The 144,179-nt window shown below is 37.3% G+C and overlaps 1 protein-coding gene across 2 annotated transcripts; it reads right to left on the reverse strand.

Annotated features, from left to right (window-relative positions):
- Window positions 1–18,003: 18,003 nt before the first annotated feature.
- FLRT2 (fibronectin leucine rich transmembrane protein 2) lies at window positions 18,004–79,533 on the reverse strand. 2 transcript variants are annotated; one of them, XM_031042989.2, is made up of 3 exons: window positions 79,425–79,533; window positions 43,191–43,321; window positions 18,004–26,050 (listed from the first exon to the last, which is right to left on the reverse strand). In XM_031042989.2, the coding sequence occupies exon 3, from the start codon at window positions 25,624–25,626 to the stop codon at window positions 23,638–23,640; it is 1,989 nt and encodes a 662-aa protein (XP_030898849.1). In that variant the 5' UTR covers window positions 25,627–26,050; window positions 43,191–43,321; window positions 79,425–79,533; the 3' UTR covers window positions 18,004–23,637. The 2 variants fall into 2 exon arrangements, with proteins under 2 accessions (XP_030898849.1, XP_005142333.1); XM_005142276.4 differs by lacking the exon at window positions 43,191–43,321 and having other exon boundaries at window positions 79,425–79,459.
- Window positions 79,534–144,179: the final 64,646 nt, after the last annotated feature.

Genomic DNA, 144,179 nt, shown 5'->3' on the forward strand with positions numbered 1-144,179 from the left:
TATTTACTGCATAGAAGACAGGGTCAGGCAGAACTTTCTGACCCTCCTGTTGGGTCTTGAGCTTCAGAAAGGATGCCTTTGTGTTTTAAACTTCTGTGGGGAGTTTAGGTGTGGCTGAATCCAGACTTGGCCAATGATTTATGTCTAAAGGATTATATCTGCACAATCAATTATTTACATCACTTAGCTAAGATTTCAAAGTTTCAGCACACTTATTCCCAATTAATTTATTGAGATCTGATGTGATAAGGATTCTCTCAACCTCAAGAATTAACTTTAAGAAGCAGCCCTACTCAAGGAGAGATCTTGGCATTCAGCCTGCTGCCATGTAGAACTCAACAGGCCCTGGGCTGTCCACTATTTATGAAGTAAGATTATTGACATATAGTCATATCTACACACTTACTGCAGAATTTAATTTCATCCAGAAGTGGCTTGTGTTGGACTTTAACCAGCACTGTATGTAAAGGGTGTGTTGCTCAAATTAGCCCTTGGCAACTGTGTTGTTGTCTGTCTCCTCTGAATTGACTTTGAGCCATGCAGCCATCACAGCCAGACACACCCATTACAACTGCTGCTAGTGTTTATCAGTGTTATGGAAATAAAGGCCAGGTTGAGGATGGGGGACATCACACTATCATAGTGGGAGATGCAAAACTGGTTCCACACTTCCACACTTAGAGCTACCAACAACTCACAGTGTGAAAAGAGGGATGAAGAGGCAGAGCAGGAGCTTTCATGAACAGGAACATTCATGAACGTAGTGATGTTTCATATTCCTGACAGGCAGAAAAATTACATATTTTAGAAGTTTCAGAACATGAGAGTTCCACAGAACTTTATTTGAGCTAAGCATCAAATTAAGTTTTTAAAATAAACAGATAAAATTAACAAATAATCAACCCATTTGATATTAACTTATGAGTTCTAAACAGACTTAGAAATTAAATTTCTGAAATGTAGTAAGAAATCTATTAATTTTAAAAGGTGCTTCACAGAAATAAATACAAATGGTTTAAAAAGATGCTGTCAGGAATAGACACAGCTAAGGACCAACGTGTCTGATTTCCACGCTGGAAGACAAAGTATAAAAATAAATAGAACTAGTAGTGAATATAATGTACATGGGAAGGCTAGTATACTTGCTGAAAATGAAATTTTGGGTCGTGCAGAGCTACCAGAGGTCTTTCAAGGACTGCTTCACATATGGATAAAGCATAAGGAGAGGATGTTACCACAAGCTGAAAAGGAAACAGTAGCAGAATGCCATGTTATGAAAAGAAAAATGACAAATTAGTGCAACAGCTATAAGAGCAATGCAACTCTGATGTCCTTAGGAATGGTACCACCTCAAAATGTAGTTTCTTGTGATATCCTTATAAAAAGCTAGCAGACTGCTCGGGCAGATTAATCAGGAGAGAAAATAAGAGAAAGAAAAGATCTTTGAAGCATAAATGACAAGAAATTTTTAAAGGATCTGACCTTATTTAGTTAAGAAAGACATGACAGAGGTTAGAAAAACTAGTAGTCCTTAAAATCAAAAAGGTCATCTAGAAACAAATAATAAATTTTATTTCTTTCTCCATGTCCAAGGCTAATAGAATAAGAATAAATGGATTTAAGTTTCTGCAGGGGTTTGGGAAACCATAACTAAACTCCAGATGAAATTCCATGGGACATAGTATTTATCACTAAATACAAAGCACTGTGTGGATATCTATCTGGAATGTCATGAGGTAGAAGAGAGGGAAGGATTATAGGATTTAGAACACCCTTCCCAAATTAATTTTCTATGATTCAGTAATTATATCCACATGTTTCTAGTTCTATTTGAGGAATTTTAATCTAAGCACCTGATTACAATAGTTCTTCAATAGTTCAACTATCACTTTAAGGTTTCCAACAAAATATTTGTTTTCTCATTGGAAAACAGCAATTCGATGCTTGTTGGGAATTGCTAAAGTATTCCTCAAAGACTAGTTTGATCTACATTTATCCCAGACCGTTATAATTTCAAATGATTAATGACTGATTAATGTCATGTCTGGTCTCAGTTAAGAGCTAGCAATGAATGGCAAGTATTTTTTCCATCTATAACCCTGAATTAAGTATGTTTGTCAGTTTACAGGTTGTTATAAAATATAAGGCTTTGTATGTGGACACATTTTGCATTGGAATGTACACATGTAGTAACCAAATGGGGAAGAGTGCCTTACTACTAAAAGAGTTCAAGAGATGTTAACAGGCAATTCTAGAACAAGTGACTTTACATTTCCAAAGAATAAAAAAGAAGTCTATAATTTAAAGGGAAGAATGTCAAAACTATTGCTAGATCACTACAGATGAAGAACCTTTGGGAAGAGAAAATTATTTGGGAAGGAAAGCCCTAGAGGGTCCCTAGAAATTATGGGCTCGAAAAGTTCCTAGGAAAATATTTACGCTAACAAAACAAAAGCAAACAAGCAAAGTTTAGTGTAGCTTAGAAAGAATATTTGATTATCCAGGAGAAAGCCCTCAGAAAGTAGTTATGCGGTGAGATGGATACCCGCCTTGAATGAGAATCTCCACCTGAATATTGGCAATAGACAGAAAAAATATATGTTAATATAATTAAATAATGTCCTTTTGTTACCTGTCCTTTACAAGCATCTATAACATTGCTGTAAATGTAGATGTTTTTTATTTGCTTTTTATAATACTGTTTCAGACTGTGGTCATTTATAAGCAAGCTATTCTACATTATCAGATATGGTGATCCTTAAAATTGGGTTCTTATCAAGTTCACAGCTTCCCTAGGTATTCGTGTAAGAAATCTGAAAAATAAAAGATCTATTCTTTCTTTTGAGCTGTATGAATAAGATGCTACATAATGAGATTTAGATAGAAATAAATATTTTTCAGTAGTTCTTGTGTGGCACTGTTGTGAGCAGGGCAACTGAAGCTTGAAGGTCCCAAAGGAGCTGCTCAAATGTTTTGTAGTCAAGGCAGTTTGTGTACAGACTGCCCCACCACTTGAATCTCAGTCTATTAAACAAGCAAGAATGACTGTTTTGAAGGTGCTATCAAGGAGAGTGGCTTACTTTACTGAACAAGTAACAGAAAAACAATAATGTTCAATCAGTGCATTTCTGCTGGAGATTAAAAGATAAGATAGCATAGGGAACTTTCAGAGTAAAAATTCCTTTGCCTGACTACAGACTGCCTTACCCAAGAGAATCTTCACAGCTAGAGCTATAAAAGCACACAGAAACAACTGGTTGCTTTTGACAGCAGGAAAGCAAAATGTAATGTGTCTGTTGAGATGGAGTGTAGAATATAGGATTGCAAGAGTAGGATAAATGCCAGAATAGACAGAAACTTTTATAGTCTTGGAATACATCGTGAAGAATGGAGAGTACACTTGAAGGAATTGGCTGGGGAATAACAGGAGTTTATCCTTGTGTGGGAAGGTGTAGGGTACCTCTCACTAGTAAGAGTTACTACTTAGTTGCAGGCATATGGCCTCTTCTTTCATGGTAAGCACAGAATGGCTAAAAGCAGAGAAGCTGCAGATGATGTCACAGATAAAATTGTCACTGCAAAAAAGTCAGAGGTATCACTGTGTATCACTGACACAAATATTGGGAAGTCAGAAGAGCTATGGGGTGGAGATCAGCCCTGCTAAATGAGATCACAGGCACCACAAGAAGATTTTACGTACCAGAAAAGAAACTCTTTCCATGTAGAAGACTTAATCTTAATGTGTCATTGCAGACATAAAATAAAAAAAAATGTCTCATGGAAAATTTTGTCTATACAGAGAGGTATAGATGAGGGACCTTGTCAGAGCTAGACCTATAGACTGTTAGGCACATGCTGCATTTTGCAGCTAGCACATTACTCTTCTCAGTTAAAACCAAGGATGCTCCTGAAGTGCCCAAGAAATTATTCTCCTTCATTCAGTCAGGCAGGGTGAAGTAAGGACTGCTGCAGCTTCTGTGACCAGACCTCAAGAACTTAAAAGAAACTTTGCTTCCAGGAAAGTCCCACTAAGTTCCTCTCTCAGGTGGGCAAACGGACATTTTGAATAGTTTTGTCATTATAAATCAGGCTTGATAAAGACAAATACCCTGCCTCTAATCCTGGCAAGAAATTTTGCTATTTAATAACTTAAAGCTTTGTCCTTTCATATGGCAAGTGAAAACTTTCATGATCTTTTAAAGAACTGCACAATGACATTTTTCTCTTAATGTCCAGGAATAAATTGTTTAATAAACATTTCCATCAAAGTTCTTAAGGCTAAATAGAAAATATATGCAACCAAAAAAGATTACAATGGCAACATAGTGTTACCTCATTTACTCCCTGGAAACTACAAGATACTCCAGCAATTTATGTAGCTCATGCAGCCATACAGAAAGAAAAAAATAAATCTTCAGATCTCAATGGATATTTTTTGTGAAGCAGTGCTAGATGGAAGGAGGAACTTTGTATGCTCAGAGTGCTATATGGGGATTCAAAATCCACATTACATTTGATGCAACAAAATATGATCAAAGGCCAAAGAACCTGGAGGAAGTGGTACAACTGGAAAAGTTGCAAGAATTCTTTTGAAGTGGAGGACTTGGTGCTACCCTTAATCCTTGAAAACTACTCTGAGATGCAAAATTCCTGGGAGGGGAGCATTTAAGGAAATAAACAGGTTAATTAATCTACCTGCAGTGTCAAGAAATGACACAGTCAAACTGTACCACAAACTGCTCATGTTAATACTTTGAAAGCCTACTACAGATGTAAAAATGTTGTAAATATGGTTTGTAGGAAAGATCCCAAACCCCTCTTCTGTCAGATATGCTCACCAATAATGAAAAGAAACTCATTAAAAAATCAAAAGTCTGCTCTGGGAGTTAGCTCTTTCTGCAGAGGCAGAACTACATTTCGCAAAATCAATAGAAAAATGTTTTTGATAAAATATCAGGTTTTCATTAGGATCCTATCAGACAGAGTTGTACCCATTTCTGGCCAGTTGAGGCCACAGAGGTTTGAACATTGTAATTAACAAATGAGGCAAAATTAAGTAGCACTTAAGTCTTTATGTAAAGTGTAACTTTCAGCATCCTATATTCATTTAAGTTGCATCAAAGTACTGCAATTCATCTATGTGCTCTGAGAACAGAATTTACTTTTTCTCCACATTTCTAGGCTTTTCTTCAGTGGAATGATTTTTGATTAACCAGGAAATCAGTATTGTAACCTATTCTAGAAATTCTTTACTTTTACATATATACTGACTTTATCACCAGTGGCACAACTGACAGTTTTGTTGTTTTGCCATTATTTAAAATTAGAAACCAGCAAGAGTATGTAATTGACTGAATATTTATTTTTTTCTAACTTTAAAATTATCTGTGCAAAAATGTTTGAAAAATAAATTGATTACCAAATAGTCTATAGTAAAACATAAACAAGGAATAAGAAAAATGTATATTTTTGAGATTTTCATTATTTTTATACTTAATTTGGATATTTAATGTCTTGATTCATAGATATTGTGACCCATAGATTTGGTAACATTTCATTGAATCAGCTCATTATATCCCAGATCAAGATTCTCCAAGCCTCCTGATGCAGAATGGCAGATGAAATTGCAATTTTGTTCCTTAGAAGGCATGTGAAATTTAAAAAAAATAATATAATGGTTTGTATTTATCTAGAAGTGCTGTTGTTAGGTTTAAGTTCTGTTAACTTTAAAAACCCTACAAATGTAAACATATCCTGAAGTATGGAAAGTGGCCCTGTATTCAATGTTATATTACACATTATAGTATAATCAAGAAAGAGAATTTAAGCAAAATCTCAAATCAAATCTCTGTAGAGAGGGCACTCCAAGCATGGGTTAATTAAAAGACTACATTTTAATCTTACCATTTTGGGCACATCTGTTGTGCTTAACTTACGCCAAAGTATAAACTGTAATGTTTCTTTGCAAAGACATATTTTAAATGCAAAGAGGCATTCATAAATATTATCCACCTCTTAAAATTCTACAGGAGAATAAGGTGATACACTGGGTGAATTATATCCTCTAATATTATTTCCTCCTTTTATTCTTCTTGTCATTTGTGATTTAAAAATCTTCTGACTTCATCCCTAAGCAAGGCTTATGTAATCACCCTGTTTCTTCTAATATGTGGCACTGCTGTTATCACAACTTTAAATGCAATGTTTGATTTTCTTCTTCTTGTATCATAGCAATACCTTGTTGAGTTGGTCTACTATAATCACTTGAATTATTTTCTTGTTTCTTGCAGCACCACTTTGCCATTTCTGAATTGCTTTATTGAGAAAACTGTAATTTTTGTCCTGTGTCTGCCTTTTAGATTGTCACTGGCACCTGTTTACGTTGTTCTGGTTTTTTGTTTTGGTGGGGTTTGGATTATTTTGTTGTTTTTCTTTTTTTTTTTTAATTTATTGTGTTTTTTTTAAGCAAGTTGGAGAAAAAAGGTGTCAGAGACACCCAGATGCTCCAAAATGTGTGAAAATTTGTGACTGGGTAGGTTTCAGTGACACTAAATGACCATTTTCAGGGAAAGCTAGCTAGAGCACAGTTCGGTGGGCAATCCCCAGCTCTGCTCTGACTTATCTCTACATCGCTGCATCACTACTCTATCTCAGTCACTTAGAGCATCCTTTTCCTATTACCCAGTTAGTTCCACATTTAAGGGGTTATAGGTAATGTGGAAAGAACTGAAAAGTGCTATACAAGTGCAACAGACATACTTCACTAGAGGTGAGCCCTGAACCAAAAGAAGGGACACAAGAGAAATGGACATGAAAAAGAAGGGGAGAGAAGAATGGAGAAGTATATGGGACATAGGACATAAATTCATAGCAGGTCAGCTTCATTAGTTGCTCATCCAACAATTTTATTGTGGAGGAAAAACCCTGGCTGAGAACTTGTACTTTGCAGTACATTTTGGGGAAGAATTGTCATATTTTGACTTAAAGATCCTGTAGAATTAGTATTAATTAAAAAAAAAAGAACAAGAAGGAAGAAGAAAGAACAAAAGTATGAAGGGAAACTGATACAGACTTTTAATTCTTCTCTCTACTTGGAATACCAAATCTTCCATGTATAAACTGTGTGAACTAAGTAGATGGGAAATTATGGAAGTATCAATGGAAAAGTTTGCTAATGAAGACTTTTTCTTTGAGAGAAGCAAAATAGTTAAAATAGCTAATATTCGGATGCAATAGCACAGGTAAGAAATACTTAAGATTAAACAAAGCTTTGGAAAATAACTTGGAAAAAATCCTCACCAGATAAACTGACAAAATGATCTAATGCTTTTTATACTCATATCAATGGATGGGAAGGCATAGAGGTGTGACTAGAATACATTCTTCCATGTATTAAAATTAGTTAAAACTAGATTCTCCCACCTTAAAAAGCCTATTTTTGTAACATATCTGTGCTGGAAAAACAAGTCACATTATAGAATAGAAGACAAAATGCATATGGAGGACATCCAGCTGAGCAATGATTAGAGGCAAACTAGCATATTCAGGAGTTTGTTTCTGCTATATTAAAAGCCTGCTCTGAAAACAACTTCAAATTGTTTCATTTGATCATTTGAGGAACAAAAGCAACACTGGATTTTCTATCAAATTATACTTGATTTTTTTTTTCCTTAAGTTTTTGTATTCTTTTTAAATTCAACATATGGAATTTTAGAGCTGAAGTACAAATATGCCTTCAGTTATGTTAGCTGTTTGAAAATGCAACAGAAAATATTTATTATGAAGGTTTATTCTTTTCAGCACTATATATTCAGTGATGTTTTATTTAACAATAGAAAGTCTGTGAATAAGTAGCAATAATAAAATAATAATAAAGGAAATGCTTGAGACTCTCATTTTTTCTTCTTCAAGAGAGGAAGTATTTTCATTGTTGTAAAGGCTACTTGCTTTTGACCACCTGACAACCGTTAATTAGATTAAAACAAAGCCTATTACTATTATCCCACTATAAATTAGAAATACATCAAGTAGGCACACTTGATTCTGTAAGAGAAACAAGATATAATTAGATGTCCACCAAACCAGAATGAGATAAGGGAAATATTGCCTTCCAAAAATAAGAAAGGAAGAAATCTTGTCATTGCAGATGTCCTTGATTTAAGTAATGGGAACTAGGCTGCATAATTTTAGGAAACCTTCTACAGATCCTATTGAAGTAATAAAAATACAGAAGGTGCCCTATATAACAGATATGTACTAAAGCATCCCTTAAACGATATAATTTTCTTTAGTATCTGTTTAATATTGCATTTGACTTTCGGCTGGATTTCAGATCCTTGTGCCTTTACATGAGTAAGGAACTGGCATACAAAATACAACCACACAAAAGTACATTTCTTAGAGAAGTATTGAATGATCTGGAATATCTACCCTCTTAAGAAAAAATAATTAACTGAATTTTTCACTTAGAAAGCAAGATCTCAATCCAAGACTTAATTATTATCAATTACATTAAATGTTGGTAAAGTTAAGTATTCAGAATCTGCTAAGAAAAAAATAAGCTACAGCATGAGCATACAACTTTAGGAAAGTATTATGAGAAATGCAATCTCATTAGAGAAGCCTCCCATCACACTGGGAAGGATAGTGTCTTCTAAAGTGGAATTGACAGCTTGTAAAGATTTCTCAGAAACAGATTTTCCCTATCTCTAAGTTAAGGTTGCTGAATCACTGCACAAATTATTGCCTCCTTTGGCATGGGTTTCCACAGTATATTCTCTTTCAGAAAGCTTTATTTAGACTAAATCATAAACCTTAAACTATAGAGCTGTAGTAATGGAAAACTAAACCCAAATTTCTTTAAGCCACATTTGCAATTATATCTTTAAACACTTTAGGCCACTTCATAGGTACTCCTAAAACTAAGATAATTTTTTTTGTTAAATAGCTTCTTTCCTATAATAACCCATATACTAGTCTGTAAACTAGGTTAGAGAGAATGTACAAAGGCTCTATTACAGCATTTTTAACAAATGCACTATCTGTTCTAGCCTGTAGCTCAGTAATACAGTATTATCACTGCTATCACTGCCGTGTTGTCATTGCTAGCAATAGATCACAGAACTTTTACTGACTTTACCAGGCCTCAAGACTACAGCTTCTGAAGCTTACTTTGCTGACCTTGGTCTGCCTGGAACTTTTCTTTGACATGGTTTAGCTATAACAGTATTTTTCTCTTACAACCAGATGACCATGCTTAATAGATTTTAATATGGCTTGTCTTCTTATAGTAAAACCATAGTTTTATATAAAGTTGTAATAAGTAGTTGTTCTGTATAAATGAGGTATTTGTGACTACTGTAATGAAGCAATGCAGAGAATTAAAGGTCTGGTATGTTAGTGGTGGCTTTGAGAAGAGGAGGGTCACAGGCTGGCACTGGAAAACCCATGACTATGAACAACTCATCAATGGTTAGTTAAAGAAATGCAGACCTGGACAAACCTGGTTTTAGCGGTATCATAATTGCACTATATATAATAAATTTGGATGTAATGTGGACTTGCAGACCAATGAATAAAAAGCATGTAGACGGCCATTAGCAAATAAATTAAATGACCCCACCAGATCCTAAAGTGAAGATGAAACCAACAATGTCAACATCACAGTCTTCCCGGTGAAGGAGCTGGGTGCTAGTGATTCACCACACACTGCCCTAACAGGTGGAAGGATCCTGAAGGGATGTGGAAGAGTCAACAAAACACCAGAAAAAGAGCAGCTAGGAAACATGTGATGCAATTCTAATGGTATTGATATTACTGAAGGATTTCGGGGTTTCCCTTTGGTTTTCTTTTTTTTTTTTTTTTGAATGGTGGTATCCTTTTCTTTATGTTCCTTACTTTCTCCTTTTCATTTATTGTTAGATGTTGGCTACCTCTTAATTAGACTGTTAAGATTTCAGTTATACTAATAATAACTCCTGTCTTTACATATAGTCACTGTTTATTTTTTACCTGTAATGTTTTTTAGCAACAGTGTGTATATTGTGATAATAAAATTCCATTGTAGTATATATATCTTTATTGAAAACCTGTGGAGCCCATATCTTAGGTTAAAGAAAATTCTATGTCAAAATGGTAAACCAGATTCTTATCTCCTAATAAATGCCTCTAGATAAATCTACTAGTTTTCAGCAGAGGTCATATAACTGTGTATAGTGAAATAATAAAAATGCCTAGCTTTTACATAGCACTTATTCCAAGTAGGTCAGTAAAAGATGTATCATTTGTCCCATTATAGTCAAGAATCGTCAGGCATGCAGAATCAGGATCGTTAGCATTTTGGTATTAATGTTTCTAATTTCTATGCACTATATGACACTGAAAGTTAGGAATTTATATGTGGATCTATAGATGATACATAAATGATCTAGACGACCTTCCATATAAATTATTCTAATCTGATAGTGGTTTTAGCATGTTTTTAATTAAAGATGTGCTTCAGGATTCAGAATTCAGTCCAGAACTTGTTGGAGCTATTGGAATAATTCCCTATGAAGAAGCCTGTAATGGGATCCACAGGTCATTGTAGCCCTTTTAAACTCCCATGCAATCAACATTTTACAATTATCTTTTTAATAAAGGGGTTCATTCAAATATTCTTAAAGGATGTGGATCTCCTATTAAAAATATTAATATAAATTATTATATGATATGTAAAAACTGGAGACTTTAATGCTAACTGAATTAATCAAAAGTTCCAAATCTTTTGGCTATTGTCAATTTAATGCATAATTCTAACATTTTTTTCAAGAATGTAGTGCACGTGGCTAGTGAATAGAAACTGGAGAATATTCAGTTAAACTCATAAACCAGGTTCAAGACTGCTTTATGCCATTTATGTTGCGCAAATGGCTCATAAGAACACTAAAGGTCGTTCGACAGGGAACCATTTGCTGATGCATGTGCATTAGATGCTGGAGATACATATGGCAGACAGTGTTACACCAAGGAGAAGTGACAGATATGGTGATGGTCCATCACTCTGTTGTAATCCTCCCCCTTTATAGCACCTGCTGGGGGCTCTCTGTTAACTGTGCAGGTGGAGCTGCCTGGCAAACTGCTCTTGGGTCACCATCAGAGGACTGACAGGATCTATTCTAGTTTGCTTCCTCTCACTTGCCTGGCTGCCCTGAGAAAAATCTGCACATGGAAAAATATGTCATACACTCCACATGATCTGCACCAGCCAGGGCAGTCAAGCAGGAAAAACAAAATGGAAAAACCTGTGAGCAAACCCCGAAACACATTACCAAAGACTTGTCAGGGCTGGAAGCAGTCAATACACCAGGACTGATATTTAGCGTGGCTAAAAGACATTTCTGAAGTATTTGGTTTCTGAAACACATTTTTTACATAAGTATGAGAAATATATTGTGCATAACATTTTGAAGGCCTGGTTGGATGAGGCTCTGAGAACCTGTTGTAGTGGAAAGTGTTCCTGCCAACAGCATATCCCTTCCAACCCACACCATTCTATAATTCTATGAGAATACAACTGTATTTTACAGCAAAAAAAAAAAATAAATTCTAACATGAAGAAATTCATGTTATTTCAGTCATATAATACTCTCTATTCAACAAAGTTATGTTGTTAGTCTTACACTCATAAATTTTCTATTTGCTTTGGTTATTTTACTCTCTTTATTTATCAGCAGTCAAAAGCTAAATCCAAATGAGTACGTCACCTTTTAGAATGAATGCAGAGAAGGCGTTCATCTGACAATGCATTTCTTTGCAATTTCAAATTAAGATCAGCTTCTGAAACACAGATTAATCTTGTCTCCTGATCAAACTCTGTTTGCTGGATTATTTGGTTTTGCAGAAATTTATCTCTAAACAATTTACCTTCTATAACAAGATAGAAGAATGTTAATAAATTTTGATTTTTTTAACTTAGTAGAAACTTCAGAAACTAGAAGGAATTTCACTACTTATTTCATTTACTAACGGGTGATCTCTAGCAGAAAAACAATGAAGTTTGCTAACGAATTCTAGGACAGTATGCACATTTTATGCTTTAGTATTTCTGAATATGAGAGAGATATTCAGCAATATGTATATAGCATTATGAGTTAAAAACAAACTCTGAAAACCCATAGTAAAATATGTTTTACATTCAATGGCAGGTATTTAAAACAGGGGAATATCAGGTTACAACTCTGCATGAAATATCCTGCTCTGCTTTGTAAGTAGGGCATGTATGTAAAACTCTAAAATGAGAATATGTAAACTCACAGCTAAAAACTGCAGTAAAGCATACAGCTTCTGAATCTGCAGAACTGCAATATAAGCATGGACAGGAGTAATTTTAACTACTGAATGAACATATTTGGCAGAAGAAGAATAGCTGGGTATAAATCCTGGTTAGCACAAGGAAACATTGCGCACTCAGGGATCCTGTTCTCAGATAATTACAGCGATGACTTGCCCTTTTTGGGCAAATGGGTGGAGATATCTCTAGTTCTTTCCTATTCACCTAGGGAGAAATAATACTTTTGAATAAAACAATAGATGACCTTGGGAACAGATCCATAGATTTACAGATCTAAAAGGAAATCTCTTTCTACCAGAGCTGTCTCAGAAAAGGGCATTAAAGATTATTTGAGCCATGTATGGAGTGCAGAGGACTTGGCTTGTGGGCTGCCGTAGGTCAAGGAACATGGTCTTGGTCCTGAGCCCTGCAGCACCTGCTCCTAATCCTTGAATTTGACATGTTACTGTTCATGTCTTTTAATTATGGAGTCAGGATACCTAAACTGTGTAAGAACAACTGAAATCAACTGTGGGCTTTGTTGAATGTTTGCTGCAAATAAGAGACCTAAAATGAAATACTGAAAGAATATTTCATAGCCAATTTCTAAGTCTTCTTGTTATAGCACATTAGCTGTGTGGCTACAGTTAGATAAATGAATTGAGGAGGATGGGTGACAATGAACACTGTCCATTTAGGTTCCTATATGCAAATGCATCCCCTCGTGTATGAGAAAGGCCTTGTTTTAAACATTTCACAAAAATCCCATATAACAAAGAGTTCTTCATGAAGCAGAACATGAAAAGTGAGTTAAAAGACAGTTCACATGAGAAGGAAAATCTGTCAAACACAGGGAAAGAATAATAAGCCTCAGAGAAGAAAAAGACATAGAAAAGTCAATTGTAGTGCTAATGATGTAGAAACATCTGATTTTTCTTGTTCATGTTCTTGTTCATACCAAGTTTTAGTTGCATAATGTCTTTTCCCACATTCTGTTCTCTCTATAGTTCATTCAAAGTCCTGCTATAAACTCATTCCTCAGTTTTCAATGCTTTCTGTGTTGAAAAGTGTATTTCAGATGGTGCATAGTATCCACTTCCAGGAGGTATGCTAAACTTCTCTGTATTATTCAAGTTTTAGTGCACAGGATGACAAATAGCATACATTATTGAAAAGATGCTCTCGCCAATACTGACAATACAGTTCTTGTTTAAAAAAAAAAAAAAAACACCACAAAACAACCCAAAGCAAGCTTGTGAAAGAAAGCAAAGATGTAGAATAGCATAGGTGGCACCAAAACGGTGTATAAATCCAGAGCAAAGATCATTATGGGACTCAACAGAGACCATATCTATAAATACAAATATGCATATATAAGCTTATATGTATATTTGAGTATCTATCTCTCTATATATATATACATATGCACCCTCATGAAAACATATAGTGTGTTTGTGTATATGTTTGTGTGTGTGCAACTTATCTATGTGTAAAAATGCTGAGAAACAAACAGGCAGTAGAGAGATAAGAAAATTATTACTACAGCAAGCAATCAGAAAACAGCTTTGTTTTTCTTGTTTTAATCTCAAATATAAACACTTATAAATGACATTATCATGTGAGGCAGCAAGCAGAAATCTGTCCTCTAAGCCAACCATGATCAAGAAGGTGGATATGGCATAGAAGAAATTATTCAAATGCAAAGAAAATTGTGAGATTGGTATTTCTGGATTGTTCATAGTCCAGGTATAAAGCGAATTAATATCACAGTAGAAGACCATTACTTCATGACAAATGGTTCACTGTACTGACAGCATTTCCTTAGCTTAGTTTTGCTGGGTAATCCTCATCACAGTTTGCAGGTGTAATGTTTTTATAGAAACTTTTTCCTTGTGGCAAATAAGCAACAGTCTTAACTGTTTAGTTTCAAATGTTAAGAAAACAGTTGGACAAGGAATAATGGAGAAAAGTAACAGACATCTAAACTGAAAGTAGGAGTATCTGATCTGACTGCTAACAGTAATCACAGCCGTTATGGTTTGGAATTCATCTGCAAGCACCTTGCTAATATTTGCATTGGCGAAAGGAGAATCATCAAAAACATGACCTTTCAAACTTGCCTTGTTGCACACTCCTTAAATACAGTGTATTTAAATAAATATGTAATGTTTGGAAATAAATATGTCAATGTGTGTAAATAAGGTGTAACCGAACTCCAGTACTTACAGTAAAAGGGAATTAAAGGCCCACAAAAAAAACCTCAGATCATTCCTGGCTTTTATAGGCATAATTTGAGGTTTTTGTTACAGACCTCCAAGAGAATACACGTCAGTGAAGATGGCTTAGTACAGTCCTGTACAAACCAAAGGTCCTATATAATGTTGCAGAGGACCTCTAATTTGCTGCATCCTGCATAAAATGATCCAGTTCTGCATCTGCCAGCCTCTGCAGTCAGAAAAGAGAAATGCTATGACTCCAGTTATTTTCCTTCTGTTCTAGATACCTTGTTTTTTTCAGGGAGAGCTCTGTTAAAGTAGCTGTCTTCCTCCTTGATCACTACAGAAGGGGATCTGATGTACCTGAGTAAGGAAGAAGAAATATTTGTCTCCTTCTCTTTGACAGCTACTAGTAATAATCTGTAAAACTGAAGCTATAAACATGAAGTTCCTATAACCATAAACCTGAGTTTATCCAGTGATCACAGCTCAATTTCCTAGCATGACTACTGTAAATAAATGTTGAAAAATAATGAATTAAACTTAAAATTGATAGTAAAATTCTTTCAGATTTCTTAACTCAGTATTCTTAAAGTTTGTCTTCTGCTAAAAAGAAGACACAGCTTCCCACTGACATAATTGTAGCAGAAAATAAATTTGCTCTACTTTAAACTTGCTCAATTTTCCACGTTTGTAATGTTAAATTATAAAAAGGAAATTCAAAACCAAAGCAGAATTGTATAGAAGCATAGTTAACTACAAATTTGTCATGAAGGCAAGTATCACATAGGAAGTAGCCTATCGCTCAAAGTTTTCCTAGATGACAAAGTAAATCAGGGTATGCATAGATTTCCAAATGGACATCATTATCAATTAGAGCAGAGAATGTCATGAGCCTGGTACTACTCCCTGTAATTGGGGGGGGGGGGGAAAGGATATTTTTTAAAATTTCTTACTCAACAATATATTATTAGGATAACTATAATAATTTGGGATATCTCTCCTTTCTCACTTTTCCACTTGTTTACATACTTGGTAAGTCGTACTTGCCTTTTTGTCAGCTAAGAGTAGTGTCTAATATTGGTGAAAAAAGTCTTCTTGAAAATGACATAGAGTTAATGCTCATGCCTTACTTCTGCAGACCTCACTTACAAAGACATGCTAATGCCCTGCTGGAATAAATGAAATTGTTCACGTTGACATATACTGCAGTACTTGACTTCATACCAACTCTCAAATTTTCTTAACAGCATGTTCCTTTAATGGGGAGAAATTCTTAACATTTCCATTTTAAGTCAGAGAGTAATAAATTACGTATTGGATCCTGAACTGTGAGTGAACAAACCAGTCTGTGAAGGGGTATGAGGTCAGACACCGCTGTCATTTAAATTGTCTGACTTTGAAGTCAAACCAAAGTTTGACATTAGAGTGAGTATATTACAAATTTGGCAGAACTTTCCATCTAAACAGAAGCACAAAAGTATTGTAGTTTAAAAGTTGTCTCTCTCTCCTCCTTCTTCCCCACCCCCCCATTTCTTCCTTTTTTTTCTCACAGCTGAAGCCTTGAGAAAGTACTGAGCACTTTATGTAAATAGTCATTTTAACACATTTTCTTGATTCTATTAATTGAAAGTGATTGCAGTCGTTTCAGTGGATTTAAACATCTGGAATAGAATACACGTGTTAGAAGTGGATCTCATATGAAGAGTCTGAAAATTGTAAGGGGAATTTAAAATTGCGTCACAAATGTGTACCTATAGAGCATATCCTTGTGTCCTTTTTCATGTCCATAAAATGTCTGTAAAGAGGAGTAGCTATATATTCTCTCCATCATTGTTACTATATTTCATCTTCACAGAACAAAATCTGTCTTGTTTTCATCCCTAACAGGCAGTTTCAAATTATGAAAATTACAGCATTCCATCTTGAGACACACTGTTCCAATCCCAATCACATAGAATTTTATTTATCTGTGTGATCACTTGCTCAAAGACTATAGAAATGGAAATATGGTTCTCACTCAAGAAATACACCATTTGAACAGAATCTGACAATTGTGCTTTTCAAGAATGGTCATGTTCAGCTTAGCACTCTGACTAGTATCCATCAGGGACACTTCTCAGTTCTGCACAGAGCATGTTAAAGTTGTTAACACACATGTGTTTGAGTTGGATTTTCTGTAATAGTTTATACACCATCTTTGTTCTTCAAGGCATTGTAATCAGCATTACTTTTGTTATTTTTTTGTTACTTCCTTCTGTATATGAATCCTTTCTATACAGAGGAAGGTAAATAGTAGACCCCGTGCACAGATTCTTCTTATTCTGCATGACATGTCCCCACCAAAGTGTAACTGTACTAATAAAATCTTAGTATTTATACATGCATTTTTTTCAGACAAATATGTTAGCCATACTATGACATTGTAAGCAGAAAATGTGCATGTATGTGTCAAAGAACATTCTTGTTATGCTCAGTGGCCTGTTTGTGGCTTTAAATGTCCATTTCTTCTGTGACATATTGGACAATGTTGCTCAGTCCATATTTGTCTCCCCCCATTTGAGTAAAGTCTACTTCTCTGCCCCCTTAGCTTTTCAAAAGAGATGCACAGGCCTACTGCCCGTCTCAATGTTTTTCACTAGGGGATACATAATGTGACATATTATACAATGTGTCATACTATATGTTTTTAATAATGCTTCTGACATATAGTACTCATGTAAGCATTCTGATTTATAGTTGAAATAAGTGGGGTCAGGATTTCACTGTAAGAATGTACTAATTTGTTTTAGGAATGAAAATTATTGTTTAAAAGGTCACCAAGTCTCCACCTGTGTAACAGAAATTGTTTAGTGATTTTTAGTTTGAACCTTCACAGACCACGGCACTTCAAGTACAATTAAAACCTTTGTTTCATATTTAATGACAGAATGTAGTTTCTCCATGTGGCACCAGAAATCTTCTTAGATGCAAGAATTCTTAAAAAAATAATTTTAGATAGAATAAAGAACTCTTCTCAAAATTAAATAGTGAAAAATGTTGGCTGAACAATAATTAAAAATAATCCTCCATGTGCTTGCTTATAGCTAAATCTTCTATACACAAACCCCAGGAATTTATACACACATGAACATGTGTGTAAACAGATCCAGGCAACTAAGCTTAGAATTATAAAAAGTAAATATAAAGATTGATCTCTACAATGATAAATCATTTTAGGTTATTACAAGGTTATCTGATGAAGTAGTCAGTGTTTGTCAACATTTTTCTCTGTTGAGATAATGTAAAATCCTCAGTTGAAAGTGGTGATGCCATTATTTTTTTCCAAAAGTACATAAATGTTGGCAAGTGTTTGTCATCTACCTATTTTTTCCACCCTCCTGTGGTAAAGCAAGAACCTTTACTTCCCAGGGTCTGATTGGGCTCAGAAGAAATCCATGGAATAAGGCGGGGAAGGGGCAAGATGTGAATGTATTGTACAGCAGCTTTTGGTAGTTTTATTTAATATTCAAGGTTAAGTCAGAGAATAAGAATTTATAGGGAAATTGTGACACTCAGGTATATTACATTTCTAAGCTTTTAAGTGACATAGTAACATTCAAGATTCCTGGTTCTAGCAATGCCTAAAATTAGTTCTTACATATGTAGCTAGAAAAGGGGTAATTTTCATTTCTAAGTAGCTAAAGGATCTCTTTAGATATACTGAATATATTACCATATATGCTAGGTATAAGATATACTAAAATTTATTAAGGCCTATATCTGAATGTTGTGCATTCTGAGAATTCAAGGGCAAATTTGAAGGGATAATTGAAAAAAAATATCACATCTCATTTCAAGGAAATAGATAATATTAGGTAAAATGCTTAAGGTTGTCAAGGATGAATGAAAAATGCATGTACCAAATGACTATGCATATAATTGATCACAGCTTCCACATATGTATATTTCTTATAGACGTGTATAGCTGCTTAAGTGTACCTATTTAATGCAAACTGGGATACAATCTGTTCCTGTTTTGCAGTGCTTTCCTATACGTGTATCAGAATGAGTCTTATAAAGAAAAGATTAAATCTGACAAATTAAAGTAACAAATGGTTTAACACTTTGAGAGACAGAGATGAAAATATTTGTCTTTTAGAATCTGAAGAGAATGTGGACATAGAGTAAAATATTTGGAAATATTTCCAGGAATAAAAGCCCAGAAGATAGATAGATATTTTTGTTTTTCTGATTTCCTTTTTAGATAATCAAATCCTTATTTTAATTAGCTTATTCATATAAATACAGCAGGATTGTTGTATTTTTTAAATAACTCTTTACTGAATATGCCAACAAGATAATATATAGTGTATAGTGAGGTTTTGAAGTTAACAATGCGTGCAACATGGCAGATTGCAGAAAACAGATAACGCAGACTTCAAACCATCTATTTTTCCATGTTAAAGATATAAAATATATCAAACACAGAACAGAATCAAGTGCGCATATCTCAGTTAAATTCAATTTTATGAAATATCATCTTCAGGTATTTGGGACCAAGTGAAGATAGCATTTTTTAGAAGCTTATCTCTATCATAATTTAGCTCTCATGAGGCACATTTCCACAGAGCCCCAGTATAATATAATAAAAGCCTGCCAAATCTCTTTTGTACTAGTTTTCTGGATGGACCACTAGCCAGCATTCTTTTAAAGATCAAGACATTGTTTGCTGTACAGAAGTTTAATGATAAATGCTTCAATATTGCCTGAAGTATCATTTGGGATACAACATGCCCTGTTCAGTCGAGTTCAGGGAAGGAGTGGTCATCAGCTTCCTAGGATTACCTCTGTGTTTAGAAGAGAGCATCAGGCAAGATTTGATGAGGCTCAGAGCCAGTAAATCTTGGTTTTGGCACTCATTTCTATTTTGTTTTTCCACTGAGCTGGAAAGATAAGTCATAAGTAAAACCATCATTCTCATGTTCTAAAGAAAAAACTTTAATATCTCCATGTTAAATTTAAGGTGAAGAAGTACTATAAATGGAGAACTCAATGAGAATTAACCACTTCACTGTCAAAAGCTGAGGCTGAACTTTCATTTCAATATAATTAATAAAGTGCCTTATGTAGACCCTTAAAACCATAACACCACCACAATATGCATAAAGTTATTTTGTTTGCAAAATTAAAATCAATGTATTTCTCAGAGGGAGAAATTTTCTCTCATGGAAAGAGAAAATGATTGACAGAAAAATACAGTCGAGCTATTCTAGTAGCAAACAGCATATAAAACAGCTACTTCATTTTTCTATTTTACTTGACATTCATCATAGTCCTTTATTGGCTTACAGGGAAAACTGCTAATAACTTTCCTGCCCAAAATAACCTAATCCCTAAATATTCTTATGAATAAACTCAATAATAATGTCTCCAATAAGAATGCGTTACCACAAAGTCCATGCATTTATCAGGTGTCCATTTCTGCCAGCAAAGCTACATGCAAGGAACATTTGTTACAGTGACAGAGCCTGTGAAAATGGGGACCTGCTTGCAAGTAAGTCTCCAGAAGGAACCCAAGGACTCAGCAAAGCCGTATCACAACATATTAGTTGTGATACTGCTTTAAAATAATTTCACCTAAACATTTATTTTATTCCACTCACCAATTCTTTCTGTACATTTATGCCAGCTACTAACAGTATACAACAGAAGACAGGTGAGATTGTCTGTAAACCACTCATTTTCCTCCAGACCCTGTGAGCCTGTTCAATTCAGGGTCTGGAAATGAACATTTTGGGTAAGTTGTATAACCACATATTTGTGACTTCTGCTCTGTAGACTTTAGTTAGTATCTGCGATCAGACATTGGCACCAAGGGAAAATGATCCTAGTTTTATGAAGCCTAAGCAAAACCCTGCTATTCTTAAACTTTACATCACCAAAAGATCATTCCCCATTTTTAATTCTGACTTGTTCCAAATCCTTTACCTAGTGAAAATTGCCCATTCTGTGTTTATCTAGTTGTGACCTGAAATGAAGTCTCAGCTGCTTGTGTGGCTGACACTTTGAAAAGTCCTGGACTCTATTGCAGGCTGAAATAGACTAGCCATTTCACAGGTGGATAGCAATTAGAACTGGGAGAAACATTCCTCAAATGAAACATATGACCTTTCAGTTGACTATGGCTGTAAAATTTTTAGATAATAGTTCCAGCTCTAAACACGAATTTTGGTATAAGTGGTTTGCTACATTTTTCAAATGAGTATTTATAGAAAAGAGTATCCCATGCCAATATATATATATATACTCTTCTTCATACTGAAAAGAAGCATAATACTATCTTTAATATTATTTTGATTTTTGATCTAAGTGAGTAGTAGTCCACAGAGAGATATATATGTTTCGTCATCTGAGATCAAAAAGAGCAGTTCGTGGAAGCCTTCTGTTTTCACCCTGTTAGGACAGCTAATTCGTCATCAGTTTGGGCTTGTGGATCATTCACCTGCAGTATGGCTGTACTCCCTGAATAAGTCATTTGCTACAACTAAGGCGCCTAGCTCATTTTGGAACTATGGTATCCTGAGGACTAGAACAAAAGACGTTCATCAAGGAGGACAAAGATTCCTCCAGCACTAGTCACTGAAGTATGAAATTCTAGTAAGCACATACTTTCAAAGGATGTCCTTTGAAATCAAACATACAGATAGTTATTTCAGTGAAATTAAATACTACATCCACACCCAATGAGAATCTCCGGCTCTATTTAATTTCATACAAACTCCAGCATGCAATGGAAGTGTGCATAAGCACAACTATTTGCTGTTTGTCTTGCGGGCTTTGGCATCTAAAACATTAAACAAACAAAACAAAAGTATCAACCTTTCCATCACAATCTTCAGTAAATAGGTCACAGAAAAAAATAATGCTTTGCATAGACATTTCTACCTAGAATTATCCCATTTGAAATCATATGGCAGCCTTTTATTTAGCAAAATTTCAGTGACTTTATTATTACAGTAGCCATACAGGTTTCCTAAAATACCTGTAATAGCTGGATAAAATAGCAAATATACAGAATATAGAGTGGAATTTCAAAATGTGATCATAAAAGGTGTTGGGGGAAGGATGCTGCTTCTTACACAATGATTGTACTTTGCCATCAATAATAACTGGATTCATTTTGCTATTGCAAAAAATGAATATTGTCATAGAAACTGCACACTCATAGACTGCTAGGTTTCAAGAATGGGTTGAGAGAAAGGAGCAAAGGAAAGCATTAAAACCCTCTCTCCCAATATAAGCAGCCTCATAAAGTGAAATATCTATGCATTTCTCAGTGAAAGTGCTTCAGCCTTTACTTCCAATCCACTTCTAACAACTTCTCTTTGTCCCTAGTTTGTCACTCTAAAAAGTCTTCTCTTTGGTTCCCTCAGGAAAATTTTCTCTCTTTTCTCTTTGTTGTGAACTTTTGCTTGTCCACAAACAAAAAGGTGAGCTGCATTAAAAAAAAACAAACTGAAAGAAATAAAGAATTAGATTTCACCACTGAGCTGGCAATAAAAAGAGAGTTCTTGGCAGTCACAGAGTCAATGGAGCGGCTGGAACATTATATAATTTTGAGAGCAGCAGCATGGTTTTAATACAAGCATGATGTTTCACATAGTGCGTGAAAAGCTCAAGGACTCAGAAGGTATTCCAGCCAAAGAATTTGAGGGAACAAAAAAGGCAAATTCTAAGCCCACCTACTGCTTATAAAGCACAGAACATTGTGGAAGACTTCCAAAAGGTGAAGATTAAAAAAGGAAATTCAGAGGGACAGTGTGTACTTGTGTTCTCAAAATTCCTCAGCTAATCGAATACTTAGTTAATGTTTGTCTCTCTATCCCTCTGGATAAGGGAGGAAAAAAAAACAACAAACAAACAGAATTTACACATTATTTTCCCTGCTGAACAAATTTCAGTTCATAACAGGCTTGGAGGCCTCTCCAATAATAAATAATTTTTAAAAGATCTTTCTTTTTTTTCTCTGTTTGTTCACGCTTTGTTTTTGGATTTTTTCCCCTACTTCTCTGTACTGAACTCCAATCCCTAAACCAAATAGGGCCTGAACCCTAAAAGTCAATAGAAACCTTTCCATTGGCGTCATTTTTTGCACCATGTTTTCAGCAATTTACACTTTTAGATTCCAAACACTACATGAATACTGCAGAGCTGGGAGCACACAGAATTTCACGCATTCAGGCTTTACCTGAACATGCTGTGTCAACAAATGCTGCTCTATTAAAGAGAGGTGCGACTTAATGACAGCTATCTGATACATACTGATAACCTTCATCTCCCACTGAGAAGGGTCAGAGAATGCCTAAAGCTTCTTAATCATAATGAAAAGCAGGGACATTTTCTATCTTAAAGGTATATAGTGTTGGGGGAGATTTTCAGAGTAGATTTTGTAAATAGGAATCAAGGTCACTTTGAGTTTGACACTGAGCTCTGTCTGCCTTTCCTATTCCAAGTATGTTGGGGAAAAAGTAATCAAAGAAGAACATGACCTTTTTGGTAGCACTCAGAACTCCAGTTTTCTGTTGGAGGTAGGAAATGCACAACTGACAAAGGGTAACAGAAGTATTTCCAATTATTTGATGTTCATCAGTAACTGCTGGGTTCAAGTCAGAAGGGTTGCACCCATTTTATCTGAATTGCTTTTATCTGTTCCTAGTGACCCTGTTTTAATATGCACTTATTTTCCTGTACTACAGGACACCTAGAAACTTAACATCCTTCAGACAGCTTCGACAGCAAAGTGGTTAATGTTTGAAGAATGAGTCATTCTTTCCTTTGCCATGACATTGGGTTCTTATTGTACAACCCTGTACAGTACTTAGCAATATTTTTTTTAAAGATTTAAAAAGCAAAGAGTTACAAAACCATTTGCAATTAACTTGAAATAGAAAAGATAGCACTTTTTTTTAAATCCCATTATATAGTACACCGTATAAATTACAGAGTATTCAAATGCATAAATGCATCTTTGTAACATTTATCAAATGTAATTTTCTCACTGTTGTTTGGGGGGTTATTTTTCCCAGAGTTTTTTCTCTTTGTCCTAGACACCCCCATCTCCCTTCACTATCACGTATGACAGTGCTCCAGGTCTGAGACATTGCTGTTGCAGTATCGCATATTGTTTGGGATGTGGCAGTCTGTGTAGTTAATGCCCCCGTTTGGGGTATAAATGGGCTGCAGTCTGAAATCTCCTTTAAGGAGCTGATCATTATTTAAGGAGACAATCTGGAAGCTGGTTTCCGTCATCTCCAGGATGGAGTTGTCCTTCTTGGTCCCTGCCTCGCAGTAGTCATCTTTCCGACGGCCCCGGTTGTATTTCCACTTCTGGGAGGTGTAACGCCCTTTTTTGTGCATGTGCCAGCAAAAAATGCTGAGCAGGACCACGAGGACAAATATCACTGCACCCCCAATCAACCCTGCCAGCAGAAATGGGGAGCCCAGGTTCTGAGAAGTCGTCTGCTCATGGCTGGAGGGGATGTTGCTGCCATTGCTCAAAAAGGTAGCCTTGGTTGTGGCTTCTGAACAGACAGTGTCTTCTCCGGTTTGGTAATTATTATAAGTATCCAGTGGAACCAAACAAATCCGATAGGTGGATTTGGGCTCCAGATTTACCAAACTTAAGTGTTGTTTCTCACCACTAACTATACGTTCCTGAACAATTCCTCCTACCAGACTATGGCCCATTTTAACCCATGTGAGCTTATATGCCATCACAGTAAAAAGGGACATCCAGTTAACTTGGATGCAAGTATCATTCACAAAATGGATGGAGAGTTGAATCCTTTCAGATATAGGAGGTGTCACCCTTTCTCTGTTCTCCCTGTCAGGCACAGTGGGGAGCGTGGCTATGGTGGGAGTGAGAGGATTGTATTTGCTACCTGGGGGAGGAAACGATGAGGTGGGAGCTAATGGAGTTGAGATGGCTGTAGCTGGGACTGAGGTGATGATAAGTGGCAGACCAGGGGTGGTGGTAGGGCATGACAGCATATTCATATTGAGCTCCCTGACTGCCATACCTCGGACCTGCTCTGGTCCCTGGCACATAAAACCCCGTACATTGATGGAAGAAGGAATAAATTTGAGCCATTCAGTGACCCACTTAATACTGCAGTCACACAACCAGGGATTATTCCTTACAGTGAGTTGCCTCAGGTTGTGAAGATTATCAAATACCCCCTTTACCAACATCCGAAGTTGATTGTTGGAAATATCAAGACGTTCCAGTTTGTGGAGGTTTGAAAAGGCTGTAAGTGGTATATGGGTTATCTGGTTGTCCTGCAAGTAGAGCCTTAGCAGATGGGTACCTGGAAGATCAGGAGGAGGATAGGTCAGTGAATTCCGCACTATGGAGAATTCCTTGAGCTTGGAGAGGTGGCTGAAGGTACCTTCAGCTATGCCTTTATTAGTAAGAAGATTGCCATCCACTATCAGACGCTCCAGACTTGTGAGATTCTGGAAGGCCAGGTCTGAAATGACAGCAATTCGGTTTTCATCTACTCGAAGTTCTTGTAAGTCCACTGGAAGGCCTACTGGTACACTGCTTAAGTGATTCTTGGACAAGAACAGAAGCTTGAGGCTGATGGCTTCCTGGAATGCCCCATCCTCAACACCAACAGTGGATATGGAGTTGTCATCCAGGTGTAGCTCCTCCAGCTTCAAAAGCTGAGCAAGGGCAGCCCGAGAAATGGTCTGAATGTTGTTTTCCTGCAGGTGGAGAACCCTGACATTCTTGGGCAGGTTCATGGGGAATTCATCCAATTGGTTGCCATACAGGTAGACTGTGTGCACAGACTGGACATTGTGCAACTCTGCAGGAAATCCAGCATTATTAATTTGGTTATTATGGAGGTAGAGGACGGTTACACCCTCTGGTATCCCAAGAGGCACTGAGGTCAAGCTTCGCTCATTACAGTACACAAAGTTTCGATCACAGCGGCACACTTTTGGGCAGGCCAAAGTTTTGGAGACCTGCATGTACAGCCCCAGGGAAAAGATAAGCCATGATTTCAGGAGAACAGCCCAATCTGTGGGCCACATTCTAGTCCACAAACCCATTTCTAATTTAAAGAAATAAAGTACCAAAGTGTTAAAGAACTGATAGCAATAATGAAGCACACGTAGCAAAATCTCAGGTCATTAAAACTGGCTTCTATTCATGTCCAGTGTTCAGGCCAGAGTTAAAGTCTTGGAGGCTAAGTATAAAATAATCCTTTTATAATTGGTCTACTTCCTACTTTTGATAAGAAAGCCAACGTCTTATTAGCCAGGGTTACAAAGTTCGTTGCCTTCCTCCATGTGTGCTGAAACAAATAGCTGTGTCCTTGTGGGTGAGCAACAGACTAATTTAAAGCTACCAAAAGTCTTCTGTGTATGAGTTGCTTGGAGGGATATTTCCTTTCAGTGAAGTCTGTTGGTGTTACACTCAGCCTTCTGAAGTCAGAAAAGTCTTCATATCAGCTATCTGCCAGATCTGGCCCGCCTGTAAAAGAAAAAAGGAAAGAAAAAAGCTGAATAGCATGAAGTATTTAATAGGGAAAATCAAGATCATTGGAAGACTATTCTAAGGCTGTGCTCTTTATGTCTTTCTGGAAAACAAAAGCATTAATATTAAACACTATCTTAAGATTACTGTTAAATAGTCTTGAAATATATTTGAAATATATTTGATGTAAAGTCATTGCAGTGATTGAAGGACTTTCAGTGACTTCATTGAAGGCTAGATCTATCACTTGTGTTTGCATATTCTATCTCCACTTTTTGTTCTTAAACAGTCTGTTTCAAATCCTAAAACTAAAACATTTTAAAAACATAAAATTAAACCATTTGACCAGAAATTTTTGTTCATTTTTTTCTTTTGCAGAACCACTGACTTCAATTAATGCTATTCACTGATGCCTGACAGAGTAGACTCTGAACTCTATGATTTAATCATACTCTATGGGGTTTTTTTCATTTCCTACCAGACTCTGGAATGTTCTTCATCTATTACTGTAATGCCATTCTCTATATCCTCTATCTTAATGCACACTGCCAAATTATTGCACCTCACTACAGTGAATTAGGTTTTTACAAGGAGAGTCTTTTTAAATAAGTACAGTAAGACAGAAATACAAGATACCTTGATGTAAGGCATGCATTAGCTAAAACAATTATCTTGATATTGTTTCTGATGTGAACTGTGCTGTCAACAGACTTCAGTATTAGTTTTGCACTAAACAAAACAGGCCCACATCTGCTAAGTCACTGGTTTAGGATACCAGCTCAAACTACAGCAGTTTTGCAGGAGAGCACTTTTTTCAAAACATAAAGGTTAAATGCTTCTTTTAATTCTGCTACACAGTTGTCTGCAAATGGCTACATAAGCAAATTTGTACAGATGAATTCTTTAATGTATATTTTCAGCTAAATGCATTTTTTATCTTATATGTTCCCAGCTACTATTTATTATTCAGATCTATAACCAAAGATATCCATTCTCTAAAGCATGCAATAAAAGGTACTGTATTGCATGAAGCTATCTTGTTATGTGCTGTTTCCAATGACTGAAAAAAGGTGTTGCATTTTACATGATTGAACCTAATGAAGGATATAAACCTTGACAAGTACCAAGCATTTGTAGATCACAGCATCACAGAATGGTTAGAGTTGGAAAGGACCATAAGATCTAGGTCCAAACCCTTGTTATGGACAGAAACACCTCACACTAGACCATGTCACTCAAGGCCCTGTCCAAACACTGCCTGGGATGGAGCACTCACAACTTCCCTGAGCAGCCCATTCCACTGACTCACAACCCTCACAGTAAATAAAATTTTCTCTATATCTAATTTAAATCTCATCCCTTTAAGATCTCAGGGTCTTGAATTGCAGTTACATAAGCATAGTGTTTTTCCAGATTTTGTTTACCCAGATCAAATCTCATTAGCTGGGATTTCAGGAAAACAGAATTTCAGTGAACAGAAATCATGTTTACAATTTTTTTACTTTATTTAAGCAGTTTAAGCACTATTCATGTAATTCAGAAAGAAATGTAGTTCAGAAGTACATGAAAATTTGTTCTTCTGCTACAGCTGTACAGTTTATATCATGTCCCAGACACTGCTTTTCAGAATCCCATGGACTGACAGGTTCGAAGTCTCAACCGTTATAATCCTGCAATCTTGCACTTGAAGATTAGTATAATTATTTGGAGCATCATCAAGGTTCAGCCTCAGGGGTAGAACAGCTGGAGATAAGAAGTGAGACCCTGAAAAATCCTGTATCTTATCACTATGAATTAAAATGGTAAATGCACACATACCATAATGCAGGCTATACTGTGTATTGCCCTTTTCTAGAAACAGTAAGATTAGCTACCACACTTTTAAAGGTTTTATCTCTCACACATTTCAGTCAAGAGTAGTTTCTTTTCAATTACCTAAGATGACGTGATACTGTAGAGAAACTCTAACAGGAATACAGTGTAACATGAGCCTAAGTGTGACAACTTATCTGCCTTTAATATGGCCTGGCTCCCATCTAGATCATACTGCTCTGATCTGTCATGACACTGTCTTTTTAAAATGAGAAAGGACATGCAAAGCCTCCTCTGAGATGCTTAGGACCACACAGAGTAATAATAGTGGTTCTCTCACTCCCTTGCATGATCAGAGAGAGACAGCCCCTAATAGGGCCAATACCCTGCACTGAGCTCTATTTTGACTGTAAGTCTGATTGATGATTAGGTTTTATTTGACTCCCAGGTATGACAGAAAGCCCAGCTGAGGATGTGCAGCTGCAGGCAGCTGCTGCTTCTGGTTTGCTGGAAATCTCCTGTGGAGGAAAAGTAATATTAAAACTGATTTATGCATTCACTTTATTCTAGGATTCTGGCCAGACTACCTCTCACCTAGGTAAATATGACATCTGAATAACAGATTTCAGTAATGCTTCAAGCACATTGGGTCAAACACACAGCAGTTTAAAAGAGCTTTAACTGGATAGTCACTTAAGCATATTAGCACTTCGGAAGCTGGCACTCTGTAGTTTATCTCCTTTTTCTTATTACATGCATTTGCCCTTAGAAATCTGTTAAAATTTTCCTACAGTTTTTTCCCACCATGATGGTGAGAAAGGCAGTCCATTTACTAACATCAGTATCCTAATCTCCAAATATCAGTCCCTAATAAACAGGTACTATAAAACTCAGAAAATATGTGTTGATAGATACTGTTGATTGTATTAAGCAAGAGTAAGACAACTCTAACTGGATATTTATGGCTTCAGGGTTGAATGTGGTGTGCCAGAGGGAAAGAATGAGGAAACAAGGATACAACTGAATGTGTTTTAATATTTTTTGAGGGGAAAAGCTTTACCTAAGTAATCTTTTACAACTGTTTAATAATCATTCATATAATGGTGGTCACAGCTGCAGTATTTTTCAGCAAATCTCAGGGACCCTAATGCAAAAGTGAATTATGTTCCTGTGTTAGAAATCTCTTCCTCAAAAACATCAAAAAGATTGAAGAGCTGAACAAACTGCTTGATTTAAATATAAACTCTATGAAGGAAAAGAATCATATGCAAATTCCAGAAGGCTGGAAAAGCTGAAACACTTTGTTCTTCAGCAAACTGCCAAAACTGGAGGCAAGTAGAGTAAATGAGCTTTCCTCCCATCCCTGACATGCTGGCTCCATCAAGCAAGCTCTCTGTTTTCAATAATCTTACAAGAACTGAACTGAGTGTCTCTTAATGAACTGATCATTTTCAGAGACAGAATTCTGGAAGTGGAGGAAATAAGAGCACTTCTTAGCTTTCATGATTTTAAGGCTTATGAGTTGACTCATAAACAGTAGATGGCAGTGACTTTGCTTATTGTGAAGCTGGAAAATTTTAAAAACCAATCTAGGAAGAGAGGATGAGGGTAAGGGAATCTGTCACCATTAACTTTAAGAAACCAATTGGCAAATGCCTCAATAATAACACATCTGCCCACCTATTATCACCTTCATAATTTTCGTTTCTATTTCCTTACCCTGTATACTTGATTTTTATTATTTCCCCCTATATCCTCCTCGGAGCATAAGCCACATCTTCCAAGTGTCTAGGACATTTCCTGACTTACTATAGCCAAGATATTAAATCCCGCTAGAACTTAAGGAATTATATAACTGTTGAGAAAAGCACATTGAAATCATGAGAACATATGCACATGGTTTAGGTGGCCATGTCTGAAACTTTGGCTTAGTGGTCTGAGTTCCTGACATCTATGGAAACGTACCCTTTCTTATCTTAAGAGTAGTTTCTGATGAACATTTTTATCTATCTTTTTTCAAAACTGCCTTATTTAAATTACCTTTTTGCATGATTTAATGCTAGCTGGAGAAAAACAATTCTGCCTTTCTGTACTTGATAATGATTTTGAATTTTCTTTTGTTCAACACTGGAACTGAAGAGCTCCTCTTAGGAGACTTTGATTAAAGGTATTCAAAGGCTGAGACATCTGGCTCCAAGAAGGCAAAGATTTTATTAGTCTCCCCATACTGGTCAGAATCATTCACAAAACTTCACGCTTCAGTCACCTTGCTGTGCACAGACATAGAATAATTTAGCTTTAATAAACAAACATTCTTCAATAATTAATATATTACTGAAAATGCTACTCAATCATAAATTTGTGGTAGCTAGTTAAAAAACTCCAACAACCCACTAGCAGCCTGCTTATGGAACTCTTTCCTATCTCAGTGACCAGTATTGCCTCAGTGGCTGTGTCTGTGGCATCTAAAGTAGCTTCTAAAGTTGCACACATGGCCATCCTCCCCACCTTTCATGCTGCAGTCTTCCAAACTTGCAGTGTCAGGTGTATCAGTTAAGGTCCCTGTGGCTGGCTGAGAACACAATGTTCAGGGGAGATAACAAAGAGAGGAGTTACCATATGGAGGACATACCACATGCTATTATAACATAGGAGTTTCGTTGTGCTCCTGAACCCAGGTTGTCTTGTCTTCATTACTATTCCCATGTATTATATTAAGTCAATTATTTTTTCAAAGGTAATAAAATTAGCAATGCTTGGCTATTCTTCCCTTCAAGGAATCCTGAAAATAATCAACAATAGGTCCTAGGAATCCAAATTCTTTTATCTGATATCCAAACTACTCAGCACCACTTTTCCTAGCAGTTCATCCATTTATCTGACTATGAGTGCCACGCAACATAAATTCAAAGGCAAGTAAACCCAAATAGTCACATCTATGCTTTCAATACTACCAGTAAATGACTCTCATTTAGCATAAAACCATTTGGCATAAATTTTCTTGGCTTTATTGCAGACCAAGGTCATAATCAAATCATAATCTTACACTACTTAATTATAATATACAGTAAGTACAAGGCTACTATGTCTGGAATTGAATGATAACCAGAAACAAATCTAATTCCATTCCTCTGACACCTAGTACAGAGCTCCTAGTACTTAAGAAAAATGCCTGCGTATTTCTGTCATCTGATAACAAAAATAATTATGGAATAATACCTGTCAAATCCCTTTTTTTCACATGAGTTCACACCTACACATGAATAAACAACCTACTTTTTTTAACTGATTAGGAGCCTTAAGTGATGGTTTACTGTTTGAACTTTGTATTTAAAATTTGGTATGTGTCTATAATGTCTGTATCAAAGGCACTGGGAAAATGACCCAAAGGAACCAAAATGCTTTTACAGGAAGCCTTTTTACATGTTTGCTTCCTGTGGCTGCTTCATAATTATGGTGTTTATTATGTAAGAAAAAGAGGTAAGGAGGAAGGAATGAAAGGTGAAGAAGAAGAGAAAAAAACGTCCTCAGTGCCCTCTCCTAAAGTGAATATTGATGTCAAGAGAATGATCGGTAGCTAGCACTAGAACGAAACCTTTAAGTGTCTCTGTACACTGTCACGGACACTATGAAGTCTATATGGACAGATTTTGTCACAGAAAGATATTGCTGCCTTTTCAGTACTATTAGCAAAATGATTCAGCAAATGTACACAAATGGGCTCTTCCCCATGTGTTCTTTTCTGATCTGATCAGGACGTTTCTGATTTTGCCTTTCAATTTGCACTTATAATTATTATCAAAAGTTCAGATTAGGCAGCCTGCTCAAGGCAAGTGAAATGGATTTGGAACTGCCTTGGAAGCAGCAGAAAGTTTAGAGAGTAGTACAGTCTTGTGACAATGGGTGTAAAGATGTCATTTGACGTTCTTTCCTCCTTGCTCTTCTCTAACCTTCCTCTCCTCCAAGCTTTTAATCTCTTTCCAGTTACATTCTTGCAAGTTATTAAGCAGACACATTTCCCAGAAGGATGCAGGCTTCAGGAAATCCCTTTATAAAAAACATGATATTATAATCAGCAAAAGCTTTGTCTTTGCAAATTTGGGTCATGCACAGGCTCTTGTCAGTCAACAGGAATCTGACAGAGCCCAATTCCCGACCGCCAGGAGGGGGAGCTAAGATAGAGGGAAACCTTCCTTCCCCTGAGCAAACAAATGAACAAATCTGGAACTCTCTCTTCCCACTCTGTCCACACACATGTGCATGAACATCTTCCTCACAGACGTCTGGGATCACCAGTGATACCTGGCTTGTTTGGCAGCATTTCTGTTACATGCCTGACAAATGGTTTGAGCAGTATAGCATTTTGTTTCTGTGAAAATTAGTATTTCTGTACTCTAATAGTGAGCATTATCCCCAGCTTGAATTTTACATATTTCATAGTTCAAGACTATTTTTTACTTTTGGGTTACTACAGAGTGCACTTACTGCATAGATATGAGAAGTCAGGGAAGAGAGGGGGGAAGAGAGTTAGCAGTAGGAAAAAAGAAAGAGAGGTTCATGAGAGCTACAGCTCAGGCACAGCAGCTTTTTCTCCTGTACAGATTAGCAGATAACAGTGACATGTCAAAAGAGAGAACAAGCTACAAGACATAATCACTAAGGTGACCACTGTACTCCTGGAAGCAGGGCTGAAATAAGTACAAGAACAATGGCATTAATGCCTCAGGTGAAGCCATGAATTCAAGGCTGCCAGTCATGCTGCCCGGCACCGTGCTGTGCTACACATCCTACTCAGCTTCTCAGACTTGTCTATAAGTGGGCACTGAAGTGCCAAAGTTCAGATATGGAGAATACAGACTAATGTATCTTCATTCCTGCATTTACTTTAGCAGTTATTTATTTATGATAGAAAGTTACCCTCAAAACTTGATGCAACATTAACTTCAAGACTGTATCACATGTTGTCATGGTTTAAGCTCAGCCCTAAATCACACAGTCCCTCTTTCACCTCCCCCCACCCTTTCCTTCCCCTGCTCCTGGAGGGATGGCGAGGAGAGTCTAAAGCATGATGCAACTCCCACGGGCTGAGATAAGAACAGTCCAGTAACTAAGGTGTAAGACAAACCACTGCTGCTACCACCAATAATAATAGTGATAAGGGAAATAACAAGGGAAGAGAATACAAACACCACCTGCCAACTGCTAATACCCAGCCAACCCAAGCAGTGATCTAACACTTCTGGGTAACTGCCCCCAGGTCTACATCCTGGGCATGATGTGCTGTGGTATGGAATACCTCTTTGGCTAGTTTGGGTCAGGTGTCCTGTCTCTGCTTCCTCACGGCTTCCCCTGCTCCCTGGCAGAGCATGAGGCTCAGAAAGTCCTTGATCAGACTAAACATCTGAGCAGTAACAAAAATTATCGGTGTTATCAGTGCTGTTCCCGTGCCACAGGTCAAAACCACAGCACTGCACCAGCTACTAAGAAGGAGAAAAATGACTGCTACTGCTGAACCCAGGACATCTGTGATAATTAGTAAATCTCTGAGCCCAGAAATGTGTTTCCAGTCTGTGACAGAAAAACTCATCCTTGTTCTTACACAAAGATGTCAATATGATTTTTGTTATAGCCAATGTATGTCAGTGAAAATGGTTATTTTTACTAATAAAAAACAGAAATGAAAGATTATAGGAAAGGCTATAGGATCTAATGGAAAACATCAAAGAAATAGCACATATACTACTGCAGGCCACATTAGTGGACATTGTTTTGAAATTTATCTTTTGGTTTGTGATACCACACAGTCCAAACTAAATGCCTGTTTGCACAGATTAATCTTTCACAGACTTTTTGCTATTGACTATTTCAGCTTCTGACAGAACCAGAACGAGAGTTCTAGAAGTGGAAAACTGCTAAGAGCTTCTTGTGGAATTCTGAATTCTAATACAGGAATCATCAAAACATATTATTTCAGCTAATTGTGGCTGTCAAAGGTAATGAGGACACACATGGCAAATTAAAAAGTAAAATATTTAATTGCCTGTGTGCAAGCAGGTAGGACTCCCTCAGAGAACACAAGGGAGAGGAAGGAAACATGCAGAACTTCAGGTTTTTAACTAACATTAGCTTCTGAGTTGTGTAGGGCTTTAAGGCAGACCAAAGTCATTGATAGCTCAAGCATCTGTTTATAAGAAAATATCCCTGCTTTCATTATAAAATTGCTGATTGTTGGAAATTTACTCCAGATGGTGACAATCATGATATTTTCACTCTAGTGGGCAAAGAAGAACAGATGATCACCTCCGGGACTCATATCAAATTGAGTATTGCACCTACCAGCAAAGGGTTATTGGTGTCTTTATTAACCTTCCCCCAAGGGCTAGTCTAGTTTTTCAGCAGTCCAATGCTGTACTGTTCAAAACTTGACAAATTTTTTAAACAGTAAGAGCTATCTATTAGTATGGTAGTGAATTAATTTCCTAGTCTTTCACCACCAAAGAACTGATCTTGTATCTTAAGTAAAATATTTTTGATGGATCTCATGTAGGAACCCATGAATTTAGCAATGTACTACGTGATGATGTAAAGCTGGTTTGAGAAAGTTGGAAATGGCAGATGAAAAGAGCCTTACACAAAGAGTTATCTAGAACTTTTCAAACAAATGCATTTTCATTAAAATACATGACTTCACTGAAGCCAAAACCTTTCATGGAGATTTGCCAGCTTTGATTATGTTTTCAGTAGGAAATATGCCTGAGGTCCAATGCTTTCTGATCATTTATGACCAGAGGCAAAGAGAGAAAAAATTACACAGGAAGACTAAAAAAATTTGCCTTTTTACTCAAAAGAAGGTAAGTTTTGACACAGTTTCATTTGATGAAAGCATTCATAAGAGTGTTTACATTCCACACTTTAAAACCATGAAAGTTTTGGAATTATCTGTCTGTGGACAGGTGCACTTAATATAGCAAAACCAAACAAAAACAAAACAATACAAAAAAACACACAAAAAACATATTCTTTGATTGCTTTCTTGACCCTTTTCCAGGGGGCTTACAGCTTTCTGTAACAAAAACTGGACATGTCTGTTTGAGGAAAACTAATGATACTAAGCTAATTTAAAATAATTCCCTTTTTGGAACACAAATGCTCTGTATTGTATTTAGCATAATGCATTTTGTACTAAGAAAAAATGAAGGCAACCTGCTGCTTCTTCACAAGCAAATTTTTCGCTGACTATAAATTATTCTACACAGTGAAGCAAACAGTTTGCTTTTATCTAGAGGTATGTGGGCAGCCTGGCAAAACATCTGTGATAATTCAAAAAATCTGCTTTTAGTGACCTAAGTGACTAAACATTGCTTCTGTAGAGACCATATCTTGACACATTTTAAATGAGTTCTATGGTACTACATCATTGATGAGATTCTGCATAGCATCACATTATGTTGTGGGAAATCATTCATTTATAGGGTCTTAGGCAAATGAGTGTGTGCTGTCTTCCTTATTTGTAGCATACAGCCCAGGGAGAAAATAGGGCACTAGCTGCCCCTCAATCTCTCAGGCACCTTGACACAAATAAAGCTGAAAGTGTCATCATACGTTCATCTTTCAAAAAAGAGCCAGATGGAGATCTCTCCTTCCCCTTTTAGTATTACTTGGCATTCTGCTCCTTCACAATACTATGAGCTACTCCATAAACCCTACTAAAGAGCTATCAAGAAAGATTAATAAAGTTGTTTGCACCCTAAGAGCTTCAGAGAATCTGCTGTGTATAGTGTAGTCACTTACAGGGCCACTGAACAAAAGATGTTACTCAACTAGATCACAAATCTTGTTTATATGACACCTCCTCTATAACAGGCAAACAGAAGGTTGTCAAACAAATTTTTAACTCATTGCCATTAGATAGTTAACAGAAAAGGAGAAAGATATTAAAATGATTGATAACACTAAGCTTCTGAAATCCCTATTTAGCTAAATGACTGAAATATTTATCAACTGCAGAATATCCCAGCATCAGTACTGCCTGACAAGGGCCTGGGGTTCCGGATTTCTTACCTTTTCCCAGTGATTCAATTACACTTTTCTGTACAGACAGGTGGAGAAAGTGCAATATTCTCACTACTTCAGGAATGACACCAGAGCATTTCATACAGGAAACACCTTATGCTCCCACATACATCAAAATCAAAACTTTTATTTTGCAGAAATATAAAACACTAAAGATATTTCAGTAACTATTTTACAGCGGTACAAAAACACCATGTGGTGGTATTGTTTCAAAATCCACTGTTTAGCTGGACAGCAGTAAAACCAGTGGTTTCCATTAGAGTACAGAAAGGAAAAAAAACACCAGAAGCAGAAGGGAGAACAGTATACCAGGATATGGACCATCTACGGATTTTTATTTTTTTTTTTGTTCAGTTACTTTTTTTGGATATTTTCGATTCATTTTTGCTCATTTTCATTCAGGATTCCAATAACTCCATATGATAATAACTATTGTCAGTGTGAGGGTCCTGTTTTCCCTTTTTGGTATTGATGACCAAGCACATATCCTAAGAATGTACACATCTGAGGAATAAAAGCATTGGCAGGTGGTGGGATTAAGGAATTTGTTTGCTGCACTGGGGATGTGAATCCCAAGTCCTAAGTCCTGACAAAGACCAAATTTTTTGGAACTTTGCTCTGGTTTGATTCTCTTTATGTGAATGAATATAATGCTGCCTTTCCCGAGCAGTCATTTAGATTACCCATTTAGCTTCAAAGTTCTTTTAGAAAAGGTGGCTGCATGGGACTGCACAGAACTTAACACAGGGCAGCTTCAGTTTTAGGTATAAGTCAAAATAAAAGCAAGATAGAAATAGTAAACAGACATCTCTAACCCAATGATTCTCAGCATGGAATTAAAACCACAAGAAGATCATGAGAAGTCTTAAGGAATCATAAGTAGTAAATAATGACAGCGTCAGCCAGCAAGAGCACTGCTCCTGCAGGATGAAGGAGCTGAGATTACATGTTTAAATGTTGGCTGCAACAGTTTCAGCAACCGAGGAACAACTAGCTGCCTTTAATTTCTGGCAGCAGCTCAGTTCCCTGGGGAAGAAAGGACAGAGCAGGGGAAGAAATGGTATTTACATCTGCAGCTATGATTGAAGTAACTTCTCAGTCTTTCTCTTGCTGTACTCTTTCCTTGAAGAAGCAGAGATGCTGCCAACAAAGGGGTGCTCAAAGACAAAGCAGAGACAAATGGCATCATATTTCCAGAAGCTGGAAATGTGTTGCTCCAGCCAATTTTTATTCTGCCCCATGCTGATGGCTGCATGACAAAATATTCTGTGAATAGTTTCACGGGGTACACAGCATCACAAGTCTTCTGACCATGAGCAGAAGAAAGAGGATACTGTGGTGGCAGTAAGTCTAATTTTCTCCACAATGTAGAGTGACAAGAAAAAGCCTTCCATCTATGTGCATTTATGAAGAAGCAGCTCTCAGCAGAATAAACCCCTGGTATTCTGTCCTGCGGTTTGTGTCATTATATTTTCTCAATAACTGCTCTAAAACTTTTTTTAAAAAGCTTTCCTAAGTTTACTTAGGAAGTTCAAAGCCTTAATGTAGAATGAATCCTGACAAATATAGAAGAGAGCACAGAAAGCAATTCAGCTTTGTTTTTCCACTTCTCCCTTTGCCTTTGAGGTCTGTATGTGGTTGCATCAGTGAGATCAAAATTGTCAGCAGGCCCACAAACAACACCTACTAGCAGTAGAGCAAAAAGCAGAGTCCTCTACTGCTAATGCATCACACTGGGTGATCTTTAGCACTGTGCAGACAGTCAACAAGAGATTGGAACACCACTTAAACTCTCCTAATAGCTTTTAAGTGGGTCTTAAGAGGTGCATACGCCTGAAGCTGGCCTTCAGCCCAAAAGCAAATTCCATCTGACATGTGCCAAATCATTTCAGGCAGCAAGCTCCTTATCAATATGTGTCCTTGTGCTACTTTTCAGCACAGTTGCTATTGCAAGGAATTACAGCAGTATTCTTATCAGCATTTTGTGCTTATACAAAACTAGACATCTCAAATGAGTTCAGGATGGCAGAGAAGCAGTGTACAGTAAAACCTGAGAGAAGGCCAGAAGGAGAAATATTTTTTTACAAGTGAGACAGAATTTTAAGATATTCTATATGCAGCAAAATATGCCTGCTCAAAAATGCAGTTACTGTTTTCTTCTGTTTGCAGAGTATTCTATCTATTCAGGTCACTGCATGAATCAAGTAAGAGGACATATTTTCTGTGTAGACCTTTGGGTACTTTAAATGGATCTCTTATGAAGATCTGCTAAGGGATTTTGGGGGTTTCCTGATGGGTTTTTTGTTTGGAATAAAAACCGAGGCAGGTGCCTAATGCAGGTATCTTCGTAAGCAGGGGAAATTTTGGATATTGACCTAGATCTACTCCAAAATTTTAGATGCTAGAGACATGGGTCTTTATTTATATTTTTGCTACTAAGAGGTACATTTGTTACAATCCACTGATGTAGGGTACAAAGGCAGTGTTAACTTTACATCCAATCCATGGTATTTTCAGCAATTTTACCTCTGGTAGCCTGTTCTGACCTCTACACAGTCTTTTTGTATAAGGACTACAAAATAAGTGAGATAAAAAGCGAATGATCTTTGATGGCAAGGGTAATATTCCTATTGCATACACCTATAACAGCAGGCATAGGCTTGCACCTTCCTTTTTAATTTCATATTGGATAAATACACAAAAATGTAGAAGGAACAGATGAGGAAAACACTCAAAATCCTCTGCTTATGGAGAAATGAGTGACAGCACAGTCTATAAGCAGCCTGGAAAAAGGATTCTGAGAAATGGAGCAGCTGCAGATGTTCCTTTGGTTACACAAAGGAAATTTTCTTTTAGCACAAAGCCTTCTTTACTCCACCTCTCTCTTTGGGCTATTGCATCTGTGTTCTGTTATGCAGGACATACAGTCTAGACAACAGAAGTGGCACTGAGGATTAGAATAAATATGAAGGGGTGAAGTCACCTGAGCCTTCACACACACACCCCTCTACACCCTTTCAGATTGGATTTGGCAGGAATTTATCAGACATTTCACTCCAGATCTATCTAGCCATCTCTGACCCATTACAGTAAATAGCTGACCTTAATTCAAAATGTGGTGTGAAATAATAAAGGAATAAAATGAAACAGTTCCAGTTATTCCAGAGGATAACAGACTTACTGACTCCTAAGAGCTTGGATGAGCTCAGCCCACAGCAGTGAAGTTTATTTACTGTATAATATTATTTTAGAAATTCTTTCCTTGCTAGTTCAATCAAAATGAACCGCATTTCCTAATACCATACATCCTGAGAGATAGTGCCACATGCTCTATCCAAACACAGGCTCAAACTAACCCACCCTAGCAGCAATTATCTTCAAGGCTTTTGAAGCTCTTGGGAGATATTGCCCTCCTCTGTTCCAGCGAAGCAGAAAACCATCTTGTATTCAACAGAAAAAAAAAAATCTGTTTCCATATTCACTGCAAATATTTTAAGCACTAGCCTTCCTCCCCTAAAAAATTTACTCAAATCTTCTGTGTAGGGCTTATTTGAAGGAAGAAGGCTTGCCAAAGCAATAGTGTTCATTATTGTTACTAATAACCAGCTACTTTTGAAGCACTGATAAGGACTGAGTGAGCACTGGATGTTTAAACACGGTCATGCGGCTTTTCTGGTCACTTCTGAGTTTAGCTCCTACAACTCATTGAGCTTCACTATAACCAAAGAAAATTGAAGGTGATTTACATAGGCACTTGTAGCAAATTAACTGTAAATTCACAGGCAACAGTTGTCACCTGGGAAGTTCCTGTCTCCCTCTGCCTGACAACAAAGCACTGAATTAGGAAAATTCCTCTATGAAAATCAAATTTTTATTACCAAGAGCCACTGAAAATCATTAAACTAGTAAGATACCTGTTTAAAACAGATAATACAAAGTGCTCTTTTACATAGCAGATAGTGAAGTGAAATTTCCTGCCTGTCTTTAGTGCAGTTTTTTTAGTGCAGTTTTTTTAGCAGGTTCAAAAAAGGATTCGACTATTTCATGGTCTTTAAACAAGTATCCTAAAAGAGAAGAGGAAGGGATGGTACATTTCAGGTACTGCTGGGGGATGTTCAGTAGGAAATGGATGACAAAAGGCAACTCCAGCAATTCCGATCTTTGCTGGGGACAAAGAACTGAGCTAGGTGCATTGTTGCTCTGTTTCAGTTGGGAATTTCTTATGTTTTAGTGAATCATATTTTACAGTCATATTTACAGGACTGAGCACCACAGCAGACATATAAAATGTGTGGAACCTGCCCATTATACTTGTATAGTATTTAAGTTAGAAATTAAATACAGTGCCATCCTGTAGTGTATGTGATTGACAGCTTAAAAGTATTTGACACAGCTCAGATTCTGCATTTTGAAACTCTAGGTAGCTGCTAATGGCCATAAATATAATATTAAACCTAAAGTGACCAGATAATGTAATCTCATGCAACTGTTCTTTACTCAGCGTTCCAGATGACAAAAAAAAAAAAAAAAAAAAAAAAGGAAAAAAGGAGCTTCACTGCTCTTTTCTGCTTTTGAGGCCACGAGCTTATAGGGTCAATACAAATATTTAATGGTAAAATGATGATGCAAAAATGTTCTTTCAGGGCTACAGGAAGTTCTAGGTCGCTAAATAACAATGTCCTGCTTTAGATTTAGAAGCCTGGAAACTTCATAGAATGAAGTAGTGACCACAGAGGGAACTGAAACATATTATCATGTTTTGGACTCTTCTCTTTAATGACCTCTGTATCTTTCCTGTAGAGAAATACCCAAGCCACAATGTCTGTATTTAGAGCTGCACTGCCTTGAAACTGAGATGGTTCTGAATCTAGGGTTTCAGTTTGAACATATCTGTAATTTTTATTTCCCTAAGCTTTGCAGAAACACCATTCTTTTTTTTTTTCCCCCAATTCCATTTGTATTCTTTGTATGATATAGATGGTTTCTTTCTTCTCAGTCTCCTGCCTAAAATTTGGTGAAAGGGGTCATTAAGGCAGCTGCTATATAAAGTCAATATAAAGTCTGTGAACTTGCTAGGTTACATCTTTTACTTTTTGACTGCTGGGAAGGTTGTCAGAGTCTTTTGTAAAGACTTCCTCACTAGCTCACTTCACCTCCTTTGAGATAAGGTATTTCAAAAGAGCCTCATCTTCCACTAACCTATAGAATCCATAACTTCGGTTATGCTTCAGTGTAAACAGAGATTAGCAAAAATGTTAGCTCTTTTTAAATTTGATACTTTTCACAAATAAAATTTCACAATAAATAAAGTGATAAAAAAAAAACCAAACATGATTCTACAGCATTAACACAACCATGAGGGTTGAAACATTGCTTTATTGCTAAAGGATAATTATATTCCATGATCTGTTGGGCATAGTCATACCTGTCATTGTATACATCATTATTCACTTTCTGATCATCCTTTCTAATCCAAACTAGGTCAGCATTGTCCTGCAGTCAGTCATTAGAATGGGTGATGAGTATGGTGAAAAATGAGGTGGCAACTTTAAGGCTATTCCTTAGTAGAGTTTGAAACAGTTCGAAGAAGTGGCAGTTGCATGTAAGACAGTTGTGTTTCTCTTTTCTGAGTCCAAACTTCTGATTAATTACAGAGCCAAGAGCAGTCAGGCATGCCTCTAAAAAGGGTGATTGGAGAGAATAGTGTCACTGCACTGATAGAAACAACTCTGCTCTTCAGGTTCTCTTCTTTGTGGACAGTTTTTTCTCTGACAAACTCTTTGGGTGAAAACTACCTTACAGCTGGAAGTAGTAGATGAGGACAGGATTGAAAAATGAGACCACCCTCCTAATGACAGCAAGTAGTATACCCCTGCACCCAGAGAAGTTCTAAATGGTGTTAACACTACCATTAACTGCTGAAATAATTTTTCTAAGAAATGCTGTCATTGCCTGGACAGCTGTTAAAGAGTTCACATTGCAAGCACTATTCACATCCCTATAATCATGGACTTTTTCATTTCAGGGAAGAAAAGCTCAAGTTCTCCTGGACCCACAGGTTCCAGGAGATGGAGCCATGAAAGAAATGCCAAGCATCTTAAGGTTCACAACAAAATCAGAACTGGCATGGTTGCAAGTCGTAGCCTATAATCAGGGATAAAAACAGTGGAAGTGTTTCTTAAACTCAGTGTGAGCATTAAGATAATCCAGTTATCCCACCTGGCTTCTCTCTTGAATATTTATGACAACTCTATCTCTCCTGAGTATAACAGAAAGTAAAAGGAAGCCAAGGACCTCAAAATAGCATTCTCCATCAAGGTATGTGGGTAGGCTGTTCCAGACATCTCCCTACAAATATGATGAAAATAAGATAAAGTGTCCTCAGCTAGCTTGTGTTCAACAGGCAAAGAAACAGGGGTTGTGGCAGTACCACAGGCTTCAGTGAGCCAATGAATGACATGGTAGAAGCAAAGGAAATTTTTTTTCTTTTCATTATATTTTTTTTAAGACTTTTCAGGTTTTGGATTTTCATCCTGAGTCAAAAAGCCAGGACTTATGTTCATGTGCTGGCTTTGAGGAGGTATTTTTTGGTAATACAAGATACAGTTAAGTATAGTACTCATTTACACATGTCAGTTTGGAGTTTTGAGAGCTCTGCTATTGAACGGCAACACTAACAGTGTTTCTGACCAGATGGCTGCCAGCAAGAGATAGGCTAATTCCCTGGTTTGTTTGTATGTTATGGGTACATGTGCCTGGGACTGACCTCCTGGGTCATGGAGTCCAGACCCCTGCTATCACAGGAAGTTCTATCACTGAAAGGTAATACATTAGCTAGGAGCTGATGTCTTGTTTTTCCTTCTTGCTGTGAATCCTCTTGTGGTCCTTCCCATTTTCTCCTGGGAGGTAAGCCCTTATGCTTCAGCTGCTTTTGTTCCCAGGGTTAGCTAACGATCCTTTGCAAAAATCACAGCATGACAAGCATTATTAGCATCCTCCTGGAATTCAAAAAAGCATATTTATTTTTCAATTTACATTAAAAAACTGAGACACTGTGTGCTTTGGGTTCAGCTGTGGACTGCATACAGTGCTGTGGTAGACTACATGAACTACAGCAAACTTTCAGTCTCCTCAGAGGGAAATGCTCTGGCACAGCAAATATCAAAAGCAGCTCAGACTTTACCAAGAAATGCAGGATGAGACCCATTATCTGGGATGCAAGGGAGTAAGGCTGAAGACTTTAGGATCTTACCTAAGTGTACTACTTTGGGAGGCTATTCTGAGCTTCATTCAGTAGGCCTTCTCGCACCCTTGGAGCAGCCCAGAAGGAGAACAACTCAGCATGTCTTAAGTTTCCTTTGGTTTCTGGGGTTGGTATTCCAACTATGAAAAAAGCAAAGCTAGGTCTTCCTCAGAGTTCAATAAAGTTTCTTAAATGTTGCAAAGTGAGATGGGAGCACAAGTAAAATTAAAAGATGCAAGTTCCTGTCTCCTAGTCTGCATTTGATCAATGAAACCACATGTTCTTTCTGCTCAGGCATCCAGCTTTGAAGACGTGGCCCTCGATGGCCTGAGGTTTGACTGCTCCAGCTTTGTTAGTTTGGTTGGGGTTTTTTTTCCCTTCAGCCTTTACTATGAACCTCAGACAGAGTCATTCGGTGCAAGTATAGGAAAGAAGAGTGGTGTCACAGTGGGGAACTTAATTTAATGAAAGTACTTGCAGAAATTCTTTTACTTACTGAAAGCATATAAATGGACAGTATGATTTACAAGTTTACAAGGAAACAAGTACACAGCTTCCCCTGATGCTGTGGTTAAGACAGCTTGGAAACTATTGTGCTGTGACAGAACAGCACAAACACACACTGCCGAAAGCCACAGCAACTATTCAAATCCATTCTTGTTTTAAGTACCAACTATTAAAGTGACCATGCTGGTTTTACCTTGTTCTCTCTGACAGTGCATGACAAAAGTCCTTTTAAATGCTGACAAGTTGCAAGTCTGCCTTTTCTGAATTGCAGAGGAAATCTGTCTTTGTAGTTTCTGAATAACACTGCAGAACTAAAAAAAAAAATAAATCGCTGAACACACTGTCAGCTATGCACAGTAGAAAGCAAATATAACCTGGAATACGATGACCCACATCAATTAAAGAAACTAGACTTTATGGCATCCAGGTTTTAAATGTAGATAGGGTAGAACTCATGGAAGTTATTTTACTTCACATACAAAAAATATACCCCATTTCAGTAGTGCCAGGAGATTCCACATAGGCAGATTACCCCAGTCTCTTGATTCAAATAACATAGACAATTTATGCCAAAATTAAATAGTCTGTGTCTTTCACCACTTGAACCTCTATTGAGGACTGAATAAGCCATCTTAGTCTCCAAACTGAGACAAAAAAATATAACTTCTTATTCTGTTCATAGAGTGCTCTTGATTCAAATATTATGATTTTCTAAAATATATTATTTGGAATTATACAATAAAATATTCTGCAGATTACAACAAGATGGCTTATTACTGAAAGTGTCATTATTTGCAGTTGGTCACATTATTTGTATGGAAAACTTCTGTTTTCATGTTCAGTGCTCATAGCTCCTACGATTGTTTTTCTATTCACAGAAAGATAGGTTGGATGAACTCAACACAGTGGTTTACAATTCACTTTTTAAAGTTTTCTTAAAACTCATACAAATGTGTCCAAAGACCAAGAAAAAAAGAATGCAAATTCAACTCTTCAGTTTTCGGGAATATCTGCTTCTAGGGCCAAATTCTCCACTTGTGAACCCATCCATTTTTTTGTGTGTTTTTCTGGCAGAGAACACATTGTACAATATTTTGACATTTCAAAAGAAAGTTTGACTAAGGTATTACAGGAGCATTTTAAGAAATGAGTAAAAAAGGAGTTGTATAATTCTTATACTATTAAAAAAGGTTTGGTTCTAAATGCATCTAAGATTTTTTTGAGAAATATGTATTTTTCAAAAATGATGTCACAATCTGGTAATGAAATTTGAGAGTGTGAATGTAATTCCTTAAAAAATACCACGCAAAAAAACATTATTACCTTCTTTTCCATGTTGTATGCTAATACGGTAGAATAGTATCTAGTCCTGTACGTTTTCCCAACAAAATTAATATTGGTTTTGTTAGTAGGGTATAAAACAGACATTATTGTGAACAATAGTTATTTAATTGCTTAATTTTAAATATTCAAGTTCTATAATACTTCTCATTTATTTTATTTTTTTGAGGGGGAGATAGGTTTATTTGCATTATGCTGCAAGACTATGTGTTTTAGTGCAAGAGAAGTCATAATGATTAAAATTGGTAAAAGTAGGTGGCCTATGATGAAAGTATAATTTTGAGAAACTAGTATAAACTCATAGCCATAGATTTCTTTCCCATGTATGAAGCTTCATGGCTCTGATTTTATTCTACTGCCTTTGAAGTCAATGGAAAATTTCCCACTAGTTTCAGTTGGCCCTTTGTTTTATTTTCAGAAGAACTTTTAAAAGTTCCCCATTTCCAAGTTCCCATGATTTAACCTTGGGTGTGATTTTGAAAGAATTTTTATGCACATGAATAGACAGAGTTACTTAAGTTAGGAAGTCTGGGGGGCTGGATCCAACATCACCACTTACAGTGCTATGTTCTGTTAAGTGCATGGAATGCCAATCACATCACCATATTTCTCCATCCCACTTTATAATTCAAGATATACAGCTCTGCAGCTTATGCAGTAGTTATATTGCTAGCAAACGCAGCTCACTAGAAAAACACTGTTAATACTTTGTGGAATGGCAAGGACATAAAACTGAAAGAAAGTAGTTTTCAGTACATTAGAAAGGAAAGCAAAAAGGCAATTTTCTCCAAGTTTCTTGGGACTGTTCTGAATGACATTAAGTCTAATAGGCATGAGAGCAATATTTTGAAGAAAGTATCTGAAACTTTGTTTTACATAAAGTCAGTTGATTCAGGCATGCAATTATGGCTGCATCAAGGGATTTTTTAAAAACTTAAGTAACAAACAAGATAATGGGCTCCATCAGTTTCATAGGATGTCTAAGTGTCTAATTCACTTTTCAAAATGAAAATTTATCCTAAAGTTGCATCTGGTGGTGCAATGCACCATCATGCACTGTGTAAAATCTAACAACCATGGTTTGATTTAATTTGAAGATAAAATCACCACTGCATGTTACAACTTCCCTAATGATCACCAGCCAAAACTTAGTCCAGGCATTGATCCTTTCTACTTTTAGTTTCACATCCTTCTAAAAAATCAGTGATATTTTATTTGTTGTCAATTAATTTTTCTAAAGTGCTTTTTCTTCATCTTCTTCTCCCTATTGCTCCCTTACCCCCATCTTAAGAAAAGTATCATTGGTACCAGTGAAATGCCAAGGAAGAAACCAACCAGAGCCATGTACTGGATACTTTTTCCTCTATTCTATAAAAGTAAACTAAGTTCACATACACGTGTGTATTTCCACCATGTCTCTCCCTTTCTCTCTTCTGGGCATTTTTTTCTACATTCTTTCTCCCTAATCTCCCCACTTTTCGAGGTGAAGCTAAATCCACCTCAAGAAGGGTGGATTGGCTTCTGACTGCTGTTCTTTCCCTCCTGTGAGTTACATGAATTGAATGGTATCCAGATTTTAAAAAGACTGTATTTTGCTGGAAACTGAATACTTCTTTGATTCTTAATTGTTCAGAACAGAATTTCTAAGGGGCCTTTTTTTCTCCCTCTCAAATAACAAAGTAATTGAGTCTCCAGCAGCTCCAACTAAATTCACCCTAGTTTTGTGAACTAAACATTTTGTTTCGCTTAGTGTGGTAATATTTTTCCAGAGTGGCATCAATGAAAAGAACATAGAAAATGGATCTGTTTTTCTTGCAAGAGGTCTTTCATGCTGTATAAATGGATTTAAGGATGTGCAAGCTCTGCCCATGGAAGGTAATAAAAACATATAACACAGTAAATATACTTTTCTGCTAAATGACTTTTCATACCTCAACTGTAGTAGAAATATAAAATAATGAAACTCTAGTCCAACAGAAAATCAGCAAATGGATAATTAAGAAAACAATGAACATTAGAAAGCCTATAGAAACCTAGATGGGCAGCTAGACCAGTTCATTAAGCGCAGCGTAACTTGATTTCAGCTGTAACTATAATAATATCCAGCAGACACCCCCCCTTCTGAGGGCCAAAAGTTAAAAAAATCTCTTGTCCTACTGATTTTAGTAAAATACTTGTTTCAAAAGCTTCTTCTTAATTAAATGCCTGTGTTTGGTTATGCTAGGTACCAAAGAAGGAGTACTGGATACCCAGGAAGTAAGCACTACATAACTGAGTATATTTGCTTATAACATGTTGAACTAAGAAATTATTAAAATTACTATTCAATATTGGTAAGCAATAATTTATTGGGGAATGACTGCAGAAGTGAGTTCAGGAATAAGGAATAAAAAAGTGGTCAAGGACTCAAAAATATAGGTAAAAGCACCTCATGAAACATTTCCTATGATTAAAAGTAAAATATCTGCAAGTGTACTTCCCACGTAACTGGGACCAATGCAAAAATATGTAAAACAGAGAAAATGAATTGTACATCAATGAGGCCTCTAACCAAAATAGACAAATGCTGGATATAAACAACAGTCTTGTGAAAAGAGTCCTGGATTACATAGTGTGTTATTATATCCAGGGCTTCAGAGAGATTAAATAAATTTTGATTGTACCATATTTGTGTTAAGACTTGATGGTCTCCTATGAGAGATATCTGCCTACTTGCCTTAATGAATAACTTAGGGTTTGAGAGATTTTCTCAACTGGCCTCTGGACAGCACTTGCAATGGAGAGAGCGAGTGGCTGCACCTTGCCCTCTTTTCCTGGCACTGTTCACCTGTGCTCCTAACAATGGTACAGTCTTTCAAAAGGACACTTGGTATAGCTGAAAAAATATTGAGTAAAAACAGCTGTGAGGTTTGAGTTTAAAAGCAAATGTTTTGTCACTCCCAGTTGGTTTTGGAGAGAGAGCATTATTGGTTGTCCTACCAGGTGTGCGTGGAGTTCCACTTCCCAAGCTCACATGAGGGCTCACATGCAGTTTCCTTGAATAAATTCACAAGTAAGAGATTGCTCTTACTTGTTATTCCTACTGCCAGAATTGTTTTTACTTTTCATCTTAAACTGGGCTTTAAAACGTATTTTCTGGTCTGTAGCATATGATAGTCGACAAAAGCAAATAATGTGAATTACTGCAAAGCTCCTTCCGATGTTTTTCTACTAATACTAAAGACACTGGTGAAGAATCAGTATTCTACTCACATCTCTGCTTAACACACCAGGCATACAATGCTGCCACAAAGGGTTTGCAAATCCCAGGTTCTCATATGATCTACGCTCAGATCATCTCTGCTCTGCAGTAATGCCTGCTCTGTTGCTTTAAGGTAGCTCTGGTACTTGCAAAATTTAGAGGCACTTCAGATTGCTCTAAACCCTTCTGGCTGGTAGCAGCCTCTGCACAGCCATTTGCCATCTGAGAGCAATTCTAAGCAGATGCCTCTGGTAAACGGTTGGCTCTGACCCATCTGACCCCCAGGGTAACCCATTTTTATGGCCGGGTTAGTGACGGATTGTCAACTGGGAATAAACAGTACTACTTATTCTTCTACTTTGTTTTGCAAGAGCAAAGCTGGATTGCAGGACAAGTTCTGAACATTTCTCTATAAGGCATATATGCATCAAAAATTATGAGCTGCTCAAAGGAAGCTACATAGGCATCTAGAAATTAATCCTGATGACCATGCAGAGTATTTCCCCAGAGACAATGAAGACAAAGCTTTCTTTTCCCCCATGTTTTTTCCCATAGAAACAGATGATGGGACTAGTGATGAGTACCTGGGCTCTAATTCGTGTGAATCCCTTAGGAAGGATAATACACTACTGACAGTTTTTTTCTAGGCCATAAATCTTGCTGAGTGAGATCTACTCCCTCCTCTTGGCCACCGAGACACTTCAGCAGTTCTGTTGTATGAGCCATGGAGGATCTCCTATTTCAGTCACTCTCTTCACTAACAGTGTCAGCAGAACAGGATGAGGCCATATGTCAGAAAGAGGTAGTTTACCGGAAGGGCTCAAGTATGTCCCTAGTCTCAGTGATGGGGTTTTTGGCACACCTGACTCCTCTTGGACTAATGGGGAAAAAGGATGTACATAGGTGAAGAAAGTATGTACATGGATTTCATCTCCACCTCAACTATTATGATACTGTCAAAATTTAAGGATGTCCTGAGAACATTACCAGCAGCTTCTGATAGTTTGAAAAAGGTGTAATCTGTAATTTAATTGAGAATACAGATTACAGGCTCCTGAGCAAGAAAACAGAAATTACACTATTTAACACTTTGTGTTACAAGCAAATCAGAAATTGAACTGTTTGGGACAAAGCCACGGGACTATCTCTTTACTAATATCAGATGTCTGCTGTAAATAAGACAGATGTGAAAGTTTCTGAAAGAAAAACTCACCATAATAAGGGAATTTCTAAACAACCTAAATATAGAATTTGAAATTAGCTCCCACTATAGCGGAGTCAAAACCCATATGGGAAAAATAGACAGGAAAAATAAAATTCTCTAGTTCCATGTAACATAAAGTTAGAGGCAACTGATACTATGGCTACATTCCAAAAGCACCTGTCTGAATGTTTTAATAAAGTTCCCCATTTTCAATCATAACCATAACAATGTTAACATCTGAACGTTTTCTAAATGTCAGATTATTATTCCTACCATTTAGAGACTGATTATACAAAGAAAAGAAGATTTTAATCTCAGGAAGGACTGTCAAAAATCCATGAAACTCAGAGGTATGGCAGTGAAGCTCTGAGTGAGATCGGGAATTTTTTTAGACTAAGAGCTGTTAGCAGTTCATGCATCACCGTGACACTTGATTTATGTGCCTTTTCACATTGAAAAGCATGTTGTAAATACAAAGTCACCAAAACTTTCTGTAGGATAGATAAATATGGTAGATGAGCTAGTTAGGAAGGAAACTGAAGAACTGTATTTTGGAGATTCTGAGCAACCACAGGTAGCTTGACTTCTAATAGGATTTTAGATGCTTAATACTGGACCAGTGTTTATTTTTCAGCAGTGAGTATTTTCTGGTGGAAAATCCTGAATCAATGACATTGAAAAGATATTAGATAACATTAGTATTGCTATAATTAGATTTTTAACTGTAAGTTAAAATTTTAAAACTATTCGGACATGGCTGATATTTTCACCGTTCATATAAACCAGTATCTCCCTGCTGCTGATCTGGGACCAGATGGCACTCAGGGTTGATTCTAACCTATCTCACATTTTTTTGCACCTCTTCTTGGGCAGGTTACCACAGGCTACCCTGGCCCTCTGGAGCAAAGAAGGGAGAAAAGGTGTATCTGAATGTACGCATATATAGATTCAGTCTCCCTTCCAGGCATATATTCTGGCAACAATTTGACATAGCTATGTCCACATAGTCAAATCCAGGTCTCACAGTCACCAAAGACAGACAGACTAGCTTTAACTAAGTAGTAAGTCTAAAAAAAATTTATTGAAGCTGAAGTGAGATGACTTGGAAAATCTCAAGAGTTGTATTTGTTGCTACTATTAAAGGAAAAAACATATCTTAAAATGAGGAAATTCAACATTGTTCTCATTTTCACAGATTGTTTTTGAGGGATAAACAGAAAATAATAGGGATTTAGAGCCAGGACAATGCAGATTTGACCTAAAGCAATAGATATCAAGCGCAATTAACCCTAGCTTCCATGTCAAAGTCAGACAGTCTGTAAGAGTTCCTGCATGACCTGCTCCTAGTTTCAGCATATAAAGGTTTAGATTGAAAATAGTGTCCTGGTCCTGAAAAAATCACAGATTGCAGACATGGTATCAGATTAACATAATTATGAAGAAATAATTGGTTGAAAAGCCTGAAAATAAAATATAAATTCTCTCAAACTTTGGCATACTATTTCATATGAATCTCACCTGGACTTAAAAGTTGTCCGCTGATGGCAGTTCTGTATGAAATATACTGCAGCACACTTATCACTGGATAGATGTGCACAGCAAAGATGACAGTTCCCATCTGCAATAACTGGCCCCTTGTGAGGCCAAAAAAAGAAAGCACAGGGATTAAGTTATCCATTCAAAGGTCCCTCTGGCTAAGTTGAGGGATAGAGTGGGAAAATATGTGTGAAAGGAGGGTCAAAGCATGACTCATGCTTCCATAGTGCCTGTGCTATATTTCTTTTATCAATAATTAGGGACTTTAATTGTTCAAGGCTTTCACTCTGATAAACCCTCACTGCAGTAATTATGGAAAATGGTAAAAATATATCTTTTCTATTCACTAAAGCAAGAAGATGGGTAAATAGAGAACAATGTATAAACATCTTAGTTTTACTACATTTTTACTTATTTTCTACTCTGCATTAAAATGAGAAGCCATTTAAATGTCTTTATTCTTATCCTTCTTAACATGGTATCAAAGAAAAATTAATCACACTTATATCACCTATTAATGGGGGTGTTAATTTCAATCCCGAAGCCCTGCAGCAGACACCTACCCTTTATAATTTAGGGAATAACTGAAAAGTTGGTGAAGCAAGACCTGACAAACACAAAAAAAAAAAAAATGAGAAGAAATCAAATAGCAACTGGGATTGCAGCAGCAGACAGTAAAAACACTGTAGCAATTTGTATTTTTAAAAGGAATGAGGCTCTCACATTCAAATAGGGTCCTAAAAAGGTAAAAATAGAAGTGGTGTGAAAAGGAGTGACAGAAGTCCCAGGAGCTTAGGAAGCTCACTAGCCTATCGTCACCTCCAGAAATAGTGGCATACACCTCCATGATGGTACAGAATGGAAGATATGGTATTATTTTCCAGGGATGAATCAAGGTGTATGTACTATGTCTTGTAATTGGCTTCTTGGTAAGAAATATATCTCTCCCTGTTTCAGCAAAAAGAACATGAAGAACAACTCTGCTTTTCCAAGCAAACAAAAGTCAAAATAATATTTCAAACCAGTTGAGCTCTTGTTATAGTTGGCTGTATATTAAATACAATTTTACAGGGTGAAAGTTCATTATTTCAGTTTTCCTCCATATCTTCACACTGTATGTGCACTGAAAGAATATGAGACACATTTGGGGGTGAATATGTTAGTCTTGGCAATCTAAGCTATTGTATTTCGTAACAACTTCTGTTCTCTTATCCCACATCTTGTAAGTTAAATCCCATACCAAACTGGACCCCTACATGAAAGCAGAATTTGATGTAAATAGAAAGCAAGATTTAATGGAATCATGCCAAGAATTCTCTTGGGCCAAACTTTGTATAGAACTTCTACCAATGAATTGGGTGACAGGAACTGAAAATATAGATTTTAAATTAAATAGCCATGTGAAAGGTAGAAAAGAATGTGAATTTAAAATGGTCTGACCCAGAGTGGCTGGGGATCTCCAGTATATGGTGTGAGATAGAATTTTTTACATCTGAAGAGCTGTGCTGCAAAGCAGGGTACTTACACAGGGCAAAGATCAAAAGAATTAAAGATTTTATTTATCATGCGCTCTAGAAAAAGCTCAGCTTCTTAAGGAGTTGAACAGGAATAATTAAATTCAAGTATTAATTTAACATGTAAGAGGCTGCTGTCTGAGTTTTGATTAGAGTTGACTCTGAGTTAAGAAAATCAGATTTTGTCAACATTTGTGTGACAGATATCAGTGTTGCTTGTTTCCAACAAATGTGCCAAGACCCTTCTATAGTTATTCAAGTCACTAACCAGAGCTTATTTTTTACTCCCTTTTCAGCTATAGTGAAGTTCAGAAATTTATTCATAACTTGCTAATTGACACTGCAAACTGTTTGGCCCTTTTGCAAACCAAGAAGCCATGGCTTACTCTGCATCCTTTCTTCCTCTCTTATTTCACATTCAGTCATGTCTATACTTAGATGCAGTTTTTTATGAATCAAGTATCAGCAGAATAAAATGGCTAAAAAAATAAAATAAAATAAAAAAATCCCAAAGACTGTATTTCACAGTAAGATGTAACCTAAAACTTGTAGGGAATTAAATAGAGAAGAACTAAGATTTAGGATCCATATAGTGAAAAGAGTTGCAGTTACCAAAAAAAGAGAAAACTCTACTAGAACAGCTAAAGAATGCTTCTCCCTATTCCCCACTAAACTCTAATATTATTAAAACTAATACATTGATGTAGATGGATTTTATCAGGAAATTCTGAAGGACGACATTTTAAATATATTTGATCTAATTTTTCTTTCACTTATAAATGAAAAGTAAAGAACTATCATCATTAATGATATAATTTTGAAAAAGCTGTGAAAGTTCTGAAGAAAATCTGAAGTCTGTGTGCTGAAATTTGTCTTCAAGGAATACAGAATATGTGTGTATCTATCTATCTATATTTTTTCCTGTGCTTTTTTTCCCCTTCCTTCTGAATCTGATAAGGCTCACCCAAAGAAATGGTATCAAAGGGGTTAAAGACATAATATTAATGCTGTGCTACACTGATGTCAGCAGTTTATGACAGGATAGTGGGTTACAGTGCCAGAAGCTATGGCACAGGAAAGAATGTTATTTTAGCAGCATGATTCTCTATGAAAGCCTGTCATCTTCTGTTCTTGAACCTTTGCTAATGTACTAAGGCGACATGCCTAGATAGAAAAGGAATGTTTTTCAGCTGTTATGTGGTGCCTATTAATATAGTTACTGCTACAGAATAAATACGCTGCTACTGCTTGCCATCATTTTAAATTAACAAAGACAAAGGAATCTCTTGGGACACCATTGTTTCCAAAGGGCCACATCCTTCATTCCTTATTCAGATGAAACTCTTAATAACTTAGCTCAGGAGAAACATTCCTTTTAAGAACTTTAAGCCCTTGAGACCATACAGGTACAAATACCATGCTGCGTCAGGCCACATTCACTATGACTGACAGGGCATAATGCAACACACAAGCTTAATTCATTCTGCACTCCTGCTCTCACACTCCTTTGCTATTTTTCTAACATGCCTGACAATATCATAGTCAGATACAGCATGTGCTTAGCAGCAGGAAGACAGAGATGAAATTCTGAACATTATGACTGATTTACCTTTTGTCTAATAGCCCACAAAACTCACAGTGGATGAATAAAAACTTTAGTGCTTGTTTAACTCTTCCCAGAATTTCCATCCTTTCTGCTATCTTCTTCCCAAATTACTCATATGTATTCCACAGATTTCCTTACTTCTTTTTTCAAAACCAAATGAATGGCAAAGAGAAACTTTTTTGCCTAGTAAGGAAATTTTTTTACATATTGCATTTGACACAGTTGCACATGGCGTTCGTTTGATTAACAAGCTCTTGCAGCATCATGTTCAAGGACTATAATTTGTCAAGGTCTGATGTAAAGTTTTACATAGTTGTTCATAGCTTGCAAGTGTGTCCTTCTAGGCAAATTACCAGCAATGTCTGTTCTTGAAAAAGTAAGTTCTGTCTACCCCATTCATCAAGAAAGAAATCTGAGTCACCAGATGAGCAGATGCACCTTGATTATCCCAGTCACCTCAGCCAACATGGCACTGTGAGGCATCAGGTTGCTTATAGAATCAGCTCAGCGATCTGGGAGAGCCAGAAAATTGTGTGAAATCAGCAAACTTATGCAGAAAACATCTACAGAGAAATATTTACATCTCTGTATTTGAATTACATATCTATAAAAATAAAACACTTCTTTAATGTTAAATCAAAGTAGCTGTTAATACATTTCATACCAAAATTTCAATGTAACGTGTGTATACATTACTGTTCATACTTGAAGGAGTGCTACAGTAGTTGTAAAACTGGTTGTTGTTCCTACCTACTCATATGTAATTTCTGCTCAGAAAGCTTACCACCTACCTTTCATGTACTTTGCTGCCTCCATTCACCCTGATCTTTTTTTTCTGCCAAAGATACATGAAGCAAAGCTTGAAAATTCACTGGAAAATGTAGAAGTGTTATTTCCCTTATACATAAAAGACAGAGAGAGAAAGGGAAAAAAAAAATAAAAAAGAAGCAAATCCAAAACTGTCTCCCTGACTGTGTCAATGTTGGAAACAAGAACTGAAGAGACTTTAGACAGTGCTGAACAAGATCTCAGCAAAGGAAGCAACTAATCACAGAAATATGTGATCCACTAGTCCTAGCACAGAACTGCAATTTGTATGAGCACATGCTGTAGAACTAGAGGAGGCATCCTGGGTCAGTGAATCCAATTCCCTGCTATCATAAGTAATCATGTCATATAATCCTGTTCATCTCATTTGAGCTCAATCTTAAAACCCTTTTTATGAATTTGCAGAATAAATACATTCATAGCTAGTTTATATTCATTTGTTCTTGTCTAACCTTGTCCTTTAACAAAAATAGTTCATCCTCCTCCCGCTCTCCATTTATTTATAGAAAGCAATCATGCTTTTTCTCAGCTATTATTTTGCTAGGCTAAGTCCAGCTCTTTCAGTCACCTCATATAAAATAGCTCTTCATTCATCTAAAAATCAAAGCAGCTGGTCTGTGTACCTGCTCTTCTTCAAACACCTTTTTTTGAATACTCTCTAAAATGTTTCAAATAGTTTTAACCATTCCTACTATTAACCATCAACTTTTCATTACCTACTTTGCTTCATATATACTAAGATGCTTCTCTTGTTCTCTCTCCCCTTTTTTCTTTCCTTTCTCTCTTGTGTCATGGTCAAGTCATACAAGTATTTTGTGATTGACTCATACATCCAAATCTCACTTCCCATCTGCTGTTTTCTTAGCCTGCAAATTAAACTTTTTGCTAGTTAACAATATAAATGTGTCAATACCTAATATTTTTGTTTGTTTTGCTTAATTTCATCATAAACCTGGTATTTCTGTGTCTTTGAAATGTCAAGCATTTTTCGTATATTATTGCAGTATTCTAATGAGAATTTGTGTCATTATTCCTGATAAACTAAATTCCTAAATAAACTAAATAAATGAATATGCTAATAATTGTCACCTCCAAAGGTAACACTAGAGAAATTCTGATAATATCTCTAGAGACAAATTACTCCTTTTTTAGCTCCCTTCTGTTTTGTTGTTTTGTACTCAGAAAACTATTTGTTTCTGAGTCTCACAAGTCTCTAAGTCTCTTCCACAGGCTAAGTAATTTCACCACATCAGATGTTTTCTTGAAGTCCAGATAGAAATATAATTTTCTTCTAGAAACCCAGTTCTTCTGTTAAATACAGCTATCAGGCTAGTCTAGCATGACTCCTCCTTCTATCCATATACTGCAAACTGAATTCCATCCCATTTTTCAGATACCTATTTTTGTAAATATTTGTCTCAATAAATGTTTTAAACCCTTGATTATGGCAAAGGCAAAGGACCATTAGCAGCAATAACAAAGATGATACTTTCCTTCTTTTATGCTTGTTCTTTTTCATATGTTTTCCAATTAAGAGGGATGCTTCAGGAGTTACTGTTTCAAATCTTCTAGATTTCCAGAGTGAAATTTATAAATCCTTAATTCTTGGTGCATTCTCAGATGAAAAACATCTGGGTTTAAATACATTCCATTAGCCTTTCTGCCTTTGCATTTTTCAGTGTCATTTTCACTAGAACCTCAGTAACAGAGTTCTAACCCTGATACTGAGACTAATTTAACTTATTTGGAAGCATTCATAAAAAATTATCTCTTCATCTGCTTCCTTACAATACAGATAATTAAATATATGTCACTCAAAACAGTGTCAGTAGGTTCTATTTTCTTACATTTGCGTGTAGCTTTAGAAATCACAAAATACTGTCTATAGCATCACTGTATCACCAGAAAATGACACTGTGATCTCCTAACCTAAGTATCTGAATGCTAACGCCCTTGAGTCTCACAAATTCCGCTGGATGAAAAACTCTCATATAGATATTTTCTAGGAGTGCACATACATATCATCTATCTTTTTGCTGTTGTGCTACTATAATAAGTTATGATACTGTTACTGTTATTAAAGGCTAATCCTACAGTGGCAAAAAGTGGTACAGGTTTATTATAATAGCTTCGTAATTCATGAAAGCAAATGAGAAAGAGAAAATACTACATAGGCTGAAAATTCTAGTAAGAAATGTATGCAGCACAGATAATATTTATGTGCAGGTACACATATATATGCATGAAAAATAAAAAATAGCTCAGTAATGTACACTAGTAATGGAGACTATAAAAAATAGCTCAATAATGTAGACTAGTAGCTTAGATAAATTCACTTTAATCGGTACTAAACATGGTAAATAGACGCTGAAAAGGCTACATGGTATTAGATAGAATGAGGTGATTGTTTCTTAAACTATAAGAAGAAAAAGATAGTCTAACTTTTGAAGCACTATTATAAGTGGCGAGATCCTGACTAGAAATAATAATTGTTTCATATGGAAAATATATGCTATACATCACACATGGGAGAAGAGCAAACCAGGCCAGCCAAAAGCAGTGGCCATCACCAGAAAGTCCTGAAGAATGAAACACTCAAGAGATGCTAAATTCTATTTGTTCATATTTTTGTAAACAAGTTTATAAGCTTCCACCTAGCTTCAGAATGATTAAGTGTTGTCTTATTCCCTCCCTCAAAAAGGCACACGTCCTCATAGCCATAAAATATATTTATTGTGTAACTAAAAATATCCCATTATTCATGTAAATAGCTGATACTTGTCCTGATCATAACTTTTTGACTATGGATATCCTACGACACTGAGTTCAGCAGGATAATTCCTAACTATACAGGATACAATCACTTTTGTAAATTTATCTATTTTTATAGTGAAGGTCTATTTTTGTAGTATCCTTTATATAGATCCTCGACCTGATACAATAAAAAAACACTTTGGAATATTCTATTTCTTCCTATCTACCTAACAGGTTTTGTATCACAATATCGGCTCCTTTTGGGCCTCTCCTCTCTGACTGAAATATTTCTATTTTGTGTAGCATCTCCTCACAATGTTAACAAATTTTGTTGTGAAAAATGCATGTCTCATAAAAAATAAAAAAAGCAAGCAAGCAAAAAAAAACAAGCAGAGGAAACCCCATTTTGCTGTTGATTTAAATTTTGAAAGAGATTGTGATGTCTAGATCTTTATAGGATATTTCATACAAAGATTTCCCTGCTTCATCTTTAAGTGTTCTACAGACAATAGATTATTAACCAGAAACACTTTGAACAAACTTTCTGGTATAGGACAGAATTTTTAACCAGACATGACCAAAGGTTAAATTACTTGACCAGCTGGGTCAGCAGTAGAGTTGGAAGGAGTAAAACCCAAAAGTGAAATCTCATCTTTTTGAAGTAAACATAAACTTCCCAGTATTTTCTGTAGAGCCAGGATTTCACTTCATATTCTGTAATATGCTTCTCCCTCCTCTAATCACTAAAGCACAATTGCACTAAGCAGCTCTTCATTACTAAACATTTAAAGGCTGTTTTTTTAGTGATGCTGGTAACAGTTTTTGCCCACTCGCATACTCGATTTCACATGATTTCATAAAAGTGCTCATCATGCATTATTTCAGTAATATAAGCTTAGGCAAGTAGCATGATTTAAAATTTACTGACACTGTGATCCATTTAAATAGTTCCGGCATAGCATTAACTTATTACAGGGAATGAAAATGACGGTGTAATGCCAAAATTGAATCAAGTAAGCTAAAAAAAAGAGTTTGTGTAGAACGACAGATCTCATTTCAGGATGTTTGCACCAAAGAACATGATGATAATATACAGTATTTGTGTATTTGACTTAGAAACACTTTAACAACTTCAGTTTATTTTTTATCGGACTTATACTAATGAACAATGATAACATTTCCTGTCTTAAATGTTTGGAAACTGTGAAACAAAGTAAATTGAAAAAAGCTATTGTACTTTTGATCACTGGAGAAGCTTAAAGAGTCCAGCAGATTTAAATCTTTCTTCTTTTGATAGCAATAAAGCTGCTCAGGTATTTGCTTAAAGTAACTATTTTCCTTGCTTTCTTAGGATCTTAGAAGCCATAGAACCATAGAACAGTTAGGGTTAGAAAGGACCTTAAGATCATCTAGTTTAAGCCCCCTGCCATGGGCAGGGAAACCTCACACTAAACTGTATCACCCAAGACTCCATTCAACCTGACCTTGAACACCACCAGGGATGGAGCATTCACAACTTCCCTGGGCAACCCATTCCAGTGCCTCACCACCCTTACAGTAAAGAATTTCCTCCTTAAACCCAATCTAAATTTCCCCCGTTTAAGTTTGAACCCATTACCTCTTGTCCTACCACTACAGTCCCTAATGAAGAGTCCCTCACCAGCATCCCTATAGGCCCCCTTCAGATACTGGAAGGCTGCTATAAGGTCTCCACACAGCCTTCTCTTCTCCAGGCTGAACAGACACAACTTTCTCAGCCTATCTTCATACGGGAGTTGCTCCAGGCCTCTGATCATCCTTGTGGCCCTCCTCTGGTCTTGTTCCAAAAACTCCATGTCCTTTCTATGTTGAGGACACCAGAACTGCACACAATACTCCAAGTGACGTCTCACAAGAGCAAAGTAGAGGGGCAGGATCACCTCCTTCGACCTGCTGGTCACACTTCTTTTGATGCAGCCCAGAATACGGTTGGCTTTCTGGGCTGCAAGCGCACATTGAAGCTGGCTCATGTTCATTTTCTCATCGACCAACACACCCAACTCCTTCTCCGCAGAGCTGCTCTGAATCTCTTCACTGCCCAACCTGTAGCTGTGCTTGGGATTGCTCCGACCCAGGTGTAGGACTTTGTACTTGGCATGATTAAACTTCATGAGGTTGGCATCAGCCCACCTCACAAGCGTGTCAAGGTCCCTCTGGATGTCATTCCTTCCCTCCAGCATATCGGCCAAACCACACAGCTTGGTGTCATTGGCAAACTTGGTGAGGGTGCACTCAATCCCATTGTCCATGTCACCGACGAAGATGTTAAACAAGACAGGTCCCAACACTGATCCCTGAGGGGTACCACTCATCACTGGTCTCCAGCCAGACACCGAGTCATTGACCACAACCCTTTGCCTGTGGCCATCCAGCCAGTTCTTTATCAATTGAGTGGTCCACATATCAAATTGATGACTCTCCAATTTAGAAACAAGGATGTCATGTGAGACTGTGTCGAACACTTTGCACAAGTCCAGGTAGATGACAGCAACTGCTCCACCCCTGTCCGTCAGTTCTGTAGCCCCACCATGGAAGGCCACCAAATCTGTCAGGCAGGATTTCCCCTAGTGAAGCCATGCTGGCTGTCACCAAACACCTCGTTGTTTTTCATGTGCCTTAGCATGCCTTCCAGGAGAATCTGCTCCAAGATTTTGCCAGACACAGAGGTGAGACTGACTGGTCTGTAATTCCCTGGGTCATCCATTTTCCCCTTCTTGAAAATGGGGGTTGCATTACCCTTTATCCAGTGGCCGGCAACTTCATCTGACTGCCATGATTTTTCAATCATTTCTTATATATTATTACTACACTTGATAAGCTTATAGCAAAAATTTGCAAGCACAAAATGGCTTTAATGTTTTTTGCAGCAATACTCAAAAATTAGTGGAAACTTGGCTCTGACATCCTCAATACTTTCTTGATAATCCGAGTAATTTCCTGATGATAGCAAATCTCCAGAATTTTGCTCAAAATGCTTGAGAAATATTTGAAACGGAAGAGGTGATTCTTTGATTTAATAGTTATATTTTTAACCAATACAGATGGGCATATTTTCCAGTGCAGTTGTCCAGACATTCAATCTGGACAGCTACAGTTCTCACATTACTGAGATAATGTTATTGCTATTAATAATCTCAAAGAACCTCTGAGTTTGAAGGCATTGCACAGAGCTGCAGATGGCTGCATAAAGGTAATTATTTTTATAGCTATAACATTAAAAATACTGGAAATTCCATACACATGGCTTTGTTCTGCTGCATATTTACCTTCAAAAAGCCAAAATGAATGTGACGGGAAGAACACTTGCAGGAAACATAACACTATAAAAATGACACTGTAGTGCAAGTTAAGCTTATAACAATATAAATATTGATGTTATTAATGCCACCTAAAGTATCCAAGTATAAAATATACCTCACTATCGTATGTGCAACATAGCAGTTCATGTCAGCAAGACATTACTTCTCTTGCAATAAGTTTTAACATGATTTATTGTACTGAAGTCCATCAGGAGGGAAAAGGAGTTTGATGAGGTAAGAGAGGACCAGGAAAAGAAAGCAGGACAAGATGCACACAGAGTTCAGTAACATAAATTATTACAGTATCTTTCCAGAGGCTTCCACCCTAAACGATTTTAACTGTTGGCTGCAACATAGGTACTTCTTTTATGTGAATGTGTTTTCCTGAAGTGAATGGAAATTCAGACATTTGTAAATGTTTAGCAAATTTTCCCTATGGATATAAGATTTGGAATATATACAAAACAAATCTTATTAATAAGCACCTGGTCAAAAACTCTGCCTGTGTTCAATAAACTCTTGCTTTTCTTTCAGTGTCATGTGTTTCCATTATCTTCTTAATCACTCACCCACAGCTCCAGTTTAAAACAATGATGCTGTAGTCAGTGCATTTTTGGTCAAATGAGAAGTTATGTAACCTATGGTGAGATCCAGTCCTGGTTATTTCTTTCTGTTATTCTAAATGATGAAACTCAGTTAATTAAGGAAATTTAATTTAATTAATAAGTTTCCTTATGCTAGCTGTACCAGTCCTGTCACTGCAGTCATATTTTCAAGACAAATACATCAGTGCTTTGTCAAAGCTAATTTTGTGTCTAGAAATGAGGCTTTCATAATTTTTTGGAGACTATGTAATAATTTTTGCTTTTAGAAAAATGTCCTGAAGTTCTGCTTGAGACAAAGGTTAAAGAATAAAGATGGCATACCAGCTAGTGAGACAAGTGTCATGATTTTGAGTTTCTCAGGGAATACTCACCATCTCTCATTATTTTTTTTATCTAATTATCTGGAAACAAACACTTTTAAGAAAGGCAATGTATTAGGGTCTGTGAAGAACTCAGTCCTTAATGTAAGAAGTCAGTATGGCAAAATAAACATTTAAGGATTGGCATCTGTTTTTACAAATTTTCTTCAGAGCATGGAAGCATAAAATATTTTTTACGTGGTTTGGTTGAAAGTTGGTAGCATGCAGTACTGATTGATTTTGAATTATACACAGAATTTGTATTAGCTTAGATTCCAGGAGTCTGTATAATATTTTTTCATCTAGTTTTGGGGTGCATGCCTGTCTCAGTACCCATGCTCCACTAGGGTACTGAGCAGGCAGAAAAGGAATATATCCCTTTCCAGGTGGCTTATAGGACTTTACAATAGCATTAAAACTAGTAATCAGATCACAGTTAAGTATTTATATGTGGCCCTTTGGATGTAAGCATAAGGAGGTCATAAGCATATTAAAAGTTCTATCAACTACTGAATGACAGGCTTGAATGAAGTCCTAATTAGCCATTAGGGATAGAAAGATTAGTCATAAGTGACCTCACTCCTTTGATGTTGATGGGTATTATTTCTATGGATTTTCCTGAAGGCCAAAACATTATCTAAGTCTTTGACTTCAGGAAATTTATTCACATATAGTAAACAGAAACTCTCAGCTATTTTGGTGCTATTAGCCACACAAGTACCTAAAAATGAACTATATTTGAATTAATCAATTACATATAACAATTGGTTAGTACTAAATTTCAGGGGTTTATCCAGACGAAAACAATGTTTAGGGCAGCAAACAAGCAATTCTGCATCACTTTAGATAGCCAGTTTCATCACATCAAAATGTTTTACTTTAAATTTATTTAAATACTTCTAAAATTTTCAGCCAATTCTGAGCATAATGTCAAAGAGAAAATTAATAAGTTTATGTTAATTTTAAGAGGAATGGATTCAGCGTTAATTTTTTGCAACTCTGGAATGCTTATCTAGAGATCAGATCACTAGTTGACCATTTGTTGATTCCTTAGCTCAAATCCTAAACTAGCACAACTCATCTAATGATGAGATAATTAAAGCCAAAAATATTATGTCAGTACAGACCAACTGAGGAGCAGACCTGCATGTTCAGATTACAGAGTACATATTCTAGCATCAGCAGCTAGTCAGTAACTGGATGCCACACATTCAGGCCACTGGAATCACACCCACTACAATACTAAGATACTCTCCAAGAAAAACCTGAGAAGGAAAATTTCATATATGCATATATATATATATCAGAAATTGCAAGAATAAGCCTCATATTGCAAAAATTATTCCAGTAGTCATTCTTTATTTGTGAATTTAGTTTGGGAACTTTTCGTACAGAGACAAGTTTTGCAATTCAAGCAAACCAAGATGTTGGAGACATGCATAAAAACTTTTCTTTGAAATATGCTTTAATTTCTCCCATGTCTCTGGAAGGAAACTGCTTTTGACAGACTACATTTTGCCACTGTTTCACTTAATAATTCATAACAACATTTACCAAGGGAGATTGGTCTTTGCTTTAATTCTCATTGTATGCCAGCCAACCTGCTACCTATTCTTGTTTACTTTTATTACTTAACTGCTGTTGGTTTGTGGACTTTACAGGCAATACTGCTACAACTAAACAAAAAATGCAAGGATGAAAAAATCTGCTCTTCAAAAAGGCTTTTATTTCACACTGTCTCAGGTTCATATTTTAGGTCATACTATATTCTGAAATTAATTTTTTCTTACTCAAAAACTTAACAATATAATAGATGGTGTTTCTTGGTCCTTCAAATACAGAGAGCCACAAGCCATCTCTGTGTATTTAAATATATGTGGAGACCCTGTAAAATGGTAATCATGTCCAAAACCTATTGACTTTGACTGGAAATGAAAGTATGTAGAATTTTGCAGAACTGCGCATCCAGTGTGTAAAGGGGCTGCTTCATAAATTTATTTTTGATCAAGTTGGAAACAGAGGAAGCCTGTGTCATATATAATATAAAACAGAAACCTGCATTTCACAGGAATAATAATAATAGAAATAATAATAATTGTAATAATAATAATGTCACTTTTAGGGAAGGTGGGAGAGAAATCAAAGTGACTTCTATTATTTTGATGTGGAATGACTGCAAATTGAGCTGCATCACTCTTAAGCTTGGGGGGGCAGGGAGTGGAACAGGCTTAGATATTGTTAAACTCAAGTAATGCGGAGTCAATTCTCTCTAGGAGCAACACTGTATATGCCCTGAAATACTCATGGAAAATATTCCTTACGTTACCACAATGGAAACCAAAATCCTTAAAAAACAACTCTGTCTGCCTTTAGCTCTGTGTTATAGTATTCTTCACATTTTGTTGTACTTGCTAGACAGGTTTTACAATGTCCTTCCCATATTTACTCCAAATTCAGTTTGTATACATAAAAAATTTGATATTGTGAAAGCTGTAACTACATTAGGAATTATCTGATTATAATAACAATTTTAATGCTTACACTTGGACTGGAAGTAGAAAATTCTTTTGCTGTTCTTATTTTTATTATTCTCCTGTGCCCCACACACTCAAGTGGCAGAATGGCCACAATACTAATCACATGTATTAGTTTCTCTACAGGATGTCATGTTAATCATCAGAAATTTTGCTCAAACAGTGTGATAATTTTGCTGTTTATGGAATGTCATCTTTTTCACCTTTTATACAAAAAGTGGAGGATTCTTTTTCATTTCCCTATTTGTATTTTTAATGAAAATATAACACACTTTAAAAAACTTAATTTTTAAATATTCCCTTTTGACTAAATCATAGAATCATAGAATATATTCTGGTTTTGCTTCTGCTTTCCAAAATTAAGATTTTTGCATTTGCTTTTTAAACTACTATGGATACTGGTGGCTTGTACAGGCAGCACTTTGTAATTACCCATCTGATTTGTCAATGCACTGATACTTATGCATTGATTTGTAAACCATCAGCACCTTCCACTTCAGGCATTTCACACAGTTCTGCACATGCACTGCATTTCTGATTATTTGCAGCCCTAAATATGTTTTCCAGTGAGACTGACAATTGTTCTGCTCTAAGGATGCTTGTCTTGCTTCTGCTTTACCCGAGGGATGAGGATTTGAAATAAGAAGCATCTTCATTTCCAGTTATGTAGACATAAAATAATTCCAGATTTCAGATTTACACTGGAGAAAACTTGTGGTAAAAGTGACCAGTCACACTATTTCTTGCTATTTCAGGTCTTACAAATTGATTTTTCCTTATTGGTAGTGGTGTGTCATGCGAAGATTTAAATAGTGAAATATTGTCAGAAAGATCCTCCTCTCTTTCAGGACAGTAATACAAGATATGAAGATATTTAGTTAATGCGATCTTATTTACAGCATTGCAATGTTTATAAGGGAAAGAAATAAGGATCCTCTTGTGATTGTCAGCCATTACAGAACACACATACTTATTTATAATAAGAAGAATCTTCTGACTGGATATTGCCCAAACCGCAAGCAATACATTGGGCTGATGAATTCAACTTGTATAATTACCTGAGAGAAAGGAACTAGAGTGAAGGAAGGGGAAATGTGCTTCCTGTCAGTTCTGCTCTAATCTAATTTCCACACAATCTAAATGACATCTTTGTACCTATATCTGTTAGTGAACCAGCAGACTACTTCCTAAAGAAGCTCTTTCAGATAAGAGATGTTAAAATAGATAGAATCATAGAACTATGAAAGTACAACTCTTTAATCTTGGTGGGAAGACCTAGGTTTCAATATATCTAGGGTTTAAGTGTTGGAGATTAAGATAGTAGTTAGAGAGAGAGAGAGCAGAGGTGAGGGAGAAGTGCTGTGTATTACATTTCTAAAAGAATGATCCACTGGGAGTCACTTTTGCAACGCTGTTATTTAGAGTTGGAATTTGCAGCACAATTGATGTCATTTTGCTGATTACTTATCTCTATTGCTCATATGTAAAAAGTCAGTAGAGTTATAAATGTGATCCATGCATTCATGTACCCACAAATAATCATGGGTACAAACCCCTGCTCTGAATTTCATGTTCAGAAGGGAACTGAAAGCTTTGCAATTCTGACTGACCAGGTCTCATGTTGTGTATTAATAATTCTCTGCATGAAATAAAATCATTTGTTATTATCAAACACCCCAAAATTCTTTTGTAATGACAGTTGGTAATGAAGTTTTACAGACTGGCATTAGGCTACTACAGCAATGAGCAGAATGTAAGATGAAATAGAACAGAATGTGTCTCGTTATTATTCAGATTGTTTTGTATCTGGTTGCAAAACTGCATTAGTTTCGATAAAGGAAACAATGACTAACAAAATAGATAAATTTATTCTCAGACATTAAATACCTCTGGGGTACTACTGAAATTTGCACTGGGAAAAAGCTTCTGAATCATATATAAAAAGACTTCCCTGGTTACCAGCTGGCAAAGCTGCACACTTTGCTGTCCATTCCTGTTTGGACACAAGTGCGATGCCTCACTCTAGATTCTGAAGGTAAATATTCACCTGCAAAGCAGCAGTACTCAATTATCTGCAGTAACATTAAGGTAATTCCCTCAGACTGTTCATGTTTTTCTTAGGGAACACCATCATCAGAATATGCACAACTATGGGCTTAACTGAAATTAAAAAACAGAAAATTGATAGAGGACCTCTGTCATTATTCTCCCCACTTCTGCAGTAGAGAGTTCCCATAGCAAGAGAAATTATTTAATGTACTAAACCAGATCAGTTTGAAATTTAATGCAAGTGCTAAAAGCCTACAGTTGCATTGACAGAACCATTGTGTCTTTAGTCCTCTGGAAAAAGGAGATGAAGGTTAGGATGGAAAATCCTTTACAGCCATGCTACAGGCCCACGATAGTCACAAGCAAGTGAAAATCAAGCTTCATTAGACAAGCTATGGTGAAATGCATGAAAAATGTCATGGAAAATATATCAGTCACAACAGGTACAGGAGTTGCTATAAGACAGATATAAGAAACATAACTGCAATGCAAATGGCTGTCTCAATTAATTGCATAACCATGTCCACATATGAATCTGAAATCCAAACTGTAACTAGAACAACGCAAGTAACTAGAACAATGCTGTAAACGTGACCTTAAATAATCATACGTCCGAGCAAGGTCCTATAACGATTCAGAGGCAGCTAGGACACAACACAGTGTCACAGCTTCCACATGAAAATCCTTTCCCCATATTGCTAAAGTAGCAAGGCTGGCCCACAGTCATGTCTCTAATAAGGAACCAAATAGAAAAGTTTTCTGTTTTATGGTGTGGATATTCAGCTGTTGTAAACCTGGTCCAGCCCTGATAAATGCAAGTGCTATACATCTAATATCAATCAGCTTTCTGAATCTTCTTGTGTGTCAGCGCTCCTTTAATCAACTGTTGTTATCAACTCTTCCTTCTATCTTCTATTTGTGTTGCTTTTCTTTATGTCAGAAAAAAATAGCAGTTTGTTCCTGATAACATGCTTTTTACAAGGACTTGCACACTGTGACAGGCTCAGTTCTGCTTTGTAAGAACAGAGGAAGAAAAGGACATGAAGGTGAAAGAGCAGTTCATCTTCCTTACCTAACAAATCATTTCTGACAGAAAAATGGAAAAATGAGTCTGTGTTAATAGTGGTGGGTTTACCTGAGTCCACCTTTCATTTCATACAGATCGCTGTAGAATATGTCTGGATTTCAAACAGAAACAGAAGTTTGGTATTCAGCAGGAGAAAACCTGTGCCATTCTGTCCCCTCTTAAGATTTAAAAATATTGCACCTTTTTATTATTTGTCTTATGCTGTTAGGAAAGATGGGTCAGAAGACATAACATTGTTCCTGTTCTCAGGGATGAAACATTGGCTAGTAAGAAGTAATTCAGGGTATTTTAATTTTCACTTGTACTTCATTTCTTTGAAATGTCTAACAAAAAGACTTACAGATTTGACAAAGTAAGAGTTTTCTCCAACTCCCTAGAAACAGTTACTTAAAAACCATGTTTGGCTGTAGTGCTCATGAAGAGCGAAGACAGATACCACTGACTGAGGCACTGCACACAAGTTTCCCAGAGCAGTTCTGCCAGTGTAGTTCAGTCCCACAGCTGTCCTGCAACTATTCACAGAGCTAATCTACCTGGTAGTTATTCCCATGTGGGCAACTATCCATGAGAGGTTTGACTGAGATCAGCCAAATTGATCTGACTTGTGTTTTATTACTCACAGGAAGCTTGATCTGAAACAGTGAAGAGCTAACGTGTTAACTCACACAGTGCCATTTTTCCACTGAATTTTTTCTTCTCTATTACGGTTATGGTAACTGAATTCTAGTCAGAATATTTACTAGACTTTCTGAACAATTACAAGCAAGCAAATAAAGAATTACATGTTGTCCCAAATATTGTTACTACCAAAACACTTTTGGAGAATGCTGAAATCATTAAAAAGAAAAAAAAAATGCACACTTTCTCTGACAAAGGAGGGGCATATATCTTTAGTATAACCTTCCACATAAATTACCTCCTTTCTCCATAGTAAGCACCCAGACTTGGTGCTGCTGCTGACTGTGGGCATTTGGTGTGCCTGGGGGAAGAGAAATGCCAAACCTCCTACATGTACATACATGGATGGAGTTCCTGCAGCCTATGCTGGTTAAGGCCTCAGTGTGCACTCCTTCTTGTTCCCTTGCTGATTTTAGAATCTGGTGTTGAATTCTGCCTTGCCTTCAGCTGTAAGGAGAAAGAGCACACTGCAAGCCCAGACCATAATGTAGAGTTTGATCAATGTCTGACTTAATCAACAGGACAGTATGAATGTGCTGATGATGCAGAAGCAGCACAACAATTCTGTATGTTGTAGTGCATAGTATTAATTTCCTTTAGCATGTTTCTTATAAACAAGAATAATAAAGAACCACTTCAGTGTCACTTGCCCCCAACTGTATTTTCCTGTGTTCAGACTTTGTTATCCAATACATCTCTAATCTCTTTCAGACGAGAGCTCTAAAGGCAAGAGAAAACTAAATGACATAAAAGCTGACAGGATTTATATTGTATATTTTAAATAACAATATTCATTATTCCCCTTTGATTTATCTATGTAAAGTGAACTTCCTGTGTATATACCCATGCCTGAGAGGAAAATTTGAGAATAGTTACTCACTAATTGCTTAATCAATCGCATCTTTACTCTGTTTTTTCTTACAGTTAACATGCACAGCTTCTAAGGTCATAAAGATGAGGATGTGGACTAATATTAAGAGGGAGTAGGGACTACACCCGTCCTTACCAAACAGTACTCACCAAACAGGACTCACCAAACCAATAAGGGTTCTGTTCTAGAGCTAACACATTTTGGGATAACATTAACTCTGTCTGATGATGCCCTTGTACTACGTCCACCACAGAAGGAACTGAAGGAACTCACATATCCTTTTCTCCTGCCCCAGCTCCTCCTAGATTATGCATTGCCCTACCTCTCCCTTTCATGGTTGTGGACAGTCTTCCTCTCAGATGAATAAAAGTTTAGGAGGTTAAAATTGTGATCATTAGGAAACTCCGATTTCCTGTTGCACAGAAAGTTGACTGTTTATCTCATCACTCAGTCTGGAAAATTTGATTGCTCACTTTCATCCTGTTTTCCCCATAGATATTTTCTAGTCACTTTCCCTTTCCTGCTTTTGTCTTCCTTTTGCATAATACTGCAATATCTGACCTGCAGAAATAATATGGGAAATATTTAAATGAAAATAAAAGCTTCCAGCAGCATTACTGGTTATGTTAGTTTAGATAGTTTCTTTAAGATACTTTGTGTCCTCGATGCACCTGACATGACAGATAACACAGAATGAAATGCAGCTTCAGAGATCCTTTTTCACTGAAGATCTAATGAAAAATTATGATTCAGAAAACTAAAGTTTGAAAGAGAAACAGGAGAGAATTATGCTGCTACCAGGATACATGTCAATAAAAGTACCTCAGATAGATAGTGGAAGGAAGTGTAAATTTCATAGCAAGGCTACAGGTCTTTGCATTATTTCTGCTTCTACTAAATATGAAATAATCTTTTACCATCACATCAGAGTTAAAAAGAATGCCCTTCTGTCAAACATGGCTATCATTGAACACAAGACAATATACAGGACTATTTAAACACTCCTCCCCAAGATCACCAAATATTTCTTCACAAGACCTAAGTAGCTTGTGAACTGATAATAATGCTACCTGAAATTTGAAGGTGTTTATTCTCCCAGTGGTTATCTTTCTACAGCTGGTTGGCTAGACTGTAGGATGTCTTCTCTAGGTCATCACATGCATAACCAGACAATCATTCTGCAGCTTGTAAAATATGACTGCATATGAGATATTGATGGCCTAAGGGAAGTTCTGAATATCAAAGGTTCATAATTAGAATACCTATGCATTTGCTCCAATAGAATTCCCATCAATGTCACAGAGATGAGTGGTTATGAATTTTGGAGTCATCTCTGCTCATTCAGAGTGATTTATGTACTTCCATCTTCAGACAAATGAAGAGCGAAGAATTAAAGCTGAACCATTCTACCTAGAGAGCTTATCCTTAGTGAGGTTCTAAATTTGTAATTGCCTCGCCCATGGCTCAAGATCAAGCCCCACATTTTGTAATCATGACTTATTTATGTTCATGCCATCCATCCGCTTTCAGTTATTCTATCATCTTATCTGTAAATCCACAGTCACACCATGTAGGATGTGTGGATCTCCTGATAAGAAATTTTTGCAGGAAAGAGAATATGGACAGATCAACAGTTCCGTTGCCAGAGTTGCTGGCAGCAACTCTTAACATCTCATTTATTCCAGATTTATAAAGATTCACAGTGCTGATCTGAGGATAGAGCTAAGTGTTTGACCTCAGTGCTAATAGACTAGCTGAAACCTGTATTTGGTACAAAATACTAAGTTAAACAGACACTGATGAGATTATCCAGTGTGGGACAGAAAACAACCATCTTGTTAGCATTGTGGTTTCCCCATCTTGTTAGCATCAAGATTTCCATAGGTTCTCGGCCATGGCTTTGAGTTTTCTTTGCTTTTGAGTAAATATACCAATACAATACTTGTTGTTGTTTGTTTGTTTCGTTTGTTTGATTGGGGGGGTTTGTTTTGTGTGTTGGGTTTTTTTTCCCCCTTTAATTTTATATCACTGCATTTTACTGGAATTATATGTAACTATAAGCTAAGGCTCTAGTGTGAAGACAGGGATTCAATACCCTGTATCCAGGAAAAAAAATCAAAAAATACCCAGTTTCATCATTCTTCTAAAAACTGTATTAAACAGAGTACTATTTGTGAAAACTAGGAGAATGAAGCTAACAAATTAGAAAAACTTATATACAGCAACATTTCAAAGTCCAACAGTATCACTGACTGCCTTGCTACCTAGTTAAGTAATAAAAAAGGAAGATGCTAACTAAGCTTCAGAAGGAAACAGATTTTGCTAAATGATCCTTTGCAATTCTAATTCTCTCTGAAATATTCTTTTCTTTTCATTTTGTTTGTGTGTGTTCCTGCATGCATATACATGCATGTTTATCATTATGAATACACAACACTACATGAATAAATAAGAGATTTTGATAGGGCACAACATGGTTAAAGCAATTAGAGTAAACTTAATGTCAGATGCTCTGCCACAGGGGCTTAGGCATCTCTGGGCAATTTCAAGGGACTTGGCTTTGTCTGTGGCATTCAAAGTACACATTTAAAAAATAAAATAATAATAGAATAAATAAAATAAAATAAAGAGGTGTCCATTATGCTTCTTTCTTGCCTAGTATTTTCAAAGCTGTAATAGCAGACGCTTTTCTTTCAGAGTAAAGACTATTATTCTGCTGCACAACTGCTAAAGAGTAAGGTTCTGAAGTTAATTTTGTCAAACAGCTAAAGTAATTTCCCAAATAAAAAAAAAAAAAGACTTCTAGTGGCAAAATGCATTTTACAATTTATTGCTGAACTGCTGCAAGAACCTCTTCACTGAGCAGCATGGCACAGAGCCAGAACGAGCTATTTCAAAAATCACTGTTGGGCATATACCAATTTGATACACAGGATTTAGCAATACAGTTGGGAATGACTCTGTGTGCCTGTGTGTATGTGTTCATGTTCTGTTAAATTTTAGCAGTCTCTAACTGTATACGCATCTTCAGTATGAGGACATTTGTTGTTAGACTGCTGAATTTGTTTTAAAAAAGGAGAAATTTATCAGGCTGGATAATAGCACTTTTTACTTGTTTAATTTACTTATTATATGCTGTAAATTAATTTTCTATGAGATTTTATCAAAGAATAAAATGTCTAAGACAAAATATTTGAAAATGTTTCAATGAAGAATTAAAATTTTATGAGTGTCCTAGAGAGATGACTATTTGTTAGCCTTATATATCTTTTCCATCTCCTGATTCTTTTGTTCAATGAATAATGTGGGGGCTTATAGTAAAGGATCAATACAACATGATGCAATATGCATATAAAGCATTAACATATTAAATTAGAGTCCCCCAACCACCTGACCCAGGTTCATACTAATTCAGGTGTCAAAGCAATTTTCTTCCTTACATAACTATAACAAATGATGACATAAACAGCAAGCTTTCAACTGATATGGCTTAAGAAATATTTTTTAGTCTAGGAGCATTCACAACTAACTCCAAAGCTAAGTGGTTAAAGATAAGAATAAGGTTAAACCTAGATCAGTCAATGAGGTGCACTGTGCAACCAGACAAACCAGACTGCTAAATAGGGCACCCTCAGTTGGATGCAAATCTCTCAGTGACACAAGAAGCACCACCTAGGAAAATCTTCCTAGATCACAAATGAAATTATAAGGTACTACTAACAAATATTCCTTCATTTAGAGACACCTCACATGGTTTCAGCTAGCATTTCAGACATGCAACAGGCTCACTAAAACCACCTCAGTTACCAAAATCATAATTCATCAATTGATATGCACACCTGATGCCTAGTCTACAGATAGTTTTTATTGAAGTATACCTATGTAGGCTGCGTTTGTGACAAACACATACACTGCTACAACCTTAATACGGATGCAGTTCTAGTAATTTAAATGACACGTACTTACATAGCTTGTTTTCATATATACACATGAAGAAACTACTAATGAAAGCATATATACATTAGTATAACCAGAGACACACTGTTGAGGTTGTATCATCTTCAATTAAAGCTAAATGACATCACTTTGGGGTATTCAAATTATTACTCACATGAGTAACCTAATCATGAGAAGAGTGTCTGTGAAATTAACTTGCCAGTGAAAGAGAGAAGGATTGAGTCTGGAATCAAATACATTAATTTAAAAAGCAGGTTTTCAGCTGTTTCTGTTCTGTTTCATCAGCACAGGTAAGTTTGCTATAGAGTCTTTCCATTGACCTTGGGAGCAATACCTCTTGGGAATACCTCAGGCTTTTTTCTCCCAGCATAGAAACTTCCAACACACTGGAGGAAAAATTGAAGTTTTCTTCTTGTTTAATTTGATTAGTAGTTCTCCAACAGAATTACTTTTTAATGAAAATTAATGATATATACTTTTGAGGGAGACCTCTGTGATATAGACAAAGTCACAATTACCTATGTGTGTAACACATATACAAATTACATATATATATAAACCTGCATTTCTTCTTCAGAACTACATATTAAATCTCCTGTTCTGTAAGATTTTGATAGAAAATACATATTTTTGTTGAATTCAGTCCCAATGACATTGTGATTGTCATGTGTATTTTAAACCAGTTCTAACATTGTATTTCTTTTTCTCTGTAGACAAAGCATGCATAAAACCTCAACAGAAATAAATATTTGTAACTCTGAACCTACAAGCCTGTGGTTGATGATCCCATGAATGCAGTTTGGCTACAGTGCTCTGCAACCTGTGTGAAGGCTGGGAACTGTGTCTGAGCATCACTGATGGCTCCCAGAAGTGCTAGGATGCACTGTGGGAGCACTGTCTCCTTTCCCTACACCAGTAACTCTTTTCCACATGGCTTGTTTGTACAGAGCAGACCAGTGAGGTATGAGCTACTTGTGTGGCTACGTAGTACAGGACTGGAAGTACTGTCAAAAAAATCTCTTCAGTTTAATTTTTTTGCTGGTTTTGATGAAGGAATGCCAAAAGCTGCCAGCCGGACCTGGGAGTAACACTGCCACACACTTACTTCAGTTCTCAGAAGGTGCTGATGAGGCTTTTCATTCCAATCTCTGATCTTTCCTGCTCTTAATGGGTCATGTAGTACTTTCATACAGTTTACAGTATTTACTATGAGAGAAGTGTCTAGCATCAGCCTGCCCAGATCTTGCTTGACACAGAAGTACATGACAGTGAATGGCTAATGAATCAAATCTTTTGCCTGTAATTCTCCCCCAGGATACCTGACCTTAAACAAATATTGTCACTTTTGTCTGAATAAAGACTGTGGAATAGTTTCAGACTAATTTAATCATAGTTAGCATGTTTTCAGGAAGGAACTAATTTCATGTCTATATATTTTGCATTTTTAAGTCAATTAGATTACCCATGGTAATTTGGCCACAATAAAGAACTTTGACCAAAGAGCAGAACTTCTGCCCCTTCATCCAAACATTTTCACTGTGATATATTCACAAATAAATGATGATAAAAGAAAGTAAATGCCCTCTTCTGTATTCTGTGGCTCAATATGCGTCCCTGCCTGGGCTGAGATTTGTAACACCAGACTGCAGACCATTACAGTAATCTACAGATTATTGTCCAAACAACCTTTCAAAATTATCCTTCAACATTTTTCGCTGCAGTCTTTAATCCATAGCTGTTGCAGAAAATTACAATGACAATTTACCTCATGAATGGGTAGCTGGTGATTAAGTGTTATGAAAGCAGCCTTTTGACTTGCAGGCCAAGCCAGAATATTATCTGTGACCTTTATTCTGCTTCATAAGGGACAGATCCTACAAAATACTGATAAGAGCCTGCTGTAAGCAAGTCACCTCTCACCTGGGGCCAAAGTAAAATCATCACTTTGCAGGACTAAGTCTAGCAATGATCTGATCCTGTACATCAAAAGCCTACCGAGTTTTGTCTGCAAGAAATCAAGGATCAGTTTCAATGATATGCTCAGAGGCAATGATACACAGCATATCTATGAATGATCAACAGTTCCCTGTGTCGTATGCTTTTCTAAATACAACCTCACATTAAACTAGGATAGAAAAAGTTTATTTTACAACAAATCTTTTATAGTTTGAAATAAAATATACTGATTATTTCTAGGTAGAGCTGACAGCACAAAATTTCTTTTTAGAAGGGATATTTAATGAACCTCTTTAAACATCATTAAGTTTTCAGGAATGATGAATAAAGCATGATGGATTTGTTTTAAGTTGTTGCTAGTATTTCATTCCGATTCAGTTCAAGGGGCCATGTGAGAAGAAAGAATCAAAGAAGAGAAAAAGAAACCCTGCTTGCTGGGTATAGCATCAGTAAAAATAAATAAATAAATCAATAAATAAATAAGCCATAAGAAGGTCCCAACACACTTTGCCAGTGTCTGAAAAAAAAACAAATTAAATTGCACTGTTCCTGGGACATATTGTTTGATGTGACTAGAATACAATTTGTTAAACAGAGAATAGTTTTTATTTTAAACACTTCTTTCCTGAGTATTACCAATGAATTAAGGTTTGGGTTTGTTTAAAATAAATGAATAAAACATGCCTGTGAAGAACCATATTTTAATCACAATTTTTTGTAGTTGCTCTTTTTCTAAAAAAAAAAAAAAAAACAAAAATAGTCAATTGCTTGAATGTAGTGCTTGAATGAGGTGTAGGTTACACACAGCTCATATCATCAGTATATGCTAAATTAGCCTTCTTTACAATAATAATGATATATTCTTTTCTATTATTTTTTTAATAAAAGACAAAAAATACAAATATTTGTTTTATCAAAAAAAAAAAAAAAGCAATTTTTATACCTCTGGGGCAAGTTCTAGCTCTTTGGGTTTCTTGAGGAAATAAATAAAAAGCATAGCAGAAAGACTCCTAAACAGACTGACCAAGGGGGAGGTAAGGAAACACCTAAAAACATCATATTACCAAGTGCTGAGGTAATCAACTACAATCTGGAAAATGTCAAACAATGGTATTCACTACCCAAAGATATTGCTGATCAAGTCCTCAACTGCCATTTACAATCACTAACTAAAACATGGAATATAGCTGTGGATATAAACAAGAGACAAATTAGTATTGGGAAGCTGGGTTTAATAATCCCCTAAAAGAGACCATCTGTTTATAAAGACCCCCTCTTCCTTGATCTCTGACATGTATTCTTAATATAGACACAGCTGGATTTCTTTTTTTTTTTTTTTTACATCTTTAAACACCCTGCTACTATAAAGTCTACTTATAGCATATCTGGTCTGAGTGTTTGTCTCAAGTTTCAGTTATTATGTAAGCACTCGAGGGCAATAAAATTTCACATAGAAATCAGCCTGTTTTAGAGTAAGTATTAAACCATCAGACAAACATCAATGCAAGCCCTTTATTATTGATGTTCAGTACTACTGAATAATTTTGGGTTTGAGGTGGGGGGGGTTCAATTTTTTCAGATGTCCATCATATCACTGAAATAGCTGGAATAGATATAAAGTTCTTTCCAAGTTCTGGATTAATGTTTGGAACTGCAGTTTGGTTTTCTTGCTTTCCTATTTAAAACACAAGGAAATCATGCTGTCTGTAATGGGTATGACATTGATAACCTGACAAGCTAGGTGATTTGCAAGTATAAAGGCACAAAACAAATTACAGCCTGTGTTTCCAAGCCACTATGGTGAATTAAAAAGGGAAAAAAACACCACTGACTATACACTTCTCACAGATAGAGGTCACTAATGGACTGGATTTGAATCTGTCTGGTTAAAGTCTGAAAGTTACATGAAAGTAATCTAGTGAAAAATGAACTCATTTTGAGATTAAAGAGGTGGCAGAAATTATTAAGAAATAAAGCTCTCACCTTTCTGGAAACACTATTATCTTAAGTGTGCCTTCTTTCTAGTTCTTTAAATAGAAAGTGAAGTACAGGAAAAGCCTGATAGTGATGCTCGTTTGAACTCCTTTTTGTTTTCTTGACTTGGTAAAACTATGTCCTTCTTTTCTTTGGTGAGGGTAGAGAAGTCAGCCCTAATAACACCCTACATTTTAGATGCTGTTATTTTAAGCTGTTAAAGGCAAGCACATTCTTGATTCTCGAAGGAAACCATAGCCTATGTAATGCAGATTCCAACTGGGAGGGTATAAGGTTGCGCAAAGGAGGTATGCCTACATCCTAAATCAAACTATCCAGCAGGCCAGGATATAAATGTGACTTGTAACAGTGGCTCAAATTAGATCCAGACTCTCAAAGCCAAACACAGATAACATCACTTTACACACAATACAGGGTGTATGTGCATGTGAGGAAAGACTCTTTTAAGATCCCTGGGTGCATTCCAGCACCACTTCTTCTTGCTATAGCCCTGGACTTTGGAAAACACTGACAACTGTTCTAGTCACAGGTAGTTTTACAGACACTATATTTACACAGTGCTCTGACTTGCTTCACCTACAGTACTCCAGGCCTACACTCCCTTACTTTTAACTGCCTCGCTGCTGAGAACAGACATTTAAATAGCAAACCTCCTACAAATGGTAATGATATTTGAAATCTCTCCTCTCAAATAATTTTCAGGAAAAAGAACAACACTAGCAATTTAACATCACTTTTGTCACTTAGAAGTGGTGACTTTTACATAAAGTCTGTTGTATATTTTTGATTATGTAAAGATTGTGCCTCAGTGATAATGTTGCATACATTGACTCTTGAAATGAAGAAAGGTAGACACAGGTATAGGTACAGTACCCTTAAAATGTTTTGAAAAATTCCTGGATGGATTTTTCTCCTTCCAAGAACCACGTATCTAAGCCAATTCATTAATTTCCTCTGAAACTACAAATACATAAGGATGCTCTTGGAAAAAGACCATGTCAATGAATGAAATGAGGAATTAAGCCAATGGAAGTTTGTGGGTGTTTTTCAAACTCAAGCAGTGATCAATCTCTCTAAACTTGTTTAATTTCCCTACAAGCACTGTAAAGTTAGGTGCAGTAAATAAACCTTTCGTTAACACACCCCGCCTTTCAGAGAGAGAGATAGTGAACGATTTGCTTTAATATCTCTTCCTGCTCCTCAAGCAAGGAACCTCTCCCTTTCTATTTAGCTGAACTCTGCATTGCAAAAAGCAACATCTGAAGAAATCTAATCAGTACCTTCCACACACACTACAGGAATTTACACGGATTTGTGCCTTGGATTTATTAGCTTATTGTAAGCCTTAAAACAGATTTCCTCTATTAAAATTAATTAAAAGCTCCTGTTGACTGATTCCCATTCCGAAAAGAAGCTGGAGAGTCTTACTTTGCTACTGATTTATCTTTTATGGGGTTTTGTCTTACGCTCTAGAGACGTCTTTTCAGCCGTTTGACTTCTTTTTGTTATATTATTTTTTGGTTACACACACACGCGCGCAGTATTTGTCATTATTTTGCCAGAGATCACTGTCTAAATCCTCAAGGGCTCCTCTGTGTTCCGAAGTCCTGATCCAATTCCCTTAACCTGGCCCCCCGCCCCCAGCCCCTCTCCAGAGGCTGCTGACGGGGATCTTGACTGATCCTCCCGCCGGGCGCAGCTCCCTGCTCTCCCCGTGGATCAGTTTAACACTTGCCAGCGCACAACTAAGCCGACTGCCTCTTTCCACCAAGGCTCACCTTAAAGGTCCCGTTTCTCAAAAACGTCCCAGATATTGCTAACGGTGGTGCCAAGCCAGACGCTCGGCCGGTTCCCTGCAGCAGGGGTAGTTCTAGGCTCCCCCTTCCCCTCATCGGGGCCCTTGGGGCTGGGGCAGGTTTCGGCACCCTCCCGCTCGGCACTGAAATGCGACCGAGGATCCTGGACTCTGCTGCAGCTGCAAGCTCAGAGTCCCACTCCTAACCCATACACTGGCGTGGAATAACCCGGGGACCCTCCTGACACTTGCCAACGGCCATTCATAAATCCGTGCGCGTGGGTACCCGGCGCCGCACACTCGCAGCCACGGAGCTCTAATGAGGCGGAAGTGGCATTTCTGACACATAACCTGATCCCGGCTCCTTTACTTTGCCTTCTTGGAGAAGACAAGACCAAGAGGATCTTCTCTCTCTTGGAGAAGGCAAAGGGCACCACGGCTAGAATTACCAGGAAGGGGGAGACAGATAAATGAAACCCCAGCTGTACCTGGCGGTGTCTGGGAATCCCTCGCCGGCACCGATCATAATCCCCCTCCGCGCCTCTGGCCCCCCACACCAAAACTTTTCCGCCGCTGCAGCCGCTCCTCGGTGGTGGCCGCCGCCCTCCGCGCCGCGCCGCTCCCGGCCGGCCCCGCTCCCCGCCGGCCGCCGCCGCTCCGAAGCGACCCCCGCGCCTTCCTCCGCCCTTACGAGGCAGCGGCATCGTCGTCCCCCCTTCTCCGCCACCTCCTCCTCCGGAGCGCAGCCCGCGGCTCTGGCATCCCCAACGCACTTTCTCTCCTCGGTTAGCTCGCTCTTCCCCCCTCCGTTCCTTCTTCTCCGGTAGAAAATAAACGAGAAGGGACCGCGGGTACGCCTGGTCTTGGGTTTTGGTTTGGTTTTATTTTTTCTCCCCTTCTGTCCTCTGAAGACGATGAAAGGATCACATGAGGCGCAGGCACGGAGACCCCGGACCCTTGGAAGTCGAAGAAGGCATCGGACACATATATGTGAGTATATGTGTGAATGTTTATGTCTGGCTTTTTCCAAGTCCTGCTCCTGCCTTCAGCTGGGATTGCAGACTGATCTTAGCAGTAGTGATGCCTCAGATCTGACTATTCCCTGCTAATGTAAGTCGTGCCTTTTTTTCTTCCCTGCCTGACACCCCAGGGAGATGTTTACAGTAATGAATTCAGTTGATAGCCATCTCTCTCTCTCTCCGGGAGTCCCTCCCACATTTCTAGTTTAAAGAATGCTTGGAAGGCAGGGCTGCAACCTAAAGCTTTCCAAGAGGCAAAGTCAGGCTAGGTTTTTTCTTTTTCTTTCTTTCCTACCCACTTTCCCCCCTCCCTGCTTTTAACCCATTGATTGCTGAGGGCAGTTTAGCGAGCTCCGATCCCTTCGAATCGCCCTCCCTGCGTATTCTCAGTGGGGGGGAGCAAGAGGGCGGCGCTGCCTGGGGGGGGGGGGGTCCGTAGGCTGCGCAGCCCCTGGGCCTTCGCCCCGCCTCACCGCGCAGCCCGCCGGGCCGGGGCTGCGGGAGAAGAAGGTGCGGGTATCGCTGCTGTTGGCGGCAGGGTTGCTTGGGCCCGCGGCTCTGTGGACTTTCGGTGTGTATCGGAAGGGAAGCCTGGGAACGAGCTGAAAAACTCCCCGAGCTGTGGTCCTAGCCTGGAGATGCCCTCCCTAGCAATAATTACAGCCTTGTTCTCCACCAACATGGCGATATTTCATGTGCAGCCACAGACAAGCCCGCCTCTCCCACCCCCTTTCTCCCTATCCTTCCTCCCCTGTGAACTTTTAGGTAGGCAATAGCAGTACGCAATAAATAAAACACGGAATAAAAGAAAGTCCAACCCTCGGGGAAGAGCAGGACCTCCTTTAGCATTCCGTCTGATTTCCATCGTAAGTCAGAAAGACTTTAAAACAGCTGGAGAAACCGCCTTTTGCCCTAAAGCGCTAACACACACACATCACACACCCAACGTCTCCTGTGCACTTTCAGTGCGGGTGTGTGCGTTCGTGTGTGCATCCCGGGCTGTCTGCGCTTGTTTCGGGGTAACACTTACCCCGCCGCCCAGTTCCCTAGTAAGCTACTGCCTTGTCCTGACAAGTCCGCTTGCAGGCAAGACTATTTAATACAGAGCACTTGAGCGATAGATAAAGCCGTCAACGTTGTATGTGGGGTACTCAAAGAGAATTTGCCTCCAACTCCTCCATTAGTAAAGAAAATGCACGATACGGCTTTTGCTGCGACTTACTTTAAGAGAGGGGCTGAGGAGGGGTGGAGGAGAGCTGATCAATGCCATGTGTCAAGGAAACAGAAAAAAGGCAGCCGACTGAAATGCCTCGAGGTTTGCTTCCCCCTCACTCCTGGCTGCTCACTGGTTTGCATTTTCTGCTCAGCCGTACCTCCAAAGCTGAATCATTCTCCATTGTCTTCGCACCTCCTTCGCCCTTCGCTGGGGGGGTCTAAATTATTCACTACTTCAAAGGCTTAATAAGACGTACCAAGGAGCCCGCCGCTGAGCCCCGGCGAGGGTCAGCCCAGCCACGGTGTTCGGCGCTGCTCCTGCCCCTCACCGCCCCTCCCTCCACCCTCCCCCACCCCATTCCCAGTGCCCTTCAAGGGGAACTTGGAGAGCCCCCACGTATTATCAGCGCCAACCGAGCCGCAACACACTGCCTGCCAGCTCGAGAAAGAGTTTGTGCCCTCACCTACCCGGATGCTTGAAGTGATTAAGACATGCCGGGGGCGGGGGGGGGGGGGGGGTGGGAGGGGATTGGAAGGGGAAGAGCAAGTAGCCCGGCGTCTTTCAAGGGACCCGGCGAGGGGAAAAGAGTCGAGAACTAAATCTCCACTCCCCTCTCGGTACAGCTATATGGGCCGGGGTCTGCTGTAGGCCCAGGGGAGGGAGAGGAAGCACCCTTGGGGCTTAGCCGTCCGAGAGGGAGCAGGTCTGGCACGGATCAGATCCTTGTGGAGAGCCTGTATCTCTGACTCGGAGAAGAGGCTGCTCTTAAGTCGAATATTTGCCTGCAGCTTCAGCTGGTCTCGAGGGATGAAAGGATCAGGAGCCCCGTAGGGTCCAAAGGCGAATGGACAACCTTTTTTCAAAGGCTGTTCTGGTTCTTCTTTGACTTTTTAAGACCTAGGGTGGTTTGGTGTTTTGTTCTTTTTTTTTTTTTTTTTTTTTTGGCTCTTCATACTTTCCCAAAGCTGACGGACAACCGGTGCGTTTTCTCTCGGCACTCCCCCCCTCCCCCCTTTCTCTTTTTCTGTCCACCCGTACCTTCTTTCTCCATGTGCCCGATACTAGTAACCTGTCGACAACATGTAAGGAAAAGCAGATCACAGTTATTTCTGCTCCCTATGCCCCAGTCACGGAGAAAAATGGGAATGCTAAAAACTTCTGCAAGGCTGCAGGCTGCTGCCCTGCCCCACAGGTTCAGGAACGTCAGGTGGCATTACTCCTGTCCCCATTCCTCAACCAGACTACACTTCAAATCAGAGAAAGGTACTCAGAACGCACTTTGGTCAAATCAAGATCGTGTCAATCAGAAAGCGGCTTAATTAGCCGTTACCTGCTCCTGCGGAGGTGGGTCCTCCTCAGTAGGTCACCCAAAGCCCACCGCGTCTGGCAGGTCGAAAGGGAAGAAAGTGGCAGAACAACTGGGCTCCGGCATGGTACTCTTTTAAGGATCACCACCAAGGTCTCTGTTTTCCATAGCTGCCAACTGTCACCATCACCCAAGGTTTCTCTCAAAGAAAAGAGGAAGGAAATTTTCTTCCCAAGCTGCTGTCCAGCCGGTCATTTGACCCTTACAACCACCGATGGTACTGAAGAACACCCTTTTCAAGCCGCTAAACGCATCCTAATTTCCTTTCTTCTTTTTCCCCCGGAGGCTCCGGCGCAACGCAGCGGAGCGATCTTATCGCCGTGTGCTCATTATTCACCGGTGACAACCAGAGACGCGGAACTCCTAAGTGAGGGTGACAGATTTCAAACGCGGGGCTGCAGCGTACTCAGCCTCAGACATATTCTTCCTCAAACTTTGCCTAGCAAGCAAGTCAGCATCTTAACCCTTCGTAGCTCTTCCCTTCTCTGGGGCACCGAGAGCCCAACCCGCGGAGAGCGCTTTTTTCAGGGGAGGCGCAGCACACACGGCTACACGGCTGGGGACTGCATATTGCGTGTCATTTTCTACTCTTGGTTATTTTCAGTTGGAACAAATCAGAAACGTCGACTCCGGGGAGCAGTTGGAGAGCTGAGTACTTCTCTGTAGTTAAGAGCTGGAAAAATCCTCTCGGCAAAGCAGATCTCGGGGACTCACCTGCGGCCCCTACTTTGTCACCGAGTCGAGTATGCAAATTGTCACACGCATCGCATGAATCCCTCTCACACACGTATATACGAAGCTTCTGCACTTTCCTCAGCATGGTTTCGCTGAAAGTACAGACTCGAAAGTGCTGTTTCACTCAGATCTCAGGATCCAGCTCCTTTACAGGTTATTAATTACAACAGAGACAGGAGCAAGTGGGAAAGAAAGATATTTCCATCAAATAAAAAGTAATTTTAAAAGCCTTTTTCACACGTGCGCTTTATAGTCAAAGGAAATATTTACCACCAGCAAACTTCAGCATGACAGAACATGTTTCCTCTGAAGCAGAAAAGAGCCTTAAAAATTAAAGAAAAAGCATGTGCAATTCAAAGATGAAATGAAATGTGTGAGAGATTTTCAACCTCAGTGCCACCAGCCCAGAGACTGATGTCAAGACAACACTGTACCACTGTGACTCGAAGATGTAGAGAGAGAAACAAGGAAATTAGCAAACTCAGTTTGTTTTCTAATATTAATTTACTTTTTTTTCAGCAAATTGTGATATTTCTGTTACCCTTTCCCTCCCCCTCTGAGAAAGGGACACATACACCTTTAACTGAATGACACTGAGAGCCTGGACGTGGGATGGGCTGCCAGGAGCTCCTTCCAGAGCCCCAGTGGTCAGGCGGTAGGAAGGGCACCGAGGCAGGTCGATGCACGTGAAGGGGAATGTGAGCGCTCTCTTCATTAAATGTGTAAAATAAGAATGGACAAGGGAGGAGAAGAATCCTTCAATAAGCAGACGAGCAGAAAAAAATATTCTCCACCCACATTTCTAAGTTTCGAATTTAAACACAATGGGCAAATAAACCTCCTTACAAGAACACCTCCAGGCCCCCTCCATAAAAAAAAGCAGACCCTTTTAGACGTTGCATGCATCCTTATCCTGTTTATAACAGCGGGTGACATCCGTGGAGAGGGTGACTCTCCGACTGAGGTTTCCCCGGCGGAAGGACAGGGGCCGCAGGTGCGCCGCGGGAGCGGAGCAGGGCCGCCTGCACGTCCCGTGGCGCGGCCAAGGTGGCAGCAGAGCACAGCTCTTGGAGGGATGGAGGGATGCTCGGCGGCCGCAACCGGAGCCGGAGCCGCAGCCGCCGCCGGGGAAAACTTCCCCCGTGTTCTCCCTCCAACACACGCTGTTTAACCTGGTTCGCCCCCTTAGCAGCGCCCCTCCTCCCCCCCCCCCCCCCCCCCCCCCCCCCCCCCCCACCCCACCCCCCCCCCCCCCCCACCCACACACTTTCCCAGCCTTTTAATCTTGGTTATAGTCTGATTACTTGGACTTTAAGTGTACACCCCACCCCCACTCCACTCCCCCACCCCCCGGAATGTATTAAACATGTATGTATTTATTAGGAAACTTCTTTGCATGGCTGAAAGGCAGTAAACCGAAAGAAGAATATAGACATATATTCTCTTTAAATTATCTGTGATCATACAGGATGGCTACCCTGGAGTGATGGTCCACTGAACCATAATACAGCCTCACTTATTTTTAAGAGAATGTGAAATGGGGTAACATTAAGAAAGATTCTAAAAATAGAAGTGATGCTTGTTGGTTTGTTTTTTTTTTTTTCCCTAGCAATATGGTTAAAGTGATCTCTGCAGCTGCTAGAGAGAGGATAAAAGGAGATGGAAGTAGTAGTTTTGTAACTGGGTGGCTGGTCTAAAACACTCAATAATGTCATTTTTTGTCATAATGTCAAATTTTGGTTCAGGCCTTAAATTCATACAGTTGACAGAAGAAAAATATCACAAAGCGATTTTTTTCATCAAATTTGGGAAAATCAGTGTCTAAAAAATATTTAGAAGAGGGAAGGGAAGGGAAGGGAAGGAAAAGGAAAAGGAAAAGGAAAAGGAAAAGGAAAAGGAAAAGGAAAAGGAAAAGGAAAAGGAAAAGGAAAAGGAAAAGGAAGGGAGGAGGAAGGGGAAGGGGAAGGGAAGGTAAAGAAAGGAAAGGAAACAGGAAAGAAAAGGAAAGGGAAAGGATAGGAAAGGAAAAAGGAAATGAAGGGAAGGGAAGAGAAGGGAAGGGGGGGAAAACAGAATAGCTATTAAGATACTGTTAAATTGCATTGAATTCTAGACAAGTTAAGTGATTTAACTATAACTACATGAGACTAGGAAAAAATCCACACCTAATGTGTATTTACCCTGATCTACTTCTATAGTGACCTTAAAATGAACATACCATGCTGGTTCTGAAACATTTTGGCAGAGTTGGTGATATAACTCAAATGGAAAATTACTATAATTTTGGAATGTAGGCATTATATTTTATTTCCAAATAAAATTAATAATAAAACTTTAGTATACCATTAGATTGTCCTTGATTGTTTTGTTCCTCATAAGCTCTTTCTTCCCGCCCCCTTTCATTAAGCCCACTGTTGCTTTCTTTTTTTTTTTGACTTGTGTATGTTGTTAGATATAATTTTGTAATAGTATTCATAATGCCTTGGGTTGCTATTCTTCACAGTCTTGACCTAGCAGAGGTTATTTCTTCTTTACTTCAAGACATTTCTGATTTCTGCATTTAACTTCTGACAGTATCATGACAAATGGTTTCTAAGGCCGTCTTTCACTGTTTTATCCCAGGAGACACAGGAAGCTGGGAGTCTTACAGGTTCCTTTTTTTTTTTTTACTTTGATTTTTATTTTTTTTTAAGACTGAGGAGGATGTTCCAAGGTTTTCTGTTTGCAACCTCTTTGTCTAGTAGTTGATTTCCAATAAAACCAGAAAATAAGCTGGTCAAAATAAGTTGAAAATCTTTTTCTTTTTTTTTTTTTTCCTTTACTTTTTGAGCACCTTAGAGACTCATGTCAAATCATGTTCAAGTCAGAACAGATCTATCCAGCTGCCATCCAATAGACTGGTTGGAAATAGATAAATAGGTAAGATAGGAAGACTGGACAGGACTGTAACATTTTATTGCATTTCAAACAATAAAAATCATACTTTTCTGACCAGAGTTTATGACCAAAGTAAACTATGATAAATCACATCACCTATTTTGCCATCTTATTTCAAGCAAAAATGTCTATAGGAAAGACAGAATTCTATGTATAAATTTCTGGTTACTTACCTTAATTTGCATGCTGAAAATAGTTGCACAATACAGATCAATACAGCCAACAATTAATTGAATCTAATGAAATTGAGGTAATTGATATGGCTAAATCCCAATGGACTTAAGAATCCGTCAGTCATTAAATGCTGTTATGCATTGTTTCCTCTGTGTGTTTTTTTTTCATGTATGCAAAATGCAAGGGAAAAATAGAAAACAAAAAAAAATTGACTGAAATCAACTTATTATGAACAATTAAAAGTTATGATTGACCTAACTACTTATGGTCATGGGTGTGGAAGGCATAAGTAAAATCTTGTGAATGGCTTACAAATGGTCAAAGTAAGTTCTTTCTTTAACATTTTTGAAGCAAAATAGTTAAGGTCTTTCTCATTGACATTGTCACCTTTTAAAATAAAGGAAATCTTTTTCGCGTGGTTCTGTCACTGACCCTTTATGTTTCTGGAAAAAAAAAATCCACACACTTCTATCAGACATAATCTAGCTGCACCATACAGAATCGAAACACCACCTCAGTGAAATTACACAGCATTCATTAAGTTGCACCTTATGCATTCATCACTCTTCTTTTATCCTAAGAGGAGAAGGCTAGAAGGCAGACTATCAATCTACTCTAGAAAAAGCATCTCTTTCTGATGGCAAGGCCATCTGCCCTATCTCCCAGGGGGCTTCAAGAGCTCACTCATTCTAATTTTTTACTGATTAAAACCTGAGATTCATTTGTACTTTCTTACCCACAGGTTAAGCAAGGTAAAATCATTCCATCATTTTTGTACCTATTGAGTCCATTTCTGTAACTTTTTGTATTTTCAAGAGGATGGTTGCAATTATGGAAGAGTGTCTCTAAATGATCTAAGATGAGGCAGTTTTCTTTCATCACAATAAACATGAATGGACAGATTTTAGAATTATGAAGATTTATAAATGCTGGGCAGGAGAAAATTGTTTTAAAACAATTAGCCTGGTCTAAGTCTTTTAATATTATTTAAAGAGATAGCATGAAAAAAAATGCTACAATTTATAATACGGACCCCAGGGCACATAGCATAGCTCTGAGGGCTTTATAGCTTGTCATGGGTTCAGCCGTGGCAGTAATTTTTCTCCTTCTTGTAGCTGGTGCAGTGCTGTGTTTTGACTTCTGGGCTGGGAATAGTTGCTTGATAGTGAGCATGTTTTGAGGGTGTTTTTGTTCAAGGCCTTTGTTTTTGTTCAAGTGCCTTTTGTTCAAGGCACGTGTTCTGCCAGGGAGGAGGGGAGGCCGGGAGGAAGCAGAGACAGGACACCTGACCCAGACTAGCCAATGAGTTATTCCATACCATAGCATGTGATGCCCAGGATGCATACTGGGAGAGAGAGAGCAGGAGGGTTGGAGCTCTGGAGGAAAATGGAGGAAGGAGCACGCGGTGCTCGGCCGGGCAGGGTGGAGTGAGTTATGGGTCGGGGGCTGGTGGGGTGTTGTATTCTTTTCGCTTGTTATTGGCTGTATCATTATTATTCTGTTATGCCTTAGCTATTAAACCATTCTTGTCTCAATCCATGGGGGCTACATTCCTTGGATTTTCTTTCCTAACTCTCCGGGAGTTGGGGGACTTGGTTTAAACCACGACATAGCTTTTTGATTGCCATGCAACACATTTGCAAGGCTACCAAGCTTTTTTTTACAGTATTTAAAAAAAACCTGGAGCTTTATCTGACAATTATTGTTAGCTCTCTTTCAATTCCAGTATAAGCTAATTATGTGTAATAGGATACAAAGGAGAATGTGGGTTTTCTATTGAAATTTATTGATTTTTTCCTTTTCCTGGATTAATCCCTTGATTATTACAAAGACATAATACTATTTTTGTGAAGCCTTTTCTCATGCTTCCTGTTTATTTAGTTTAGAACATATTATTGTAAGCAGGCTAGGTGAAAAGGGAAATTGGTTTCAATTACGTAAAGAAAGAGGTATAAAGCCATTTCCCTGGCCATCAGGGTCAAGAATCAGAGGCTACATGATTACACTTCCAAAGTGAGAGATAAATGAGCAATAATCTTTGCACAGGGCAAATGGACCAGAAGGTCCCTTTTCCAGGACTGTTACTAGAGATAGAAAAGCATGTTACTGTAGTATGGAATGATTACCTGAAAAAAAAAATATAGGCAGAATGAGTAGGCAGATGGTATCTGTTTTGAATCCTGATAAACTGGCATTAAGCTTTCAGGTCTTTGAAAGGATTTTGAGGCAGTGGAAATATCTTTTGAAAGCATTTGCCTTGATCTTCAGCAGTGCAAAGCACAGATTTGTGGACTGAGTGGAATAGGAAGGTTTTCATAGCAGTCAACAACTCTTCATCAGTTTTGAAACATAGGGCACCTGCTTAATATTATTCAGTCCTAAAATTTTTCTTAGGATCTAGTAGAAGAAAGCTTATGCCACTTCAATAATCCCTTTATGAGCAGGAACACATTGCCTTTTAGACTTAAGGGAAATGTTGTTAGAAGGAGCAAGAATCTCTGATGTGATCTACTGAACCAGTGAAAGGTTCAGCACTCATTCAGGTAACTGTGTCCTGCTGGCAGAGAAAAAGAGGGGATGTGATTTAATGAGGGATATGTGTTATGTGGAATCATGAAAGCATTGCTGAAAGGTATGAGGATACTTACACTGATGATCTGAAGAATATTTAGTTGCAAGCACCAATAGATTTTTTTTTTTTCATTCTGTAGCAGAACTTAGAAGTATTCTAAATTTATTTCCCCAGAAGGAACTTTCTGGTGAGAAAACCCATCTGCAGAATTATACCAGGACTGCAAATCTAGGGTGATGTTAATTCAGCTAGCAATCATTGTTATGAAGTTTCAGTCCTCTTGGTTTTCCATTCTGCAGTCTTTGCAATTCTTAAGACCTTGAACAGTCCCTGGGGAATGATCTAGATTGGCTTTGTGTGTACTATATTCATTTAGCCTGTGAGAGAGCTCTGACCATTTTGTATAAAGAAAACAGCTGTATGCAAAGGTAACAGCACATGAGAACAGTCCCTGGGGAATGATCTATATTGGCTTTTTATGTACTATATTCATTTAGCCTGTGAGAGAGCTCTGACCATTTTGTATAAAGAAAACAGCCGTATGCAAAGGTAGCAGCACATGAAGTTTTTCTGGATAATAAATATATACATTTAATTATTTTGCAGAATTAATAATTAAGTAATTGAAGTCTAATGCTTGATTAATTTTGACTCAAATAGACCCTTCCTCAGTTCATGATGAATTTTCTCTTTTAATTCTGCTTACTTGGTGGTGATAAATTTTACTTGAAATCAACCATGAGCTTATTTAGCCACGCATACAATGTCCTAATTGGAGTAGTTATGAAGATGAGTCAGGAATATACCCCCAGGATAAACTGAACTTTTTTACTTGCATCATAAAATGATCTTCCTTTCTGTGCCTTAGGCAAAAAGAATGCTAAGAAGTTAAGCTATTCTTTTGGTAGGAGAAGGCAGTGAAACTCTTCCTGAATAGAATGAAGCTGTTTGAGTATAATAGTTTGTTGGTGACTTTTATTGAGTCCAAACAAAATGAGTTATAGAGAGGAGAGTTTTCAGGATTTGACTAATTTGGTTTATTTTTGAAGCATATGTATGGTTGTCAGCATTTTTTCAGCAGAGGGACATTTCTGCAAGCTCTACAGTCTTTCCTACAAGCTGAGTTTTCACTATTAGAACATCTTTGGAGTTTGTTTTGTGCATTTGCTCAACAAAATTTGCCTCAATCACTGCTAAACAAAATAGGCTAATTATGTATTTTCATTGTCCTTGTCCTCGTATTTCTTTGGTCTCTGACTTGTTTGCTATTGAATATCGTTATGGCCAGTATTGGCATTCTCATGATTACTGGCTTATTGCTGGATTTACTGTCAGGGAGAAGCAAGAGCAAGGCTGCTCCACAAGGGGGGATGAGCTGGAAGCTAAGGGTGACCCTAGGCAGGGGCAGTGCCCTCAGCCTTTTTTGCACAGGGAGGTAGGGTGGGCAAAACAGGGTGCTGGGGACAGCGTCAGTTATCAGTCCCAGACTTGGTAGGCTGGGGAGTCAGGCTCAGGACTGCGCTGGAAAGAAGGCTATCGTATGTGTCCAAGTTCTTTTTGGAAGGACTGGAGACTTGCACACCTCCAGCAGTGATCAGACCAGGTCTAGGTGCCAGCCACAAGCTGACATGGACCTCCTGCACCACAGCAGAGCATGTGTGGGGGCTCCCAGGTGATGATGGACCTTGACTAGGCCTATGGATGACCCCAAGATTTTGACATATATGATATTAACTACTAGCAACGGCATACTTGACTTACTAAAAATACATAATACTTCATTAATACCTAACATAACTCTCTGAAGGCTGTTTCATGAGCTCACAAGCAAGATCCAGCTCTTTTCTCAAGCAATAGATGATTTTACCAACCCACACTAGAGAGTCTATTGCATTAAGAATCTGAAAGATATAATATTTCATCTACAGGTAAGAAAGCTTTTAAGATCATTTAAGGTAGCATCAGTGCTTCACTTTTCTTAGTTTTTCTCATTGCTGTACATGAGGTTGGACAGGCTCACAAGGAGATATGTTTTTACCATTTTGAGTAATTGTATTATGATTTAATTTATAATTAATGATAATTTGATAAGAGTTGACTTCTGGAGTGACTGCTTGAGACACTCAGACTTTTCCAGTAACCCAAACTAAGGTGGTTTAAGTAATTATTTCTTAAAGCTCTTTGTATTCTTGTATTCTTGAACATCTGCAATTGACAGTAAAAGATATACTAGCACTGACAAGGGTGAATTTTCATCTTCTTTTTTTTTTTGTGCTAGGCTGTAAACTGGAAATTATCAGGAGTTGCTGCCAGTCTAAGAAAGCTCTTCCTGTTGAGGGAAAATGAGGAAAGATATGGGCGGACAAGTGGAGGAGGTAACAACTTTAACCAGCCCTGCCTGATCCCCCACTGCAAATGAGTCAATAGTCACAGCTCTAATTTAAAGGGGAAGAAAAAAAAAAAAAGAGATCACAAATCCTGAAACTGGAAAAAAAAAAAAAGCCTCAGCAAACCAATCAACTAACCAATACAAAGTATGTGAATAAGATAATTACTGGAAGAAATAAATTCCTTATCAATATTGCTTTAGATTTCCACATCATGTTGTAGATTTCCATCATGATTTCCACTAGGAATGCAGGTTTTGAATTTCATGATTTTCAGTTGTGTATCTGGGAAAGTATTTGAGCTAGCAGCTGTGGCTTGATGTCCTTTCTTGTTAATACTAAGGTTACATTTTTGCATTTACTTGTTTTGAGTTGTTTTTACTCTTTCCCACCCCCAGGTCTTTTTCTGTGGTTGGTTTGTTGTTATTTTTTTCCTTTCCATATTCTAAACCGGCCAGGAATGCTGAATCATGTTTGTGCCATGAGCACATATATCCTCAGAGCCTAGTCTACTTACCTTAGGTTTCCTAGAATTAATTTGACTTATTCTAGATTGGCAGGGGATAATATTAAGTCATTTATCATCTCCTAAGAGATCTGTCCTTGCAGACAGGTGAGTGTATCTTTTAGGACTATCTCTTCTGTAGTTGTACTAAAAGGGAGGACATGAAATTGCTTCCAGTGTATTTGGTTACTATTATGAATCTGGAGTTCTATATTTCTGAAAGATAAATGGTCAAAAAATGCCTCCTGCTTTTGCAGGGCAAAATCTATTGGGTCAGCTGAGTCAGATCACACTGACTTGTGAAACTTTTGATGTCATGAATCAAAAAACTGGTATAGCTATGCCAACATTCTGCTACTTCTGGCCATGCCATTGTTTGACACTTTGGAGAAATGTGCTGAAAATCCACAGACCACCTGGCCAATTGTTCAAGTTACATATATTGATTAAAAAAGTTACGGATGAAGAAGCAGAAGTCAGGGAAACTGGTGATCTTCTACCTGACTGCTCATGTAGACACCTTATATTTAACAGTACATGAAGAAACTCCTTTTTGTTTCTCATTATTTTTCTAAATGCTCATATTTTATGAAGCATACACCTTTGGACTATTAAGACTTGTTAAATGCATTGATATGTCTTTCTTCTTTCTGTTTCTTATCAGTCATTAATGAAGCACAATGACTTGTCTCCCAATTTTTTCATCTGTTTTCATCTGTATTCCTCATTATTTTATCTTGAACAAAGAGCAGTCTTGTGTCATGAAGGCGCATCAAAGTCATAATTACATTTCAGTCATCTGCACTGAACTGTCTGTCATCTGTTAACATTTTGAATGCTCTATATGTCTTTCTGCACTTGTCTGCATTCTTCCTCATTATTTATTCCTCCTCGACCATCCATTACTGACTGCCAACTGCTTTCTGCTTTGAATTTCTTTAATTATCAGGTGTGTTTATAACCTTCTAGCAGCTTCAACCCAGAAATACTGGTAATGCTTTTTTTTCCACATTTAGCAAGTGTTTATACTGTTAACACTAATGTTTATTTACAAGACCAATGTGCCAAAGCAAGGCAGGATAAACCTCAGGATTGGGGATCTGTTATGTTCCACAGCTGCTTACACAGTTTTCCCCAGTCTATCTTTTATGCTTTGGACACTGTCCTTGACATAGGCTAAAACTTAAAAGCACTCCAAATTCCTTGTTGTCAGTAATTTCTTCTGTGTTGTAAAATTGTCAACTGATAATGACTAAATTGGTGGCCTGGAGGGGGTAAGGACTGTTAGTGATAGTTTTTATTCCTTCTTGATTTTACTGTGCATCATGTTTTATTTTTATTTAATTAAAATATTTTGTTAATGTTTCCTTCTCATATAACTGCTTATGCTCATCTTTTAAGTCTTTTTTCTCCTAGGTACCCAATTCATCATTTGTTACATGTTATTTTAAAAACAAAGCTGTTATAGCAAAGATATCTTTTTACATATGCTAGCAAAATTGGGTCCCAAAAGGTGATTTACAACTTAAGTGAAGAACTAAAATTTCAAAGGCCTGATTTGAAAGAAATAAATGTCAAAATCATTAATTATGTGCTGTACAGATACCACATTCCTTTTCTGCAAAATGGGACAAATGAGCATTATTTCCTTCACAAGGAAATCCTTCTCATGATTAGGTGAAGGATATCAGACAGAAGGTTCTTGTAGAAGGATAAAAAAGTATATACTTTATGGTGTAGCTTCTTAAGTGACTGGCACTGGTATAACTTAAACGGAATCAATGAAACTATGGTGGTTTATACAGAAGGAAAACATGAATGTGCATGGGTTTATTTTTTTACTTTTAACAGAGAGGCAGATCTAACTGTGGTATCATTACATTATGCAGGCTGATTTCAGAGTACTAGGAACTTTATTTGCATGAATTTAGGTGAACAGAGTACTCCTTAGTGCTTAGTAATTCTTTATACTAGAAATAGTAACAGGCCACAAGAAATCTGCTGAGGCTCAGTTTTTTTTCATATCTTTCTGTAATTAATTTTTCTACTTTCACTAAAACAAAAATTCTTTGATAGTGTGTACAAACTCTTAAAAAACATTTAAAAGAGCAGAAGCCATCACAAAAATGAAAAATACATCATCAGACTTCTTAACTTTTGATATACTGATTTAATTTCAATTAAGTTTGTAAATACCAGAAATAGTTTATATCTTTATATACTTTGTACTATGAAATTAAACAAAACATTCTTTAACAAGTGTTATATTTTAAAAGTAGTGTAATGATCTAAGGGATCTGTGAAAAATTTCTACAGCATGCCTAATTTGATTTAAAAATGTTTGTATTAAGCTAAAAGTTTTAGCTGAGAAGGAACATATAGCTTAGAAGCATAACCATCATTATGGTTAATTGTCTTCAATGCTAATTATACATTTGATTTTGGCTGTCTTGAATTTTCAGTCATTGATCCCTACTACAGATTATATATTGATTTCTTCATACAACTGTTTACAGATGATGATAAAATCATATATGAGCCTTCTCTATGCAAGTAAAATGGATCATCTAAACTCCCTTGAGTAATATTTTTTTCTTCTTTTCCACTCTTTTGTTGATTACCAGTTCCTTGTCAACTACAGCATCACCTACCCACACATCCCAGCTGCCACTCTCATTTTCCATCCAAAACAGCAGAATGCATCACCTGTTATCAATACTGCCATTCATCCTCAAGAAACAATGATGAAATCGGTACTTATCCAAGACTCCTGGCAGCTATCCATGTTTGAAAGATTGAGGAATTCTATTTCTAGTCTATTTCCTGATCTTCATCAGCATAGAGCATAACATGGCTTTGGAGAGATTTCTGAAATTCCACTAGAAACAGCTAGTCACACAATGGGAATAGAACAAATCTGAGGTATTCTCTAGGCAGCACAAGAAAAACTTATTTCCAACAGCAACAGCCAGAAGGATCTCTTCTCCTGGCCTTCAGGGCCACAGGTGGACTGTATCTCTGACCTTACCTGTCCTCTGCTTCTCTTCTGCTCTGTCATAACTTCTGCCATTTTTTTGTCCAGCCATTTCACAGCTTGCTTGTTCCTGCCATTTAATTTGCCTTGCTAAATTCTATGGCAAATTCAAGTCTTTTGATTAATTCTTCTTTGCTGCATTTAGTCACCTTTGATAGCTTTCACCCTCTTTCTGCTAATGGATTTGTTCTTCCACTGCAGCTATATGTGTGGGGTGGTTATTTTCTTCATCTATGCTGAGGCATATGGTGGATTAACTATTTCTTACTATTAGTTCTCCAACTTGACTTATATATAGCTTCAGAGTTCATAACTCTTCTCTTGCTGCCTGGTTTTCTCTTCTACTCCTTTCCTTCCTTCTTCCTTGTACACTTTCTTTTCTTAACTTCCCCGTATCTTACCACAGACTGTCAAGCCCTAAATCATTAAGAGCAATGTAATAAGCGCCAGAGAATGTGCTGTTATAGCTTACAAAATAAAATGAAAAAGGGTCAGGGAAAATACCCCAGTTAATCTTTGCTGCTGTATTTTATACAGCCATTTTCCTCACTGCAGGACAGATAGCAAATGCTAGTAACTTTCAGCTTTGCCCCAACTTGCCCATAGGAAACAATAATGCAAAGTAGAAGATGAAATGGCCATGCCCCATAGACACAGATATCTTCTAGAAGTTGCATATTCTTGCTTTATTCTTTTTTTTTTCCATTTTCCTCCCCAATATGTCTTCCCTTAAAATTTTCTCCTCCTGTATTATGACCAGTGCTTTGTTGTATCTAAACACAGCATATGCTGGTATACCAAGGACCACCACAGTCTTCATTCTCAGTTCTGCTCAACAATGGCAGATGAAAGTGGAAACTCTGTTCCAGTTTATGTAGCTGGCTGCATCATTTAGCACTATTATTCCCTTGGCCGGTTATTGCTACATCCTCTCTATTTAACAATAATTTCTCAAATTTTGTGTATTTTGGCTCTATTACTCCTTGCCACACTACTGCCAGGGAAGTTTATGAGAGGATCCTGCCTGAGGCAGGCTGTAAGCTAAAGAGATATTGAACCAGAGGCAAAATCTGACTATATCTGGGACATTGTGGCACAATTCCTGATCAAGAAGGTCTCCCATTCTGTGGAGATGCCACTGAGAGTCTTTTTCATGAACCAGATTGCGAGCAAAGAACTTTTCACTGGAATGTCAGTGTTTTAGGCCACATATCATCTGAAGTCCTTCCCCATCTTCTGATGACAATAAGTCCATGCTATGACTGAAGCTTAACAGACACCGTCTGGTTATCCACCAGAGCACAAAAGCATTTTGGAAAAAGAAAGTATGTGACGTGTTTTGCATTTTGGGAATGCACTGGCCATATTTTGGTCATGTGTTGAGGGAGGATTATGAGGGCCTTCTACAAAGAGGCAACCCTCACTGTCATCATCCAAATAGTTCTGGCTTGTATTTTCTGCATGTCTGTGATGTCTCTCTCATCATCTGCTCCTCCCTTCAGAGTGAAAGAGTGACATGATGCCTGGTGGCACCACATTTGATTTGAAAACTATTAACAAAATGAATCCCGAAAGAAAAAGATTCAGGGAACATATAATTCACACTATTTGTGCAAACTTCAGTGAAAGTGTGAAAGGAAGGTTGAAAGGAAAATCAAAGCTATAACGACTAAAATGTGAGGTAGGGATAAAGAAAAGTTTGGGAGTATTGAATAATCTGAAAGCTGTTTCATATTCATTTAGATTCAGTGTGTTGTTAATCAGTAGTTTTGTTTTGTTTGGATGTGCTTCTCATACCATGAAACAGCAGGGCAAACCAATCATTTTACAGTGTTAAACGCAAATTAAGGTTGTTTGCTATATTACCTTTTGCAACTCCATATTTTGTGAAAATAATTTTTCATTAATTCTTTCTAGCATAGTCAGGAATCTTCATCCATACACATGTATTGTGTACAAATGCATGTATACACAAATATATTCATATAGCCAGGGATCTGCCTATATGGGAACAATCTTCAAATGAAATTCAACATTTAAGCAACTTGTTCCTCTGTATTATCTTAGTGTGTCTGCATTAAGCAACTATGCAGCTTTCTAATTGTGGTTTAACCCCAGCCTGAAATTAAGCAGAAACCAGCACACTAATAAAAGATCATACACTCTCCCTTCTCACTTTGCACAGTCTGCACATCTGGGAGATGATTTTGTAAGTGCTAAGAAGAGGAAAAATGATAAATTCTTGGCACGTGTTCTACTTCAGCTGAGCATGGCAGCTGGCTATTAACTGTTGTTTACCTAGTGTTAGTGCTCTGAGAAGGGATCCACTCACCACAGGACTCTCTCCCACTCAAGTTAGTGGAAATTATCAAATCATATGTCAGTCCTTTACCAATCCCAAATCCAGCTGGACAATGGTGAAAGAGTAGTGTCCTTTCTGAGCTAGTGTGAATCACAAAACACCTACTCTGGATGTCTTAGTGATGAATCATTGAGTGATGGGTGCAGAAGTAGTCTCTCAGTATTGTCAGGGTAGAAAATCATCCTCTCCTATCTTCTTGGAAGACAATGATTAGCGGAAAGTAAACCATCATGGATTCCTGTCTTTCAAAAGAACCTATACAACCCATAGCTATCAGTAAATGCCTATGTTGAAACCTCAGAAACTTCAAGTTTTCTTGCAGGCTCTGAACTCTTGAGTCATAAAAATTACATCAGTCTGATTGCCTGTTTGCTTTTCACCTGTGTTTGCTTCTAACTTCAGAAGAGTAGTTATTTTCACAGCAATTGATGATATCATCTCTCAAAACCTGGAAAAGCTTTACAAATGATTTTGCAAAGCTTCAATATTTTCTCAGGGATGGCCACACCTGTGCTGTTTCCTTCATCCTCCCGTTCTGGATTTCTGTTAAGTAGGCAGGAGTTGTTCTCACTGATTTAATCCTCGGTTTCAGTTATACCTGTTACAAAGAAGATGGCAGATGTTCTGCATCCTCCACATCTCAGAAAAGGGTTTACAATAATAGCAACTGTTTTAGTTTTTAGATCTCTTAAGAACATGCAGATAAGTGCAGCATGCCAATATTTTTGATACTGGTAAGCAACAAGTTTAATTATGAACAAGTTGCTGTTGTGATTGTAGCAGATCCAGTGATTAACTGTGTGCCTACTGAAAGTTTGTGCACATTTCTGGCAGTTTGTATCAATATTCAGGTTTTGCAATTTTTTTTTTTCATAGGTATGCTTGACTTGAAGCTGAATAAGAAATAGAATTTTAAAAATATGAATATATAATAGAATATCATTATATCACTGGATATGCATTTTCACAATTTGGAAAAATGGTTCCAGATAATTTTTTTCTGTCCTATTAGGTGAATAAAATGCATTTCTCAAAGCATTCCAATAGTACTTTTATAGTTTTATGGGGAAAATGGGCTACTTACTACTAAGGATGTTTAAATTAATTTCCTTTGTATGCTTACCTGGGAGACTCATGCTTCTTGATAGGAATTTTCTGCAGTTATCATCTAACCTCCTAAATAATGTTGCTTTTAATTTTAATGGAAAAGAAATAGTCAGAAAAATCATAAGCATGGATTTATTTTATTTAATTTGCTTATTTAACTAAAGATAAAGAAAATTTTAAGATGCTCACATTTAAAACCAAAACATGGCAAACCCAAATAGAAAGAGGTATTTTTAATGGAAATTCAGTAATCCAGAGACCTGGGACCAGAAATCACAAAGATTCATGAAATGTGTTTCTGATGGACAAAGATATTAAGAAGTGCATGACCAATATGTACGGATTGGCTGGCATAAATATCTTTCACATAGTCATTCTAAAATGTGCTGTGACGAATAGCTTATTTTCCTCGGTGAGAAATTAGCATGAACCAGAAGAGGAAGAGTAGATGTTATTCAGAATGATGTGTAATAACTCTAGTAGTATCTTGTAGAAGTGCTAGAGAGGTATATGGGCAATCCTTACGGAGGCAACTTTACACCCATGACATCTCTTCTAGTGGCTTCCTTTCCACTGTTACTACAATACTGTTTTGCTCTAGTTGAATACTTTTCTAAAAGCAGGGTCAACTCATTGTCAGATGAAATTGCTCACAGTTTTATCCTATCAGACCTTGAAAGTGTCCAAGGATGGAGACTGTACAATGTCTTTTGGCAGCCTGTTTTATCTTGATTGCTCTTGTGGGGATAAAGTTTATCTGTATATCATATGAAACACTCTTCTTCCAGTTTATGCTTCTTGTTTCTCATCCACTCACTGCAAATCACTGTGAAGAGGCTGGTTTTGTCTTCTCAACACCCTCCAGGTAGCAGTTAGGTCACTCCAAGGCCACCTTCTTCTCCAGGCTGATCAAGTCCTGGTTCGCCAACCTCTCTTCACAGGGCAAAGGATCCAGATGCCAATCATTTTCATGCTCTTTCAGAACTCTCTCCTCTTTATCAATGTCTTTGCTGTATGGATTGGGCCAAAACTGGACAAAGTTGTCTCACAGTGGTCTAGTGAGTGGTGTATAAATGGGAAAAAATATTTATCTTGATTTCCTGAGTGTGTTCTCCTTCTGTTAGTACAGCTCAGGATGCAGTTGGTACTTGCTGTTACAGGTGCACATTGCTGGCTCATGCTCAGCTTGCTGTTCATAATGACCCACAAGGTGTTTTCAGCAGAGCTGCCTGCAACTGGCTCATTTCCAGCCTGCAGCACTGCAAGAGGCCCTGCTTCCCATGTGCAGGACTTTACATTTGTCTTTCCTGAATTTGATAAAGTTCCTGTTGGCCCCATTCCTTCAGCAGGTCTGGGTACCTCCACCCTCAAGTGTATCAGCTCTTCCCCCTGCCTTTCTTGGTGTCACCTGCAAACTTCATCACCTTCTTGAGGTTATTGTTAGAGATGCTAAGCAGAACGGATATGTATGGAACATCTGTGTTTCAAAAATTCAAGTAGTTCATTGAGTCTGGTTCTGAGACTCATGAAGTCTTTCTCGCTTAACTTTGGTCAGCTGAAGTAATTTGAAATAAGGGCAAATTGATGGTCTGTATTGTAACACCAGAAAAATGCCTTTTTCACTGAAGATGTTGTTTGAATGAAGACTGTAAGATTGTGTGGTTCATAGATTGGATATAAGGAAGAAAATCTTTACTGTGAGGGTGGTGAGGCACTGGAATGGATTGCCCAGGGAAGCTGTGAATGCTCCATCTCTGGAGGTGTTCAAGGCCAGGTTGGATGAAGCCTTGGGTGATATTGTTTAGTGTGAGGTGTCACTGGGCATGGCATTGGGGTTGGAACTAGATGATCTTAAGGTCCTTTCCAGCCCTAACTATTCTATGATTCTATAATACTGGGCAGGCTTTTAACAAAGCAATTTGAAGAAACTCTCGTTTATCAAATGCATAAAAGCAAGTCTTTTTATTTTCATAGCTGTACAGTGTGATGCTGGCAGGGTGAGCTTAGTATATAATTACCATTTCTAAGAATGACTTCTATTAGAAATGAAATAAAAGATCTTTGTGAGGAAATATAAGCTCTAAATGTGAGTGCCGTATTCTACAGATTGTCATTATTTTGAAGCCTTAAAATAATAAATGTTTCCAGAAGCAAACACAGGCTATTCAGTTGTCAGATTCTTTTGTTTTCATAAGTGTCCCGTTGAATGCATTGAATCCAGCATTTAGCACTTGGCATCTAATTAATTTATCAGAGAAGAAGTAATGGAGCAATGCAATTCCCCATTCTCGTATGCACCAAAATCTGTGTTTTAAACTGTGGAGGCAGAACACTAATAATAATAAGAGGTTTCTCAGTTTAAATACTATTCCCTTTCCAACTCCACATCACACTTTAAAGAAACCTTCCCCCAGTCTCAGGGAAAAAGTACCCAAGAAACAAATCCACAAAACCCCTCATTTGCAAAATATAACCCTCAGGATTTTTTTTTTCCTTTAGCAAAGGAAATCACATTGTTCTTTTATTCAATTTTGAGAAAGCTCACTCTCATTACATTTTTAAGTCAATGGAGATAATATTGTGGAGAAGATGAACCAAGATGTTTGCATATTTTCTGTAACTAGAAGACTTCCAAGTGACCAATTAATTTTAACTGGAATGATGGAAGGACAGTTCACCTTTTTAAAGTACAGAACAGGCCTAACATTTACTGAGTAAGCTCATGAAATTTACATCATCATTTAATTAAATGTTTGTTGCAATAATTGACCTCAGAGTAAGTCATCTGGTAATATATTCTACTGTTTCTAAATAGTGTTTTACTGACTCTTGGATTCTATTCATAGCCTGGTAGCTTTGCCACAAACCTCATCAACAATTTACTTAAATGCACAATTCCACTGTAAAATTGACAGTGAATCAGAATTAAGTTTAACAATAGAGATTTCAGTGCATAGTCCAAACCAGAAAATAATATGCATTTCTCTGAAACTTTTATTTTTCAGGGACAGATCAAAACTGAGATAGGAAAAAAACTTAGACAAATAACCCAAACCCTGATATCTATAGTGTTTCAATTTTCAATTTTTTTCCCAGCTTAAATAATTGCCTAAAGAATTTTGTGCGTGTCTGAATTTGAATTCAACAACGGTTCAAATAGAAAAGCAGGAGCTTTTTACAAATTTTGATGAAATACAGTGATAACCTCAAAAAACCAAAATTGACATACATTTAATGTCCTCCCTCCTCCAAACTATCGATTTATTATTCTGCTTTTGTTTAAAACCTATGAGCTAAGTTCAGAGGTGACGTGTTAAATGTGTAATTTAGAGTTCTTTATGTTCAGTTAGACACCTTAAGACCTACTTACACTCACTTAAGTCAGTATAAGTCAGTGAAATGGAGTGTAAATTAATGTGATTTACATGTGGAGGAGCTGGAGGAGTTAGAAGGTATTACCTATAGGAGGGAATAGAATTCTTATGAGCTGTTTCTAATATTCAGCTGTTTTTCTTGCTGCACCTCTGTACCCCTGAGTAAACATGTTTGCATGTGCCTGCTTAAGCTCCTGTGCTTTCAGTGACACTTTCTGGGCCAAAGTTGCTGATGATACGTAAGAAGTGTGATAGAAGTCTTATCTAAGGTACTCACTCTGCCTTCTATCTGGAAGATTTTTACATCCACTGCACACTGGATGTTGTGCCCTGGTGCCTTGTTTGACAAGCTGGCAGGTAAGAGGTAAGTTCAGTCATATTTTCTGTGGGATAAGAACATGTACCTGGCAGCTATCACATTTCTGTAATTTCACACTCTTACCCTGCTCTTGTAAGTTGCTCTTTTGCCAAGTGTGCTATGTAAGGCCCTGTCAGCTCCCACTTGAAACATGACTGTTGAAGCACTACCAGTACAGAGGCAATTCCTGCAGGATAAAGAACCATAAATCTATTAATCTCAATTACTACTGCCACAAAAAACCTCTGATGATAACATACTAATTTAATAATTAAAAAAAAAAAAACAAACAAAAAAGAAAACAAAACCCCAAACTGACCAAAATATTTACCCTAAGATCATGGTTACATGGTTATACACAACTAAGACTAAAATTTAAAATTAATCTGAAGTATAACGAACATATGTGGGAAAAAAAAAGGAGTAAAGGAGATAGAAACTATCCTAGTTAAGACTCTGCAAAGACTTTGGCCTGGAATCCTCTGGAAAGTTTTGCAGCATATGTCAGATAAAGTGTGAAAAACAAACCAGAAAAATCTATCCAGGTTTTGCTATGCTGGAGAAACCAGCATAGCAAAATAACACTGGCCAAAAATGTTTCAGCAAGTGTAGTTCATATTGCTCAAAGAATTGAAATTGGCTTTTCTTTCTTTTTATTTTTTAATACTACATTTTGACAGAAAGCCTTTACCAACTCATTGTAGTGATGTAATTATCTGTTTTAGCATACAAGATGGTAAACACATTCATAGAGGGATGGTCTATGTGTAAATTTTTTGCTAAGTATGTTAGTATGATATATAGTTTGACTTTATATTCAGGAAGAGTTAAACCCTCATATGAATCCTAATTTTCCTGTGGAATATGGGTTGGTTCCTCCCCCCTCCCCCCAAGCCCCTCACAGGTTAAACTGTAAAGGTAGCAAAACCACAATAAGAAAAGCTACTCTGGGATTAATCTGGTATTTCAGTTTGCATTCAAGTCTTGATTTGTATTAAGATGATTTTTCAGTCCAGCTAAAAGCTTTTTCTGTGTAGGACTGAATCCAGTTAATGCTTTCTAAAACTGTAGTCAAGACAAGGCAAGACAAGGCAAGGCACTTTTCGATACATATAAAAATGATCCTATGTCCCAGTATTAACCCAGTTTCTATACAACGAGCTTTGTCTCGATTAGAGTTTTTTAAGGGGCTAATTAGTTCCTGCTAGCAAATAAAATAAAAATTTTTATAATTTTTTTTCTTTTTAATTATTTTCTGAATGAAATCTTAGAAACACCCTTGAATTTACGCATATGCTTTTCCCAGGTAGTAATTTTGGTTCTAAAATTACGTACATTTGTGTCATTCACATCCTCTGTTAAGTCATTTTTTCAATAATACACACATGAAGCCATCAAAGAATTTTGCCTAACTATTGGTCACAGTTATAATCCATTTTCAGCTCATTGTTAAAATGTACATCACAAATAAAAACATATTTCATCCTGCTTGTTTCTGTTTCAAAACATTATATTTTAAAACACATTTTAAAAATAAAAATAAAATCTAGACAAAATACAACACTAATTCTGAGATGAAAAATATAAAGAAAACGGGTGATCTTGTAACTTAAACGAAAATAGGGATTTATCCGCTTTCTCTTTGTCAAAAAAGAAAGATGAAAGTACACAGAATTAAATTTAGAAGGAAGAGGAAACATGACTGCTAGCATAAAAAGAATATCTCCAAAGAGGATGAGTATGAGGTCACTTGGAGAAAGTGCTGATGTTCATGTGAGTAAATCTTTATTTTAGGGGAAACTGACTCAGCAAAACAAAAAGTTATAGCAAATGTCAGTGAAGCAGTATTCTGTGAACGAGCAAGGCATTGAAGAGAGTTTGTACATGTAAATGCAGCTGAGGGACTGGCATGTTGTCCCCACATGAGCTCTTTCACCAGCTGTGGTCAGCAGAACCACTTGGAGCAGGGTGAGACTGGGGCCAACCATGGGGTAGCCCTGGGTGACTGGGAGCTTATCATAGCATAGTCACATGCATGGAAGTCTTGGTTTACCAGCATCACTTTGACATTTGAAAAGTCTGACTATAGCTGTGGACTCATGCACAGATGTTTTGGAATTAATGCAAGGGAATATAATTATCTATGCTATTTATGTGTCCCCAGTTACTGTTCTATTTTGGTGTCAGCTGTAAAGCTAGGATAAATGGCACTGTCCCAAGTAGATACCTCTCTTGCCATGGTTCTAATGAACATACAGCAGAAGCTTTTATATTTTCTTTTTGCATTTTTGCTTTTTACAGGATACTTGGGGAGAGCACATAGTGCCCCTTAGATTTACAACTAACATGGCAAAAGACAGAAAATAAATCAGGATGATGGATTTTTTTTTATACAGTCACTGGCGATAAAAATCCCTGTTGGCACAGACTAAGATAGGAGTTCAGGAAGTAGATATTCAGACTGTGAACTTGTAAGATGAAGTCCAAAAAATACTTCATAAAGAATTTATAACTTAGATTCAGTCATTCTTCTTTTTCTTTTTTTCTGTTTCATTTAATCAATTTTCTTGGTAAATTTTGAGCTGAAATTATGTCTAAATTATAGGTGTTTCTTTTCAATTCTGTTTGACAGACAGACTTTGGGTAGTGAAATTGGAAGATAACAGAATTCATCAAACAAAATTAAAGCTATTTACCAGTGTCTTCATCTCCCTCCACTTTTAGTACACATGTTCAATATTTTTGTCACCAAATTCATCACCACTGGTATCAGGCATGGGAAGAAAAGCAAAACTGCATAACTGCCTTTAAGTATTTTAAAGACAATATTTTTTGTGTGTGTGTGTATTAACTGATTTTCTGCTTTGTAGAAACCTTAATAGCCTTTGCATGAGTAAATGAGACATTTTCTTCAAACATTACCCTTACAGCTAAGCAGTTCTTATCTATGTGCAAAATGTGTAACATTAGCCAAATTCGTTTGCTTGTTCAAGACAGGATTCTTTTTTTATAAAAGGGATGCATAGCTATTTGTAGCTGTTTCTTGTGTAGTTGCCTATTGACTAATATCCTGACTTCCTTGGGAACAGTTTTCAAAAGACATATTGTAGTCTTAAAAAGCAGATAGGTTGCTAGGGGGGGTTTCAAAAGCACCTCACCTTTCTAAGGTAGTTCTGCACATTTAGGAGTTAAGATATTTTAAAATCTAATCCCTGAGGTTTATATATGATTTTATGTAATTCAAATCTTTTATCTGTGCTCTTCTGTTTTGAAAGACAGGTGTGTGAAATATTTTGTTTATGGTATACGTGTTTTTTGGGGAGGAAAAATACACCTTCAACAGTTTATAAAGCCACCCTAAAGTCAAGGACCCACATTCTGCTATGATTCAATGACTGTGTCTTCACTGAAGTAGAAAGAGGTGCTCCAGATTGTCAGAAGTGTGAAATCAGAACAGGATCTTTCCCTAACATGCACCACTGTGAATTTTAACACCATGCATATGTCTAAACCCCAAAGAAATTCATATCTATATTTGGCTTTGGAAGCATATGACATTTGAGTGAGCAGATTTCTCAACAAAGAAGAGTTAAAAATAGAGAATAAAGGTATCTAATGCAGAGCAAAATCAGATAAAAACAGTATACGAATCAGTGAAAAACTCAGGCTATGACCTCTTTGATTGATTCATGAATAGTTTATGTCCTCTCTATCTTTATATTAAGCGCAGTTATTCCTGATTTTATGATGCTGCCTGCATTGAAAAAAAACATATTCCCTGATCACTGACATGTGTCTGTTGGATCAGTTTTTTGCTACTGTGTTTATCAGACAAATTCACACTTGATACTATTGAATGAGAAAAAACATCCACACCTTACCTCTTGTATTTCAGCTTCAGCTGTAAAGGTCGCTATTGGTATTAAAAGAGAAATGTATTGAAGTAATAACTTAGGAAATGCCTAGACCAGAGTTGCAGCAAGCCACAAAAAGTCTTTCTAAGATCTGGTCTAATTGGTTGGGAAAGCTTATGAACATTTTTTAGAGCAGAAAAATGCTCACTGAGTTCTTTAATGGAAAGCAGGCAGACTGCGTTTTAAAGGAAGTGAAATAGTCAATGGGGTTGTCATATCCCAAGTTTCCTCCTTTCCTTTTTAGTTTTGTAAGTTTTTGTTGGTTATATTTTGGGCTTGGGCCCATGCCACCTATGATCTTGCTGAAACTTCTCTTGTATCTGGTATCTCTAGCTACTAAGGAGAGAACAGTTCCTAGACACAGTCCCAGAGTGATCTCCAGCTTCTTTTTCCTTTTGCCTGACAGATGCATTTTCTGTATGCATTAGCAAAACCCGGTAAAAACTCCATGGAACATTTTTCACATGGGCACACAGAAGAGCAAATTTCGTTGTTCAGTGTGCTCAATCTGTATTACTTTCAGAATGAAACAATAAAGCTCTATCCATACATGCCTGCATCTTTTTGACCAAAGATCCAGGCATGTGTGTGTCTCAGCTGAAACCAGGACAGTGTGGAACCACAGGCATATTCTTCCTTTTAGGTCAATTTTCTGCTCCCTGAGCAGGCACTAGTTTCAGAACAAGCAGAGAATGGTGGTGATTTGACCTTTTCTCAGTGAGGACTTGATGCTCTTTAGCTGGACTCTCTACTGGATGAAGTTGAATAGGACCTCGAATAACTCAGTCTTTCAAAGCTGAATATAACTGAGAAATTTCCCTGCTTTGAGTGGATATTAGACTAATGGTTTCTGGATGTCTTTTCTATCCAAATTACTGCGTGATTCTAAGAGCGTATTTTGGTTGTCTTTGGTCCAGGATGTGGGGCTTAAGACTGAAGTTTGGACCTCTATTTTACTACAGGAAAAAAGTTTAGTTTTAAGAATAACTTCCTTAAACTAATCCAGTAACTTGCATCCTCAGGAATAACTGAGTCAGGTTAACTTGTAGGTGCCACCAATACTTAAAGAAAGTGCATTATATTTCACCATTAAAATTTAAGGATAGTCGACTAGCCAAGTAAATCAGATCCCAATCCATGGTTCAGACCCTCAGAAATCACAAAGTACAGTCTGCTTTTGATGTAGACTGGTACCCCAGAGGGCATTCTCTGCCCTGACAACATTGCATGGAAAGCATTAATTCAGTAAGCTCTCACTGTTTTTTGTGAGAGCATTCTGGACTTCCTGGTTAACATGTGACAAGTGGTTTCTCTCTTTCTCTCATTGGCTGTTCAGGTAGACTTAAATGGAGTAAAATGAATGACAGTGCTGACATCTTTCATTGTTTGTCTATCTTGGATAATCATTAGTTGGGAATTTGTCTTGACTTGGATTTGAACTCCTAGTATTGACTCTCGGTATTATACGTGCTGCCTCAGAAAGATGACAGGATAAGCATGAAACTCTCTTACGAAGGACAGAAAAAGAAAACAGCTAGCGCAAGGCATATGCTATGGCACGAACAGCTGCACTAAAAGCTCTCTCTGGGATGGAGCTAATGAGAAGTAACTCAGAGAAGGAAGGAAGAAAATCTAAACAGATACTATACTGTTGCAACAATGATTTTTCCAGTTACATTTTAAAGACCAAACTGCATCAGTCATTTCACCAGTGTTTGCATCTGGGAAAAACAGAGAAATAATGCACGAATTCCAGCAAGAAGTTAGAAATACACTTATAAATGTATTCACTAGGATTATTCTACAAAGAACTCATAAGTGAATGTTGAAGACTTGACACATTTATAAAACTCTTGGAAAGCTCATCTCTGTATTTCTGATGTTATTTCTGCCTTCTGAGTACATTATCTTTATAATCTGGTTAAATAAACAGAGGCTACAAATAATAAATTTGTATTTTTCTGGTGTGTCTTTGAGCAATAGAATCATAGAATAGTTAGGGTTGGAAAGAACCTTAAGATCATCTAGTTCCAACCCCCCTGCCATGGTCAGGGACACCTCACACTAAACCATAGCACAAAAGGCTTCATCCAATCTGGTCTTGAACACTGCCAGGGATGGAGCATTCACTACCTCCCTGGGCAACCCATTCCAGTACCTCACCACCCTAACAGTAAAGAATTGCTTCCTTATATCCAATCTTAATTTCCCCTGTTTAAGTTTTAACCTGTTACCCCTTGTCCTATCACTACAGTCCCTAATGAAGAGTCCCTCACCAGCATTCACCAGCCCCTTTCAGATACTGGAAGGCTGCTATGAGGTCTCCACGGAGCCTTCTCTTCTCTAGGTTTAGCAGCCCCAACTTTCTCAGCCTGTCTTCATATGGGAGGTGCTTCAGTCCCCTGATCATCCTCATGGCCCTCCTCTGGACTTGTTCTAACAATTCCATGTCCTTTTTATGTTGAGGAAACCAGAACTGCACACAATACTCCATGTGAGGTCTCACGAGAGCAGAGTAGAGGGGCAGGATCACCTCCTTCAACCTGTTGGTCACACTTCTTTTGATGCAGCCCAGAATACGGTTGGCTTTCTGGGCTGCAAGTGCACACTGAAGCCGGCTCATGTTCATTTTCTCATTGACCAACACCCCGAAGTCCTTCCCTGCAGGGCTGCTCTGAATCTCTTCACTGCCCAACCTGTAGCTGTGCCTGGGATTGCTCCCACCCAGGTGCAGGACCTTGCACTTGGCATGGTTAAACTTCATGAAGTTGGCATCAGCCCACCTCACAAGCCTGTCAAGGTCAAATGCATCACTATACGTGGTAATTACGAGCAGAGCAACATCGGTGTCTGGGTTTAAGGACAATAAGATAGGGGATCAGTTGGAAGATACGTAACCTCAGATAGATGGAAATAGTAGCCGTGGTTCTTTTCACAAACAAGGGCTCTGCTGTCATGTCAGGCTCTTGCCATGGTAAGTACTGAAAGAATGAAATCAGCTCAAAATTTCAGTGTAGCAAAAACCAGTACCTCAAACTTCACTCTGAACTTCTGATCCCATAGAGATAATGGTGAATTCTTATGCTATAAGTAATAACTGGAGAGTCCTCTCTATGATGTCTTCTTCTCTAAAGAAAACTTTCTATTTTGTGCCCATAAGTAAAAAGATAGTCTCTGAGTACTTCTTTTAAACAAAGCTTAATAATCAGTCACTCTGCTTATCTACATTTCTCTGGCTGTATCCTCAAGAGCAGAAGAGAAAAAAATTGCTTAAGTACCTTTGAGGATACTGCTATTAGACACTAATGTTGCTCCTTTTGGCACAATGACATAGATAAAGAGAGATAGGCAGTAAATACCAACTTATCAGGGACCTCAGCGGAGACACATATATACAACAGATTTATATAAATAATTTCATCTCCTTGTTTCAGTTTCCCTATTAAATAACTCTGGTTGCTCTTATCTATCAGAAAGGTCTTGTACAGATTGCCCTCGTGAAATGTGTTAGCATGCATTCAACATTAGCTTAGCTATTCAGTAACTAATAACAGTATAATTACATGATTATGTGGCTTAGAAAAGGTACAATAGAGAAAGTTTATACAGTTATTTAAAACAGTGACTTCTGAAAGATATCTGCTTTTGCCCTGCTGTTCAATCTCTACAGGGACAAGGTTTTCCTATGAAAATCCTGTTGCTCAGAGAGAGGATTGCATGATCTCATGCTGCAAATATCCTCTGTCCTCTAAGCCAAGAAATTTTGAATCACTTACATTCAGGTCAGTTTATACTCAAATCATTTGCATCACTGAACAGCTGGTTGTATGCAACTGTCTCAAGACAGTTTTCTCTTTAATTTGCTTTAAAGTTCCCTCTGTTGGTAACTCATTAGTGGACCAGTTTTATCACCAGTGGTCACAATTCTTAACTAAAATATAGCCAGAAATAATGATTAACTTGACTGAAATAAATTGCAGCACAAAATTGGTGGGACAGCAAGATAAGGTTTCAGGCACTTTGTGGCATAATTCTGTTCTAGTGGAAATTATTTTAGCATATATAATCTTAACACAGGTTTCATGAAATGTATATTAACTCATATCACTTATCTCAATTTTACTCTTTTTTTCCTTGAATTTTGTTGCAAGGCTTGGAAAAAAGTATGTATCGAGACCTTTTAAATTAAGACTGGGGGAACAAAACTCCAGCAAAATGTTAAATAGGTGTGCCACTGGCAGAGGAAATCTAATGCTTTGGTGTACTGGGCCCATGGAACAGGAACAAAAGTTCCATTGGTGATGAATGAGAATTCATGACTTATTTTTTAGCCTGAATATCAAGGCTGTAAGTACAATCTTAGGACGTAAGTGGCTCAGTAAACTAAGGTACCTCACCTTCCTCCTTATAGGTTGTTTTTTGCGTAGCCTTTCTAGCAGTTTGTGAGCATATAATCTTCTGGGTAATGCATGTGCTTGTGTAAGCAATGTAAAAGAAGTTCAGTTAAACAGAAAGCATGAACCACTGTACTGTAGTATTTCAGTCACCCTTGCTTTCTGCTTCCAGCATCCAGATTTACAACATACCTTGACAGAGTTATCAAGGTTCTTTTTTCCTAAGAAAATGAAATTATAGATATCAGATTTCCTTTCAGGGTGAGGTTTCTAAACGGCATCACCTAGCTTTTTACATAACTAGGACTCTGGGAGTGGCTTTTTTCTGTGCTCTTTGATGCTGGTGTACTGGCTTCACTAGACTGCCTTCTAAGTTGTCATTTTGGTGAGAAAAGATTCAGGTCTGTCATGCTGGAAACTTGCATGAGCAACTCTTCACTCTGCGTGCAACACTGGGGTTTAATTTTTGATGGGAAAGTAGGAGTCATGGTGTCTGACCTATTTATCACTTTTTTGTTCATTTTTTGAGATAAAGGTGTCATGTAGATAAATCACAGACAGCAGAGTGTGTGTTTGGTAACTGTGTCACTTTTGGTAAATCAAATAGAAAAATCTTTTGTAATCAGCTAGTCTTTAACTTAATAACATTTTTGATAAATTGCTTGTGAACAGTAGGTTATCAAACCCAAACATTAAAGACTTCAGTTTGACACTGTCAGGAATGAATCATACAGACAAGGCCAAATTTGCAATACTTTATCTGGAGTAAAGAAAAAAAGTCATATCCATTTCAAGACCTGCAATAGTGACTAAATAAAGAATTATAGATCTGACCTGAGGAAGTTAAACATACGCTTGAAGCATATCTGTTCATTACAACAGCATTTCCAAGTCTTATACCAGACAGTTTTAGCACTCTGTGGATCATTGTTCTGTAGTTTATTGTCTGGTATTATTAGGAAAAAACTCACTATATTCTTTTTTTTTCCATTCTCTTCCAAATTTATCCCCATTTCTTGTACCTTTTCAGCTTCACCACACATACCCCATGCTGGAGCTGCCACCCTCCAAATATGTGGATAACAACAGGTTTGACAGCCTTTGGGGTGGTGAAAGATCTGGCAGGATCAAGCCTCCCCAGCATGCTCATCACGTTAGTAGGGATAGTGTCACGGATGGCAACATCACATACTTTTTACAGCCAAAGGTGTAAAGTGATTGCAGCCAAACCTGTCCTCACAACAAAAGAAGGAAAGAAAAGAAACCTCCACAAAATAGTGAGTTGAAAGATTATAATGCTTTCTAATTTATAAAACAAGGCTCCCTTCAAAGTACTTTGCAAATATGCCGGCATCTCCTTTCTGTCACATTCACACTGTACAGAGGCCTTACAGTGGCTATAAATATAATTTATTTTCATTTTATAGCCTTTTATGCTGTTGGAACAGTGAGTTGAGGCTTCCGTGTAAATATGAATTAAAAGCTATCATGTGCCGTTAAGGCCATTAAGGGCTTCATTGGCCTTATTTAGAAATTCCCCTATCAAAAAGGACATCACAGAAGCAAACCAACTTTATACGGTAACTCTGACTGTGCAAAGGAAATATCTGCTTCAGGACTCAAGCACGCCTTCTGTTCAGCAGCCTTGTTTGTACATATACCTATCTCCTTCCTGTATCTTTAGGTGGCTGGCAACTGCAGAGACTCTCTCCAAGGAGATGATGGGAATACAGGTATACCTGGCCCGTTCTTTGTAAAAATGTGGGTACAGCCTGGCTCTGATATAATGGCAGGCATAGGAAGAAGTTATCCATCCCAAGGCCAACTCCTCAACAGCAGGAATCTCAGCAGGAATCTCAGCAGTCAACAATTTCAGTTTATGCTAATATGTTAAAACAATCAATCTTCCCTATTTTAGTTTGCATTAAAATGTGCTCTTTTTTCCTTGCTGCAAAGGTAGTAATCAGAATAACCATTGGTGGATGAGCAGGATAAAGTGTAGTGAGCATTTACCATGTTTGTTGTCCCTATTATATCACACCACCCAACATGATTAAACATCCTGAGACAGACAGAAAAAAATAGTACATCTCCACTCCCATTGCACACCCTCATAATAGCCATGTAAAACATGATTTTCACAATCATGTACCACTTTGATACAGGTAAAAAAAATTGCTGCCTATTTAAATCTGGTAGGTGAAAGACTCAAAGTTAAGTGACTTTTTCTAGGTCAGAAATAAAATCAACATCTGTATTTCAATGAAGTGTTGGAGCCCTGACTTCTGTCTTGTGCTCCCACAGCAAAATTGTATCCTGTAGAACTAAACAGCGATGATGAATGTGCTATGGAATTTGCTTTGCAAATCAAATATTTAACTTTCTACATACCACTGAAGACCTGATAAAACTCTTAAGTGTCACATAACCAATTTCCTTTTCTTTTCAATAGTAAAATCTTATAATTCTTTTTTGCCTAAACATATGGTTCAAATAAAATTGGAGAAGTCATTTACTTTTTAAACATCATTCATGCAAATAAGCTTTACTAAGTCAGAGTGTTTTAAATGAGACACTGAAGGAAAAATTCCCATTGAAAGCATCAGTTAGTTCAAAAATAAGAATCACATTTGCAATTGAATAAGAGGGCCAGTGATTCCTTCTTGGTTTTGGACTTAAAGAGGCAAATGGTCAGGAAGGGGGAGTGATGTTAGCAGCTTCAGCAGCCTGGGGGATGCTCCCTTCTGCACAGGTTTGTAGAACAAATTCCATGGTGGGGAAGGGCAGACCAGGAGCCAAGCAAGCCCTCCAGAGAACAAGATAGTGAGATAGATAGCTTGTTCCCAGCACAGAGACTGGATTGCCAGCAGAAGTTAATAATTCATCTAGTTCCAGTCTCCAGAATGGGAGACTGAATAGCACAAAAGGCATTCAGCATGTGACCCGAGAGTGTTGGGGTTTCTTCTGTTGTTTATTATTTACAGCAACTTCTGAGAATTGAAAGCTTTTGTGTGTTTGGCCAGAAAGTGAAAGAGAGTGCAGCTGCTGTAAAACATATCCAAATACAACATTGGTAGGAAATGCCAGTCTGAAAATGCCAGTGTGATGGAGGGATTCTGTGCAGGGCATCTTATGCAGCTGGCAACATGGTCTGATGTGAGGCACCCCTGCCCACGGCAGCGGGTTGGAACTACATGATCTTAAGGTCCTTTCCAACCCTAATTATTTTATGATTCTGTAATATATTAGCTGCACCATTTGTTGTTCACATTCACTTAGATCACTCTGTCTATATCAAGATTCTAATCTGACAATATATTTTTTCTTTTTTCTTGTTTTTTTTTTTGTTCCAGATCTTGTAGATGTAAACTTGAAATATTTAATGTCAAACTTTATTCCTCCTTCACTCTAGAAAGCAAAGAAGGCCTTCTACAGTTGTGGACATTTTTGATGTTGTCAAGTTCTCATATTAAGAAAAATATATTTTTAAAAAAGTAATCAAAGCTTAAGAAATACTAGGAAAAGGGCTGAATATAAAATGGAAAATATCATGTGTTACCATACGTGTTGGTGGATTGCCATAGATGCAACATTGAATTAATTTCTGATCTTCTTGTTCAAAAATGGGATACTGTAAAACAAGATAAGGTGAATTGAAAGGAGAGAAGTTTGATAAAAGAAACAAATGGCTGGCTTCTGTATTAAGGACATACAAATATATTGAGATTATACAAGACAGAACCTCCCCCTGGCCCCCCAACAAATAAGGGAGAAATTACAGAAATCTAAAGCAGCGTTATTGTCTTGGGGAAAGCATGTTTATATGCAATAGACTATTCACTGTTTCTCTGAATACAGGAAGGAATGGAAATCAACTGAAGTTCTCATATAGTAGGTTCAAACCAAACAGAAATGTTGGGTTTGTGTAGCATTTTTTCCTTTGTAAAAAAGTATTAATCTGTGTAACTTGTTGTTACAGAATGATGACAATAAATTTAAAAACTCATTAAGCAGACTCAGAGAACAATAATCTATCAAAGGTTAATAAACATAGGATACAACCTGCTACTCGGGAAGATCTTGAACTTTGAATCAGAGGGAGCTGTTAGATTATAATAAGAAAGCACGTCTTTAATAAAATTTGCTATGTTTCTATACTGTTCTGTAGATGACTGTATCTTGCATCTCCCTTGGGTAGCACGGAAGACGAGAAAGAGGATATCTTTTGTTCTATCAAGATAAGTTAATCTTTTTTCTGAACAAATTTCCAAAATTCAGCAAAATTAAATATTTTGATTGTCAGAGAAATGTTGCCAAGTTGCTGTGACTTAAGGTAAAAAAGAAATAGTAAAAAAGAAAACTATCTAGTTACAAGACAGAAAATCTTCTTTTCCTCCCACGCCTATTCATAGCTGCCTGAAGTTACAGGTAAGAACATACTGCTGCTAGGGATACTTAAACATATAATTACGCTAAAGATAGAGCTTGTAAAGTAGTAAAACAGGCAGAATCAGATAATACAAAAGTAAGGTTCATTTCATACTGGACTATATTTAAAATCAAATTTTATCATTATCTTCAGACCAGCTCCACTGACAAGATTAGAGAATCCCTTCTTATAGTGTTTGTGATATTTTACCTTGAATTATTTTGTTATACTGCTTGCCTCAGTCAGTTTGCCTAACTGTCATCATCTAGTCATCTAAAGAGCAATTTAGAAGATGTATATTTTTTAAAAAAAGTAAGTGAATTTTTATTATGCTCTGCTCCACAACGAAATGTTCTCTTCTGCTCTTACTTTGCAGCTAATTATACAGCCTTCAAATTCTTAGTAAGCATAAATCTGCCTTTTTGGGTGATACCGAACTACCCTGATTTATGAAAATAGAGCACACCTAATCTTAATAGCACATACCAAAAAGAACTGAATAAGAAAACAAAATGAAAAAGAACAAATTTTCAAAATGTAAAGAACAAAATTGACTTTATTGCTCCTAAATATGATGTTCTAATTGTGCAACTTGGGTTTCACATCCTTATATCTGGAACATCTTAGTTACTATTTATCACATTTATAGTACTATTACCACTTTTAGTTCAAGGAATCCCGATGTTGCATAGGAAGAATTTTTGTTAAACCTACTGAAGCTAAACTAACTGTACTTGGAAAAAGCAGAAAAACTTTTACACAGAAACTTTTCTTTCATCCTTAAAGAGAAAACTTTTTCTGTCTGCAAAAGCTTGACTTTTTCTCTTTGTTTTATCACTCATTTCAATGGCAAATATTTTCTTTTCCTACAAAATCTGAATTTCTCCTAGCATTAACCAACCAATTCTGTAACAGTGCTACTGAAATAAAGAGATCCTGAAGGACTAGCAGACTGGAAGGTGACTAAGAAGAGTTTGGAGTCATGACTACTTGTTTAGAAATAGATATCCTTCCATTACCATAAAGAGTAGTGATGATACAGCACAGTCAAAACTTGATATGCTTGCTGTGAACAGCTGGGAGAACAAAAGTGAAGCATGTGCTACTTAGTGTAATTCCATGTGTTAGAAAAACCCAGCATCATGGGCGTGATGCATTGCCTTGGTTTGTCAGACTGATCCAACTGTGGTACAGGTTATGTCTGTGTCTGCCTGAGTTTGGTCAGTGTTTGAGATAAGGAGACTGAATCATTCTAAAATCCCTTAAGAAACCACACACCTGAACTGCAAACAGATAACATAAGCAGCAGTGCTCAATAATTTAGAAGTTTATCTCTCCTTTGTACAATTCAGTGGGTGTTTAAACATCAATTTTCTAGAAATCAGGACCAGACTTCTGGGTTCTAAATTAATTTTTAACTAATGTACAGAAAGAAATGCTTCATTAAACTACTAGTACTGCATTATTTGTTACAACCCCAACAGCACTTTTTGCTGTTGCAGAGGCCCCAGTTCAGCAGCTCCTCATCCTTTAAGCTTCTTTAAATAGGTAGCACAGTCTTCAGCCCTCTCCAAAATAACAAAAAGACTGTCAGCTTAAACATCACATAAGGCTAAAAAGATATGAAGGGTCATGTGATCAATAGGTGCATTTAAGAAAAAAAATTAATGCTGAAAAAGATTACTCTGAAGTGTTATTGTTTGTTTTTTACCTAGGGCTTTGTGTAAGCAAATTCCTTTGTTTCATGGGCTTTCTGTGGATTCCCAGGTATGTAATAAGTCCTGAGTTGCAGCCCAAGGTCAAAGTCTGAATGTCCTGTACCTGAAGTTTTCAACTTTACATAGAGCTGCTTGACTAGAGTGTATTAATGTGATGATCAATTTGTCCTTGTTTTTCTTCCTTTAAGGGAAACATGGACATTCAGTAAATCTGCCCTTGGCTTTACTGGACCGGGTTAGGCAGTCTAAAGTTTTATGAAGTGTCTTCCTTACAAGAGAAATTAGAACCTATCTTTTATTTGTTCTTGTCACATGCAGGCTTGTTTTAAATCTAATACAACAGTAACAAGTACAATGATTTTTATTACACCAAGCTCATTTAACATTGATATGTCAGGTTAAATTATAATGTTAAGGGGATACCACCAAATTATCCATTTATGGGATGAGTTTGTATGTAGCTGCCACACATTTTATTTTAAAATAAAGCTGCTTATGTGCCTTCTGGTGCATGTTCTTGTAAATGGACAAAGTATACTTTGCATGTAAAAGCAAATATTGATGCTCATCCACAGGTAGGCCATAAGACTACATTGACCCTTTGAGGTCAATGAAAACTAACCTTAGTGATTTGAGTGAGATCTTCAGTTAGATTTGTTTTTTTTGTTTGGTTTTGTTGTTTGGTTTGATTCAGGAAGGTTTTACAGAGCTTCATTCTCATTGTAGTAAAATAAAAATAAGAACTAATTAATATTTTTTTCTCCTTGTGTAATTTTGCAAAAGAGTTCGGTGGTTCATGAATGGTTTCAATTAAGTAAATGCATGTTTAATTTTTATAAATCAATATTTTAAGATAATGTTTAGAAGTTCAAATTAAAAGAATGAAAAGAGGAAAATGATTCTAATCTTGATATTGTTTTAAGTTGAACATATCTCATTGTTGACTTTGATTTTTTTATTGGTTGAAATTCAAATTACAACTGTGGAGGCATATTTGTTTCAGATTTAAATTTATTTTTGTTTTAATGTAACTGTCAAGTCATGAAAATAGTCAGATCATAGGAATGACAGTTTTAAATATAAAAGTATTTTATAGGTCAGTTAAATTACATTTGTCTTAGCTTCAAGAAGAATGTGTTATTTCAAATTTGCAGTCACTGACAAACAATTTCGTATGTGATTTGCTTCATTTGTAAAGGCAAGCTGAAGCAAGCAATTTCCTGCTGATATTCATTGTAAACATATCCCCACATTTCACAAACCATCAGAGATATTAGGTTCTGAAAGCTTATCTGAAATACCTGATGAAGAAAGAGTTTTTCTTGCAGTTTTCTGTTTCATCTAATAATGTTTCTAAATGCTCTGGCAACAAGCAGGTTTAAGGGTACATTTTGTGTCTATTCAGAATGATTTCCAAATTTCAAAGAATTGAAAAATTTCAGAAATAGTCTAGGACAAAGAAATCTTGAGGAGATCATATTCTGTTGAAAGGTATGATTGTGTCAAGGCTGCATTTCTTATATTTGATAGTTTGCAAAGTTTCATTTTGTGGGGGACAAAGAAATAATCACCACAACACTACAAAATCTAATTTTACTATTTTCATAACAATGAAGTTTTAATTTTACCTCTTGCATTTTACTTTCTATTTCTGTCACATTTTATCCCACTCTGTAAATTATAACGTGGAAAATTTTATCAGCCACAGTAATTGTCTCTTGTTTGAGTCACCCCTGCTAACTTACCTTCCTGGATGGTTTAGAGTCTGGGTGGTTTGTTATATATTGGAAATTCTTAAAAAAAAACAGAACTTCTAGTGCCTACACGGTTCTAAGATTTGTAAAAAAATTTCCTAAAAGCTCTTTACTGTCCTACGCAGATTTCATATAAAAGAGCAATAGTTTTGAAAGAGACCACTTGCAAAGTGTCCATTGTTTGGTGCACCTGAATTAGGGATTAGTGGATCCGTTGAGAAGGTTATAGATATACATCTCAGGTAACTCAGGACCCAAAATGAAAAGGGCACACTTCCACTGTGACAACCTGGGCCTGTGGGTTATTTCCAAAGTAAAACGAGTCTGCCCACTTCAGCATGAAGACAGGAACAAACACAGGTTCTCCCCCCAGGAGGTTGATCAGGGCTGAAGATCAGGAACAGTAAGTGCTCCTGTGCCACTGAGACCCACCACTTGAAGGAGGGTGAGTGACATTTCTGATGTAGAGCATCTGTTGGCTAGTTGTCATCTACTGATTGCTGAGCTGGAGGAAGAATGAGTGGCTTCAGACCCCACCCCTGGCTTCCTTTTGGCATGCTGCTGTGAGGGGTTTGGCTCCCTGAATGGACTCTGCAGGGAATCTGTGCACTCAGCGCCCCAATATTTTTAGTCACCTAAAAGTCCTTTGTAGGTTCTGGCTTTTAGTAAAAATAAAGCTGCAGCTGAATATGAGGGTATTTAGGGCAGAACTATAAAAACTGAAGCTGTTTAACAAAAATAATCTCTTGTTCATATATCACAGTGGCTATTTTGCAGTGAAACTATGCTGAATTTTAATTACATGACAAATCTGAAGAAGAAAATTTTGCTGGCTTGATTTTCAAAGTTGTGTGTATTTGTAGTTTCAGTTAGCTTCAGCGCTTATATACAGCTGTTTCTGTTAAGTATTCTTCATTGTTACTACATTCATATTTTTCATACTGTCACTTTGGCTTTTTGTTTTTTTGTTTTTTTTTTTTTTTCCACAGAGTTATACACTTGTTTTCCTTTAAGGAAAGAATAAATGTATTTCATGGATGCACACAGCTCACTCTTTTGTCCATTGCTGTGTACTTCTGACAATATATTCAGGCTTTTTTAAAAGTTTTGATATAACTGGCTGCCAGCATTAGAAAGAGTATTTCAGAACTAATGTTTGAAATACATTCACTTTTTCCGGGCCAATTGAATAATGAAAACATGTTTAAGTATTTCCAGCATCCCAAATGGTGCATGGTGTAGTTATCTCTGATGTGTATTTCTAGGCTAACTAGTGAAGACCATAGCACCTAGCAAATTGGAGACAATAGTACCTCTAAAGAGAAGTAAAACCATTTTATCATTTCCTGCAATTGTCATAAAAGTCATATGAATACAGTATGTAAAACAGTATTAGGAAAGATGTGAAGATGATCTTCATGGCAACATAAATGAACTATCGGTTCATTTCAGAATCAAGTGTGTGCCTGCCTTCTTTCATCCAAGCCTCCTTTCTTTTAAGTGTAGCTGCCCACCAGCATGCTGGACCTCACCCCTCACAACTACCCACACCACCTTCTTCTACAGGGGAAAGTCTTCCCCAATAGAAGCTTGTATTATCATGAATCCACTGAAAGAAACTCTTAGGATTTTATGACACAGCTCTCTGACATTTGCTATTTGTCCTAAAAACTCAGCTTCTGAAGTCATTCAAAGTACAGCCTACATCTTTCTCTCTGGTTTTGTGAAGTATTTCAGGGGTTGACTTCTGAGACATAATACACAGCAGAGTCAGGAAAAACTCACTGAGGTTTAATGCCTGAGCAAAGTTGGTTTTCACTCCTGAAGTGAGAAAGTAACAGAAATTTTCTTGTTATTCACAGAATGGCTACAAGACAGACAAGTGAGTTGCTTCTTTGTGCATGTCAAAATCCTCAAAGTAGTTAAAGATGGCAAATTTAATTTTGCCTTTCTCCTGTACCAACTGAGACACTAGTTATGACTCTTGCAGGAGGTGACAGGTGGCTCTGCCACTGCTCCTCTTCCTGACCCAAAAGGGTCAGGAAGCATCTCTCTTACAGCTCTGTGGCCAAGGATTTGGTGTCATGTGGTTACTTTTCATGAAAAGAATACAACACTACATAAGTTCCCTTTAAAAGGCATAATCATTGTATTTATTTCTTTGATTATGAACATGGGTTGTGGTCAATAATTTCTCTCCTGATCTGGGATATTAATGGAGTGTTAGGAGCGGAAAGCACATCAAAACCAAAACACAGCTGAAAAGTCCTTTCAGATCTTAGAACCAATGATAATACCAATGATCTTTACAGTAGTTACAGGGAACTGTCTTCACATTCTGCACTTTCTTCTGGGCAGTACCAGGCAGTCATGCCTGTTACAATGATAGTGCTGGGAAAAATTAAGAGCGGCCTGATCCAGCTCCCCATATACACAGACCCACATCTCAGCTGTTAACAGAAGGCATCCTATTGTTCAAGAGGGAGCATATAGGAGGTACACACCACAGGGCACCCTATGGTTTTACCTGCAGGATCATGGAGAAACATAAGAAAGTGGGATGGAAAACCTACCTCAGCTCTGGAGGAATGGGTGTGTGAAGTGAAAGGTCAAGGATGATCCTTAGAAGAAAGCTGATATTCCAGACTCTGGTGAGAAGCTTCAAGATGGAGTGGAAGAGATGATTTTGTTCTGACTCCTATGATAAGGAATTCTAATCCCTTTGTACAAGAAATGGAGAATCTTATGATCACTATTAGACAGGCCCTGCCTCCAGCCAGGTTGAGGTGAGAAACAATCAGGTTTACTGGACTGTGTGGATGGCCTGGCACATCAGTCCCACTGGAGCATAGGGCTAAGGTAGATATCGGTGCACAGTGTACCCTGATGCCATCAAGCTGTTAAGGGATAGAACTGAGTTTTATTTCTGGAGTGACAGAAGGATCCCAAGAGTTGACTGCACTGGAGGCGGAAATCAGCTTGACTGGGAGGAAGTGGCAAAAACACCCCATTGTGACTGGTCCAGAGGCTCTGTGCATCCTTGGCATAGACTATCTCTGGGCGGGTACCTCAAAGACCCAAAAGGGTACCAATGGGCTTTTGGTATTGCTGCCTTGGAGAAGCAGGAGATGAAGTAGCTGTCCACCTTGCCTGGTCTCTCAGAGGATCCTTCTGTTTTGAGGTTGCTGAAAGTCAAAGAATGACAAATGCCAATCACAACCGCAACAGTGCACCAGCAGCGATGTCTCACCAACCCAGGGAATCGAAAGAACGTAAGCCCCACAGGTTGATATAAGAACAGTCCAATAACTAAAGTATAATACAAACTCACCAATAATAATGATAATAGTAAGAGAAGTAAGAACAGGAGAGAATATAAAACTAAAAAGGGAAGGGGAAAGAAACCAACCACAAATGCAACGGATGCACAATACAATTTCTCACCACCTGCCAGTACACAGACTGATCTGAGCAGCAATTTGCCTCTTCTGGGTAACTCTCCCCAGTGTATATACCAGACATGATGTGCTTTGCTATGGAATATCCTTTTGGCTATTTTGAGTCAGATGTCCTGTCTCTGCTTCCTCCCAGCTTCCCCTCCTCCCTGGCAGAGTGTGAGAGACTGAAAAGTCCTTTATCAGGGTAAGCAGTACTGAGCAACAACTAAAACCGTTGGTGTGTTATCAGCGTTGTTCTCAGACTAAAGCCAAAACACAGCACTGCACCAGCTACTAAGAAAAATAACTGCTACAGCTGAATCCAGGACAGGTGGAACCTGTTTATGTCTAAGAAAGTGCATCTCTACAGGCCTTGACTACAGTTAAACTGTAACTTGAGATAGCTTATATGCACACAGACATGAAATGGGACTATAAGCTCCCCAACTTTTGGCAGTACAATTCCCATTGATGTTATCACCAGTTAAACTGTACCCACTGGGAATTAATTGTCAAAAAATTCCAAGTGTAGAAAAAGCCACTGTGAGTGGTGCTTTTATTTTTGTTGTAAATGGAGAGGAATAAAAGCACTACAAAAGGGATATTTTCCCTACACATCCCATTGAATCTGTGGTTGTATAGATTAACTACGAAATGTTATGACATTTTTGGACTTCTACATAAAATGGCTTACAGCAAACAAAAGGAGACAATTCTGCTAGCTTTGATACACAGCTGTTCAAATAAATTAGGCATTAGGGGGGTGACCTGCAGGACTATTTTCTTTTTGAAAGGACTAAGTCTGTGTTTTCCTTTTAATTTCTCTAAGAAGAGCTATAGATCTTGTGTCCTCAGCACAGAGGTGGTCAACACAAAAGCTTAAGAGGAAACAGACAGAACCTTTTTTTTTAGTTTGGTTTGCTGCTGTGTGTATGTTGGGTGTTTTGGGTTTTTTTTTTGGTTGACTGTCTCCCCCAGGCAAATCCTTCCCTGTCCAGTGCAGTAAGAAGCAGCAGCAATATCTTAAAATGACAGAGCTTTGTGGATACTGTCCTGGTTCAGCAATAGCAGTCATTTTTCTCCTTCTTAGTAGGTGGTGCAGTGCTGTGTTTTTGACTTTCAGCCTGGGAACAGCACTGATAACACTGATGCTTTTAGTTGTTGCTAAGTAATGTTTATGCACCAGAGCAAAATCTGCCTGTCCTTTTCATTGTAAAATACACAATTAGTACCACAATGGCCACTAATGAGGTTGAATGGTCCTGACCTGCCTCACCTGGGGCATCCACCCTTGCAATGGTCCCAGGAGACCAATTTAAGCTCAAATTCAGGAGTTTATTTTTTTACTGAAATAACCTGTCTCTTAGCTGCTGGTCCTGCATCCTGCCTGGACCAGTTTTATGGGTTTGTTTCATTGTCTCCAGCCCTCTTTCTCCCTTCGTGTTTTTTGTCACCAACTGGATTTTTTGCTTGCTGTGCTCATGGCTCTGTTGTACACTGTTGCCAGCACTGGGTTTACCTTCTTTGTTTAGCTCCTGTTCCCCTTGGCTCTGTGATATTGAGGAGAGGAGTCAGCTTTTGCTGTTTCCTGATGTACAGTGCAGGTATGCCATTTGATTTCCATGCAGTGCTCTGCAAGATAGTGTTTTACAATCTTGATGCATTTCCTGTTATGTTCTGGGAGAAATTTTCCTTTGTACCTTTGTTGAGTTCATCACTTTTTGTCTTGAGCATGAAAAGAAGAAAGATTTTTCTAAAGTAGTTTAAGATTAATGATAACTTAAAATGCAGTGGCCTAATTCTTAGACAGTGAGCAAGAGCTCTTTCCACTGGCATCAGTGGCAGATAAGGTGTTTGTCATTTCTGCCACTCAACCCTGTTCATGTTAAGGTCCTGGCTCAAGCTTTGGATAATTTTTAATAACTCCAGTTTTTCTGATTGCTCTGCAAAATGTTTTGTGCCTTTTGGAGGTAACTAAAGCACAGAGTATTTGGGTTATGCTCTTAAACTGTTCCTGTAATGGAGCAAGAAACAGATGATTAAGAGGTATGTATAATGCATATACGCTAAGAAGGGAAGGAACATTTTTGTTGAAGGTGCAAAACAGACTACGTTTGATCTTATTTGTGCATTCACAGCAGAGGGAATATGTATGTCTCAGAACAGGCTAGCCTTGGCTATGTAGGTTCTGTTGTGTCTGTATCTAATACTGAAAGCATTCAAAGCCATCATTGGTATATTTCATCCTAGTTCATATAGAGCTAGGGGATGGGTTTAAGTCCTTTTGTTTTTTTTCTGTGGTAGCATAGAAAAGAGATTAATTTAACCACTTGATGACCTTTGTTGAAGTGAAATATGCTATACTAGTCCAACAAAGCTAAGGCAAACCTTAGAGGTATATTTATAGCCCATATTTAAAAGCACTAACGTACAGTAGTTTTCATTTTGTAAAACTTGTTGTGCATGTGGGAGAAGGAATAGCTCAGATTTTCATATTTCACAGTGAAACATTTGTTCCAACTGGAACTGGACCTGAGGAAACAGTCTTTTTCCCTGGGTTGCCAGCTGACAATCATGGGTAGCGATGCTTACAAATAACCATCTTTTGCTCATTGTCCTTATCCTCAGTCCAGATTGTAAAACAAATAAAGGCATGGAGGGACAAATCAAAACAGAATTTCTGTCTGTACAAAACTTCAGCTACTTCTTTAAGAAAAGAATTGTAAGAGATTCATGTGTGAATGACCTTTAGAATGAACACATACATGTGACATCTGCAATGTTTTTCAGTGAAGGATAAACAAATACACAGTTATGTATACTTCGTATGTCATGTATGTTGCTTTTACAGCTTTTTTTGCTGTAAAATATACTGGTGTACTATGCTGGGAAGGATTCCAGTGACTCTGCAGCCACACTGGGCCAGAGGGATATTTACTAAAAAGTAATAGCATATACCACCACTTACCTGGATAAGCTCAGACACCTTTCTCATCCACTGGTTATGGTAAATGAAAGGGGACTTTGAGCTACCTTGTTGACAGACTTTTATGTCTCCATTAGGTTTTATGGACGTATAACAAGCAGGGACAGCTTCTTGATTTTTAGCAACTTACGGTTGGGCACACACATGGCTGAAGACAAGACTAGTTAGGTTAACTTTAATTCTTACCATTCACCTCTCCATTTACACTGTGCATTACTCTACTCATCTGTGCTTAGTTCTTATTTTAAGATTATTTTAAAGATTAAGATTATTTGAAAGATTATTTTTAAGATTATTTTCAAATGTTCTTTTTTTTACAGAATCAAAGATTGATTAAACTGACACTAACACAGAGCAATTCTGTTGTTCAAAGTAAGATAAATTTCTAATAAAAGCTGTTAGGTAAATACATAACCAGAAAAAAAAGTTTTGTGAACAGTTATATTAAGAGAGAATGGAAGAAGAGCATGGAAAAGTTGAGCAGTTCTCAGAAAATTTACACTTCTTGCATGTTCTTTTCTGAGTTTCAGAAAGTATTTAGGAAAACAAAGAATTGATTTGACAAGTTAAAAATGTGCATATAATGAAACAGTCTGGAGATATTTGTCACCTACTTTTGTTACTGAAGTCATGTTCATTAACAGATTTTCAAGTGTTAGTATGTATTGATTAATGACAGGATTAGAAGGATCACCAACCACTGTGACATGCATACTGACAGACATTTTTGCCCTCTGCATAGGTACAAATTTAACTAAAATGCTGAAAGTGAAGATTCTTAAATGTTATTATTGCTTGCCTCTTCTTTGCATGGCAATTGCCTAGAGTTTGAAAAATTTGGACATACTAATTTTTTGTGCAAACTGCTGGGGAAGTAGGCACCAGCACAATCAAACCTCTAACATGGAAAGGGGACATAGAAGAGGAAGACAGATTAGGCACCTTAGCTAGTCAATAAGAAAAACAGAAAGCTGGCTTTTATTTGATTCTGCCCCTCTTCCTTTCTCTTCACTTCTAGGCTGAAGTTTCAGACTTTTCAATGTTTATTCAATCTTCTTTTAAATGGTGACAGTGGCGTGGACAGTGATGATCATGTTCCCTTATATTTATTGACCATTATAACAAGCCAGTCTGGTTGAAACTCTGAAATGATAGACTCAAATTCAAGTTCTTGCCAGACTATGGACATTCAGATCAGCATTGTTCAACTTCCTAATAGAACAAACTATTCAGGATAATGATAGATTGTCTCTTTTCTTGCTGCTTTCAAATCAAGGGGTGTTTTTCTGAAATCATACTTCAGTTGATCTAAGGCATTTGGCTGTCTCTCAGTGATAGCTAACTAAAATTCCATAGATTATAGCAAGCAGACAATCAAATACTCACCTCTGGCCTTAAAATATGTTGTCAAGAGCCCATGACTTGTAAGTCAACTGCAAATCCTTACTAGAGTGTTCAGTGCACTATGATTTCACCTTCACTGTTTTTTCTCTCACTATGTACAATGTATTGCTGCACATTTTAAATTATTTTCCTAGTTGTGGAATTTATCATTTCACAGAACTGATGGAACTGTTTTTGAGATCTACTGGTGGCCTTGGATCCTTTTCACATATTGGTAACTTATCTGGCATATTTGTGATGGAATAAGATTGGGTTTTTGAAATCTTCTCTTTTCAGTAGGGTTTATGGATCAGATTTTCTTGCATTACAATAATATCTACAGGCTAGTAAACAGCAAGCATACTTTCTTGAGCTTACTCACTGCTTATTATTGCCCTACCAGGCAGCTTGTTGGTCTGTGTTTATGTATTATTAGCATGCTTTTTTTTTCCCCACTTCATTACAGAGCACATTTATATGCACGCTGGATGGCTGCCTAGTTTTATTTTTCTGTATATACAAAAATAACAGAGACGTGTGTAGGGCTTTCCAGGTGAAACTGGTCAGATCACGTGAAATCAGATGCAAGAATCTGCATCTGATTCCATAGCAGAAAGTTAAGTGAGCTGCTTTTTCTAGCAATAGTATTAGTATGCTGAGTAGAAATGAGCTCCAGCTTCACTGGTAGTAAAGAGAATTTGACTGTTCTTGGGAGGGACTGCAAGAGGTATAGAGATATCCATAATTATCAGCAGTATATCAAGTGCAGGCTTGAGGTTTGGTGATAGGCTGGAAATAAGGCAGCAGGCAGTGTGTTGGAGATTCTGGGAATGTTATGTACTGTGGTACACCTGATACATTGTTTATTTATGCTTCCAGTTTCCTACTAAATACAGTTTTGATGACCCTGGACAAAAGAATGGGTTAGAAGAAGGGTGGCACTTAAAGCCTGTAAAGATTTTTTTCTTATCTCTCACCCATTATGTTCTACAGCCAGAAAGTAGTATTACATTTCTTTTTCAACAAAGGATGTCTAAAAAAAAGAACAAAAAATAGAAAGAACACCAACCTATGTAGAATTTCTGTGATCCTCTCTATTTATGTCTGAAAGATTTCACTTTCATATAAAATCTCAAACCCGCTGTCCACCCATTCTGCTGGGGAGTGATGTGTGTCAAGCGAAGCATCTCCAATCCCCAGAAGAAAATGTTATCTTTATCTTTGTAAGCTTCTCTGCAAGGCATCTTCCTGATAGGATAGTCCCCTTGTACCCTCTCACTTAGTCTGTAGCAGTTTTCCCACCCAGTCTGCTCCTTTCATGTTTTATTTTCTCAGGCTTTCCCATTTCCATCTTTAACCTATGCACAGTTTTTCCAGATGTGTGGCAAACAGTGCCTTTTCAGAACACAGTTCTAAAAACAAAAACATTCCAGGGGCTAATTTATCTCAGAACATTGATGCCTTTGTGTGAGCAGATACCAGATGAGTTCAGAAGCTTGGGGGAGGCTGATCTTTCCAGTCTTCCTGGTAATATGAGTCAAAATTCTGTGTACTCAGCATGAAGGGGAAATCTGCTTCCTCTGGCACCGGATGGGGCAGAAAAATATCTGCAGCTGACCTGATACTAGTCTTTATGATGTTTTAGTTATTGATTTTGAGATTTTGCAATTTTATGATTTGTTAGGTCCATTCTGTAATGATTACAAAGTGTGCAATGCTTTGAATTCCTCTTACCTTCCTGTTTGAAGTTGACTTCAGTGACAGATTGCAGATTTTAAGTTAGAATTTGGTCTTGCAATTTGGTCTCTCTTCTCTGATGGGGTGACCTGACCCATATAAGAAAGAAAAATAGTATCTATTGGGTTTGCAGAAGATCATGGCCAAGGTTTGTGGAGGTACAAGGCTTTTTAATAAGCCTCTATTTTATCTACTAGTGAAGGAAACTGTGAAAATTAAGGCACTGAGATGAATGTATTTTCCTCAATCAATGTATGTATGTATTTCCTCGTATCAATGTATGAGCTAGACCTAAGCATGAAGTTTGTCTTTGAGGACATGAATACCTAAACACCAGTCAGATGAGACCAGAAGTTTGGAGACACCTTGAGACAAAGCTCCTAAAAAAAACTCTTGTGTGAATTTCTTCTGTAACTCCAAGCACGCTGGAGAAAGTGTAGTCTTCAAATTAACTTTATGTATCTTAAATTATTTAGTGTTTTGCTATAGGTAGAGATGCTTCTTAAAGGCATTTTGATTAACTTTTGCTTTGAGGCTGTTGACTTTCCTTGTAAGCTAATTCAAGCCGTTGTTTTGTTCATACAACTCATATGTTTTCAGATTATTTTTTCAAGCCTTATTGAAAGAGCCTGAAATGGCTCTTGGCTGTGTTAACTAGAAATTATGCATTCCAGGAAATATCTAATGGCTCAAACCAAGCCCAGTGCAGCTGCAATAGAAGGGATATTCATAATCTTAAGCATTTTGGAAAGGTACATGGATCTTAACAGCTAAAAGTAAGGTCCTTTCTGGACTTTGTCATTATTCAGTAAGACAGAGACTTAGAATTACCTGAATAATGTCAAGAATTATTTGTGAATAACTTAGTTCACAAACGATACAAACACTATTGAGCACACTCTTTCTACATGTGATCCATCCTAGTAAAGGCGTAATTTGAAATGAAACGTACAGAACATTTCCTTTTAAGCAGGACTTTCTAAATGCATATTAAAAGCATTGATTTACTACTAAAATATTTCTTGGAACAGGACAATCATATCAGGTAACACAAGTATCTGCATAGTTTTTGATCCCAAACTTTATATTGTGACCAAATGGAATTGACTTTCTCTGACCATTCATTCCTTGATCACAATTTGGAGGTTGACAGTGAAGTGGAATCTTGTTTAGGTAGATGGATAGGGTGAAATCTCATCAGAATACAGTATATTTTCCTACTGACTGTTTTCCTGTAACTTGCCAACCATTCACAAGACAATAATTATATTTAGTCTCAGGCAGCTTCGATCAGAAAAGGGGTATTGTGCTTGTCATATCTTTCTATGTCACACACAGACTAGTAGAGTACTGGTTAGTTTTCATTTAATTTCTATTACCTAGAAGTTTTTTCATATGTGCATCTGAAACAAGATGATTTTAATTTATTTTTTTGTTTTTATTGTACACTTGCATTTATTTTGTTGCATTTCCTTTGGATATTCAGACTTTGAACTCAAGACCTACCTTTTATCTTCAGAGGATTTGGGGTGACTGTTAGTATTGCTCATGCATTAAATGCAGGAGATGCTTCAACAGTTTGAAAAAAAGTATGAGTGAAATTTGATTAAATAGATAGATTAGGTTAAACTACTCAAGATTGTCTTGTCAATTGTAAACACTGTTTCATTCCCTCTCCACAGATAAGGGACAGATATATAAACTGTATACCATTAGATCAATATACATTGAAGGCAGGTAGTTAAAAAAGTAAGAAAGATTTTGTGTAATTGGCTCACTAGGGGCTACAAATGAAATTATGGGAGGTTTTGGTTTTAGTAGTGTAAATTATCAACTGTCTTAATGATTATGAAGCATAAAAGGAAGGATAATCTAATATCACTATGGGATCACTTGCAGGAATTAAACTTCCTTTTCCGGAAGACTGATTTTTCTGGCATCTATTTAAGAAATGTTCAGTAGTGCTTGTTTTAATTTTTTTAATGCTGCCCCTCCCCCCCCCCCCCCCCCCCCCCCCCCCCCCGCCCCAGATTTCCTTCGGAAAGAATCTTTAGTTAAGAATGTTTTAATTCCTTGTTATGTTTGTTATGTCCTGTCTGTGTAATTAAAACTGATTTCTCCTCATTTAATTGCACCATTCACTGTCTTTCAAAGGACTAAAGTGCAATTTCATGGTTTCATATTCTTAAAACTGTTTCTTGAATGTGGTTTGTATTCTTAACAGTGTTTCTAAAGCCCAGAAGAAATCAATTGTGAATTCCTGTGATCTCACAAGGCCAACAGGAAGCCCAGCATTCACCCTTATTTTGGTTACTTTCAGAGAAATGTGGTTAATCCAGGATAAGAAGGATCAGTTTTTGAAGGAATCAATAAGAATGTGCTAGAATGCCATACAGATTACCCTGGAGGCTGATAAAAACACAAGCATAGATTTCCCCTAGATTTTCTCTTCATTTTAGTTTGCACCTAAGAAATGGATGAGATGCTTATTTACCAAAACTATCTGTTAGAGGCTTATAGTTTAATAGTTTGTAGCTATTAAGGATACCCCTTTCTCATTGCATTCCTCTGAGCTGATACAAAGGAGGAAGGATGTAATCTGGATTCAAAGTGAGCAGGCAGGACCATCTGAGCATTAACAGTTTTTAATGAACAGTTTTTGCTTTTCATATGATGACTGCAAAGTTGATAACCGCAAAACTCTCTGGGGTCCTTGACTATCAGACTGTTAGTACAGTTTGGCAATGATGCTTTCTGTGTCTTCCACTGTTGCAATTTTATTCATTATCAACAGAATCATAGAATGGTTTGAATTGGAAGTGATCTAGTTACAAACCCCCTGCCATTGACAGGGAGACCTTCCACTAGACCAGGTTGAGCAAAGCCCCATCCAACCTGGCCTTGAACACTTCCAGGGATGGGGCATCCACAACTTCTCTGTGAAATCTGTTCCATTGCATCACCACCCTCACAGTAAAGAACTTCTTCCTAATATCTAATTTAAATCTATCCCCTTTCAGTTTAAAGCCATTCCCTCTCATCCTATCACTACATGCTCTTGTAAAAAAGTCCCTCTACAGCATTCTTGTAGGCCCCCTATAGGCTTTGTAAAGCTGCTGTAAGGTCTCCCTGAAGCCTTCTCCAGGATGAACAACCCCAGCTCCCAGCCTGTATTTGTAGGAGAGGTGCTCCAGCACTCTGATCATCTTTGTGTCCCTCTTCTGGACTTGTTCCAATAAATAGTTGTATTTTGGGGGTCTCATAAGAGTGGAAAATCACCTCCCTTGACCTGCTGGTCACCTTCCTTCTGATGCAGCCCAGCATACAGTTGGCTTTCTTGGCTGCAAGTACACATTGCTGAGTCATGTTAAAGTTGTCAGCTAGCAACTCTTTCTCCTCAGGGCTGCTCTCAATCCATTCTCCACCCAGCCTGTATTTGTTCTTGGGATTGCCCCAGCGCACACGCAGGACCCTGCACTTGGCTTTGTTGAACTTCATGAGGTTCACACGGGCTCACCTCTTAAACCTGTCAAGGTATTCCATCCAGAGGGATCTTCCCTCCTGCCTGTTGACTGCACCACACAGCTTGGTGTTATTGGTAACCTTGCTGAGGGTCCACTGTCCATGTAACTGATAAAGATGTTAAACAGCTCCAGTCCCATTATTGATCCCTGAGGAATGCCACTCATCACTGGTCTCTACTTAGGACATAAAGCTGATGACCACATCTCTTTGGGTGTGACTTTCCAACCAAAGGCGGTAGTCTGTCTTCTGGGAAAGAGCCAACAGAATTAACTTCAGACTGGTTTTCAATCTGCCTGGCAGGTTTATTGTTGAGCATCCTTTCCTTTAGAGACACCAGATCTTGCATCCTCAACCAGTCTGAAAGGTGGTGTCACCATGCTGGTTCAGCCAGCTGGGAATGAAAACATGTATGCGTGGCTGTACAGACTTGAATTCAGCTCCCACAGCTGCTGAGATTAGATCAGCCTGAAGGACACGATTAGGAAAGTGGAGTCTGTGCATGTGCAGTAAGTACCCAGTCACAACTGACTGGATCATTTTTACTTTTCTGATGTTGCAAACCTAGAAGTGCTAAGGAATGTTACATTGCTATAAAAATGTATTCTTTACTACACCTACCTTTAAGCACAATGTGCTCTAAGGCTAGAAATATTTTATCCAACTAATATGCCAGTTTAATTTTAAATTGACTACTTGAATAAGAAACTAAAGATGATGCGTTTTCTTTAGCTGTACTAATGAGTATATTTTCACACTAACAATGATTGATTTTAAACCTTGTCTGCTCCATTAACCTGTGCCAGCACTTAGCATTAATTCCAAAGTTCCCCAGTACTTTATTTTACAATTGAAAAATAAAAATATTTGTCTTGCAGAAGAATATTGTTCATGAGTTAATAAATATTTCAGATACTGAGCCAAAACTCCATCTGGAAGTATCTGAGGACTAATGTCTGTGATTTTTTTTATGGGTTTTTTTTTTTTTTTGTTTTGTTTTTTTGGCAAGAACTGAAGTGATAATAAGCACCATAGCCAGATTGCTTCTGGGGGAGGGGAGGAGTGGTTTGATTTCTGTGTTGTTGCTGCTGTTGTGAATCTGCTGACATCCCTGAAATCTCATGGGGTTGTTTTGAGTTTGAGGGTTACAATTAAGATTAAAATCCAGTTCCTCATTATAGCCCTCAAGGCAGTCTCTGGGCCAGAACAGGTTCAAGGGATGTTTCGTCCAAATTATGCTTTTGTACCAAGGGAGGTTGAGACTAACTGGCTGAGCAATAAACAGTTCTGTAACAACTAGCACTGTTTAGTGCTCCTGAAAGTGGCTTAGCATAAAGACAGGTAGATATCACTGTGCCATAATGCTTACACTGATGGAGGGGACACTTTGGGTGTCTAATATGTTAATACTTTCTTATTCTTTCATCAGTAAATCAAGTAATTCTTACTTGTGAGTCTTTGGAGAAGTAAGAGATTTAATTTTAGGAAAATTTTCAGTTTTTCCGTTAGAAAAAGATGTTTTTCAGTGAGTAGAGCTTTCTCTGACAATATCTGAAGCATATTTTCAGCTGTTTTTAAAGTAAAAAATCTAGGTGGAAATAATGAGCTGATAAATATAGGATCTGAAAACCCTTGGGCATGTGCAAGATCTGCAGGAAAAGTAGACAGTATAGATCACAAACTGAGTAAAAATCATGCATGCTGTCACTAAAAAGCAAGCATCAAATTGGACATATGAATAAAGCTGTAGTATGGAAGGCACCAGGGTGAACTGTAAAATTAGGATTTTAAACATGAGTACTTTCAAGCTCATTGCTTGAGTGATTGCTAGCCCAGTTGAAGAGAGCTAAGAAAACAGTTCAGGAGATAACCTGCAAAACTTGAATAAAACATTGATGTTTTATGTCACAGAAGATAAAAAGAAATATGCCAACAGTTTTTAAAGACACAAAAGGTGCTGAGGAGGGTGTAATTTGTCATTTGTTTACATGGTGAGTGGAGCAAGAAGTAATGAGGCTGAATTGCACAAAGTTCTTCATGAGGTCTCTTATAACCCTTTTTTTCTATGATGATATAGTACTATAAATATTCTAAGATACATTAAATGCAGTTGGAAATTGAGTATTATTTCAGATAAATGTGAGAAATCAAGGAAGCTGATTAAAACCAACAAAACACTCAAACAATCCCCCCCAAATACTACAACAGTAACATGAAAATCTCCCAGAGAATTGAAACTGTGTGGGCTGGGAGCTTTAAAAGGCAGTGTTTTGGGCAGGGAGATGAATATATTTATGGAAGAAATCAGGAAACTAAAGAGGTTTCAGAGAAGTAAAAAATCAGGACTGTCCAGAGATGAGCTCATAGGAAGAAGGTGAAGGCTTCGTAGTTGAGACCCAGTTCAGAGACCTGTAGAAGTGGTGAAGCTACCATTGATTTCCCATGTCATCTTCTCATAGGAAAAATTACTTCCTTTACTTAAGAACAGAAATCAATAATAAATGCCTAGTTCTTTTGATACAACCCTTCTTACTTTATTACTCTTTTTTTAATGTGAAAGATATACTTGGTTTATAATTGCTGTGGTCAATAAGGAATATAACTTATTAAAACGTTAGCAATTATTTTAGTCCTGACTTGGAATTGGAAGAAATTTCTGAAGGAAGAGCACTTCTGTGTGTATGTTTTATTTGCTGTGGTTTTTATTGATATACCATAATTAACTAGTCATAGAACTACTGAGTGTACTCAGTATTTTGTTATATCAAGTGAAGGTGTCGGAATAATATCTGGACCAAAGACTTTTTTAGAGACCTTTAAAATGCATAAATGTCATGGGCTTGCAGTAGTTTGTATCATTTTTGGGTAGTGAAGATACTTGGAGAAAAAGTTTCTTTCAAATGAAAAAAGATAAACTGTGTATAATAACTAGAGAAATAACAAACATGCTTAACTTCTTCTGTTCAAGGATCGGTCTGATCCCCATTGTAGTTAACATTTCAAATGTCCCCAAAGATCAAATCCTGTATCTTTACTTTTTCAAAGTGCCAGTGATCAAACTAACCCTAAAGACTTCTTCCTCTTCTGTCCCCTTTCTACTTCAGGATTCTATATAAATCATAGCATAGATAATGCTGTTTACTCTATAAATTATATTAAGTGTGTTATATCAGGTTACTTCTGTGTTTTAGAATAGCATTCATATATGTGCTCATAAACATGAGTGATAGGTCTCATGCTTCAGGGCATTGCTTGATCACCTTTTATCACAAGAAAGCCATTGTACCATAGCTTTCTGGAAAGCATTCTACAACTGACTTTCGATTTCAACCCTCTGATAAGTGCTTCATTCAGAGGAATATGAATTAGAAAGCCTGTGTTTGTAAAAAATTAACTTTATTCAATATAAAAGACTATGATGCTCAGCAGATAAATGCTTGGTCACTGGCAGTATTAGACCAGACAGGGCTATCAATCTATTTGGAATGTTCTTAAAGAGATAAAGGACCCTATGAAACTAAAGTTAGGGAGAAGCCTGATGGTGTTATTTCTAGTGGAAGATAGGATTTATATTCAGAAATACATAGATAATATTGACAGCGAGGTGTTTTCTGCTTGGAATTCTTCATTAAGAGCAGCATGATTACCTACAAGATATACACTGAGGAGCTCCATGTGAAAAAATCCTATAAATGACTATAAAACTATTTTGGTTATGACATTAACTTACCTTTTTATGTAGTATTTATTTCTTTTTGCAGAAAATTAGCCCTAAACTATCAAGTCTGTAAAAGATCCTATAATACTGAATTATTACTATTAAGGTTTTTTTATAGCCACTTACTTCACATTGCATTTTTTTTTCCCAGCATACATTAGGAAAGACCATGGCTTGTCTCTTCACCAGAGTTGACAAAATTAGTTCTATTTTTTTTTTTTTTTAGGGATGTAAGAATTATCTTAATGGAACCATCAGTCCTAGAACTACGTCTCCTGCTATGAATAGTGGTGGAAATAGGAAGTTTAATGCACTCCTTCCCATTCCTGCTCTCACATACCACCTAATTCTAATATTTCATCACAGTAAGATAAAGCCTTCTGACACCTCCTCATGCTTTGGAACACACTGACAAGCCTTGTAGTTTGTACTTGTAGGTATCTGTAAAAGCTCATTTTTATATTAGTAAATATATAATACTTTTCAAGAATGTTATTGTTTGGGACAGTGAATTCCATGGTTTAATTATATATCATACTGATAATGATGTCTGTACTTGAGCGTTATTTACAATTTTGTTGTTTTAAATTTACTGACAAATGGTTTTGTGAACCAAGTGCATTTTGTGGTACAGCACCAATGAGGAAAGAAGAGACCATAAGCAATTACAAACAAATGCAGCACTAGCCTTAACTCCCTGTCTCAGGTTTCAATATGTTCATTTCTCATAGTTGAGACTACGAGGAGATTTCATGTTTTGACAATGACTGAAATATCTTGTTACAAGTCTTGAGTAATGAAGAAAGGTTTCGAAGTTTTGAGGAAGACGGATCTATCTTCATAAATACTGGATGGAGAAATAGATATCTCATAATCATGCAGGAAATCTTATAATTTAGGTTATTTTATCCAGATGATATTAGTTGTATCTCATTTAAAAATAGTCTTGCATAGTTTGCACAGTCTGCATAGCTCTTATGCAGAGCAACTCTACTGGCCCCAAATCACTCTGGTGCTGCAGCTGAGTTGGTTTGGCAAGGGAATTCTTCCAGAAGGTTAATTCCTGCCAAGTTGTAGGACTTTGTCATCAGATCTCACGCCTGATGTCCATTGACAAATTTTACTGTGGAGCAAAACTGTTTCCTGCTGGTGACCAATGAGCTGGGGTTTCTTCCTTGAGTATGTGGTTGTATTTAATTGTGTAAGTTTAGATTTTACATTTTTACGCCTTTTGAAGGAATAACTTGACTGGTCTCCTTTTTCAGTGCTCAGGAAACTCCTCCATCAATCCTTGCGGACTTGCCAAATGAGCCACTTTCACTTGGTGCATATAAATGGGGTCTCCCTGTCTCTTCTGTCAGTGAGTACCATTTTGCTGCTCAGACACATGCAGATGCAACAAGAGTGTGAATCAAACAACCAGTATTTGTTGTGTGTGTGTGTGCCTTCTGTGTGTACTGTAGGAGGAACTGGGAGTGATTGACTCATGTTTTTCCAGCAATCAGAAAATCTTACCTATACTGGAAGCAGGCTAATTTCAGTGAGTCTTCCCCACTGACTGCAAAAATAGATTGTTCATTGGCTCTGTCTTTTCAGGCCTTATTATATGGCTTAAAATCAAGAGCTAGCAAAGTGATATACTGCTTTCCATTTGCTGTGTGACAAAAATAGATAATTCACAGACTGTCAATTGTGAAGCCATGATTAACTTGATAACTGTTTAGTGGAAGCTCCATTTATTACTCTATAATACCGTCATCCTTTCCAGATTTTCCTTCCCCAAAATCTCCTAAATATCAGAGTAACTTATAAGAATATCTTTTCTTTCAGTCCTTTTTTAAAGACTGATTTATTATCCGCTGCTTTTGTTGAGATTTTTACTTCAGTTACTCTAAGAAATTCACTCCTATGCCTAATATTGTGAAATATTAAAATAGATTCATAGATGCTTAAAGCTAATACCTACCTGTTAGTCATGGAAATACGATAAACAATTATCATAGTAATTCACATTTAACTAGAAATTATCTTAAAAATAGTTTATTGCCAAAAAAAGGTAATAAATAAAGCCATATGTCATTTCTGTTTTCATTGTGCATCTTCAACTTTCAGTCAGTAACATTCTTTAGTTTTTCTCTTTTTCTTAAACTCCTTAAACACTGTAACAAGCCACCTTTTTTTTTACAGAGAAAAAGATGGACCTCTTCATGCATCCATTCAGTATATTTTAGTTATTGATTTTAGCCTCTTCACTGTGTTTTCCTCAATGTCTTGTATAAATAGTTAATCTTGCTGTAGTTCAATAGTAAGCTTACCTGTTCCTTACTGGAGGAGTATTTTCAATCTTGCTTGCCATTCCTCTACTCACATTTTCTAGGATTTCATTATGTATTCTTCCCATGGCATTATGGTGATTTGAGAAGTGTGTCCACATCTTTTACTTGTCTAGACAGCTGGGTGGAAAGCAGAAGAATCATAGCATAAGGAATTCAGTCATGTACAGTGCTTGAGCAGGATAGGACCCAGAATTTGACTGTTTTTAGGAATGTTGCTGTAATGTAAATCATGTTTACTAAGGCTTACCTGGCTCCAAAATCTGCAATCTTGCAAAAATGTAGCATGTTTTTGTCTTATAATTTTCCATTTGATAAGCCCTTTCTGTATTTCTTGAAGATCTTTTAATAGGTGAAAAAATCATAATTTCTCAGGCTTTATTTCTATAAACAACCATTTTGGCTTTGTTTCCAGTCCCAATCAGGTACAATGTATTGAAGTTATGACTCACTTTTTAGTTGGAGGGTTGAGTTGTTTGATATTTTTTCACTAGTCTTTTTTTGACATGAGAGAAAAAAAAATAATCTGCTCATTACTATTAAGCAACTGAAAAGCAAAAATTATATTACAGAAATTTCCCTGGAGCTAAAAGTATTTTGGGAAGCATGTAAAAGTGTTTAAGATTCAGGTGTCTGTCTCTCCTTCAAAGATATGAAAAGAAACAGATTGACTAACCAGTAGGTGTAGCTTAGTCACAAAATCCTACTTGTAGTAATCATAAATGTAGACTATTATTCCACTGTCTATTTTCATTAGTGCTATCAACTCCCCTGCACAGCAGGACTTAGAGGCAAACCATATCTTGTACAGAATTTTCAAAATAAATACTCTCTTTTCACTGAAGTGTCAAAGTCGAAGAATTTATAATACCATGATGATCCTTAAAAATATGTGAAATAATCCAGAGATGGTGGGTTTTTTTTTGCATATGGAGCTCCTACCTCAATTGAAATTAAGGATTTTATTTTACTTTCCTCCCTTTATCTGAGCAAATTCTGCAAGATTTGAAACCAAAGTAGTCGAAATGAAAAGTGTATTTCCTGGTGGAAATGTAATGAAAAATTATACTTTGCTTTTCTAGCATGGTAATGTTTCCAAAAGTAATATGATCTACTAGAATATTCAAGTTTAGTTTTTACACAATTAGCAACACTTTTTCTGTGGTCATGCATATTGTATACAGAGATGTTTAGGTCCAAACAAGGTGTTGTGTATCCCAAAATATATCTGAAAGATGTCACAGAAGGACTGAAGAGTTTTATGGACTCCAAAGCATGAGTAGCTGCATAAAGGCATATGACACAACGTAGTTTTGAGAAGCAGTAGAGGATTATATATGTAATTCAAGAATAATCTTATTTTAAATTGGTAATTAAACTTTAGCTACAAAATTAAAAATAAGTGAAGCATTGATATGACATTTGAGTCACTAGATTAATTTTACAGATTGGGTAGCTGAAGCGCAAAAGTATCAGGCATGTGATGAGGCTGAGTCTACTGAGCTCACTTTAAATCAGGTTTGAAGTAGGCCTTCTCACAATCTTGATGGGCATGCTTAATATTGTTATAAGTTGTTCAAATTTATGGATGAAAGAGAATCAATGTCATAAAAGATTTTGGCTGTCACATCCACAGCCCTCATTAGCATATGCTAGGTTGAATTTTAGTACTGAAAAGGTTGGGAAGCACAAATAAATCCCCATTGCTGTGCCAATTGTGAAATAGCTAGCCCTTGTGCAATGAATATTAGAAAACTTCAATTCCAATAGATGTAAACAATGTTAATCCACAACTGTTTTGAAGGTATCTAAAGCTCTGGCTTTGAAAAGGAGTCAAACATAATTTAACCAGGAAAACACAATGCTGAGTTGCTAATTGCTTCACTTACACGATGATGTGCAGCTCTTGGGAAGATTTAGGAGTTTCCAATTGGGACTAAGACTAATAATGGGCCATGAAGTAACCCGTGGGATTCTTAATTGGATGTGGGATACTTTGCTTGCAAATCGCTTGATGAAATTCAGTCTATGTCCTTTATGACTGGCTATCATATCCAGTTGTAGTTAAGTGCCTACTGTGTAGGAAATTAATTGCTGTCTTTCAATTCAGTACATTCCCAGGGAGTCACAGCTGGTGAGGTTTTTCTTAGATCCTGCAAGTTAGGAAGCTAAGAATGAATGGAACCTTCTGGCTCATTAAATCCAATCCCATACTTCTGTAGACCCTCTATATCTTGATATTTATTTTATAAACCAATAAATTCCATATTAAATCCACCTTTTTGTGCTCAACTAAAGAGGTATTATTGTAGAAGAACATCTGGATGGTGAGAACATGATGCAGGTGTTTTTTTGACCACTAGAAATCTTCCAGACACATAATAGATATCTTCTGTGTGTAAATCAGTGATTTGTCTAATAGCTTGATCTTTTACTTGAATAACTCTTAGTCTTCCAAAATGCTTAACTCATTTGCTGTATTTATAAATGGCAAAAATAGTTTTCCCAAAACTCTTTTTTTTTTTTTGCTGGACTATAAAAGTAAAATTATTTCAATTTTCCGTATTTTTCTGTTCTTTCAATCATCTCAGACTTTTAGTTAGTTGTTCTGAAAACCGGTGTATATCATATATTCTGGATGAGATCTTACTGCCTTCTGTTTCTTTATTAGAAATATTGCTTGATGTTCACTAAAATTATTCTTTTTTTAAGCATGGCTTAAACCCATCTTGCAGTCAGTCTCTAATTCACTCTTTTTTGTGAGGTTCTTATCTGCTGTGATTTCAATTCTAAGAACTTTCAGTTTTAGTGTAGATCCAGTCCTGAAGTAAGACTTACTGCATGACCTTGCATTTCATTCCGTTGAACTGCATCAGTTTAAATCTTACTGACATTACCAAGGTCATCCAGCACTTTTGTGTGTCACCCTGATCCTTCTTTAGCAAGAATAGTTACCTGATACTGAATATTTGGAGTATATGCATAAGTGACACTACTTTTTGACAAAGAACTTTTTATCTATAAGGTTATTTCAGTATCATAACCAATGTACTTATATGGAATGAATGCTTATATATGATTTATACACACATATACACTGTATAAACTGTACATATAGTTGTCTTTCACTTCTTACATTCCCAGCTGTAACCTCCCTCTTGTAATTTTATGGCTTTAGATTGCATCTTGGATAATACACTTTGCGATAACTGTGCTCTTCAGTACACAGTATATGTTTAAGAGTTGTGCTGTAAGTTATTTGAATGGTTTTCACAGTACATTTTCACTCATGAGCTAGAAGAACCTGAAGTCAACCTTGCCACATAATAAAATAGCTAATACTGGATTTTGTATGTAAATATACATAGGGATAATAATGTTGTGTTGATTGCCACAGTGATTTCTTTTGCTGAATATGATTAAGAGATGATGTTAACCTTCAGCTATTTAATGTTTGTCTTACTGAATTATAAAATAAACTTCAATCCTTGTTGGTGAAAAAAACACAAAAAACATATGGAGTGATAAATAATGTAGTGGTTGTAATAAAAAGAATAAATCAGTGATACAGGCTTGATCTGCTAGTGACCTGGATACAGAATAACATCCTATAGTTGCTAAAGATAGAATCCTTCCTATAGGGAAAAAAAAAAGTAAAATTATGTTTTCAGAATGGAGGTCTTTTTATGGGAAATAACAAGGTTGAAGTCTTGAAGAATGGAAAATACTTATATTACAGTATAATTTCCGATAGCTTACAAGGCGTCTGTGTGATATCATCCTTGAATGACTGGAGATAAATTAAAACATATTAGCAAAAAAAATCTGTCAAGAATGGTAAAATGGTGACCTTGAAGCTTCATTTCCTCAAAGATTGTCTGGATAATAATTATGAGGGGATATGTCATACCCTCCACCTTCTTGATGGAGAGTATTTTGCCAAAGCTGAAGGAATAGATAAGAAATCAGTGATTTGTTAAGATCCAACTAACAGACTAAAACCAGAAGTTGCAGGCTCCTACATGCTGCAGGATCTACAATGAGACTACTATCACTTGAAAATTATGAGAGCAGAAGACACCAAAACACAGCCAACCCTATTTAATCTTGTAATAATGAGTTATCTCAAAATATACAGAACAAACTTATTACAGGACTGATTTTATACATATATGAGTATTGCATAGTCCAAGAGAAACAAAGGAAACTACCATTCAAAAATAGTATTGCTTTTCAGGTAAGGAGCAAAATAACAAAGTATATTTAAGAAAGGTATTAGTCATGTGTATGCACAACAGTATCTTGACAGGTAAAAAGAAGCTTCCTGTGCTCCCAGAAACTCAGATGGCTGAACCTTGAGGTATCATCCCCCCAAACCAGGGGGAATGGACTGATCATTTCAAGAACGTACAAAGGCAAGCTGGAAAGTGGCACCTAGCCAGCGACTGTAAAGGAAATCCTTGTAACCAATGCGCTGAACATGTGCTTAAGGCCAAAAAGGCAAAGAAAATCTGAGAATGTTCAAATGACTACAGAGAAAAAAAAAATTGTTAGAGAAAGGAAATATGGAGCTTGCTAATCACCATAGTAAACAGGGAGTTAAGGCTCAGATTTTTCCTTTTTCTTTAGATCTCTATAGTTACTTTATTCAAAGTAAAAGATTCAATTTAGATTTCATAAATAAACCCTCACTGACTACTCAAGTGATTGATATATCTGAAAATAACTCACTTATCTGAAATCTAATGAGAAATTTGTACCTAAAAATCATATTGTTCTTTATAGAAAATTTTATACTGCATACTGACAGGGTCCCTTTCAGCGCTCACAATGCACAGTCATTTACACTTGTAAAAAGCAACACACTAAAAGGTGTGTTCATTTTGCATCCATATCACAGTCAGAATTTGTATGGATGACTACTTAGAATTCAAGGCAAGTAAGAACTGGGACACGTATAAGCCTTTTTGTCCTGCTCATCTGAATAAGTTGTTTTTTTTTTTTTTCCCTCAAGGCTACAGAAATGTTCAAGAAGTTAAGTGTTCACTCAGAACAGAAGTTCTGTAGGCTGCGTGGGGGCAGAAACTACCAAGGAATGTTTCATATCAAATTTACACCCAACAGAGTGGGGATGAGTAATTGTTAGGCAAGAAGTTGCTTTAACTTTGTGTTAGCAGTTCTGAGTTCAGCTACAAGATATTATCTAAGACTCAATGGAGAGCTGACTAGGTGACTCAGAAAATTAGTAATGACTTATACAATAATTTCTAGGTCATCAGCTTGTATATATTGAACTTTATTGTTGCAAGTAATCACTAGCTGATGACTCTTCTTTTGTCTCTGAATCATTGTCTGTATTTGTTTTTGTGGACGGACCACTTATTAAAATTACTACCATGGCAGGCCTTATCTGGCATAGCTGCTCACTACTGCAGTAGAAACTAAGACTTGAATGGGCAGGAAGGGTATAACTTCTCTAGCAGCCCTAGAAGTAATTATTTCAAAACAAAAATAAGATGTGTGCAGTGTAATATGGAAAAGGTAGAACTGAAAACCAGCTGAGACAACTCCTAGGCTGATACTCCCTATAAGAAACTTAAATACACAAAGTTTTCCCTGAACTGACCTTGGTATCTTGTATAAGCAGCAACCAGAAAGACATTCAGAAGCAGAATCACCCTTGTAAGATGCCTTGTCCTCTCAGTTTGTTCTTTGTTTTGAGCACACTATTCAAATGCTTGAAGCAGTATGACACAAATCAAGGTGTCTCTGGATCCAAAGAATCACATTTCTTCCTTCAGCTGCTTATCTCTAAATCAAATTTCTTCTAGTGCTTTTTTACTTTCTAAGAAATGTGTGTTTTATTTCTAATTTGAATTTGCCTGACTTCAGCTTGCAGTATGATTGTCTTTTGCTAAGCGGATATATCTTTACAATTAAGTAATGTCTTCCTGTGAAAGTTACTATGTACCGTAAGTTAATTGAACAATTGTAAATGTTAGTAATTCATCACTGAAGAATACATTGTGCTTGAATTAGAGCTAAACAATAACAATGACTTCAAAATGCTGAATATTTCCTTAATGCTTTGAAATTAGCTAGTAAGTTTAAAACAACATGTTGTCCAAGGAAACTGGGTTATATATGGGTAAATAAATAATAGGAATTAACTTTTTATACTGTAATCCCCATTTCTGTTGCTGCATCTGAAAATAATTTTTATATATTAGTGTTATTTGCAACAATTAGGTGTTTGAGCTAATTTTAATGAGTTTTATTAGATGCTGAAAAAAACCCCAGAAAAATATGTTCATTTACAAGCTTTTTTGGATCTAAGTTTTGTCCACTACTATAAAACTTAATGTAATAGCTTGGAGTAAAGAGAAACAGTTCAGACTAGTGATATGGCCAAACCTTTTTCCAACATTCCAATGAAACATCTTTTGAAAAAAATTATACTGCTCTTATTTAGAAAGCAGTCTTTTAATTTGTGAACACTGTGTGTTGCTGAAGAACCAAGCCAGAGTAAGACCATACATTCTGGTTTTAACAGAATCAGAAGTTCTGAAGGAGAGGTTTTTTGAGGTTCATAATTTAAATTTGTGTATTCAGTATTCTTTATTAGCTCAGGGATGAGGGGCAACTGATAGCTTTGGGCATCTAGACCACCAGCTTCGACTTACACATTACCTCTGAAGTGGACATTTTAGAAGTGATCTGGTTCTTATTTACCCTTAGAATATCCATGAAAAGGTTTAGATTAAAGGCATCA

The sequence above is a fragment of the Melopsittacus undulatus genome, chromosome 4 (assembly GCF_012275295.1).
Source record: "Melopsittacus undulatus isolate bMelUnd1 chromosome 4, bMelUnd1.mat.Z, whole genome shotgun sequence".
NCBI classification, from domain to species: domain Eukaryota; kingdom Metazoa; phylum Chordata; class Aves; order Psittaciformes; family Psittaculidae; genus Melopsittacus; species Melopsittacus undulatus.

Bases quoted from the DNA above. Each gene is read 5' to 3' on its own strand.
- FLRT2 (XM_031042989.2), bottom strand. From the start codon at position 25,626: ATGGGTTTGTGGACTAGAATGTGGCCCACAGATTGGGCTGTTCTCCTG.